Below are 139091 nucleotides of genomic sequence, written 5' to 3'. Positions count from 1 at the left end.
AACGGCCGTGCAAATCATCTCGCAATGCTACCAACGGCACGATGACGATGGTTGTCCCTCCGTCGTCGCTGGAACAATACGCCGGTAACATGAACGACATGCTCTTGCCTTCTCCCGTGCCTGCGATCTGCACAATCGGGCTCTCTCCCCGCATGATGGCCCGGATCACCGTCTCTTGCTGGCCACGGAATGCGGCGTCTGGTCCTATCATCTCCCTCAACCGGGCGGCAATGTCGACCTGCTGTAATCGCCTGAAACGCTGCAACTGGTGGTACTCCCGCTCCGTCTCGAATGGCTCCCGCTTTCGGCGTATCGCTACGGCTAAACTATCGCCCTCGCGGAACTCCAAAAAAACCGATGCCACTGACGACTGACGGACCGAAACTTATCGCGCATCGTGGCCGTGCTGAATAACCCTTGCTGCAACTCTCGTGCGTATACCATGCCGGCCACGTGCGTTCCATGGCCGGCTTGTAAATCGATCGGGTTATCGTCCACACCGTCGTCGTCTTCTTCGACCCCATCTATCGTTGACTCCTTGAATGCCTTGTCCAAATATCGACGGGATATGGCGATGGCAATCTGCCGCCACGAACTAATGTTCAATATGGTGCCCAATAATCGTTTGCTGTCTCGTTGGATGATGCGGCGGACGCGGTCTGGCGTCCAATTGCGCTCCTGTACCCAACTGTCGAACCTCGCACTGGAACCGGGCTCATCGGTACCATCCTCATCACCACGATCATCGCCGCCGCCGCCAATGCCATCCTGGCTGCCCTGGCTCTCCATTTCGGCCTGTTCTCCTCTCCCTCTGCTCCGTCTCGCTGACTTCGTCCCTGCGAACCACCTCGTCTGGCCATAAATATGGGCTGCGTATGCCGGCATCTTTGACGACGCCCTGTACCTGCTGCCACCACGGCAACACTAACCACAAATACCACACCAATAACTCGCCCACCTCGCGTGGCAAATATCGGTGGATGACCTTGGCCTGCCCCGTGGCCCGGAACGACTTGTGGTACGACGTGACGAAACACATTAACCCGTCGTGCGCGAATATGTTGCGTACGCCGCCGTTCATGGTGTTCTTATATCGAATGCCTAAAATCTCGGTGGATCGCGCCGGCTGGCCACCTACCATATGCATCAATAAAAACATCTTTTTCCATGAACTCGTCGAATGTCTTCCCATATGACTGCACCGCTCTGGCCTGGAACGGCTTCCCCGTCCTCCCTTCCGTGGTCGAACCAACTCTTACGCCGCCCTTGCGTCTTGATGATCTGTCGCGCATTCCAACTCTTGCCGGCTGCCAACCACGTGTGGTTACGGTCGTCATCCAAAAATGAATATCCCACCTTGTCTTCGCTATGGTCGTCTTCCATCGACGACCACGGGATCCGCGGCAACTGGCTGATGTCGTCCACCATCGTCAACGTCGCCAACAACTCTCGGGCTTCCCTCTTCAACGCATGCAACATCTCTGTCAACTCGCCCATGCGGAACTGCACCCGCCGGTGCTTGATGCGGTCCCCAACCCAATCGATGGTCCCGCCGGCCGGCGTGTTGAACCGGATGTGCATCCCGTACGTGCGTGCTTCGTAAATCCAATCCATCGGCGTTGCCTCGGCGTGGGGATCCTTGGGCGTGACCGTCATGAACCGCTGCACTTTCCCACGCACGATGCGGAATATGCTGGTGGCCTCCTCTTCTGCCTCCTCTTCCGCCTCATCTCTTCCGCCTCCTTTCGGGCATGCTGCTCTTCCCACGTCTGATTTCCCTCCTGCCGCCGCCGCACCATCCACTCGTCCATCTTATCCTGCTTCAAACGCATCACCTCGGCCTGCCTCTCCTGGTATGACTGGTACACGACCATGGCACGGGCGACCTTGATGACGGCGGAATATATGGGCGTATAATCCAACACATCCATCTAACCGCCGTCCTTTCGGATACCCATCACGGCTAAACCGCTGATGATGGCGCTGCGGTACTCCCCCCGCGGTCAAACGGTGGTCCAACAACGCTATGACGACCTGCAATGTCAACCCGTCCACTCGGTCCTCGTCCAATGGCTGTGCCTCCGGATCGTTAACGTGCGCCTCGACTAAATCCGCCAAATCATCCATGAAATCGCCTTGCTGCTTGGATAACCGAAACTTGGGCCTATCTGCATCTGGCATTTTCTCGGCACGGTATATGTAACACACCAACTTGGTCCACACGGCCGTGTAACGCGTCCACGTATCGTCCTCGACCCGGTTGTCGAACGGTCGCCGTGGCTTCTTGTCCACCTCTTTTCGCTGTACCTCGAACAATGCATGGCTTCCAACGTGGGTGGGCGTGGCTATGGTGCGTGCTCGGTCTATCACTCGCACCAAGCTGTCATGGATCAACTGCAACTCATGCTCCTGCTCGCCCACTGGGTCGACCAACCGCTGCATGGCTTCTGGATCGAACCCCTGCAAATGGGTGGCCCATCCGACGTGCTCTAACCACGCGTTGGCGTCTAACTTGGAATCGGCGGCCTTGATCCGTTCTTTGTCCTCCAAATGAAACCGGCGCTCCTGCTGGTCTAATGTTTGCATTAAATGGTCTGCAACGGCTGCCTCGTCCGGGTCCTGGCTGATCGGTGCACCGAACCCGACCTCGAACCAACGGCTGCCCGGCCCATTGCTGAAAAAACGTTGACACTGGACACCGCTACGCCACGGGACCTGCTGTGTCTCCATGGCTCGCTGCTGGACACTTCCGCCCCTGCCTCGGGGATTCGTCTATCCATGGTCACTGCGGTAATGGTTCTGCATGGCTCGTTCTGAACCGACCACGTATAAACAACCCTCCTCGCCGCAACCCAATTTGTCGCTCTGTGGTGGGTGGATAAATGGGATGGGGTCGGTTGTGGGTGGCGGCGTTGGCTATGTTGCCAACTCGGCCGGGGTCTGGATGACATCTGGGTCTGACTGGATCGCTTTTTGTGATCTCGTTCCTTTCTGCTACCCGGATGGACCTGTGATATTGCTTCATGTGCTGCTCAATATGCTTACCGATGTATGCATAATGGCATGTTTTTGCAGATAATTAATGGAAACTCGGGCAACTTGATAAATGGCTCCATCTCGGCCACTGCTATTCTGAACTGCGATGTGTGTTAACGGGCATCCTTGATGAGTAATATGATCTAAATCTGGCTGGAACGAATGGCTCTTTCCTCTCTTTGGATTTATATTATGCTATTATCTCTCATTGGTGGCTTACACTCACATATATCGTGCTGGCTTCGATGGTCTGACTGGCTGTGTGCTGATTGCTCTATCTGTTGTACGGGAATTGGTGGTGTGCAATGAATTGATGTTTATCTATTATGATATTTGTTGCTTTTCATTGTTTGTGGCTTGGTGCTTGAACTTGCTTCTGCGGTTGCGGGGGGCGCTCCCGTTGACGTTTTTTATATATGGATTATTAATTAACCATTGCACTTCATTAGATATCTCGATGAAAAACCCTTCTATATAATAAACCTGCTTTAACTAATCTCTCTTGATTAACTACTGCTCTTCTTGACTTATACCTGCTCTGATACTCTCTCACCGGATGGTTGGCGGCTTTATGGCTGGACTTCTTGGCGGGTGAATGCCACGGGTTATCTTATGGCAATAATATAAATCACTTATTTAACCTGGCATTATATGACCCTTAACCTAACTGCCTTATTCCTCATATACTCTCTTGCATGTAGTCCTTTCTACCTTGGCTATGCTGACTAATAATTCTGGGAATCTGGGTTTGATCAAAAATGGAATCTTGCTGCACTCGGGTCAATACTTGGGTTAACTTTAACCTCGCCGCAACGCCGCAATATTGGATCTCTGATGCTGATAATTGAAATGCGATATGCCCTTAACGTAATGGATTGATGCATGTACTTGAAATCCATTTTTATCTACTTTTAAAAATGTCGACCTGTTTCCGTTGGGGGCAATCGTATCAGGTCGACGATTTCACTAGCGCGGTTTTTTTTACTATGGGATTGCCATTGGAATCAGACCTGTATTCGCCATGCAGCTGGGTTAGCTGGGATATCGCTGTTGTCCTGGCTCTAAGAGCGCCTGGCTACCCTGTAGCTGTTGCTACCCTATAGTGGTTGATGGAACGCAGTTGGCCATCTGGCTCTCAGAGCGCCTTGCTACCCTGTAGTGGTTGATGGAACGCAGTTAGCCATCTGGCTCTCAGAGCGCCTTGCTACCCTGTAGTGGTTGATGGAACGCAGTTGGCTATCTGGATCTCAGAGTACCTTGCTACCCTGTAGCCGTTGCATTGCTGCGCTCCTAATAGCTGGGATATCGCTGTTGTCTTGGCTCTAAGAGCGCCTGGCTACCCTATAGCTGTTGCTACCCTGTAGTGGTTAATGGAATGTAGTTGGCCATCTAGATCTCAGAGCACCTTGCTACCCTGTAGCCGTTGCTACCCTATAGTAGCTGCTGCGACTGCGACCTTGAAACAGCATCTAAATAGATTGAATATCTGTTGCTTTTTTGGTTCTGAGAGCGCCTTATTACCCTGTAGCGGTTACTACCCTATAGTGGTTGCTGGAATGCAATTAGCTATCTAGCTCTAAGAGCGCCTTGCTACCCTGTAGTGGTTGCTGGAACGCAGTTGGCCATCTGGCTCTTAGAGCACCTTGCTACCCTGTAGTGGTTGCTACCCTGTAGTAGTTGATGGAACGCAGTTGGCCATCTGACTCTCAGAGCACCTTGCTACCCTGTAGCCATTGCTACCCCTATAGCAGCTGCTGCAACTGCGACCTTAAAACAGCATTTAAATAGATTGAATATCTATTGCTTTTTTGGCTCTTAGAGCGCCTTATTACCCTGTGTAGCGGTTACTACCCTATAGTGGTTGCTGGAATGCAATTAGCTATCTGGCTCTAAGAGCGCCTTGCTACCCTGTAGCTGTTACTACCCTATAGCAGCTGCTGTAACTGCGACCTTAAAATAGTATTTAAATAGATTAAATATTTATTGCTTTTTTAGCTCTTAGAGCGCCTTGCTACCCTATAGCGATTGCTACCCTGTAGCGATTGCTACCCTGTAGTGATTGCTACCCTATAGTAGCTACTGTAACTGCGACCTTAAAGCAGTATTTAAATAGATTAAATATTTATTACTTTTTTAATTATAAGATTACCTTGCTACCCTGTAGTAGTTGCTACCCTATAGTAGCTACTAGAACGTAGTTAGCTATCTGGCTCTTAGAGTGCGTTGCTACCCTGTAGTGGTTGCTACCCTGTAGTGGTTGCTCCCCTATAGCCGTTGCATTGCTGCGCTCTTAATAGCTGGGATATTACTATTACCTTAACTCTAAGAGCGCCTTACTACTCTATAGCGATTCCTACCCCTATAGTAGCTACTACTCTGCCGCAGCTGCCTACCCTGCAATAGCTGCTGCCCTGCCATAGCTGCCTACCCTGCAGTAGCTGCTGCCCTGCCGCCGCAGCGGCATACCCCTATACCAATTACACCTCTAACCTTTATCTATCACTTCCCAGAACACATACAGCAACCACAGCCGGTCTTGAAGAGCGGCCCGATAGCTCAACGGTTAAGCTTAGCAACCTTTTCCCGAGGGCCTAGGGTTCAATTCAGGCTAGAAGCAGCTTGCGCTGCTTTGCCTTAGGAAGAGTACGGTGCGCTCGCCGTTAACATATATGGGCTTCCTAAGTAAAAAACCGCGCAGTTATCTGGGAATAGGCCTTGTGGCATTGAACCTTATAATCATAAGACAGGTTCTAATAGGTGCTAGCCGCACTAATTAGTTTTGCTATTTTATTATTATTATATTATTATTTTTAATTTAATATTTTAATTATTATTATTATTATATTATTATTTTTAATTTAATATTTTAATTAATATTATTATTATATTATTATTTTTAATTTAATATTTTAATTATTATTATTATTATTATATTATTATTTTTTTAAATATAATTATTTATAATATTATATAAAGGTAATTATAAAAAATTAAATACCTTATAATAAATAAAGGACTAATTTACTTTATATTTTAATACTTAATATAGCTTAAAAAAGAAGCTAAGATATATTAAAATAATTAATAAATTAAGCTACCCTTATAGTAAATAAAATACTTATTTTATTATCTTAATATATAATTCCTTAGAGGTATGGGGTAGCTATAATATAACGCGTTAGGCAGCTATAACCCTAGTAGGTCTAGGTAATAAGTAGTCTTATTACCCTATAGTTACTAGCTAGCTATAATATAATAAGACTAAGCTACCTTATATTATATTAGCTAATATAGCTTAAAAAGAAGCTAAGGCATATAAGAATAACTAATAGATTAAGCTACCCTATAGCTTTAAAAGCTAGCCTTTTAAGCCTTAAGGCTGTGAGTTGATTTTTTTGTTTTTATATAGTAAATCTAGCCCGCAAAAAGGAAAAGTGGCCCGCGAGCCCGGTCTGGCGTGCGGCTAGCTAAAAGGTCCTCGGTGGGTATATAAGAGGGAGCCAAGGCGGCCTGAAAAGGCCCCAAGGCAGCTGGGGGCAATAAGGCTAAAAAAGGCTTATAAGCAAGCTAATAGCCTAACCTATAGGTCTGAGCTACCCTATAGCTAAAGTAAAGTAAAAAATAGCTTATAATTCACCTGGGCTATGTGACTAAACTAGCCCCACTGTACCTTATCTTATTAGATTACCTTTATGTATCCCTTATATATATGCTTGTAGGCTCTGTGCCTCGCGGCCGGGGGGATTATAGCTGTAATCGGCCCCTACGAACCTGGCTCCTCCGGGTGCACAGCTACTAGGGATGCCTAGCTATAGCTAGCTAAAGGACCTTCTTTTCTAGCTGCTAGATGGGCCTATTAACTCTATATGCTATTTATAGCTATAGGGGGGGCAACAGGGGAGTCACATAGCGACTGGGGCGCGCCGCAATGGTTCAAACCAGTTTCTATGCCCCTATATATAATAGATAACTTAAGGCTCAAGCTTCTATTATAGTGGGCTTAGAGGAAACTGCATTTAACTTTCAGGGGGCTATTTAGGCTACAGGGGGGCGGCTATAAGGGTAAGGGGCGGGTACTTAGGCTACAGGGGGCTATTTGCGCTACAGGGGGCGGCTATAAGGGTAAGGGGCGGGTACTTGGGCTATAGGGGGCTATTTGCGCTATAAGAGGCGGCTATAGGGTAAGAGGCAGGTATTATTTTTCTTATCCTATTTATTATAGGCTACTAAGGGAAATAACTAAGAGGGCTAAGAGGATAGGGCTATTTTATTAAGTGCAAAGGGTACTATTATTATAATACTACCTAAAATAAATACCTAGTAACTATCCTAGAGTATCTCTTTAGCTATGCTAAGGCATATTCAAGGCTTCTGCCAGCTCCTTATAGATACGGCAGATCCGGATAGCATCATAGCTAGCCCAAGAGATCCTCTCCCCTAGCCAGGACCATAAGACCCGATGGTGCTTAGGGAGCGCAGTTAGGGGGGTTAATTTCCCCCTCAAACCCAAGCTCTTTATAAAGCCGGCTAGCTAGTTGTGGCTGCTGTAATACAGCAGAGCTCCAGAGGGCAGCAATAAGCCCAGGAAACTGGCAACTACCCCCCTGGATTAGCTGCCAGCCGCCATGCTGCGGGTCTTCCTCCCAGCGGCTGCAAAGCTCCTGGGGCACAAGGCAATAGGCACAGGCTCCAAAGCTTCCTAGCCTATCCCGCTGCCTTAGGTAGCGGGTAATAGACTTAGTTAGCTCAAAGCCAAGGCGTATATCCTTGCGGCTGGAAGAAGTGGCCCGGGTGCAGCTTAATGGCAGATGGTCTCGCCTATCTAGCCCATCAAGCTTGCAGAAAAGGCAGCCCTGAAGAAGCTGCTGAAAGCAGCCTCTGAAAGGTCTCAAAGTCTGCCCTTTCCCTCTCGGCCCGGGTAGCTGCTGCAGTACGCATCTGCTGTACTTGCATAGCTCTAAGCCTAAGATCCCTCTCTTCAGGGCTCTCTAGGGCATAGCCTTCTTCTGCGGTTAAAGGCAGGTTCTCTAGGCAAAAGTCACACTTTTCCTCCCCTGCCTCGCATACTTGCCGGCTAGCTCGGCCATCTAGAGCCCTATCTAAGGCTATCCTACGGCATTGGCTAGTAGAGAGGAATTCTCTGCTGCCTATGCTTAGGAACCTAGAAGATTGGGCTTCTTGGGTCGAGCTTTGCAAAGGCCTGAGGGTAATAGCCTCGCTAGGAAGCCCATCTCGACCGGCACGGCCGCTCTGCTGCCCATAGTCTGCAAGCCTCTTTGGCATCTCAAGGTGTATGATAACCCTGATATTAGGGATATCAATACCGAGGCCAAGAGCATTAGTTGCAACTATAACCCCTGCCATTGCCATAGAGGGTCTCCCGAGACCCTTCCATCCAGGCCTGCAGGCGTTCTGCCTTGCCATCGCGAGTATCAACCTCGTTATAGTAGGCATCACACCCTAGAGCCTGGGCTAGGGGCTTCAGTTATAGCTATAGTCTTGCAATAGACTATAGCTTTGGCTGGGCGAGGGTATAGGGTAAGCTTGCTATCAAGCAGCTGCCTCAGGGCATTCTCAGCAGACTGCAGATAGCCCTCTTTGGGAAGCAGAGGGAAATCAACTACCCTGTAGCTGATATTAGGCCGGGTTGTGGGAGCCCGGAAGATAGTGGCATCTTTGGCCTTGGTGTAAACTAGGCCTAGGAATTCACGCTCTTCAGCTATAGGCAACGTTGCAGTTAGGTATACTATCTGCACGCCTCGCAAGGCCAATAGGCCTAGCTGCCTTAGCTTAGGCCTGAACCGGGGGCTGCCTTCTAGAATCGTGTGGCACTCATCTATAACTATGCGGTCAAGGCGGGCTGGGGCTTGGAGGCCATCTAGATAGGCCTGGAACCGCTTTGTCATAGCTGACTCGGGCGTCACAAAGATAATAGAAGCCCCCCTTGGTGCCCCTATCAGCCTGCCACTGAGCAGCAGGGATATCCATAGCTTGGCAGCGGTCTAGGAGGTTGCCTAGCAGCGAGACCAGCGGCACAACTACTATAGTTATGCTATCTGGGCAGCTAGCAGCCGGCAACTGAAATAGAAGGCTCTTGCCGCCGCTAGTGGGCATGATGGCTAGGATTGGATTCCTATTACTCATGATGGCCTCTAGAATCGGCTTCTGGCCTTGCCGGAAGGTGGCGTTAGAGCCGAGCAGCCTCTGCAGCTCAAGGTCAAGGTTAACCTTGCGTAGCTGCTTCCAGCGGGCTACTTGAAGCTCCTGGAAATGCTCAAGGTCAACGGCAGCTAGGCCTCTCTTTGAGCCCGAGGGGATAGTTGCCCTTGAGAAGCCAGGGGCAGAGGGGAAACCAAGCAAGAAGTGCCACTCTTCACTAAGAAGCCGGAAGCTTTGCCTGCGCTGATAGGTCTCAAAATGGGCTTCTGTAAGCTGCCGGCCGTAGACTAGGTTGGAAGTCATACTGCTATGGCCGGTCTGCCTATGGAGAATAGTATCTCTTTCTCCAGGGCCCTCTTCATCAGAGCTGCTTTCACTATCTCCGTGGTCGACTTCGCTATATAGCCCCTGGCTAGTAATAGCTGCATCCCGGATATAGCGGCGGCCTAGGGCAATAGCTATATGCCGCCAGCTACTAATAGTAAGAGACTCAATGCCAGCCAACTTGCCCCAGCGCTTAAGGACCCGGCTAAGCCTAGCTGAATTCCAAGAGCCTGCTGCAAGCCCTATATGCAGCCTAGGGCTATCAGCCTGGCTACCTCTCAGGGCCACAAAGGGAGAGCTTCTAAGGCTATAGAAGCCTAGCTCGGCCTGCAGCTGCTGTAGCTGGGGGGTTATCCCCTAGGGCCTCTACCTTCTTGCCATAAGCCTCATCGCCATCTAGGCTAGAGGTCTTCCAGAGAAAGGGGGGAAAAAAGAGCCCTGAGAGCTAGGGTCAAAATTAGCCTGCATAGCTTCCCAGAAGGGCAAGATAAGCCAGAGATAATAGACTAAAAGGGTTCCAACCTCCTGAGGAAGGAAGCGGTGGATAACTTTGAGTCTCTCTGACCTAGAAAAGCCCTTATGAATACCAGTAACTAGCATAACTAGCCCTTGGTCTAGGAAGATATTGCGGATGCCCCCTGCGGCGGTATTGCGGTGCCGAAGGGTTAGGAGCTCATTTGACCGAGCCGGAAGACCACTGCTCAAGTGAATCAAAAAGGCTAGCAGCTCAAGCAACTTCTCAATGCTTTGGCTATAAGAAGACATAGCCCTAGCCTCTGGGGCTATAGAAGAGCTACTAGAGCTTCCAAACCAGCGGGCCTTGAGAATAGGGTCTTCCCAGAGAAAGGAAAAAAGCCAGCTCTTAGTCCCTCCCCTAGCTACCTCATAGAGGCTATCTAAAAGGAATAACCCACTGAATCATCAGTAGGGTTATCCTGGATAGAATCCCAGGGGATAGAAGGCACTAGGGCCGGCTGGCTCTCCTCCAAGGTATAGCTCTCTTGCATAAGAAGCCCCTGGAAGAGAAGAAGCCGGGCTTCATCCAAGGCAGCCTGCAGTATATGCTGCAGGCTAGGAAGGCTAAGCCGGTTGCCTCTATAGAGGATAGTCTCTCCTTCCCAGCTGATATAGCCGGGCTGGGCTGTATTGGCCTTGGCAGCTATTCCATAGCTACGCAGCCGAAGGATAAACTGCATAGGGGTCGTATCAGCCCCAGCCGGGCTATTCAGCATACACCTAGTTACGAGCTGTTGCACAAGCTCAAAATAGCCAGGGCTAGCTTCTCGAGCTTCTAGAAGGCTCCTTCCAAGCTCGATATGCTGCTGGATAGCCTTATCTCTTTTTCTAGCTACTTCTCGCAAGATAAGGAGCCTAGAAATAGAGACTAAGGCAGAGAGAAAAGGGGTAAAAGTCTCAAAGCTAAGCCAAGAGCCATTAGGAGATATACTAAGCACAGTAAGAAAAGAGACCATAACGCTATTAAATTCACTATCCTTAGTCTGATGATCTAGGATCGAGATAAATAGCGCCAAGGTCTTTTCCTTTGCCCCCTTATAAAGCTCTATAACCTTATAGCTAGAGAAGTTGCCTTTAGCTAAGAGCCAGGCCTCTTCTAGGTCATCTAGGTTATCAGATAGAGCCTTATAGCTAGCTAGCGCTGCTGCTGGCTTGCTTTGAAAGGTGGCCTCTCTGTGGGCTCTAGGTTGAGGCAGCGGAAGGTATAGACTAGAAGCTGCTTTGCCACTATGGCATAGCGGTCTTGCGTAGCTTTCTTATACCTATAGCTAAAGGGCTTCTTTGCTGGCTGCGAGGCATCTTGCCGGTTAACCTCAAAGAGAGCATTCAGAGGAATCTCATTAGAAGCTATAAGGCTTATAGCTTCTTGAATAAGCTCCTCAAAGGCCCGCAAGAGAAAAAAAGCAGGCAAGCTCAGAGGTCTCTTCTAGTGACTCTTTAGTTAAGGTAAGGTTAAGAGAAAGTAGGTCTCTTAGGAAATCCTTTTCCCCACTAAAGTTAGCTAGGTGCCTTGCTGATCCTAGCCTTCGAAGCCAAGGATTAGGAGCAGTAAAGTCATTTAGCTGCTCTATAGCCTCGGCCTCCTTGCTTCTGATAGCTAGGGCTTGGGCCTCAAAGGCAGCCTTAGCTTCTGGAAGAGAGAGAGCTTCAGAGCTATTGCCTTCTAGCAAGACCTCAAAGTATTCACTGCGAGGCCCTTGCTTAAAGAGTTGCTGATAAGCTACGCCGGCTCGCCAATAGCTTTCAGTAGCTATAGAAGGCTGGCGAGGCTATTGCCTTGGAAGGCCGGCCCTTTTGACCTTTCTGCTGGACCTTATGAAAGACCCGTAGGTGCTCTCTAATTCGGCGTAGCTCAGAGCCAATATAGAAGCAGCTAGGCTCAAAGGTACAGCGGAAGCCCTGTTGCATAGGCTCTCCAAGTTGTGAGATAGGAGGGCCTAGGGGAATAGGCTTAGGTAGCCTTGCAAGGTCTTTCTGGCCTTGAAGAAGATCAAGCTTAGCAGCCTGCTCTAGGGCGGGCTTGATCTCTTCAAGGGAAAGCTGATGAGGCTGTTGGCGGAGGTGTTGTTGAATTTGGTTAAAAAGAACTGCGGTTTTACAAGTCTTGCAAATAAGAAGGGAAAAAATAGAGATATAAGTAAAATAATCCATAATTATAAGGCTTATAGGTAATTAAGATAGAGATAGAGATAGAGATTAGAAATATATAGCTAGGAAAAAATAGAGTCTTTATAGAAGAATTAAAAGAAAGAAGGAAAATAAAGGTTAAAGCTTATTGGCTAAGAAATTGCCTTAGTTGTGGCTGGCATAGTGGTTGGTGTGGCTAGGTAGCTAGGTTGCGGCGGTGGTTGGGGATTTTTAGCGTAACGCTAGTTGCACTGACCACCCCATTAAAATTCCTCTTTTTTATCTTTAAATAATTCTAGAAAAATAAGGGGATAAGATATAAGAAAAAAGACTTAATTTCTAAAATCCTTATAGCTTAGAGTTATATATATCTCTTTCTTAGAGCCTTAGCCCTATTAGAACCCTGTTTTTTAAAAAACGTCGGCTGGTCGAGAAAAAAAACGTCGGCTGCCCCATGGTCTGCTAGCGTAAAAAAATTCCCCCATATAAAAAAAACGTCGGTAGCTCAGCCGACGTTTTTCATAGATGATAGGCCCCTTTGCAGCTAACCAGCTAGATTCCTCTATAAGCCTTGCCCTTATGAGGACTAGGGCTACCTCAGCGGCTTCTATAGCCCGAGATCCCCCTAGTGGCTTAGCTAGGTCTCTTTGGAATTCCCCTAGAAGGTCTTCCTAAGGCTAATCTCTTTTCTTATTTATTTCTTATCCCTTATCTCTTATTTATCCCTTATCTCTTATTTATCCCTTATCTCTTATCTCTTACCTCTTATCTTTTATCTCTTATTTATCTCTTATCTCTTATCTCTCTTTTCTAGCTATATTTCTCTCTCTTAGCTATATCTCTCTCTTTTAGTTATATCTCTTTTTTTCTTAGTTATATCTTCTTACTCTTATATCTCTTATATTTCCTTATCTTAGAAAAATCTCCTCTCCTTACCTTATAAGCTATATCTTTAGCTAGAAGAAACCCCCCGGGCAGATTAGCTTAGATAGTAAATACTAACCCCAACCATAACCCTAATGCGAATATCTTCTGTGGGTCGGTTTTTCTCCCACGATGAAGTGCTTCGCCTCACTTGGAAGTCCGTTCCCGTCTGGTCTGTGCCTCCATGCCTGTTTCTTCGGGCGAAGTCCCTTGTAGCAGTAGATCTGAGGCCTTGACCATCTGCAAGACGTCGATGGGATCACTGTTCGTCCGTATGCGGTTGAAGATCTCTTGTGCCTCCTCAGTCGACCGTGAGTGTATCATGCCGTATCCCTTGAGTTGTGTTGAACCTCCCGCCAGGTCACGGCAGGGGGTTGCAGCCAATTAAAATGCGCCATGTCAAAGATACCTGTTGTTCCCCCGTAATTTAGCCTATAATAGAAGTACCAGCAATCTCTCGAGTTACATATTGCTACATCACACTGCTCACATCCCCGGTCTCCGGGTGCTATCACCCTCATGCTCTTGCCGGCTGTTATCTTCGTTGATGAAGCTACTATCATCATACGCGTTAAGCGCCTCCGCAGATATCTCTGTAGGTATTGATTGACAAGTCATTAATTAATTCGAAATGATTTGTAGGGTGATAAAGGCGGAATCAATTAATGACGCATCACTACGTTCCCCTCATGTACCTCCTGACAAATCGGGGGATGTGGGGCTCGGTACGGCCGGGAGGCTCAACACAACTCAAGGGATAGCTCGCGCAGCTGTTCCAACTCCGCGATCACCTCGCCATTGCGCCTTTCCAGGGCTGATACCTTCTTTTCCTCCTCATCGGTGCGGTAGATGCACTCTGTGGTGGTTTCAATGCAGCGATTGCACATAGGCCGGCCGCCATTGCACTGCACTGGCGTTAATTTGCATGATTTCCTGAATAGAATCAACAACCAAGTTGAGGAAGGTCTTACCCGCGTCTTCTCTCGACAGGATTCGCAGGCCGCACGAATTCCCGTTCGGGGGATCTGGACAAGGCCTGAAAGCGAAGATTGAGACTGAGAGCCGGAGGCATCTTCTGTTGAACTCGATGCTGGTGTAGTGTTAGGAAGCAGCGGCCGGTATTTACTCGACATCTCGGACTGGCTTGCCCAAACCTCCGTTTGCTCTGCTGACTGCGGCAGAGCGTGGGACGTAATTTCGAATACTGGTGAGCCGAGATACGGGTTGTCCGGTGATAACAGAGCAGCCGGCATAGAAGTGGAATAAGGGAACTCATAATGAAGTCGTGTCTCTGGCGACCATGCTGGCTGTAGCGGAAGGTCGCCGTCTTTCACCTGCCGCGTGGTTGTGGCGACGTCGGCGCCCTCGCGAAGTCTGCGGAGGATGCCCTGAGCCTCCCGCTCCGGCAGACACGTCAGGAGGTGGTAGAGTTGTTCGTAGGTATTGGCCTTTTTCTGTATCTCATCGTACTTTCGCTTTAGGACATGCTGGTCCCGGCCTGAATCCTGGTAATGACATTGGACACCTCTGTTGATACAACCCCTGCATTTCGGACGTTCGCCACAGCACTGCGTGGGAGAGATGGCGAGTTAGAGGGCCAAAATTGTCAGATTTCTAGAAGAAACATGGATATGTGAAACTCCACACCTACCTTGGCCTTTCGTTTCCGACACGATTCGCAGGCGATCTTTGTCAGGTTGGCTCGGGGACGGAGGGATGGTAGAGATGGTCCTTGGTCGGAACCAGAGGTGGAGCCCTCAGAATTCGATACTGGAGCTGGTAGAAGGCTACGACATCTGGAGACACTCGAAAGCAATCCGTTGTCGCCGAGAGATGGAGCTGGACGAGAAGATAGTGGAGACATCATTAAGAACGTAAGGGGACTGGGTAGGGGCAACATTCATGGAAGCGAACCAAGTCGGTCATAAAGGGGCAAAACGTGATAAAATAAGGGACTCACGAACCCTGATGACGTAGTGTGGGGCACAGCCGACCCTTCAAGTGGCGGGCCTATGGCGATTCCAAAGTGCCGAGGCAGGTCGTGACGTAAGCAAGCGGCACGAACCCCAACTCAGGTACCCCCCACTTTAGATGTTCCGGGCTACCCACATCTCTGCGATTACAACAGGTGCGACCGTTCTATTCCCGGCAACGGCTTTCCCCACGGAAACCTCCACCACGTGCGTCGTGTACTACACAGACCCAAGAGAGATTTTGTACTTGGTTTGGGGAACCGTCGACCTGGTTGCCCATAGTGAACTTGGGCGAAAGTTAGAAATAGACACAGCGTTCCTGCGTTGCAGAATGGGATGCACTTGAAACGTTGGTGATCCCGCTTGGATTGAGCAATCACCAAGACCTGTGCCGTCGTGGCCATCTCTTCTGGCATATTGGAAGGGCAGTAGTTTCTGTGAGAATTGGAGAGTTATGGAAGTAGATAAAATAAAAGTAAACAATTGATTCCATTCTTTACCCCAACACTCTACACGGTCCTTCACAATGAATCAATGAATCCTGAAGATGCCATGTCCCTTCATGCCATTGGCAGCTATAAGTCTATAGAACCAACGATTTACCTGCTCTCAGATAAGTGGAGTCTGTTGCTTGAGGCCATGACTGCAGGTGGTGGCAGGGCTGGGTCGGAGAGAAGCGCTCGATCGCCATCCAGGCTTGCTGAAGATTGGTTGTTATAGGCAGAGTCGCTGAGGCTTAGTTCGCGACTTGGATTCATCTCGAGCTCCGAGTTATCACCCTCTCGATTACGCCTCCGGTATTGGGCCTCTGGAGGTCGATAACCCAGGACCGAGCCCATGATGTAGAGGAGCCACTGTGGGAGCATCGAGGCTGTGTAGTATCCAGCAAGCGAGAGCCCCAGCAGTAATGCTGAGACCAAGATAAGAAGCAAACTTAGAATCGACAAATAATCAGCGGTTGGCTTCGATGTCCCCTCGGATGGTACCCGTCGGGAAGCGAAAAGTATGAATCCAATGGTGGCAGCTTGGGAAGTAAATGGTGCAACGTAGGCAAGTTGGAGGGGAGTCGGAGTCTCCGGGACCATGACAAAGATAGTAATGACCGTTACTTCAAGGCATTCGAGTATGAAGAGGCATTCGAGACACCATTCTTTCCCGCTACCGACTGCAAACGGATAGATGATTGCCATGATCTAGTCGTCACATCAGCAATGATACGCTTGTTGAAGAGTTTAACGGACCTGAACTATAGCGGCGCCCCAGAAGGACATGACATCCAAGACGGTCGGGGTAGATCCCGCAAGAAACCCGGGAAGCTTGCCGGGTTGGCTATGCTCCAGAGAAAATAGGATCAAGGCCGTTGTTTCTAACATGCTCCATCCTGCTATAACGCACACTTGGAAGCAGAGTAGGGGCGTCTTCCGCGACCATGAATAGATGCCCTTAAGTAAGGCGAAAAGGTAGATGGAGAAAAAAGAAAGGCCTGACATCAGATAGGCCTCAGTGACCTGATATTGGGTAAGATTATCCATTGTGGTCGAAAAGAATCGGACAGGAGCGAGTTCGCAATTGGCGTCGAGGCGTGACGACGAGGGGATTCCAGGTCTCATTTATGTTTGCAAACAAAGACCGCAGCAAGAAATGGCTCCACTACATTAGACAGCGCGTGATTAATGAAACAAAAGGGCCAACACAAAGATGGTTGTGTGCCTCCACCCCCCGTGGGTTGCCAATCTCAGGGGTTACGGAATCTTGATGGGCCGTAGACGAACACGGCAGTCACCCGGGACCAGAGTCGCCCACATGCTCAAACGGACCAGATTACGCCATCTACACCCGAGACCTTTGTTTAGACCTCCAACATCATCCTGCCAGGGTTATGCAGTGGGGGGTTACGGGGTAATAAATGTGACATTGTTTAACCTTCATGGCAGCAGAATAAATGCGGTAGGGACTGACAAGACTCCCCTCGAGCTCAGCTCTAACTACGGCGATTTCTGCTGCCACTCTTCAGCGAGTCTCTCTTGCCCTGCTTCTCCTTAAGGAGACCGTCCACCCATCGGCCGCAGTTCGCTACTGCAGCAGCCGGGCAAGACCTATGTGGCAGAAGGTACGATATGATCTCCGCCGGACTGAACTCGGACTCTAGTACCTTCGAAGCAAACTCATCCGCTTGACTCTCTACCGCCCTGTCATACTCCCTCTGCTTCTCTGGTTCCCCAAACATAAAGCGGAAAATATCTTTGACAATGCCTCTATCAGCAAGCTGAAACTCAACCTCCATGTCAATTCGGCCGGGACGCGTCAATGCCTAGTCCAACTTTTTGGGATGGTTGGTGGTCATGATAAGGACTCGGTCTTCCTGAGAGGCAACACCATCAAGGACGTTCAGCAAGCCTGAAAGAGTGACCCCCTTCCTTTTCGGCCTCGCGTCTATGCCATTATCCGAATCTTCCGAGTCGGAGTCCCTAGAACACGCAGCTCCTGCTGCATCAATATCCTCCAGCAAGACAACACATCTGCCTGGGAGGTCGGCGAACAAATTATTCAGCATTCGATCATCTACGCCGGGGATGCTGATGGCATAAATGTCCATATCCAATTCACCGGCGACTGATAAGCTGAAACTGGATTTTCCTGTTCCAGGCGGCCCATAAAGGAGGTATCCTCGCTTATAGGGGATTGAATGGTCGGAGTACCAGCATCTGGTTTCAGGGTTGAGGAAATCTTGAATGTCCTTGATCAAAGGTTCCTTTTGTTTCTTGTCGAGAATGACTGTTGACAGAGGCCGAGCAGCTACTGCTTTCTCCTTTCTCCAGTATTCATCGCGGTGCCCATAGATGATCGTTTTATTCTTTGATTCGTTGAGGTATACAGTTCGACATTCTTCCAGGAGATCCTTCAAGACCGAAGATCGCCCAGCACAAGTGATGGAGATTTGCTCCTCTTTGTGGAAACCTTGCTCCACCAGTGTAGTCCGGTATTGAAGCACGTTGCACTTGTACCGGAAGAGAAAGGAGCCTTCCCACGGGGCGTATTGAAGAGCCTTTTTCCCTTCAAGGTGTTTCTCGCGTGTTGAATCTTGCTTTGTTCGGATCTTGGCAAGCATGGAACGAGCAGCATCGTCTAACCGACGAGATGAGACCCAGGCTTGTACCATATCGTGCGTTTCGTCCGATCGTTGGATGTAGATTGTTGTTGCTTTAGGGGGTCAGCCTGGATTATGCGGGTTTGATTTCGGTGACTAACTGCAGCGTTGAATGAACCAATCTCTCAATTCGAAAATATATGGTTTCAAGAACGCAACCAACGCAAAGAGACACATAAACTGAGTATAGCCAGTCAGGTTGCCATTGAGGGCTTGACTGGCAGCAATGGTGATGTTTGTGAACCCAGGAAGGAAGAGGTCCAAGACAGACATATGTTGAGATAGGGCCTCTTGGATGAGAGGAGGGCTAAGATTGCTGAGAAGCATCATGACGAACAAGTTGGAGAGTAAAAGATTGTAAAGTGGTAAGTCTTTGGAAGTAGTGTGTTGAACAAGAGGGAAACAAACACCATCCCAGCGGGAACATCGGCATTCTTATCCCTTTCAGAGTTCCCTTAATTGATGGGCCGAGATGGAAACAGGCTGAGGGATCAACAGCGCTGATGTGAAGGCCGCATCAAGAGCGACCAAATCTGTATGAAGGTACCCATCGCGATGGTTAGCAAGAACTGCACAGGCCACTGACCGCGGTTCTCTCCCTACTTCTGTCTTAGTCTGGCCACGGACGCATGTCAGTCTCAGCTGAGAGTAGGCTACAATCGATGCCGCGTATAACGCAAGCATATCCTATTGGCTGCTCTCATTTGGTTGCAATGTGGTACCAAGGTTGCGCTGGGGTTTATGTTAACCTGCAAGTTGCGAGAAATGATGATGCCGTTGGCGCGACGGCATCTAATCCCCCAATGATCATCTAGCCCCCAACGGTGGATTTTTAAACGGCTGCCTCCTTGGCTGCATCAAGGGCGGTCATACCCTGTATACCATCAACCAAGCGTACCTATTGCGAGACCTACAAGACACAGCAAGATCCCATCAGTGTGAAATGAGATTTTCTTATTCCGCCCTTGTCTAATCAAAGTGGCTGCACGCCAGGACTTTATATCCATTGTGTTCACAGTCTACTGTTATAATTTCCCCATGGAGACCCATGACAACTATTTTCAGGAGCATATGCCGTCCTGCAAGCTATCAGCCGCATCTTTAGCCCTGGCAATAGATCTTTCGTGGCACACGGACCAATTATTTTGTGCTAGTTTGTGCATGAACTTATGCTCTGACAACAAACACGTTGAGTCTCCATGTAATCCACTGCAGCTAAAGAAGCCAACATCTGGGTTAATTGGTATACATCATTGGCCAATGCAAGAAACATTAATAGGCAATCGCTTTTCAGGGGTGGTTAAGCGAGTTAAGTGGGTATTCTTGATTGGAGCTCCCGCTTCGGCAAAAGAGCAGATACGCGGCTCATTTCCCGTTTTAGTTCGCGACCTCGATCTGCAATCTACTTCCCGTTTTGGTAGGTATCTCGCCACCGCAGCTCACTTCCTTTCCTGGCTTAAAATCATAACATGCAGCCCGATTCCCTTTTAGGTCAGAAAGCACGTTATGCAGCCCGTCAACCTTTTTGGTCAAGATTTTCATTTTAGCGGGTATGATCGCCCCTGAATGCAAGTTCAATCAAGTGTTTTCGGCTAACATCGGAGTCGGCACCAAATGACTCAAGGTCTACACAACCACATGATCAGACACCAAAATAAAAGGGAAAAGAAAAAAAGCACGGCTTAATATTCAATGAAAAGGGTGCGATGCAAAACTACAAGATACAGGCCAAATCAAAGCATATCCTAAGTTCATAGAATCCGTCGAATGTGGCCCATAATTAGGCGATACCCATGCTGAAAATTCTTAGTAAGGTGTTTACATAAGGCGATAGTCTGCTCTTACTGTTTGGTCATCTCAAGATTACTAGGGGCGGATAAGATGTTCTTATCTGGATGTGCTGCTACCACCACAGTTGGTGCAGGCAGATGAACCAACCTTGCCGGTATCATTGCATTCGATGCAAGTAGGCATGATGAGTCGTTTTGGCTTGCACGCGAAAGTTGACTGCGGGTGCGGGATAATGTGAATAGAAAGAGTCTTGTGTCGAAGCGACACAGTGCGGCATCTGGAGGCCTTTATATCACATCAGATTCATTCCAGCCAATCAAAGCCTAGTCCAGCCCCATAATCACCAACCCCGCCGCTCACATCATGCTCAATGTTGCCTCAATGTTGCCTCCTGCCAAAATCCACGTCAAGCCCTCTAGTTACACCAATGACTACCTTCGTTTTCGTTGATCCGAGTCCATCTGGCAACCGATCTCTGAAATGCCAGATATGTTCTAAGATATTTGACTCAAACAAGTCGCTACGCCACCACGTTACAGAGTATCAGGCCAGTGCATATAAGGAAGCCTTGCCAGGGTTTCTGCTAACGTTGTATAGTTCAGAGAACAACGACTGCTCATCAGGTTGCTGGAACTTCAGGCGCATTTGCCACGGAACCTCTCGTTACACAATGCGGAGGATACGGAGGATCAGACACGATCTAGTGGTCGAGCATGTCAAATATGTTTCAGAGCCTTTGACACTGACGATGCCTTGCATCGGCACATTACAAAATACAAGGCTAGTATTCTTTTGGTTAGATATCTTTGTCTTCTATGCTCATTCTCTACAGCTTGAACAAGAGGATCTCGTTAGAACGTTGTCTTGTGTCCAAATACATTCTACCCAGGACAAACCCTCTCGAGGTTTCCCAGAGCACGTATCTGTTATGAGGGATGTCACTTACCTCAACCGCCTAGACAACAATGGCGATGATGCCGGCTGTACCTACGATTACTATGGCAATGCCGATGGTATTGAACCTGAGGGGGAGGATATCAACGCCGCCTACGCTCCTGAGTTCGGCCGCACAAACGAAACAACTCGAAATGAGGCCTCGGTGTTGTGTCCATACCGTAAATGCCGCACGGAGCAGCGTGTTTTCCCAACACGTAAGCAGATACTCAAGCACCTCAAGTCACGTATGTCAAGTGTTCTATTGAAACCAAGCAAGAATCGGGGTGCTAACTAGAAGCCATAGATGCTGCTTGCCTTCAGATATGTGCATTTTGTGGAGAGATATGCACAAAGGTATCTGTGGCTCTAAGCCATGATTGTGATGAGAGGCAAGTGACCAACCGGAATGACAGGGCTTCGACAAACAACTGGAAGGAAGTTTATAGATCGGATCGTCGTGAGCATCTAACACATCCGGAAGCCTTCCTCAATAGGACCCATTTCGGTGTTTCAATACCGCAGAACAGAAAAAAGAAGTCGAATCCGATGCACCAAGGCCACAAGTTCAGTGCTACCAAGAGGCTGAGGACAACCGTGACGTCTGGCGTCGAAGCAAACAATACGTCAGCAATGGATGTACCGCACCGAAATAATATAAGCCACTCATCGGAAGCTCAACTAGTCCAGTTTCATTTAACTCAGACGCAGTGGGAAGATGGGGAGACCACTATCGAAGCACCATAGATGCAGGCCGAAACGGCAACAATTCTAGAAGATGGCGTTCGTTCGACTCACTGCCTAATTATTTCGCAGCCTACTCTGGGTCTCATGGAGGAACTTCCCGAGTATCCGCTAATATTCGAGGACGCTGCTATCCCTCCTCTCTACTCGATCACTTCGTTGCCAAGCATGGTTCTCACGGAGGAGCTCCCTGAGTATCCGCCAATTTTCGAGGACGCTACCATACCGCCTGTCCATTCATTCACTTCGAATACACATATGGTTTCCGCAATTACGCTCCCCGAGAATCCAATAATTTTTCAAGAGGCTGCTATACCGCCTCTCTATCCGGTTATTTCACAGCCAAACATGACTCTCACAGAAGAATTTCCCGAGTATCCACCGATCTTTGAAGACTCGACTATACCACCTCTCTACCCGTTTTCTTTACCCTCAGATACCTCATGCTTATAAATCAAATCTATTTTCTCTGCTCATCAGAGTATATGACATTGACCTCAAATACTGGCGTTTGCATCGCTTCTATTGTTGGTTTGAGTGATTCATTTAGCTCCATCGGTCCCCACTTCTGAAGCGCGCCCCTGTTCCCTATTGCGAAAGTGAGAGCGCTGCCTTGCAATACCTCCATGAAAACACGAGTATCACGGATACAACTAGCCCCAGTGTAAGAAGAAGTTGCCTGCGATCTGAATGCCTTACTTACTAGCCACCATTATCAAACGTTCGCTCAACGCGTTGTGAACCAGCGTCCAGAAGATCGGAAGGAAGAGCTTGCCATAATCCAATACTCCCCTTGGAGAAAGGTACTTGGATCCGGTGTGAGTCCTTCCAAATCACTATCTTCGTGTTTTTCGCCAATACGTGAATCACAACAGATTCGACGGGCAGACCCGGGCTGCTTTTCCTGAACGAATAAGCTCCGGGGACAGGTCCTAGTGTTCGGTAAAGTCCCAAGCCAACTGATTCGCACTGCAGATAAGATCTTGTTGTTTCCATTATGCTCTAAGAGAATTCAGCTCCTATGTTGCGGCTAAAAAGAATAGTTTTCACATACTGAATTATCCAAAACGTTTTGTTTGAAGAACATGAACCCGCCGACCGATCCCAATGGCATATTGTCCTGCCTCATTGTCGAAACGCGCAATCCCAGCACGGTGTCATCTGAACAGATGAATCCGTCCGTCGATATCGATTGCTGATCATTGTACGCTGTTGAAGTCGCCATGGAGATAGGGTATTTGTTGGGCATTTCATTGTCGCCTGACGACTGTTTGTGCTTGTGGTGAGACATGGGCGGACCCCGCCTGACGTTTCCCGCAAAATTTAATTTCCGAGCCGATGAGTTCACGTGACGGAGAAGGGAACATTAAGCAGTCTGATTGGGTAGGTGTTGAGTCTAGTACTATTCTAGTATTAGGTCACAACATGCAGTCGATTTCCCCATCTGATATAGCACCGATGTAGCCCTTGAGGGGCAATGCTCAAAGGGGAGGGCTCTATTGGCTAATAAAGATTCCTCAGCGATACGCCTGAACGCTTGAAAGGCCGCGTTCAAGGATGCCTCACCACGGTGCTTTGGCCTGGGTACCGTAGGCGCCTGGGCCTTAACGGACGGCCGCAACCCCTGCTAACCTACCCAAGCGCCCTCACCCACCATCATGGAAAGAGCTGCTGGCTGGCTGAGCATGTGCGTTTCATCCGAGGACTCGAAGTGAAGAGACCCGAGCCTAGAGGCCATATAAGGCCACGCAGCTGCTCCTTTCTCCCTGGGCTTATTTTTCACTGTCTTCAATCCCAGAGCAAAATCCTATCTTCTCTACCGCTCAGTCTCTGCCTTGTATCCCTTCAGAAGGTAGGTAGCACCACAGACGCCATTATAGTCAACTACGATGCTTATAACGAGGCAGCTATGGATCGCAACTGGGACCAAGACAATTTCAATGAGAGTGATCTTGGAAGAACAGTGAAACAGATACATATCTGTGCCTACGTCAACGAGAACAACGAAGGAGACGGAGAGGATCCGCCTACCAACCACTGGGCTACTTTCTTAGAGATATCACCAACTCACTCGGTTCGGATGGATATGGCCCCAGGCTATGGTTCTGATGGGTTACGAGGTAAGATCGAAATTTCGTCGAAGAGATACAGATTCACTAACAAGGCCATTCATGGGCTGTCCTTCAATACTATCGGCAAACCAAAGGTTGGGGATATCATCAATCTGATCAACAGCAATGGACTTCAGAAATACACGTTCACGCCTGAATGGGAAGGTTGTAGGTTTTGGGTCTATACTTTGATCTCGCGTCTTGAACGACAGGGTATTGTTGAACCTGAGAGTGCCAGTCAAGCTTGGAGCGCGGTATCTTACTACTACATTAATCCTTCGGGGTACGATGTTCGAGAAGTCAGGCAAGGAACCTTTCGCTCACTTGAATGATGGCGTATAAGGAAGGACACGATGCAAGTAAAAGGAAATGCCGCAATGGGAGGACCTGCTGAAGGATAGGTCGGAGGTTATTAATAAATTTACAACCTGGAATCTCGTGAGATATCATGTCGATGCTGTGTGTCATTTGATTACCTATTTGAAAGCTGTGCGATTGCCGTTGCGTGGAGAACGTTGAGTAAAAAAGGACAGTTGGATCAATGCTGAGGTATCCTTTCATTTTGTCGCCACATAAGTGGCGATCTGTGGCTGTGTAGCTATCGGAAAATTGTCGGTTATATATTGGCATCCCTTCAAGATCCCGATTATGACAATCTCGTTTTTCCATTCTCTTCTTTTAAATCACACTCAAAATGGACTCAAACTTCGACGACACGAGGCTCTTTACCTACACGGATGCAGAACTTGCCGGCCACGTCACTTCTCTTCCCAGTTTACCTAATTTTTCCAATGTTATACCACTATCTTCTAAGTATTTGGCCAAGGGCTATGCAGAGGATGAGCTTGAGGATGCTGCGGAATCTATGAAATTCGCAGGTCAGCTTGGTATCCATGTCCCACACATTCAACGAATTATCCAGGTCGATGATGCGTTTTATTGCATTATGGATCGGATTCCTGGAACAACACTTGATATGGCGTGGCCAGAGCTTGGTTGGATAGCAAGCCTTCGACTTGCCTTCCAACTTCGTCACGTCATCCACCGCTTGAGGTCGGTTGTTTCAACCTCATCTGGATCACTGGCAACTGGCAAATGCAGGTCATATTTTCTCGAAGATTCTTTCGGCTTGCCACCTAGAGCTACCTTTCAACAGGTCAATGCTTTCTTGAATTTCTGGGCCAATTTTGTCTCGCTCCGCCATGAGATTAAGAAGACACCGGCAGAGCATGTGACCTGCCCGAGACCGGTGTTTTCATACAGTTGCCCATTTGTCTTTACCCATCATGATCTGGCGCCTCGCAATATCATTCTCGACCGCGAAGGGCAACTATGGTTTATTGATTGGGATTGCGCCGGATTTTATCCCAAGTTCTTCGAGTACGCCGGCATGCATAACTTCATTCCCACGGCGTGGACCAAGTTCGCGTTGTGGCGATGGAACCTATTCGCCTGGGTTGCAGGCGGGTTTTACGATAGGGAATTCCAGTGGTTGGAAACGATAAGATCTCGCTTTACGCGCTTCCGTCCAGCACGTCGGTTCAATATGAAAGCAAACGGGTATGCTGCTGCTGCCGGCAGGACCGACAATGACTCTTAAGAAACAAAGCCAAGAGGCAAGAGCAGAGCGGTGGTCTTCGAGGTGATGTTGGGAGCATTATTGGTTGGAAACAAGGTGTGTGCTTGTATAACGCTCTCATAGCGATAAAGCTACAGATCTTGCGTCTGCAACTTGCCAGGTCCTGTTTGCCCTCGCAGCTATTAATGTGTGAATCTATTCAAGACATCATAGCCGTTAGTCGACCCACTCCCATCCCAGCCTGACCCCAGAGCCCATTCCCGAAAGACTTTCCGTTCCCTAATCATCCCACATTTGATGAGGTCGGAAATTGGGCTGGTTCGCAGGATGTGGTACGGTCTGTGCTATGATATCGAGTGTGTTGTGGTAACGAGTATACTGTGATATTGTTGAAACAAAAATGGGTTACCCCCAGAAGATTGTTGAGACTTATACTTCAACAGATATCAAGTGCACGTCCGAGATCGCCACTGCGCATGGCCCGTGCCGGAATCGGTGGCGCCGGAAGAACATGCGAGCAATTGAGCGACACAGTAGTATGAAATGAAACTTATGGACGTGTATTTGATAATCTGTTTCTGTTCTACGTTATGATAACGACCTCCGTATTTAGAACCTCAAACGTGACAGATGAATATTGGTGAGGCTAGTCGATGCGCTCCTTTCGGGCCGGCGATCCACGGATGGTTAAAACACCGATGCCTATCGTACTATCTTATCGATACAGATAACAGATAAGGGGGAAGTAGCTAGCCTCAATCCAGCTCCATGCGGACAGAGGAGAAAAGCCATGTGGATTAACAGATAGGCCCAGCGCCATCTAGCGGGCAACCATGCTCAGCGGCTCTATCAGTGTCTTCCCTAAGTAATGATGAGAGGTTCAGGTTCAGGTTCTATTCCTACTCGGTTTCAGCCGCCATTCCCGGGCAGCCATGCCCGGTAAGCGGGGTTTGGCCATTTGGCGTTTGGCTAGCAATGATGAGAGGTTTAGCGTCAAAATCCCTCCTATCCCTCGTGCCTATTTTAAGGTAGATCACGCTGCGGCTGAGGATTCGGGGGAGTGCTCTTGGGGAGCTTAATTTAGAAGTCTTGGATCTTATTCGCCGTCAGCAAAGCATTGTCGCCGCCCTGACTTTAGCGTGGCGGTTCCTAGTCTAATTTTAGAAGACATCACATCCATGAGGTGATGTGCATGTGGATACCAAGAGTCCAGGGGTGCATCGGTGTGTATACCCCTGGTATAATGTGTACCCATTAGCAAGAGACATAAAAGCGATATTCTGTAGTTCGTCGACGTGTTTGTAGAATCCTGTATTCTCAAAGCATTTTACCGAGTTGTTCCTCTCGATATCTAAATAGCCGTTCTGCTTGTTAGATTAGGGGCGTGCGATTATGATGTGGATCCGATGACCGCCCTGTTCCTGAGAGCAGAGGAATACTGCTTCCTGACTTCTTCATGTTCCTGGGAACAGAGGAATACTGCTTCCTGACTTCTTCATGTTCCTGGGAACAGAGGAATACTGCTTTCTGACTTCTTCATGTTCCTGGGAACAGAGGAATACTGCTTTCTGACTTCTTCATGTTCCTGGGAACAGAGGAATACTGTTTCCTGACTTCTCCTTGTTCCCAGGAACAGAGGAATACTGCTTTCTCACCTTGGCTCCGTTCCTGGGAACGGGGCAATCCTGCTTTCTTGTTCTTACTCTGTTCCCAGGAACAGACTAATACTGTTTCTTGACTTCTCCTTGTTCCCAGGAACAGAGGAATACTGTTTCCTGACCTCACTCCGTTCCTAAGAATAGAGCAAAACCGCTTTCTCATTCTAACTTCGTGTTCCCGAAAACGGGCAGGCGAAGACATCTTAGGTGAGAGGTCGTGCGCACAACTACGCTGGAGCACGATGGCCGAAGTGTACAACAGTGCAGGGATCTGCAGCAAGTGATGCTGCGAACGACGATCGGCCTCCACAGGGCCAAGCCTAGCGGGGTTGTATTTGCGGAGGGTCATGAGTGGGGTGTTGCCTGCACTAGATAATGCTTCAGATAGACCTGTCGACGTAGCCTGAGTCGTAAGTGAATCCGCTGAAGTAACGAGGCACCGCGTGCAAGCAAAAGCCAGCACACTCTAGGGCTTGCATACGCAGGCACAAAGTCAACGGTGCAACCTATTCGCATCAGCGGGAGGCCACGTCATCAAGGGAGTGGAGGGTCCCTGAATTGGGCTGAGCGGCTAAAGCGCTAAAGGACAGACAAGAACGCGTGGACATATTAGATATGCAGCAGTAATGAAACGGCCAAAATAGGTGCTGCCCTTACTGCAGCCCAACAATTGTTCTAAAATGACCTTGTCTTGGCTTCCTTTTTTCAATACATTCCAGGACACCATCTGTTATACATTAAGGTAACTGTAAACATGGCGCTTCCAGCTGGGGTTGGCCCAAGGGTTGATCACATGTGAGTGAGTTGAAAATCCCGACACCGGGCTTGGGCAAGCCCCACATTTCGGCCCTCGATGTGGCTGTGTGGACCGACCCGCTTATGATAATATAGTTCTCTGGATAGGACTTGTTCTGTTGTCCCGATGTTTTTCCCTTATCCAGCGTCTCAAAACAACAAACCAGTTCTCGACGCCGATCACCCGCTCCCTCTTGCGCAAATCCATCAGCCTCCATGGGAGAACTTGAGAGGCTGCGAGAGCAGCTACGGGAAGAGCAGCGCCTACGCGAAGTTGCTGAAGGCCGCGCCCTCGAAGAACAACACCAACGAGAAGAAGAGCAACGCCGACGTGAAGCCGCCGAAGGTCGCGCCCTCAAGGAACAACACCAACGAGAAGAAGAACAACGCCGACGCGAAGAAGAGTAACGCCGACGCGAAGAAGAGCAACGCCGACGCGAAGAAGCCGAGAAACTCGCAGATGCATCGCGACCATTGACACTCCAACCATATCTCGAGATATGCCATTCGCTCAGCCTTGCTATCGAAATAATAACCGACCGTTCCTTGACGACACAAGGGGACACGACAAACCCGACTGGGCGAATTTATCCTCAACGAATCATCCCGTGGGCCACATTCGCAAGGGAATAAGAACATATCTGGGATGAGCTTTCATTCAGTCCCTCCTTTTCTTCCCAAGCCGCCTTTCCATCTCGACATCAGTTGGACTATGTGAGGTCCCTGCTTCGCCCGGTCAGCAGCGAGATTGGACTCCGAAATAGCGAGCGAGACGTTGTGGAAAATGCCGTCCAGAAGCTGATGGACGCGACGTACAACGACTCGTCGCTGAGGAGTCATCTCGGCCTTGATGGAACGGTGACTTTCGAAAGCCACATGAACCTCGGTATTACCGACGACTCCCTCTCCGAATCGATGGAGCAAGTGTCGGTTAGTTCCAGACCGCCCAACCGGTTGACTCGACGTCGGCGAAAGGCGCGGGGGAAGGGCAACCGAGGAGATCAGTTCTGCATATACCGGACCTCTGACGATCAAAATATTCCTGCCGTTGCGATCGAGTACAAGGCGCCACATAAGTTGAGACGCGGCGAGATCGTTACTGGGCTGGTCTCGGAGATCCAGCCAGATCGTGATGTGATCAACCAGGAGGGCGAGGGATATGAATTCGCAGCCAGGCGACTTGCCACTGCAGTCGTGACCCAGCTCTTCTCTTACATGATAGGTAAAGGGATCCAGTATGGGTACATCGACACCGGGGAGGCATATGTTTTCCTCCGCATCCCGGACGACCCTTCCTGTGTCTACTACTCCGTCTGCGTGCCAAGCCTAGACGTCCAAGATGATGACGAGACTCGGCTCCATCGCACAGCTGTTGCGCAAGCCTTTGCCTTTGTGCTTCAGGCCATCCGATCGCCGCCACCCTGTCAAGCCTGGCATGACGCTGCTGAGCATCTCAATACATGGGCCGTGGAGTACGAGGACGTATTGCGAAGCATCCCGGAAACAGATCGGAAGCCGCGACGCGAGACTACTTACAAGGCGCAACGGTGGAAAGGGTTTGTACGCTCTCCAATCCGGACACGCTCCCGATGCTTGCCACCTCAGGACGGGGCGCAGCAACCCAGCGGTGACGACAGCGACGACGATGACGACGAGAGCCCAAGCCCAACGCCAAACCCAGGCGTTAGTCGCCGAGGTGCCTCGACCACTACATCAACAGGCGTCGGATCGAGCGAGATGCAGGGGCGAGATGGAAACGCAGCCTCGCAAGAGGGCACCAACGTGCGACCAAACATTCAAGATCGACTGTACTGCACGCACGAGTGTCTCCGTGGGCTCGCGTTTGGTGGCCCAATGGACCAGAAATGCCCCAACTTGGCGGATCATGGCAATGCGCACATCAACCGGCGCGAGTTTCTTCAACTGGCGCGAGATCAACTAGCAGTTGATCGCGGAAAGGATGCTGATTGCGTGCCGCTCTACTTGTCTGGTTCACGTGGGTCACTCTTCAAATTCTGCCTCTCGTCGCATGGCTACACACTTGTGGCGAAAGGGGTAGAGGCAATGGATGCTGAGCATCTACTCTACGAGAACAAGATATACAGTCATCTCCGGGACCTTCAGGGGAAGTTCGTTCCGGTCTGCCTCGGTGTTGTTGACCTCATCAAGCCCTATTACTTCAACAGCGGTGTGTACGAAGACTTCATATTCCTCAGTTATGGCGGGCGACCAGTGTCGAAGGGATTGAGAGAAGTCAATACGGATGTCGTCAACAAGATTCTCACTGCACTCGGTCGATTACATCAGCATGGAGTCCTCCACCGCGATGCTGAGCCACGCAACGTGCTCTACGATAAACGCACTGGCAGATACATGATCGTGGATTTGATGCTGGCGGAAGTCCGTACTCGACAACCTCTCGGACCCGTCAACGTCAACCGACGAAATCGGAAGAGGAAATGGGTGTCAGGAAAGCATGAGAAGGACGTGTTTGTTGCTGAGGCGCAGTCCTTGCGGGCGAGTCTGACACAATAAGGCTGGGACCGAGTTTTGGGATAGTAATGCTGTGAATGGATGTGCTGTGATATTGAATGTACTGTGAGGGAATATACCGGGATACTGAATGTACTGTGAGGGAATATACCGGGATACTGAATGTACTGTGGTACCAATTATACTGGGATACTGAATGTACTGTGATACTGAATGTGCCAGCACTAAACGTACCATGCCAGGCACTGTGATATACCACCATGCACTATCTTAATTTCTGTGCTGTGACATCATGTCCTATCCTAGAAACTGGCCCAGGACACAACGTGCTATCTCATAGCCTGGCCTGGCACATTGCGAGGTCCCAAAACTGGGACCTATTCTGTTGCAGCCGGATTCAAGGTCAGATCCGTGGCCCAAAAATTCTCGTGTTGGTTGCGATAGCGTACTCTTATCAAGATAAGAAAATACCCGAGACTTAGCCGCTCGAGCAGAAAAGCAGCCTCTGGGACAGGACCAATAACTTACTACCCCCGGTTCTCGAACCTTCCACGCTCAACGTGCCGCGAGGAAGAAGCCGGTCATGCTTAGACTGTCTTGACCATACCAACCTAAGCAGTCAGCCGGATTACATCGCTCCAGCAGTCCGGCTTATTCTGTCACTAGCCACTACCAGAAGATAGAGCTATTGCTTGTCTACTGTTTGATGAGGCTAGGCAAGGTAAGCCTACGATAGATACTCGAGAACAATCCTGGGAGGAAGAGAAGCGCCTCCACGAAACTACGCCTCCAAAGCGCAACGCATCGCAGCCCTGGAGCTCAAATGAAGGGCGCCAGGTGCGTCATGCACGTACCGTCAGGTGGGGTGCTTCACATGTGATGTCTTTACAGGGGAGCGGAAAGCTGCATGATCCCAGTCCACTCTGCTGGCCAAGTGCAGCTCAAGGGGGGACCAAAACAGGTCCCTGGATACACAAAACTATAAACTAACAACACCAACATAATATCTACTAAAATTAGCGACAACAAGAGGAACTAGTTATTTATACCCCGCCCCCAGGCCATGTTATAGTCCTTGCCTCGTCGATCTTTCACAATGGCAGTTGGTAAGCACACCCAGGGGGCTAAAAGAGACCGAAGCAATGAGAACTTCAAGAAGAAATGGAGCACTCTCAAGAGGAACGGCCTCAATATCCATCAGACTTACGATGCTGAGGTATATATATGCATACGTCGGAGAGGCGAGAAATATGAGTTCAAGTCTACTGAGAAGGCTTTGCCGCTGTCAGACGAGGAAAAGGTCAGAACGTGCCTAAGTGACAGGCGGATTGCTACTGACAGCGCACGACAGAACGAAAGCTTCCCGATGCCAGTGCTTGTGACCGCTGCAGATGTTGCGGATGAAAAGAGTGACCTAAAGGTTTCCACGACGGGAAAGGAACGGGGGCGGGAAATTGACAGAGAGTTGTGTGTAGGAAGCCTGTCAACTAGGCTCGAGCAGAGCAGTCCTATCGGTATAGAAGAGATATAAGAAAAACATTGTTTACTTTTGCTTTGACCCTGATTCTCCATGAGGATAGCTTGTGAGAATGGTAATGTCAGGAGAGAGAGGCAGGGCGGGCCGGAAGCTGACAACCATCGCCGCGATGTGGGATGCGCGGGGCGCAAGGAAGCAAATGGCCTGTTCACCTGTGGATTAACACGACCAACAACGCTGGCTGGCCACGGCCCATTCCCATCCAGGACAACCGTAATTTTACCATAAAGTTCATAGTAATGTACCGAATACCTCTGAATAAAATATCCATCCCCTAAGTCATCTTTCTCTCCCTCTTCCCGCAAGTTCTCTTCCCGCAGACCAGTCGTCCAAAAATCGCCCACAATCATCAAGACTCCCAGGCGCATGGTGGACCAGCCACTCACAGCTCCAGAAATCGCCCTCCCAATCATAGCTGCTGCTGCAGACCGCCCCCATGGCAGAAAAACGCGACCGCGAAGACACCCCTGACGCCCTTGACGACGAAGCATGGTTTCGCCTCCGCGACGCCGCAATCGCCGAACTCAGGGAGCAGAACCTGCGCGGCTTCCTCCGTGAAGTCAAGAGGCAAAGGAACCAAGCAAGGAAGAAGCAACGCCGATCGACGACCTCACCACGACGCAAGACCGGCCCGGACTGGATGCACCGCACCCGCTTCTCCCGCTCCCAGGACCTATATGAGTTTCGTCCGGCTCATATCGTGCTTGACCACTTTGTGGAGAGGACATTGGAGGGGTTCTCGGATAAGATGTGCAACGACCCAGCGACGTTTGTCATCAGGCAAGGGAATTTAGGCTTTGTCGCCTTCCGGAAACCGGACGGCACAATGGCGCGTACTGCGTTCTGCGACACTTGCTGCGTTCAAGGCGTGACTTCAGGCAGGCATTTATTAGAAGAATGAGGTATATGGTGATAGAAAGTATGTTTGTTGGACTTGCAATGTGGAAAAGACGCCATGATTGTTAATTATATAGAAACTATGGCCGACATCCTCTGTGACTGTCAACATTGTTGACCTGGCGTTGTGATTCACTGATCACGTGCCCATAGCATTAATCTGTCTCTGTGGGGGCCGCTTAAGCTATGATGTCTTATCGATAAGAAATTGGAGGGACTGGTTATGGGAGTCAGCGCATGTGGCGCAGATGGTCTTGACATCACGAAGCAAATAACATTGACAAGAAGGCAAAGAAAGTGCAAGCACATTTAAACCGCCAACATCACACTAACATTCTATATCAAGATAGGGTAACCAACTGTTCCCTCGCCACCTAATCGAACCCGACCGGCCGAACCCACCCTCGCTGAATCGCCCCTTGGACCACATCCCCGAGGTAGCACAAAGCAGTCATAAACTCAAAGCAATCTAGTACTATTAGAACTCGTGAAATTAAACATACTGACGTAGTATTAGAGCTTGATTCCCCTTTGTACCATTAAGGCCCCTCAATCCTCAATCTATCAACACCACGGTTATGCAGTCCCTCCCCGGTCCCCTTCCCAAAGAGCCACCGGGTAATCTACGGCTTTAGTGTCCACCGTAAGTTATCGAAGGCTGCATGTCCGCGAGATCTGCGGGGCGTTCAGCGTGGTAAAAAAGCACAGAATTTCGACCTCTGCTCACCCAAGTGTAGGTAGCACATCCCAAATGGAGAGCGCTAGTCCACGATCAAGCTGACGTTCTAGACCCCATGAGTGTCAGTACCTATAGCGACGACCCTCTGGAGCAAGCAGGCAACCTCGCAAGCTGGCTTGTTGGGCTAGGCGACAACGATTGGGCGTCGTATCAAGGCAGCACCGTAGAACAGTGCAAACACCCAGGACGAAGGGAGAGGATCGTTGGCTTGATAAAGGCTAGTAGAATCGAGGTGAGCTCTGAACTCGAGTCTCAGGTGTGTGATCGTTCATATTGCTGATGAGTCGCCCTGGTAGACGACTGGAAGGATAGCCTTTGTCTTCCGATGTCGCGGCCCATTCGTCGGAACCCTCAAGCCCACGCCACGCGAAACGTTCCCCGGTAACATCATACTCATCTCTCAACGAGAACCATCCGCCTTCTACTTGAACGGCACCTTGATCAGTCCGGGAGACAGACAGGAGATCGATGGGCCTGCCCGCATTGAAGTTGGCGCTGAAGAAGTGGTGTTTTTCTTGGCAACCTTCACAAAGAAGGTGTAGAGAAGTCTATAGAGTCCAGTTCAATGCCGTAATATTCGAAGAGATCGCTGTTACTGTCTAGAAGCATGTCTGCCGTGTCCGAGTCAGCTCGAATATTTCCTAACCCTTGTAAGCCTGTTGGGGGTGTAGAAGGGACACCAAAACGGGTCTTACCATCATTGGAACAAGAACCTGTAGGGTCTGTCCGCTTGCCAAAGGTCTGGCAATTGTCCGTTCCTCCGGCTCCACGCGAGTATGATGGCGAAGAGTCCCCAACGGCTGCCAGTTCGTTGGGATTCTCACGTCTAGCCGTAGCTGAAGCTTGGGCCGGCACACGCTGGCAGGCCATGTTAGTTGTGTGCTGCGTCGAGCGCTTTCTTGCTCGTCTCTTGCGCGGCTGCTCGTCCTCTATCGTGGTATCGGCTCGTTCTCCGTCTCGATTCCTGGGTTTGCGGGGGGCAGGTCCGATACGGCATCTCTTCGTTTGTGGGCGCTCCTTTGATGTGAAGACGCCCTGGACGATGCCGATGAAATCAGTGTGTAGCCTCATGCAGAACAAGTGAGCGACCAATTCCCTCCTGTGGTCTGGGGACAAGCTCTCTAGTGAGGCCATGACTTGGATATCGTCAGATATCGCAACAGCACATGCTGCCAGCGCGAATGTGCCTCCGTAGGCAAAGAACTTGTCCTTCACCTTCCCAAAATCTTCCAGGCTTGCAGGGCAGTTCATGAGGTGGAAAGCAGTGACAGCAGGTTGTTCCCCGACTTCTAACAGATGAAGCGCCACGGTGTCGGAGGATTGCTTGTCATCTGGAGAGACACGACTGATGGCACTGTGGACAGCATCGACAAGATGCTTCCCGCCATGGCGCCAGACCTGGGCCTCCCATAGCGTCTCTTGAAAGGTACCTCGATTGCATGAATAGACGACTGCGGCCAGGCGATCCGGTGTTTTCAATCGCGCGCCTTCGAGAGAGACGCGGAATTTCTCCTGAAGCTGAAGGAGAGCAAAGTCAGAAGGAGAGAGCGTGATCAGGCCCAGGGCCCTGATCAGTGCTGTGCGGAGAGCATCGGGCTGTTCTCTCGAGGCTGCTCTGATGTTAAGCTGAGTGTGTTCAACAGTGACTGTGAGAACAACAGAAAAGCTATTGGAGGATTGGGCTTGGGTAGCCATGATGAGTACGGAAAATGAAAGAGTGAACTTGAGTCCTACCGGGAGGCAAATCTTGCTCCTTGACAGGATTCAGGGGGGTTGAATCTCGTCATTTGACAGGATTCAAGGGGGTCAAATCCTGTCATTTGACAAGATTCAGGGGGGTCAAATCCTGTCACTTCACAGGATTCAAGGGGGTCAAATCCTGTTATTTCACAGGATTCTTGGTGGGGACGGAGCAGGGATCTGACACGGCTCACTTCCGCGAAGTGGAGTGGGTCCAGGTTTACATGGTGGGTAGTATGCATGCCGGCTGCTCGTTGTAAGCCGAGCACACTCAGAGACAACAGTAGGAGCCTCATTCGGCATATACGGGTATCAGATGACGCGGTCCACAAGCGAGCCGTAACGATGGGCAAGAGGTACTTGAAAAGGAGCTTAAAGGTTGCATCAGGCAGTCTGTTGCCTCATTATCTATCGTTCGCACAGTTCGCCCTGATCACTCTTTGACCCACGAGCACGTTCCACCACTCTTTCAACACTCCATAGCCTGCACGATGTCAGCAGCCGTCGAGGTTGAAGTTGACGACCATGAGAACGAATCGGGATACGGCGATGAGCTGTCAGTGGCGACCGCCTCCATGGACAGCTATATGCTGAGGTACGAGCAGAAACACGGGCGAACCTACCACAGCTACCACGAAGGGTCATACAACTACCCAAACGACGACCAGGAGCAAGATCGCCTCGACTTGGTTCACCATGCCTTCAGACTCGTGCTTCAGGATAAGCTTTTTCTCGCGCCCATAAACCTCGATAGCTCTGATCTTAGAGTCCTCGACATTGGTACTGGCACCGGCCTATGGGCCATTGAATTTGCAGACGAGAACCCTCAGGCAACTGTCGTCGGCGTTGATCTCAGTCCTATCCAACCAGGGTGGGTGCCACCGAATGTTCAATTCTACGTTGACGATGTTGAGGAAGACTGGGACGAGCCTAAGCGTTACGACTACATCCATTGTCGCTACATGGCCGGCGCCATCGCGGACTGGCCGGCGCTCGTACGCCGACTTTACCATCATCTAAATCCTGGTGGTTGGTTGGAGTTTCAAGAAACCATCAACACGCTCTACTCGGACGACGAAACTCTCGAGCCGAACAATGCCCTTGTGAGGCTGATGGACCACCTCAAGGACGCCCACGATGGGATTGGCCGCACGTTGGACCCCGCCCTTGGGTTCAGAGACTGGGCAGGGGAGGCCGGCTTCCACAACATTCAGGAGCAAAGGTTCAAGTTTCCTGTAGGCCCGTGGCCCAAGGACAGGAGATTCAAAGAGATCGGAGCCTGCTTGAGTATAAACTTCACCAGCGGTGTTGATGCCTTCACAGCGAAGCCTTTCAGAGATCATTTAGGTTGGTCACAGGAGGAGGTGGAGGTTCTGAAAGCGGAGGTGCGGAAAGCAGCTAAACGCAAGGAGGTTCATGCCATGTTCGATTTTGTTGTTGTGACAGCGCAGAAGCCAGCTTCGTAGTGAGTAAAGCTAGCATCTATGGCCACAGCCAGTCAAGGTAAATTAGCATCGTTGAATAGTTTGTCGGTAGGGTTGGGTCAGTGACGGACTGTAATTAGTGCGCCTAAGGCCGCAAATCGAGGTTGATTTCTTTATATTGACCCTCAACTTTGTGATGTACGAACCAGAGACAAGGACGTAGACCAGTAACTGAAGCAGGCTGCCTTGATGATAGGCTGGCTGGGGGTTATTGTGAGCAATCACCATTAACAACTCCTCCATCCTCTGACGGGGGTTTTCGACCAACGAGTAACCTCCCTTGTGGGTCTATACCATTACCACGTCAGTTGAGCGAGGCGGCGGCATGAATGTAGCTGCATTCATTGCATCTGCAGTCTTTGTATCACCTGCAACCCAAGAAAAAGACAACTAGCGGTGACTGAAGGCGCTGCGATGTTAGCTGGAAAGGCAGTGGCTTCGACAGGGTTTAAATTGTGACTTTTCGGGTGGCTGCATGGACCCTTGAATGTGACAGCCTGGTTGAATAGCACGCGGGCCTTGCCATCTGGCTTGGTATAACAGGGCTGGCACCTACCTCCATGAACGTGAGGACCAAGTATTCTATATTAGCGAAAAGCCAACCTTTCCAAACCTGTATTATACCACAATGGTGAGCTACCCTGCGGTCGTGATCTCATAAGCATAATTACTTATTAAGGTTAAGGAAGACGCTTTGTTCTCGACCTCAGACAGTTTGATCCGAGACGATGTGATCAACGGACAGTTCCAAGGCTTTTTAGCCCTTTCTAGGGAGGATCGTCTCAAGTTAAGCGAGAAGATGTTAATGGAAGAGAGGAGAAGACTACGAGAGACAGAGAAGAGAAAGCCTGCGTTTCCAGTAGAAACAAATAACCCGCGATGCAAACGATGCGCTGCCACAATAAACAATAGTGTGGCACAAAGTTTTGCTGAGGTTGCATATTGCGGCTCATGTCTTGTTGAGCTCGTCAACTTGGAAATGGAATGTCTGCCAGATTTACGCCAAGCTAGACTCTAACAATTAAACAATCCAATATAGTATACTTAGCGCCTATTATCCCCCCTTCTCTCTAGAATATTCAAAGCAATAACAATCACCACCATCTCTTTCATCGCAGAAACACCTACATACCTGCTTCACCAGCGTCGTCCTGTTTACTTTTATCAGCATGTGTGCTGCAAAGCTAGAAGTTAGATATTATATCAAACTTTGACTAGGAATAATTAAACCTTAGCCCGTTTCGTTGCCAAACCATGGATTGCCGCAAGTGTAACGATGGAGTGGAGAAGAATGAGGCTCAGCAAGACCCCGATGTAGAGAGCCAGTAATGGTTAGTGATTGATAAGTCTGTGGATTGGGCCGTGCTCCCCGGGTGCCAATGCACGCCTCCAGAGTAGAGTTCCGGTTTTTTATTCAGGGCGAGAGTACCGGGAGCATGTATATTCGTGTTAGCGTGGACCGGTATGGGGTGTCTTGAAGACCAATACTGATAACATACTATTCGTCATGGACCAGTACAAAGATGACTGAGTCCTAGTAGAACAAGCGACCTGTTCTGGGTGGACCGGTATGCTGGATGGCTTGGACCAGCCCATATTTGTTTGTTTTGTTTGTTTGTTTGTTTGTTTGTTTGTTTTATTCATAGACTGTCCCAGCCGCCCTAGTGGCAGCTATGCAGCGTACAGACTACAATTCAGGTGTTCCCACTTCTTGCTTCAGCCGGAAGCCACTTCTGTCAGGACTCTCCGTCTGGTCAACTAGTGTCCTTCCAGAACTGCTTCCCCTTCTGCCTGAGTCCGGATACCTCTACTGCTAGCCTACTTATCTGTTCTGCATCTATGCACTTGTCAGGCCTCTCGGCCCTCCTTTCCTTCTGTTTACCGAATTCGTTCGTCGACTTTATGTGTTGGTGACTGTGGCCGGGACTGCTTGGAACTGCCCAAGCAGCCCCGTCCTGAGTAGCATCTTTGCTGCTTGTACTGCCATTGACGATTTACAGAGAATCTTCTTGTTGTCCACGCATGGTTGCTTGCCTGCCCACATCTCCTGTCGTTCCTCTATCCAGTTCCTGCATTCGAGCAGGATGTGTCGTACTGTTTGTGGTCCGCGGCCGCACTGACATTGGTCGGTCTCGGCTTTGTTGATGACGCTTAGATAGGCCCGGAGGCCGATTTTGCCGGTGCGCATCTGGGTGATCACTGAGCTGATGGCTCGGTGCGTCCCCTGATGCTTGTCGAGTGTCGCTTTTCCTGGTCGTACCCCGAGCTTGTACAGCTCTCTGCCGTGCTTAGCTGTGTTCCACGCCATCGTCCACTCGTCTTGCATGGCTTGACGAACGGTCAGTTTTGTGGTTGCTATTAGGGTCCGTAGTGTGTCGGGTTCGATTTGTGGTCCGCAGCGTGCTCCTGTGGCCGCGTCATACCCGGCAGCTTCCTTTGCTGCTTGGTCTGCCGCTTCGTTGCCAGGCACATCCTAGTACGGCTTGGAGGGCTAATCAGCCTAGCCCTACCGGTACAAGGCATGTCCCAGTCTGGGCAGCAGTCCGTACCAGAACGTCCAACAATTGGTACAAATGGACGGGTACTAAGGATGACTAATAGCTTGGGCGAATAAACGAGGATGGAGCAACCATCTCCTGAGTGCGTGTAGACCTCCACTGTGGTTACCGCAGGGGTAGTAGGCCAATCGGAGGGCTTGACAACCGCAGTACCTTCCTCTAGCCTACGTTTTGGTTAAGAATAAAGTATACTCATTATAAGATCTTAGCGATAAGCTGCCCATGACCACCTAAAATCGACGCTAATTGTTAAAGGACTAACACTGGGGCGAGTTACTTTGCCGAGGTCTACACGCACTCAGGAGATAAGGGGAACCATTCCCCTAGCTTACATAACCACAGTCGGTCACTCAGCACAAAATCTCACCTCCCGTGCATTACTATCAGTGACATCATCCCAGACAGTATTCTACTCTTTAATCACCCGCAATTCTCCTTCTCCTAGATTTCCATGGCGCCCCATTTTATGGCATCTTTTACCCCCCTTTTGGCCACCATGAGCCATGCGAGCGCCGTCACTCAGGACGGTGCAATGGCTGCTTCTCAGCGACCTCCACTTCAAGCATCATGACTTGGATCGGGTGCGGCAGACGGCGCAGTGGATCGTTGCGGAGGCGGAGCGAAACCACGTCGGGCGGGCGGTGGTGTGCGGCGACCTGCTGACGAGCCGAACGATGCAGCCGACGCATGTGCTGTCTGCGTGTTACCGCTTCATCAGTCTCCTCAGCGACATCGTGCCGCGTGTTCATATCGTGCTCGGCAACCATGACCTCGCCTACCGTCGCGACTACCAGACCACGGCCCTTGACGCCCTCAATATCAAACGCCTGGCGCCGTACGTGTCGCTGCATAGCGTCGTCGCTCACCACGAATGGGACGGCCGACGCGTCTTGCTGCTGCCGTTTCGCGAGGAGCAGAACGAGCTGACGGGGGCCGTGGCTGCTCTAGGCCCCAGCGAGGCGAGCAAGACAGTTGCCTTTGCCCATCTCGCAATCAACAAGGCTATCACACAGCGGCATGTAGTCGGTGCCGGCGTCGACAATCCTCGCGCTGCGAACTCTATTACGCACCGTGGCTTGACGGGCCCGAATCGTTTTGCCTCTCTGGCCCGAACGTTCACGGGGCATTTCCACAGCCACCAGACCATCACCCAGGAACAATCCGGCAGCAAGGTCGATTTACAAGGGAGCGTCACATACCTGGGCTCGCCCTTGCAGCTAAACTGGGCCGACCTCTACGACGAGCAGCGGGGCGTCGTTTTGTTCGATCCAGAGACACTCGAGCACGAACTACTCATCAACCCGCATGCGGTCGGCTACATAACAGCTGACCTGCAGCAAGTTCTCAGCGGCCAGGTCGACGAGGGTGCCATGACAGACAAGCATGTCATGCTCATCGGCAAGCTTACCCATCTCAAGTATGTCACGGCTCGTGACAAGCTTCTCTCGCTGGGCGTGCGGAGCGTGCGGAGCTGGACTCCTATGGGCCTTGCTTTGCACGCCGACCGATCTTCATTCGGCGGTCTCGGCGCGTCGGTGCCGGCGAGTGATGCCGCTGTCCAGCCCTTGGAGGAGTCCACCAGGGATGAGACGGATCTAGCCATAACCACCGACGGTGTTTCGGGCTCTGACCCTGGCTCCGAACCTCGGGTTGAAAGACTCGACCTCGCCGCAGAGGCTCGCGAATATGTCGAGTCGCTGGATCTGGACGAGTCTCTTCTCTTGCGACGGGACGAGTTAGTGCGGGTTGGCCAACGCATGATCCAAGTCTCCCGCGAGATCGCTGACCAGGATGGCGAGGACAAGGTTAACTATCAAGACTTCCTCGATAGGTCATCTCAAGTTGTCGGCACAAGAACCGCCACTGAGCTGGCAGGGCCTTCTACCCACGTCTTCGTCGCCGAGCCGCGCACGCTTATAATCACTAACTTCCTCGGCGTACAGAACACCATCAACATCGACTTCCGATAAGACCTCCCGCGCGGATTGACCTTCCTGGTCGGCGACAATGGCTCCGGTAAGAGCACACTCGTCGAGGCCATGGCGTGGTGTCAGTTCGGGCGGTGCATTCGCGGCGGGCTAGCGGCCAACGACGTCGTCAACGACAATGTAGGCAACAACTGCTCCGTCAAGCTGGAGTTCGCCAACGGATACACCATTGAACGGTGTCGCAAGCACAAGGTCTACAAAAATCGCGTCATTATCTCGCTGCGTGGTGAGCCACAGCCCCAGTTCGAGCACCCAGACGTGCGCACAACGCAGGCGGCCATCAACGAGCTGCTTGGCACCGACTACGAGACATACGTCAGGACGGTCGTGCTGAGCCACGAGAGTGCAGCGAGCTTTTTGAACTCGACGCCAGCGCAGCGGCGCGACCTGATCGAGGCATCGCTCGGACTGTCAATGTTAGATCAGTGCGGACAGGTGTCGAGGCTGCTGCTCAAGGACATCGACGCAGACGTGAACAAGGTGGAGGGCGAGCTAGAAGGTTTGGTCCGGACGATAGAGTATAATGAACGACGGCTCGAAGATCTAAACCGGACACAGAAACGCCTCGAATATGAGGCGGAGGAGGCTGTCACATCTTTAGAGGCAGCTCTTCAAGACCATGCAAGCAAAGGAACCCAGGCCCCCGAGCTCAACATGGATTTTCGCATTCAGATTTTGGCGCTGCAGAATCAAATCCACACCGAGCAGGAGAATTTACAACGGCTGAAGAGCTCTTATGCCCAGATGCAAGAGCAGAAACATGCCGAGTCGACATCATGGCCAGGCTGGCTACAGCAGCAACTCAGTCAAAAACTCGAGGCCATGACCGCGGCTCACCCCATAGGCCTGCGCAGACTCTTCCACGTCATAGAGGCCTCTATTCTCCGCGTCCTTTTAGTGACCTTTAGGGGCCTCGTGCGCACATTCGGGATTCCAAAGGACCGCCCTCGGGGAACAACCAGCACCCAAAACCATGACCAGGAAGCGGCCATTAACGGTCTCCGTCGAGACATCAAGACAAGCACGTCGCGGTTACAGAGCCTAAGGCACGAGGAAAAGCTGAGTACTGACCACGCCATCATGATTAGCGAGCAGCTTGCGCAGGCCATCCGGGCTCAAAAGGCATGCGAAGCCTTGCACCAACAGGCCACGATCAAGCAACGCGACGTAGCCACATATAAGTGCCTGGCTGAAACCGAGCAGTCATCTCTGCACTCCCTACGCTCGGAACACGACGCGCTGGCCACTAAGCTGCAAGAGCTTGCCGCTAATCGCGAGCTCTTCGTCTTTTGGTCCTCCGCCCTGGCAAGGCGCGCCTGCCGCGCCTCTTCGTCTTCCTCGCCCAGCTCCACGACGAAGGCAACGGTCAATTTCCGCGAGCACATCCTTGTGAAGTCATTATCGGAGCTCAACGCACTCCTCGCGTAGGTCCTTACGGTGCTGTACGATGACACGCGCCACGCGCATATGGCAACGGGGATGCTGCGTTCACTGTTCGACTCCGAGTCCGCCGACGATATGACCGATACATCCCTCTCGGGGTCCGTTCTCGGTCCCACCCTTGCTGTCCACCCCTCGCTCGCCTATAGTAAGCGCTCAAGTGGCGAGCGTAAGCGCGTCGACCTAGCGCTCTTCTTCGCACTGTTGTAACTAGCGCGGGCTAGAAGTGCACACCGCGCGCACTACGTGCTCGTTGACGAGGTGTTTGATAACCTGGACAAGGCGGGCCAGGCGACTGTAGTCAGGTGGTGCGGCGTCATGTCGCAGACGGTGGTCGGCTGGATCGTGGTGATCACGCACAGTTAATCTTTGGTCGAACGAGATCCGGGGGAAGACGCGAGCAAGGCCTTGGTTGTGAGGGCAATGATGGGTCAAGGAGGCACGGAGCTATTTGTCAACGGACATAGGATTAGTGGAGATTGAAAAGCCTTGCAAACCGTCCTGGTACTGGGGATAGCAAGTCTTTTGCTTCCCATGCGATCACAACGGTCCTGGACGGCGACGGTGTTTCGCGTGGGCGCGCTCCGAGAGTCTACCAGCAGTGCGATGGTTGGGTACTGGTGATCTGCCGCCGCGCTAAGGTCCGGGGCCTAAAATTAGCAGTAAACTTTCGCCAGCCTCCTTATTGTTTACTAGGAAGCGGGTGGCAGCTTACCAGAAATGATTCCAGGAAAGGGTTTACCGGTAATGCGATAACCCTGGGCTAGTAAGATGCGAGGCGGATAGACTGCGATTACTGGTCAGCACAACTGAAAGAAACGCATGGTTCTAAATTTCCCAGTAAGCGCCAGGGATGGTTGGCGGCGATTACTGGTAAGCGCCAGCGGACAGGATCAGGTAACAGCAAGCAGGAATCGGAAGGCTATCGAATTTACCAATAAGCGCTAAGGGCGGGGCAAACTGAAAACAGAAACCGTCCTTGTACCTGCCTCTTTACGACCCTGTGAAACATGCACACCCCTCCTTGGTAGCACTCAGGTTCGCGTTTCTGTCCCCAAGCCAAAAGAGGAGCCTAAGAAACGGGCTACAAGAAACATCAACCCGTTCTAGCACAATCCCATTCTCGAGGAATTATTGTGCAGTCGGCAGAAGTACATATTGCTCGCGTCTGCGCGTCCTCGCAGCGCACTGCTCACAATGTAGAGGTCGCAGCTGCCCTATCAACATGTCACGTTTTCTTGAAAGGGGCGCCTCAACAACCGAGATGAACGACATGTTCGAGCTCATGGATATCGATAGCGAGCAAATCGTTGCGTGCCCTGCGTCTGAGACGATACGCGAAGTTAACATTACTTCCGACTTGACACACAGAGATAGCAACGCTTACAAAGCGGGGTTACCTGAGAAGCCAAGTTTTGGGTCTGGGACTTGGGAGAAGCCTCTCACTAGCATCTGGAACTCGGTGCGCTTAGAGACACGCCGAAATCCTCCCTGTAGGGTATCACGTGGGAGGTACGATAAACAGAAAAGGAAAGTCTCATTCACAGGCTGGCAATATTGTATCCTGAAACGAAACAGTCAGATCCGTCGCCGACCGCCCAAGAAGGCAAGCCGCAATCTTCGCGAGTTGGTTCGTGTGACGACGCTAAGCCAAAGATTAGTCGGGCACGATCCAATGGACCTCTTCGCCCAAAATTGCGTAAAGGCAATTACAGACTGGATCTCATTACTTGGCAAAACCATAATACCAGGCGATCTCGTAAGCTCAGACCCCCGTATTATTGCTGCTTTCAAAGCTGTGGACAGGATCATTCGTGGACAAGAAGGAACGCACTTGCTGCGACGGCTGGCTTACGTGCAGTTGATGCGGATATTTACCACGCTTGAATCCATTATAAGATCAGAGAGGGTACATGGACGTGCCCCACGTGAGCCTTGTTATCGCGACGCGACCATTGCCATCGACATTTACATGAAGGCTCAGGAAGACCGTTCACACCCAGACGCTCTGAGACGTGAGCTGAAAGAACGCAAACGAGCTAGTAGAAGCTGGAGCGACCTAGCGGGACCATCTCCACTCTTCACCATGATATATTCGGATGCTGCTGAGTCGATCGTGTATGGTGTTGCCCGTCCTCGAAAGATTTGTTACTGACTCTCGGCAAGCGGGGCGTTGGAAGACAAGACAGTACAAGCCTAAAGTTGGTGGCGGCAAGCGTCTTGGAGCGTTCAGACAAGGCTGCTCATATTTGTACTCTGCTCACCGAGAGTGCAGAATGGGCTATCAGGTCTAGCTGTTTAGTTGACATGCGCTAGATTGCGGCTATACAAATAAGGGAAGTTCTCAAGTAGTTCTTGTTTGGGCGCAGGTGTCACTATCCCTCCAAGCTTTGGCGTCGGGAGTGCGCTGGGCTCTGGCTGTTGTAGGGGCCTGGTTCAGTAAGCGTGTTTTTGGACATGATATTGATGGAGCGCTGAGGGCTGGTTGTGATGGGGCGCATTCATGGCCGATTGCTGGGATGCGCCCCCGGAGCGGGTTGCCGTAACGCGCGCCCAGGGCCAGGCGCTAGGAGGAGACTTGGGGCTGGGAGCTACGGATGTGCCAGGCGCGGTGGTGAGGAGGTGAGGAGCGCTTATTGCTAGTTGCTGTGAGGCGCACTCTGAGCGGGTTGCTGGAATGCGCTCCCAGGGCCGGGCGCTGGGAGGGGCGCTGGCTACAGGGTGGGGCTTGGTGTCGGACCCAGGTGACAAGCAAGGCCCATGGGCCCATTGACCTCTCGACAACTGCCACAAGAGATTTTTCTGCCAAAAGACCTAGAGGGAGACGTGCTACTCGTGTTACTAATCTGGCCTCGTTCAATACATTTTGTCTCTAAATGAACCCTTTCCATATATTAACATCTTTTGCCTGGCAGCGTGAAGGGCTTCGTTGCGTTGTAGTCGAGCGGACGGATGGCAAAATATCCACATGTGCATCGGAGAGAAAAGCGGGAAATCTGGGGACAGCTGGCCAGCGTTGGCGAAGTGGGGCACCGCGGATAAATACTGATCCGAGGGGCTTCGGCTGTTCGCCGGACCGCGCTATCCGAGCATGATCGTTGAGATGATTACAACCGCGTAGGATAAAATCAATCAATCAACCAATCAATCAGGGCTTTGGCATCCTCTAAATGCTGATGGCGGATCCGCTAAGTGTTACTTCTGGGCTTTTAGCCATCATTACTGCCACGGCCCAGTCAAGCAAGGCGCTTTACCAGACTGTCCAGAGCTTCAGGGACCACCCTCGCTCTGTTCGGCAGCTGAGAGACGAGCTTGAGGCTCTCAATGGTGTTCTCCATTCCTTGGAGGCTTCTGTCGGAGGCGAACCTTCTATTCTAGTCCCGCTGAAGTTTCCGCTCGAGAAATGTACTAAAGCCTGTGCGGATTTTCAGAAACTGATAGTCAGATACACTAGACATTCCGGACCGGGAAACACTAGCTTCAGAGACTGGGCAAGGCTCAGATACATGGACAATGACATCAATAGCTTCACGGCTATGTTGGCTGGGTATAAATCCACCATTGCCATCGCTCTAGCAGATGCAAACTTGTCAGATAACCTACTTCTCGCGCTAGATACTTGGCTGACCCAACGACTAGACGTTCAAGCACGGTTACCCTTCAAGTCCTGAACGAAGATGAAGATAAGATTCGAGTTACGAAGCCAGACCTCGAGAACCACCTCGAGGAGATCGCGCCGATGTCACCTTACGATGCCACACCGGTTCGTGAACGGCATGGTGGTTCAGATGTCGATGAAGATACATATGTCGAGGCAGAGGCGGACGAGTCTGGCGAGGAAAAGATACCATCGGCCGTGTTCCTGCCGCATCAAGAGATGCCCAATGCCCGTGGCAGCAAAGGCGAGGGCATCGGCGCGGGCTATGCGCCGCGTCCAAGATTACTGTCCCAGAGTCAGACATCCCCGTGGCTCGTCAAAGATGATGAGCCTGTCTTTGAACTGCACCGCTTGCAGTCCCGTGAGGGCCATTCAACGCCGACGCCTTCGGTCGATGATGAAGGGTTTGAAGACAACACTTATTCCGAGGCTAAAGATAACAACTCTGGCTCCTTGACAAATAACTCGTTCGATGGACAACAGAACGACGGATCAGAAAGGGGCACGTCCGCATGGGACCACGTGTCCAACGCTGATGTGCCTCGTGGCAGAGCGATGAATCTAGCGAAGGAGACCATAGAGCCGTTTGAGGGCTACGACTCTGATATCAGCGACCTAGAGAGCATCATGTCTGATGCACCATCCCTCGCATCCTCCCTCAGCTCCGTGGAACCGATCCACTGCACTGCAGTAACAGATTTGAAGGGCCTGCTTCTTCGTCATGAGGAACTGGAGCCGCTATACTCAATAGCGATTTCCCGAGTCGGGCCTGAAAGATTCCAGAAAAACCTCAGGTATCTCCTGCTGCGGTACGGCAAAGCATTACGCAAAGAAGCAGTCAATACAGCCCAGGACCAAGCCGCAAGATTGGTTCGGTCTGCCTCTCTTAGGATTGCATTTGAGATCAAGGAGGCCATCTCACATGACGCAGACCCGAAGGAATTTCCAAAGACACGCCGGGAAGAACTGAATGACTTCCTCAGGAAACTAGAACGCCGTGTCGAGGATCTCTCTAGCAGTGGTGACGAGTCCCTGGATGGCCGGGATACAGACAACTTGCAGACGCTGGAGAGTGTGAAGAACTTCATGATCTCTGCTGACGCCTTTGTGAAACTTTGCGGCGAGTTCAAGCGCTGGCTCAATATTAATGACGGACTGAAGGAAAACACTGAACACCGCAATGCATGTCAAGCAGAGGCAGAGGGAACATCTGAGTCCCAGAAACGCCTAGTTGCAGTTTGTTCACCTCTTTCCGCTCTGGAGACTGTCCAAGAGTGTTTCGTCGCACAACAAGAGTCAACGTTCTCTCCTCGCAATTCCCAACGAGAGTCTTTGGACATGAAGCAGTGTACCACGAAGCCCCCTTGTCCACGTCCGCATAGCTGGGTCGAGAGTGCTCTCAGAAACCTGAAGCACGTACGAAATGTGCTTTCGGATTTTGCACAGACGAGGGTTGCCAAGGGAGTTGCCCGTATATCATGGACATGCGTGAGTTCATCCAACAGCTGCACCCAAACTTACTGGTCTTGCAAATTGACCTTAACAGAGATGTGGAAAGCGTCTACGCATCGAGGTACCCAGGAGCCAGCAAGCTGCTGGACTGTCTTTCGCCTGTCAAGCAGCCGGGCCATCAGGCGCATCCAGTGTCTCTGTCGAGATTTCCGATGATGCCTCCTCATCGACTTCTTCCACCACGCAGGCCTCGACAGGGGTGAGCTCGTCCCTGAGCAACAACGGTCCACCACCGAGTTCGCCCTCAGCAGCACCATCCACCAACAGCAACGAGCTACCCGACCCGTTCATACCGGCCGGAACCAAGAAGTATATGCTCCTCTGCGTCAACACCGGGATGCGACTGATCAAGCTGGCGAATGTCGACGTCACCGATGTGGCGGATGCCGAAGAGATGTTCAGACGACTAAGAATGGCCTACTGCCAGCTTCGAGGCCCGAGAGGACGTAACCCGCTGGTCAAGCCCAAGTCGATGCATTACGTAAGGGTATGTTGCCAATCCCTGGTTTATTTTCCGAATACACCTCATCCAGCGTAAACCAACTTGATCTGACACCACATGCCTCCAGTTCCAGCTTCTCAGCCTCCTCAAATCTAAAGAATGCATTGGAAACTACCAGATCAACTCCATCCCCTCCCGCAAGGAAATCTTCCGCCAGGAATACGCCTTCCGCCCCTGCCCGCCTCTGCTAGGCGACCTGCCCATGCCTCCCGCCATCTTCATGCACTCCTTCCTCGATCCGGGCGACCACCTGGGCCCCATGGCTGTTGAGATGCTGCCGAAAAAGCTGCAGCGGGCGCTCGAATGGGACCGCGATGCCGCCAACGGCAGTGCGTTCAACATCCCCTGCGGGTGGGGTTTCTATATCGTGGAGGAGTTTGACTGGATCCGTATCGCGTGGTGTGTGTTTGTCGCTGCGGTGGTGTTTTCGCTCTTTGCGGTCTTGTGGTGTGTCCTTGTGCAGGATGTGCAGGGGGGAATGGGGATTGGGCAGTACTGTATCGGGCTGTTAGCGGTGGGGATTTCCGTTGTGTTGCTTGTTGGTCATGGTTCCGGCTCTGGTACTGAGTAAACTAGGTTGGTTGTAGACTAGTTGGGGCTGTATAACGGCTACTATGTACACTTTGGATACTTGGGAAGACTGGGAAACCAACTCGATTGTACAGAGGGTGTTCCAACATCTTCGTACGGACGAGCTCCCAGGTGGGCAATTGTCGATCTCAACGGGCTGATGGGTTCAGCAAAGTGGAATTCGGCAGTCACGCATACGAAATCATCGAAACGGTACGGGATCAATGCGAGGTAAGCCAACCTGGTGCGCAAAGACGTACGTCGATGCACATGCGGTCATGCGAAATGTCAAATTCGCCTATACACAGCCGCTAATAACTGACGCTTACGGTCTGCCGAGCAAGTGTGGACTCGCAAGATGTGGACTCGCGGCAAGAACATGGGTTAGGGCAGATGGTGGGGAAAGAAATGACCCAAGGCAAAATCCCGGACAGGTGGTTCAGACGGCTAGGTCCGCCGGTGGTCTTTCAGGAGCTTCAGCGCTACGTTCCTTACTCGAATCCGCGCACGCAGATTCCAAAGTCCCATCATACAGTAATACATAGTAGAGACTCAGATTTAACAAAGTGGATAGATGGTGTGTTAAACTGCAAAGCCACCAAACGCGGGGTCTGAGCAGTAAGCTAGCGCCTCTACGCGTCAAAGCAAATGCCTTGCTTCTCAGGCTCGTTGTTATATAATCTAGCCATAAGGGTACCCCACGTGACGAGTCTGGCTCTCTAATAGTCAGATCCAGCAGCCATTAGATAGAATTAGCAACTTAGACTTTAGATTACCTTTATGTGCCTCTTTTGCATTGTGACTTATGTTTCTTTTAACGAGATAGCTGCCAGAGTTAGCTATCTACCCTCCGCTTTCAGCAGTACTTTGACCCCTTGCCAGAGCCAAGGGATCTATAACACTCGTTCCGAAAGGTATTAGCGGACCCCGTAGGGGACCGGTCTCCTGTTACAGTAATGCAAATCCAAGCTACTAGTAGCCCGTAGTCAGATCATCAAATCATTGACCTCAATCCTGCTAGTAGCCTGTAATGGGATCACTCAGTAGCCTGGCCTACTAGTAGCCTAGAGACGGGCATTACTATAAGGGGTTGATGACCTAATAATAATCAGGCTACTAGCAGCCGCTATAGGAATGGGTTGATGACCTAGTAATCAGGCTACTAGTAGCTGCTATAGTAATGAGTTGATGACCTAGTACTGTAATCGGGCTTCTAGTAGTCTGAGTTGCAAGTCACGTAAGGTAAGTCATGTAAGTTAGTGAGCAGGAAGATAGGCTACTAGTAGCCGAGAGGTAACCATAATTACAGTCATGCGAATTTAACCCGTAGCCCGCGGTCAGTATGTCGCTTTACTGCATGGGGGGCTGCCTGTAGGCGTAAGCCGGCTTATTCCGCGAAGTTCGATATTCCGTTAAAGGTCGAACAGTCCTTTGCTATAGTGCCGACCACCTCCAGAGGCCGCCCAGCTTTCTACGTAAAGTCTTTGAGCACGGACCTCGGCGTGGCTGCTGTGCGCCATGCGTTATCAGAACTGTTGGTAATCTACGGTGCACGAGGACTCCGTAGGTAGGGATGCGGACGTGAGCTCCGCTACCAGGCCGGTGCTCCCAATCCTCTCTGAGCTGGACAAGCGCCCTGACAGGGGTGTTTTACCATGGGTGCCCGAAACAGACCCCTTGGTTCCGAATGCCGCTAGCTGCGGGGGTTCCCACTTTAATACCGTTATATTCATCGCCTTACCTGCCGCTGCCTCTTGGGCTGCAGGCCCGCAATGTCTTGTTTCGGCCCCTGGCAGCTGACAAAGAAAACAAACCCCACAACAGGCAACCTCTAAGTATACTTCGTTCAAGCTAATTTCCAACCCACATTGATAACTAGAGCACAGAATCGCGTTGTTGATAGCCTCTGTCGTCCTTCTCATTAAGCAAAAGACTCTATGGTTTTCACAATGGGACCTGGGCTTTGCGGCCTCTCTCAATTTAGTGCGCCACCAGTGCTGCGAACGGCAACACTCTTCTTAATATAGCATGCCCGTGTTTGTGGAGTTAGGGCTGGAGTTGGTTGTCAGCGACCCAGCACCAAGTGCCATGGTACTGTTTCAGGCACCAGAGCTAAAACGGTTCTCGCGGAACTAGGTTCCTCTGAACAGAGGTCGATTTTGACCCCCTGGTATGCCAATAGCGTAAGAAGGATTCTGGGGTGCCGAATTCATGCCTATGACGTGTCTACCCCACCGCAACACTCAGAAGAAGCTTTTATAGCCGTGCGCATCCCCGTCGTATCTTCCACAGTACATTGGCTCTTCTATTGTGAAATTGACGATTTTATACTCTTATTTGATGTCATGGCGGCTCTGCTTCGTCTCCCTCCCGAGATCACCAAGTTGATATTCGACGAACTCTCGTTGGAAGACTTTTTACACCTCCGGCAGACATGCAAAGAGGCTAATGCAAAGACATTTCATATTGTCAACCAGAATTTCTTCCAGACGCGAAATGTGATGTTAGAACGACAGAGTCTTGAGTGCCTTCTCAACATATCGAAACATCACCACCTGGCAGGATCCATCACGACACTGAACATTTGCGTTGACCACCTTTTGCCCTTGGAAGAACTCCAGAGGATGGTACTGCCCCACGGTCAGCACAACTCTGAGGAACGGTGCACTGATCATCTGCATCACCTCAACGTTAAGGAATACCGGAAACGATTCAGCGATCAAGAGCGATTGATGCAAACCGGTCGAGACATTGAGTATCTGACGGAGACCATGACCGGCCTTATCCACTGCAAACAGATCAACATTGGTGACGGCGATCGGCCTTGGGGATTGAACCAATTAAGAAAATGTATCGGTATCTTTCCCCAAAAAGGTCTGACTTTCCAGTCACGCAAGAGCATCGAACTTGTCAGCCACGTGCTGCAGACCGTTTTGGTTGCAGTAGCAAACAGCCAGCTACGCATCGAGGACCTTGACATTAGTATTGGAGATCCGATGAACTGCATCAGTTCTGAAGCAATGATGAACTACATCAGCCCACAAGGTTGTATCGTACCCAGTATGCTTGTTGGGCCATCTTCTACCGTTCTCGGGCAACCTGGGATTAGAGGTCTTCGTCGGCTCTCCATCCTCCTCGACCCAGGGGTTTCTGGAGAGAAATCCTCAAGCTGGGAATCAGACCTTATTTATTTCTTCGGACTCCTACCGCAACTTTCAGACCTACAACTTAGGTTTGAGGATCGCGATGGCCATGGAAGATTTTCAGCGCTCTGCTCAGCTCTATACTTCCCCAGACTGGAGGTGCTGACTCTTGATTCGGTCCGCTGCACTGGCATAGATTTGGCATTTTTCTTGCTTCGACATCACGAAACGCTCCGAGACATATCACTTAGCTCTGTCGATCTGAGTGACGGCATCAAGGCATGGTGCCGGCTAGTTGAGATGACCCGAGACTTCCTGGATGTCTCATCTTTTTCTATGCTGGATAGTTTAGGCGCGGGAATGGATCTCCAGTGCGTGAGTAGCGAGATCCATATACCCGACAGCCTTGAAGCCACCAGTGCAGGGAGTCTTGACCGCATTGCTTGTTTGCTGCATAGAGCAGCATGGCCTTTTCAACCGTTTATTAACTCACGCTTCATGGCTTCCAAACAACAGACTTTCATATGCCACACGAACATGCTTTGAGCCAAGGGAGGAAGGAGTGATCAAAATTGAGCATAGAACTGAAGCCAAAAGTTGCTGTTATGATCAGAATAATTGAATGCACATTTTAGCCAATAGTAGTTAAGCTATCATGCCAGCAGATTACTATGCCAGCAGGTTACTATGCCAGCAGGTTACTATGCTAGCAGGTTGTAATGCTAGCAGGTTATTATTTCTAGAAATTTCCAGCGAGTTACTATGCCAATAGGCTACAATGCTAGCAGACTACTATACCAACAGGTTATAATGACAGTATATTTTAATGACAGCAGGTTATTATTTCTAGAAAGTTCCAGCGAGTTACCATGCCAGCAGTTTACAATGATAGCAGATTACAATGATAGCAGATTACAATGCCAGTAGGTTACAATAACAGCAGGTTACAATGCTAGTAGGATATATTTTCCTTGCTGACAGTGTTTCATTAGCTCTGGGCAAAGTGTAGTTGAGGTATTAAAGAGCGTGTGCACATATATCTATAACTCGCATGCCGGCCAAGCATGGGTTGGAATGCTTTCATCGCCCCTAGCAACACATACCACCTCCTCTAAATTTGCTATATCGTCTTGACAAAGCGCCCTTCCGTTTTCAGGATGTAGAATTAAAAGATTGCCAAATTGCTCTTCCAATTTTTTGATTTCTCCCAGAACAAGATGTCGACCATAATAGCCTATATCTTGCCATTTGGATTGGTCCCACCTCCGGATTAGAATTTGCGCTTGGCGAGCCATAGGCCGAACAAGGTCCCAACCAGGCCCATTTTGAATCGAAATGATACTTCTTTCGTCTGTGGTTGGTCCTTGCTGGTCAGTAAATGGTTTTATGACTATACCCTGCAGCTGCGATTGTTCCAGTTGCTCTCCTCGTAGTTGCATATGCTGCTGCCTTGCAAGTTCCTGCAAGGCCCCGGAGGTCGATACCCGGTCAGCCATCATCTGGTCGACCGGTTCCTGCCACCATTCCTCTTGCCCTTGCATTGCGGAATGTTCTATCGAGTAGTGCCGTGCTAGTTCCTGTTGAATCACGCTATCATGGCCTGGTACTGGCTGACCCGGATCGTGCGGTCCCAGCTCGTCTCGAAGGGGTGTGTCCGATGGAGACGCACCTGACATCGAGTCATCTTCGACATCCTCAAGTCGCCAAAAGGCATGAAAAACGGATTTCCTAACAAAAAGAGACGTGATGTCCGCAGATTCGGAAGCTGGCCGAGAAAACTCTGACAGCTTAAACATCCATCTGTCGCGTGCGTAGGCCTTGGAGTATTGGCGACCGCACCGTCGCTCAATCGGCTCGCCTGCGGCCATTGTGGTGAAGGACGCCTCATGCGTCGTAGGAAAGCGTTCTACTACCTGTTCGAGCGCCTGAGATACGCAGCTCACAAAAGCGGCCACCTGCGAGTCGTCATATTCGTATTCGGAAGGTGGACGCGCATCGTGCAGTGCTTTCAGCGCAATCTGATGATCCGGGTTTTCCGATATAAGACGATCAATTTCGGCTGACTCGAAGCCAAGCTCTTTGGCTCGCCTTGCCAATCGGTGCCAGCTTCTCTGGTGACGATGACAGTCTTCGTGAACTTCTTCGCCCTTTTCGAGAAGAGGACTTTGACCAGTAAGTTCGACCATGTCCCGCATGATGTATAGGTAGAGACGTTTCATCTTCCCCAGGAAGAGAGGATCGGGACCCGAATGTGATCGGAATAGGAACGCATCATACGCGAGTTTCTGCACAGTTGGTCTCTTCTCTTTCCGAGTTCGTCTCGTCCCAGTTCGTCTCGTCCCAGTTCGTCTCGTCCCATTTCGCCTCTTCCCAGCTTGTTCCTGCACGGCGGAAAGGTTCTTTTCTTTGCCAAGGATAAGCCGCTGGAGGGTGTCTGTGCAAGGCTGAAGGTATTTGAAGTCCTTTTGCAAAGTGTAGATTGAGGGAATGAGAAACTTGATTGCCTTTATCCGATCGAGAAGCTTTTCTCTTTCCAAAGGGCCTTTGATCCGTTTAAATGCTTCGCTTGACTTGATCACAGCTGCCACGTACGAGTAATCTCTTTTCGAGACTCCCGGAGCCCGTGATTGAAGCTCACGTACAGCTTCGGGGTCCACGTACTGCAATGCTTCTGTCGATTCCATCAACTCTACCCATATCTCGAAGATGAGCTCCAAATACCGGATGATTTCCTAGCAAGGGGTTAGTTCTTCGTCGTGGAGACCGACAGATGCTAAGGATACCTCGTCACATTTAGCTGCCATTATCTTACCCCATACGCTAAGTTTCATGCCCTCACGCATACCGGGCATGTGAATGATTACTCTCAGAAGCGGTACCGCCAGGCGACTGTGCTCGAGGAGCCTCTCCAGAATTTCGGCATTATTTTGGCTAAGTCTGGCCCACCATCTTGATTCCGCGGCCGGGTCTTTTGAGCGATGATGAAGTATTCTGAAGCAAATATGCCCGTCGGAAAATTCCCCTTCATTTACGTAACTTTCGGTGATGATGTCAAATGTTTCCGGATCCAGTTCTTCGTCCTATATTAGTATTTCTTGTGGAAAGGCAACGCAAAGTGCTCACCAGTGTAGAGCTCGATGGGCCACCAGCATCCTAGTTCCGGAATTTCCAGGATGGCCTTAGCACGGCTTCGCCCTTGAGCGCAACGAATGTAAGTTCCCCGAGGAAGATAAAGCATGGGCGGCTCCTCCTTGTCTCGTAGGCTTTCTGGGGTTAAATTTGACCGTTCTATTGCTGCCTGGAGGATATCTTCTGGAATTTCTCCCAGTATGAAGTTCTGAGGGTTCGTTCTGTCACAGCCCTCAGTCTCAAAGACGCGCTTGAGTCGAGCGACTTTATGTTCGTTGACGTTGCAATCGCAGGGTGAATCATCGGGGGCGAATGCTAAATCCTCAATTCTCACTCTGACAATACCCTGGAATTTTTGCTTTTTCTCAATAATAATATCCTTTGAAAGAGCGTCGAGACGCTTGCTTTGAGATTGTAAGGTGAACATCGCAATCGTAGGGCGTCGTGTGTGCGATAACTCTTCCAAGGGTGAAGTTGAGTGACCTGTTTTCTCTGGTATCTGACAAGATGCAAGATGAAGTGGGCAGCTTGGTAAATGTCAGGAGCCAACCTGCACTGATCGCAGTTCGTACGCTATTTTTGGTGGACGGTACAGAAACGGCACCTTGGTGGGTACGTTTTGGTTACATGGGTCTGAAAACCGCGTCCCTACTTTTTGGGAGGGGGCCAAAATCGGCCATCCCCTTGCCTTGTAGGTCAGGTAGGGAGGGAGGGGTGGATTTTCTAAGACGTTTGTTTCTCTCCGTGCCTCCCCCCAACCAAAATAAATTACCATGCGCCGCGCATCATAAGCTCAGAGATAAATGAATTCGATTCATAATCTGTTTTCTTCACTGACTGCATTCAATTGCATCGAGAATGTCGAAGCTTGATCGATTCACTTTGTTCATTGATGACGATCAAGCGAACTTAATTCAACTTCGTAATGGCAGCCGAAAAAAATTGCCTGAGAAGGTGCCCGAGAATCGTGGAAAACGATCGCGAGCTGGCCAGACAGAACAGCCACCAGCCAAGCGTTTCCCAGTGAAGCGGTCAGATTCAAACACTTTGATTCCGGTGGTGTTTGGGTCGCCGTGGAAACATTATACGAAACGATATGCGGTCAGACATTGGTGCCTGTTCGTGGTAGGAACTGGCAACAATCGCGACAAGCAACCCTTTATGATCCGTGGTTTGTCTGGCTCTATGAACGGGGAGCAAATTCAAAGAATTCGTAACCTTTGCGACGATAACATTGTCCAGAGCGTTGAAATTTACTCGGACCCTGATGACGGCTATTTCCTCGTCTCGCAGATGATGGAGACCTCGCTTCTCCATGTCCGCCGAGCACCAGTGTACCCCTCAGAGCCACAACTCAGCTCGATTCTCTTCCAGGCGGGTCGCAACTGCTTAATTTGAATTCTAACCGCTAATTGGTAAACAGGTGCTCTCCGGATGCCAATATCTCAAGGACAATGGCCTTGTTCACGAACAAATTTCGTGCGCTGGCGTTCTCATCAACTTAGCCGGGGAAGTCAAAATCAGCGACATTGAGCTTTGTCAGCAAGAAGGAGATATGGGAAGGTTTTTTGAATCTTTCTGTAGGTTCGTTATGATGTTGATGGATAAAGACAAGAGTGCAGACGCCAGTATAGGTCTATCGCGCCTAGATCAGTGGTCTGATGAAGCCGTTGATATGTTCACCTTGACGAGCTCCCAACCGAGCCTTAAGCACTTGGCCGCCCATTCCTTTTGGCAAAAAAGAAGGAGAGTAGAGTTGAAGTGGTTGGTTCATTTGACTCTAATCACTGCGTGGCATGGCAGGAAATAAACAGAGCATATCCGCCCTCTTCTGCTTCTGGATCGTATCATCCTACTGAGAGCCTGTATGGCACACTGCGATTCTTTGAGGGAAGACATGGCAAATCAAAATGCACAAACGCAGTAAAAATAAAACATTTCTGGTATTCATCAAGAATGATTGGCGCGATACGACCAAGGTCTAAAATCGTAAAGTCATCATTAGACAGTGAAAAATGGGTGGAGGATTGCCAGTCCATATTCTTGGCAGTAGGCCTATTTTAACGCCCGCCTGAGCTGCCAGAGCTTGGAGACCTAAACTGGGCGTTAACCAGCACCCAATCTAGCGGCTAGCCGAAATCGTCGAATAATCACCGTCTCGGATATTTCGCCAGCAAAGTCTGCTCGAGAGAGACGACAAATCCCAATCTAGGAAGACTCGATGGCGGGGATTATCCGAGAAATTCGAGCAAACGTCCCTAGCGAATTGTCGCTGGCAGAGTCTGCTCGAGGTTTTCGGATAGCCCTGTCTAGCGAATTATCGCTGATAGGGTCTGCTCTAAGTTTTCGAGCAAACGCCTCTGACGAATGTTCGCTGGCATAGCTTGCTCTAGGTTTTCGGATAATCCTGTCTGGCGAATTATCGCCGACAGGGTCTATTCTAAACTTTCGTAAAACCTTCCTAGAAGAAATGTCGCTAGAAAAGTTTGTACGAGAATATCGACCAAACCCGGCGGAAGAAATTTTGCTGCCAGAGGCTACCCTTTCTTTTCGGAAAACTCCTTCTCTTCGGCCCTTGAGCACCACCCGACCAGACAACATATTCAGTACTCGGACCGTACCCACTCAAGCCGATGGTCTTATACCGCGCATAACGCCTTACCGGTAGCAGCCACCCTCGTCCACAAGGCGGTTCATCTGTGACCTCTGTAACCTCGATCTCGACCCTCGCCCGCGCAGCCTCCTAGCCAGTTTAGCTCAGCCAAAGTCGCAGTTCTTGCGGACCCGCTTCTCGACGACCGCTTCCGAGGTGTCGTTGCCATGCGCAGAGTCTGCCTGGGGAGCATCTGGATGCCATTTCTTCGTTGCCTGATGCCATTACGGCAACTGGGCTACTGACATCTCTGTGGACGGTGATTGGCATGTGACGTGCCTCATCGACCTTGAATGGGCATGTTTCCAGCCAGTGGAGATGCTGTGCCCTCCATAGTGGTTGACCAATCGAACTATCGATCAATGCCGTTCGCCGGGGAAGATGGAGGTGTCGAAGGCGATGTAGAATGTCAGAATAAGAATAGGCGACAGCGTCTCGGGGATGGACGAGAGATGTTTGACGACGCGGGCGCAGAGGATTGTCTTCCCGAATCCCGCAGGCCTCTTCTGGAGGGAGTCGTGGTAGCGCTCGCTTGAGTAGCAGCGATGGGCCAGGAGTGGAGTTCCCATCGCATCTCGGCTCCGCGGCGTGAGCTCGGGGCTAGGAAGGCTGGGTGAAGTACCTTACCTCTAATCTCCCGCTCGACCCGAACCAGGATTCGCCGTATCTCGACAGGCCACGCGTGACCTGGAGGATTTTAATGAAAAGGTGTATTTTCTTGTCCTCGAGCCAATCGTGCGACCCAGCGACCACGATGGTGCCGACATGTGAGTCGGAGTAGATGTTGAGGTATGTGGCGATCTGGTTGTCGAGGTTGGCACTGTTGGCGGACCGAGTGCCTGCGCGGTGGACGACCAGCGGCACCTCGATGAGCCCTGGGACAAGAGGAACCGTATGTGAGAAAACGGGGCGGCCCCCAATGACCACTCGTGAGGACTTGGATGCAGACACGGGCTTTGGCTAGAATCTAGACCGTTTCCGGAGCCATGCCCACATGCCCACAGCGTTTAGCTAAGACTACAGACCTGAGGTCCATTCACTTAAGGGAAATGTTTGTCTCAACATGACAACCTGGGCAGGAGCAGCTTCCAGATATGACACATGGCATGCTGAAGTGGCCACTCTGTCCTATATAAAATCTCGGCCTACTATTGATGTTCGTTGTCATTTGCCATGTCTTCCCTCAAAGAATCGCGGTGTGCCATACAGGCCCTCGTAGTAGGATGATCCGATCCAAGGGCTTTCACGTAACCGCTACAGGCCCTCTCATAAAGCTCACCAGCGTCGGAGAAGCAGGCTTGTCTGTGGAGGAGGTAAGCGAGATTGTAGATGCTCGTGAGCGTGTGTGGATGCTCTCTACCGAGCACCTTCTCACACCCCTCGAGAGCTCGTCGGTTCATCTGCTCTGCCTCCTCGTACTTTCCCTGGGATTATAGCACCGACCCAAGATTGCTGACGCTCGTGAGCGTGTGTGGATGCTCTCTACCGAGCACCTTCTCATGCCCCTCGAGAGCTCGTCGGTTCATCTGCTCTGCCTCTTCGTACTTTCCCTGGGATCGCAACACCCACCCAAGATTGTGGATGCTCGTGAGCGTGTCTGGATGCTCTCTACCCAGCACCTTCTCCCTCGCCTCAAGAGCTCGTCGGTGCATCTGCTCTGCCTCTTTGTACTTTCCCTGGTCTTGCAGCACCGATGCAAGATTGCTGACGCTCGTGAGCGTGTGTGGATGCTCTCTACCGAGCACCTTCTCACACCCCTCGAGAGCTCGTCGGTTCATCTGCTCTGCCTCTTCGTACTTTCCCTGGGATCGCAACACCCACCCAAGATTGTGGATGCTCGTGAGCGTGTCTGGATGCTCTCTACCCAGCACCTTCTCCCTCCCCTCGAGAGCTCGTCGGTTCATCTGCTCTGCCTCTTCGTATCTCCCCCTCATTTGCCGATACCGTCCTATATTCGTAAGCAGCATAGCCCACCATAAAACGTCTCTGCTATCATCTGGCTTTTCTTGAATAATCCCTTCGATATGAGGATCCAAACTCTGACACTTCACCCAGTTCTCATAATTCCCCGTCGGATACTGGTCCGCCACCGCCCGCAAAAACGCCCTCTTCCACCGCTGTATCTTATCAGACGACAGCCACAGCCGTGTGCAAAATTGCACCAAGGCATGCATCTCGAACGATTCATTATCGGCTGTCACCGCCACCAATGAGTACCCGCGAAGGGTCTCAAGGTCCTCCTCAAAATCATCTTCGCCGCCTTCCAGCTGGTCTTGTATGTAAGCTCGGAGCACAGACTCGGGAATTCCTTGCGAATTGAAGAAGCTCATGAAGGAGAGTAGGTTGGCAGCTGATGGTCTCTCGTGACGGATCTGGTCGAAAGTGATCTGCCACGTGGTCACGATCGAATTGGAGGCGGACTCGTCCCGACGGAGGTCACCTGCATCTCTGTTGAGGAGGTTTGCTCTCTTCTTATCGCTCCTCCGGAACTCGTCTAGGTATTTGGATATTGACATTCGCGGTGCCCGGCGGTTGATGAAGGCGGCCGCCTGGGTTATTGCAAGCGGCATGTAGTTTAGAACATCAACTAGATCTGACATTGCCACATTGTCCTCGGCCCCATCCTCCCCGAGCCTGATCTGGAGAAGCTGCAGGGCTTGGCTTTTCTCCATCGTCGGCACGTTGTAGGTGGCATCCAGACCGGCCAGCCTCTCTGCCGCATCCGTGTTGCGGGATGTGATGATGATCGATCCGCAGCCGGTCTTTGGTAGGAATGACGCCAGCGGCTGGTCGCGTGAGCCATGAGCGCCCCAGCTCGGAAAGAACACCTCAACGGAATCGGCGTTGTCGAGCACCATCATCCATGGTCCGTTTTCTTCGTCGCACAGCCAGGCATGCACCAGCTGGAGCACGTTGCGCTGTGGATCATCTCGTCCGGGAAGCTGCAGTTTATCGGCGATGTTTCGGTATGCCTCTTCGAAACGGGCTCTGGAGCTCGCATGCACCCAGAAAACCCAGGTATCTGGTGACGCCCGTCGGACTTCGTGCGCGTAATGGATCGCGACCTGTGATTTCCTTTGTCTGTTAGAAAGGTCTTGGGTCATAGGGCAAGCAGCCTACCCGATGCCGCCGAGCCCGACGAGCGCTGCCCGGCTGCCCGGCAGCGCCGTTTGATCTCGCAGCCAGAGTAAGATGTCCGTCCGCTCAACAAACTTGGGATCCGGTGGAAAGGGGACGGTCGAGAAGGGTCGGATAGATCGCGGCGGGGCATCAGCGCCAAAATTGAAGTGGATCGCCCCCCCAGTGGACGCGTGCGCGCCGGCGATCACGTATTCGCCGCGAAGTGGCCCTTGAAAGGTAGTATGACTCATGGAAGCAACGCGTCGCGTGCCTCTTTATCTCTTGCAAGCGCGCTGCGAGGATTTCCCGAGATATAGTTTCAGTGAGGCTGCGTGCCAGTCATGCCTGCGGCTGAGGAAGAAGCATGGGACCACATGGGACGAATCATGGCTCAGCAGCACGAGCAAATCAGAATGACAGTAGGTCGAGAACGCAGCCTCATCCAAAACACCAGCAGCATTGGTGGGATATGCATGGCAATCTCCAATATCACTTTGGTACATGCTATCCATGCACAACCTCGCACGGAGTTGGTACCTAGAGGAACATGCCAGATATGCAATGTGGCGCGACAATGCGGCAATGAATTCGAATGGAAACCACTGGGGACAGCAAGCTTCCCCTCGTCCCATGTTGGCATAAGCAGATATAGCATATGACATAAGATTTCAGATCATCGCCTCTCATGGACGAACCACCAAGAGCTAGCGACACCTGACCCGCTATCTTAGCTTCTTAGCTCACCTGGAAGTCCCCTTACCCTGCGTTAGCTCTGCGGCCCGAAACTGAGGTTGGCGGTCCCTCCCGTCGTCGTGTAGATTCCCGGGATGACGTATTTGCCTGAGATGGGGCCATAGAAGACTGGCCCTTGCGCGGCTTTGGCTGCTTCGTCCTGTTGAGATGTGCTGGCCGCGGAAGCATTGCCGCTCCTGCCGTCTTCTTTGCTATTAGCTCTCTTCGTCAATGTCGGAGGCAACCTGCACTCACCCTCGCCGGCGGATGCTAGGTGAGCTTTATCAGTCAGGATATAGCGCTCTAGAATTGCCTTGGACGCCGATGCCGCAGTCGCCGCCGCAAAGTTCTGCCACCCTTTGTGCTTGTGGCTGTCCGCATAGTCGCACACTCCCTTGACCACGATGCACGGCACTTCATCCCAGACCCCAGCGCTCTCCATCTCGAACGCAATCACGCCTGCTTCCCTGGAGAGCCTGTCCCGGTCCGCAGCCGACTTCATCACCCAATCTCCCGACGCGACAACTCCCACATGCACCGCAGGCTGCGGAGACGTATCGCCACCCTCGTGTTCTGACTGTGGTTGTGCCTGAAGCCGTTTCCTCGCGATAAGGTGTTTGTCGTCGCATCCGAGACTCGCGCATGACGAGCTGAGCGCCTCGTCGCATACGGGGTCGAAGTCGCCGAAGCAATCACGGCAGATACAGGACGGCGACATGTGGTGCTTGTGGCGGTAGGACGGCGCGAATAGCTTGTCTTCCGCCGTTCCGGGGTAGTCGTACTTGCCCCGACGCCTTGTCTGGGCAACGTTAGCCTGGAGTTGCCGGAGAAAATGGGTAGTCCGTTGTTCGAGCCGGTCGAGGCCCCGATCGGTCTCGAATGTGGCGACCAAGTTGCGGGCGTCTTTATTCGGCCGGCCAAGATTGTCCTCGACAGTGTTCTTGCGTACAAACTTGTCTGGATACTTCCGGCCGAAATCGTACTGGATAACGGTCTTGCTGATGACAACATCGCCCAGCAAGATTTCGCCGTCTCGGCCGCGAGGCATACCACCACACACTCCGACAAGGAGGGCTAGTTGTAAGCCGCCATAGCTCGATCGCATACTGGCGGCCGCGCTGGCCGCGTTGGTCTTGCCCATGTGCGGCAAGAGGGCCAGAACGACGTTGTATTTGCCTACACGGCCCGTGGTATAGCTGTTGGGGTCTCCTGCGGCTCGTCCGTATTGATCGCCATCTTGGTCCCAGAACTCGTCGAAGATGTAGCAAACGGCGTCGTACTCGAGCGGTAGCGCGCAGATGATTACAACCTCGAAGTCGTCGCGGCGAGAAGGTCGTAGAGAGGGCATGATCAAATGCAAAAACGACAAGCAAACTATTAGGTCCCGCTCTTGATGCGGCTCAAAGTATCTCGGCGAGCGGGCCTTACGGACAGATGCGTGTTGTTTCGATGCTGTGGGGAGGCTGTTCAGCTGCGGGGCCTCCAAAGTAGGGCTGTGCAAACAGCACTTCGAGCGGGCAAGGCTGCGCTTTGCATCTGACTCTTGTCACCCATTCCATAACCACACTTACGACCGAGTTGTCGCCCTCCCAAGAGAGCGATACATCCCAGCGGCGGCGGTGACGATGGACGCCTCCACTCAGTTTCATGACGCAGTCAGTGGCCAATACACCATCGCGGGCCCGCAAGCGTCCCATGGTGGATCGAACAACTTCCACTTCTATGGACCCCGTGCACCATCCGACCCAGCTGAGCGAAATCCCCCTAAACCCCGCAAGCCGTTCTCAACAGTGCCCTTCCCACCTGATGCCAACTTTGTCGACCGTCCCGATATCCTGAAATGGATGCATGAGAAATGCGCCAGACCTGCTGCCCGCATCGCGCTCGTCGGCCTTGGCGGCATAGGGTAAGTCCAAGTACGGCACAACTGTCACCCTCCGCTCACGATCAAAGAAAATCGCAGCTTGCCGTTCAATATGCGCATCAAGTCAGGCAGCGCTCGCCCAACACATGGGTCTTCTGGGTGCATGCTAGCACCCGAGGGCGATTTGAGGAGTCCTATCAGTCTATCGCAGACAGGCTCGAGCTACCCAGACGGAGCGATCCCGATATTAATGTCCTTCGGCTGGTAAGCGAGTGGCTCCGCGTCGAGGAGAACGGGCCATGGGAGATGATCGTCGATAACGCTGATGATGCCGATGTCTTCTTCTCGATTGCACAGGGACGACTTGCCTCGTTCTTGACGCAGAGTTGTCACGGATCCATCGTCGTTACATCGCGAAGCATAGATGTGGCAGAAAGATTGGTGGGTGGTCGGAGCAACCTCTTTGTGATACCGGCAATGGAAAGAGATGAGGCATGCCAGCTACTGCAAAGAAAACTCGGACTTAACCATGACAATGGAACCGCAGCTGACTTAGTACGTGTTCTCGACTACATGCCTCTTGCGATTACGCAGGCGGCCGCCTTTATCAACCGCCGGGCACCGCGAATGTCAACATCCAAATACCTGGACGAGTTCCAGAGAAGCGATAAGAAGAGGGCAAGCCTCCTCAACCGAGAGGCAGGTGACCTCCGTCGGGACGAGTCCGCCTCCAATTCAATCGTGGCCACGTGGCAGATCACTTTCGACCAGATCCGTCGCGAGAGACCATCTGCCGCCGACCTGCTCTCCTTCATGAGCTTCTTCAATCCGCAAGGAATCCCCGAATGGACGCTTCAAGCCTATGCATGCGACCATGGGCCAGACGGCGAGGGTGATCTTGACGAGGACCTTGACGAGGACCTTGAGACCCTTCGCGGGTACTCATTGGTGGCGGTGACGGCCGATAGTGAATCATTCGAGATGCATGCCTTGGTGCAATTTTGCACGCGGGTGTGGCTATCGTCATTCTGCGATACACAGAGGTGGGAGCGGAAGTTTCTGAAAGTGATGTCAGAGCTATATCCATCAGGGGAGTATGAAAACTGGGCGACATGTCAGTGTCTAGATCCGCACGTTGAAGTTGTTGTGAAAGAAGAACCAGGTGATAGTAAAGATGTTTTAAGGTGGGCTAGGCTGCTTACGAATATAGGATGGTATCGGCAGATGAGAGGGAGATACAATGAGGCAGAGCAGATAAGCCGACGAGCTCTGGATGCGAGGAAAAGGGTACTTGGCAGAGAGCATCCACACACGCTCACGAGCGTCAGCCTTCTTGGGTCAGTGCTGCGATACCAGGGAAAGTACGAAGAGGCAGAGCAGATGAACCGACGAGCTCTCGAGGGGCATGAGAAGGTGCTGGGTAGAGAGCATCCACACACGCTCGGGAGCATCAGCAATCTTGGGTTGGTGCTGCAATACCAAGGAAAGTACGAGGAGGCGGAGCAGATGCACCGACGAGCTCTCGAGGCGAGGGAGAGAGTGCTCGGGAGAGAGCATCCAGACACGCTCGCGAGCGTCGGCAATCTTGGGTTGGTGCTGCAATACCAGGGAGAGTACGAGGAGGCAGAGCAGATGAACCGACGAGCTCTCGAGGGGCATAAGAAGGTGCTGGGTAGAGAGCATCCAGACACGCTCATGAGCGTCGGCAATCTTGGGTTGGTGCTGCAATACCAAGGAAAGTACGAGGAGGCGGAGCCGATGCACCGACGAGCTCTCGAGAGGTATGAGAAGGTGCTAGGTAAAGAGCATCCACACACGCTCGGGAGCGTCAGCAATCTTGGATTGGTGCTGTAATACCAGGGAAAGTATGAAGAGGCGGAGCCGATGAATCGACGAGCTCTCAAGGCGAGGGAGAAGGTGCTCGGGAGAGAGCATCCACACACGCTCACGAGCGTCAGCAATCTTGGGTTAGTGCTGCAATACCAGGGAAAGTACGAAGAGGCGGAGCCGATGAATCGACGAGCTCTCGAGGGGTATGAGAAGGTGCTCGGGAGAGAGCATCCACACACGCTCACGAGCGTCAGCAATCTTGGGTTAGTGCTGCAATACCAGGGAAAGTACGAAGAGGCGGAGCAGATGAGCCGACGAGCTGTCGAGGGCTATGAGAAGGTGCTCGGGAGAGAGCATCCAGACACGCTCACAAGCGTCAGCAATCTTGGGTCGGTGCTGCAATACCAAGGAAAGTATGAAGAGGCAGAGCCGATACACCGACGAGCTCTCGAAGCGAGTGAAAAGGTGCTTGGCAGAGACCATCCGGACACGCTTGCGAGTATTTACCATCTCGCTTACCTCCTCCATAGACAAGCCCGCTTCTCCGACGCTGGTGAGCTTTATGAGAGGGCCTGTAACGGTTACGTGAAAGCCCTTGGATCGGATCATCCTACTACGAGAGCCTGCATGGCAAACCGCGATTCTTTGAGGAAAGACATGGCGAATCAAAATGCGCAAACGCAGTAAAACTAGAATATTGCTGGTATTTATCAAGAATGTTTGGCGCTTGTATTTAATACTTCTAGACCGATAATAGAAGCTGTGGTGAAATGCCAGGTGATATCCCAGCAAAGCCCCAGGTGTACATAGATCAACTATTGATGACAAAATAGTTCCGGAGATAATGCGAGGCGCGATTATTGTAAGCAAGGAGAATGCTAAAACTAGGTTCAGCGTAAGCGGGCTTTATTCACGTCTCTTTCTCAAGTTGCTAGTAGCCTGGGGACGGACATTTGGACGGTGAAAATGGGTGGAGGATTGCCAGTCCATATTCTTGGCAGTAGGCCTATTTTAAGGCCCACCCGAGCTGCCCGAGCTGCCCGAGCTGCCCGAGCTTGGGGACCTAAACTGGGCGTTAACCAGCACCCAATCTAGCGGCTAGCCGAAATCGTCGAATAATCACCGTCTCAGATATTTCGCCAACAACGTCCACTCGAGAAAGACGACGAATCCCAATCTAGGAAGACTCGATGGTAGGGATTGTCCGAGAGATTCGAGCAAACGTCCCTGGCGAATTTTCGCTGATAGGGTCTGTTCGAGGTTTTCGGATAACCCTATCTAGCGAATTATCGCCAACAGAGTCTGTTCTAAACTTTCATAAAACCCTCTTAAAGGAAATGTCGCCAAAGAAGTTTGTACGAGAATATCGACGAAACCCGGCGTAAGAAATTTCGCTACCAGAGACTACCCTTTCTTTTTGGAAAAACTCCTTGTCTTCGGACCGTACCCACTCAAGCCGATGGTCCCATCCCGTGCAGCCTCCTAGCCAGTTTAGCTCAGTCAAAGGAGCAGTTCTTGCGGACCCGCTTCCAGACGACGGCTTCTGAGGTGTCGTTGCCGTGCGCAGAGTCTGTCTGGGGAGCATCTGGATGCCATTCCTTCGTTGCCTGGTGCCATTACGGCAACTGGGCTTAGAAATGCCAATGCTCCACCACAGGACGATAAGATAACGAACGATAAGATGTAAGCGGGTCTATTTATGGCTAGTGTCCGAGATCATCATTCAGCAGTGAAAATGGAAGATGCCAGTCAGTCACTGATGCGGCAAGCAACAGGTGGTTTAATTGAGGGGGGTAGGCGGGGTTGGGGATCTGGTTCTGCATTTGCGCAAGTTTGTTGCAGTGTCTATTTCCATCGTCATTACCCGTGTCAATTAATAGTGTAGTTTTACAGCAGCTGGTAGCCATAGAGCAGTCAACGTCGATTCGAAGCATGGCCCGACATTGAATGACACCCAGTGAGTGTTCTCATATTGTTTATTAACGACCGGTCTATGTCTACTCTCTATTGTACTAGCTTGCACTGTTTCCTGACCATTTGGCGGCGCCTTTCCTTTCGCTGCCGCCTCTGTTGCACTTGCTCCGACGACCGCAGCGTGACACCATGGACTTCCTGAACGTGGTGCCGGAAGTGGTTGACGTGTTTAAATTTGAGATCTCGACACTTGGGATGCTCGCACCGTATCTTCTCACCATTACGCTCAGCTTGCTCGCGTCTGACTAGATGCTGGTCATCGAAGTGGTCGTTCATGACAGTCGGGCGGCAGTATGTAAAGGCGCGCTCTTCACGAGAGAGTCGCTCATCACCGATACAATCGGGACATTGTGCAGCATGCAGGAGCAGAGGGAATCGATCGGGGCTGGGCAACGTTTTGTGTTCTATTTCGAGAGGCTCGGTCTTTATGGACAGGCAGGCTTTGGCCCTTGGCTGAATGCGATCACGCTTGGCCGTCTCTCTCTTGTCGCAGAGAGCCACCATGAGGTTGACGGCCTCGATTTTGCGCTCGAAGATCTGATCTTCAGTCAAGTCGTCGGGCTGGCGGCAGAAAATCTTTGCCAATGCAGCGCGTTCGGGGATGGTGACATTGATGTCGGGCTCTGCGTACTCCTCCTCCTCTTCTCCCCGGGCCTGTCTTTCAATGTCCCAGGTGGGCCGGTTATAGAAGTAATACTCGCGGTATTGCTTGACCACCTGTCTGTCACGCTGCGCACGCTTCTTGCGAATTTCTTGGGTAAGCTGGCGGATCTTCTCTTCGTCTGTGTGGCCGTCGATTCGGTAGTTGCCCTGCTTGAGTTCTGCGCGCTGCTCTTCAAGCTCGACAATCTCTGGATCCGGCGGGAGACTTGCCCACACGTCTTCAGGGACCATGTCGGCGGCGGCTCGAGGATCGCGTGTGAGACTGACGTGGGCGAACAGTCGGAACAGCTGGCTCTGCTTCTCCTCCTCCAGGAACGCATTCTGGAGATCGAAGTTGGCGATCTCGTTGAGATAGGCGTGGTGAAATGTCGCGAATTGAGGGTCATGACGCATCATCTGGTCACGCACCGAATCAGGTGCATCTCCTAGAGGGGGAAAAAAGCCGGGTCAGCATCGTTCTGAAAGTGTCATTAGCGATAAACATAGAGGAACGTACCATTGGCAGCATTGCTGGCACCTCTGCGGGCAAACCTAGGCGTCCATCGTTTCTCGTGTCCCGAGTTGAGACTCTGGTCACCGATGTCGTCTCGGAGCTTGGAATACAGCATGGCCTCATCCTCGGAGAGGGCCGCTCCATGATACCGACGGAATACTGGTATCTTTAACTTGGACGACTTCCAGCGGAGAGGAGTGGAGACCATATAGGATGGCGGCTTCGATCCAAATATTGCAGAGGCAGTTGTCAAGCTCGGCGCATCGAAGGCGTCGTCATGCAGGGCAAGGGCGAGGATCGTGGAAACAGCACAGAAGAGAAGCTTCCTGGTGGGAGTGAAGAAGAAGATGGTCCTACAAAAGACTGTCAGCACGCGCCATCAAATGCATCATATTATAAGGGACCACCTACGGCCTAGGCTTATTATCGGCCCCCTTGTGATGGATAAACTTGATGGCCATGGCCGGGATGCACCGTCCGGTGACGGGGTGCTGCACAATCATCATCGAAATGTCTTCGTAGCAGAGGGCCTTGGGACGCCCGCGTCCGACCGTCTCCTGCGTCAGAAGGCCCTCAACCAATTTGTATTTTTCGTCGGAGGCCGGCACAGGATCCTTGTCGTCTTTCGAGGAGGACGACTGGACAACCTTGTGGCCAAAGAGTTCTTCCACAGAGCCGTCTTTCGGCTTCTTCCGCTCACCATCCACCAGCTCAGCAGGTCGTGCTCCGGTATAGCATAAGAGCTGGTAGCAGCCAGCCAGACTGATGCGATGCCGTTCGCTGGGGAAGATGGAGTTGTCAAAGGAGATGTTGAATGTCAGAATGACACGCAGGTTGTCAACATTGAGCACCGGTTTGCCGTCGATGTTCGGCGCCCGATGGCCGAAGCGCGGGATGCAGACACGACGATAATACTGGCTGCGTGTTAATACGGCGAGCAAATCAGATTGAGCCGCAGATCCAGCCGCAGGCAGGACATCCCCACGCCTCCGTCCCCCTCCCGAACAGGCAAGCTGCAACGTACCTTGTACACCTCCCTGGCGTCATTCCGGTTCATGTAGTGTCCGTTCACTGTCGTGTAGAGTTGCTGGAATTGACGGATATACTCATGAATGCTACCCCGTGATCTGATATTGTATTGTTCGCACATGTACAGGACGAAATCCTGCGTCGTTTCGCGTGTGAGATTCTGAATCGTTGCCTTCCAGTGGCCAACTTTCAAATCGGTGCAGTACCTAAATCGAGGATGTTAGAAAACACGGTGGATGTGAGATAGCGTTCAAAATATAGCGTTACGTACTGCCTCCATTTGTTGAAGATGCCGGTGACGTTGATTTCGGTTTCGTCAGAGTATTTGGGCTTGATGAAGCGGACATCGGTCATCTGCGCCCGGTGCGCAGCATGCTCTTCGATTGAGAGCGTCGGCTTTTGCTTCGCGGCTCGGTTTTGAGCCTCTTGGGCAGCAAAGCGCTGAAGAAAAGCGGCGTGGTTTTCGTGCAGACCAACTGCGGCCGCAGACCGGGGTGCGATCATCGTGTTGGTGGGCATCTGGTTGAGAGAGTAGACAGACGACAATCAACAACGACTCGTCTCGAGCGGATGTGGATGGGGGAGCAGAGAGGGTGTCGAAGGCAGGCGCGATGCTGCCTCTTATAGACTGAAGAATCCATGGCAGCTCAGGGAAGACTATTTTGGGCGGCAAGGGATGGATCCATGTGGATGACAGGAAACAGAAAATGGAGGCGCCAGGTGCTGGAGTCAGACTTCCTTTGATGATGGAGGAGAGAGGGAACACAGGGCGAGGGGACAGAAACTGGCCCCCCAAGTGAAGGGGGGCACGCCCTGACCCCCCCTGCCATGACAGCCCCAGGCGCGTGCAAGTGGTCTGTGCGTGGGCGAGCTGGCCGAGTATATAGTACCTGCCCCGCGACCTCTTGTCGCTGGACTCCCCGCACTGCTCGTGCCTGCTAAAACGGCGACACTTTCCGCCCGATTTGGCGGCTCCAGCAGCGCTTTCTCGGTTTATGGAGTAATATTAATAATAATGTTTTTTTTTATTTATTTATTAAGTAATATACTAATATTTATTTTTTAAGATAAATAATTATTTATTACTTAAGGTATTTTTCTTATATAAATTATAAAAGTTATTTTTTTACTTTAATCTTTTTAATATTAAGGTTAGGTTATTAATTAATAATATTAATCTTATATTCTTTATTTCTTACTATAAATAATAATATAATTAAATTCTAAGAGGTATTTAATATATTATAATTATTATTTATTAAGTTTTTAAATTTTTATAAAATAAGTAATATTCTTATAATTTATATATACCTTAATCTAATATTTATTCCTAAGGAAATAATATTAAAATTCCTTAAAGGTATTAATTATTATAAAGAATTTTTTATTATAAATAAGATAATTAAATTTTATTTTATATAATTTATAAAAATAAAATATAATAAGATATAAAAATCTTTTATTATTTTATTATTTTATTTATATATATAATATAAAGTCTAAGATATTTATTTCTATTTTAATTTATTAAAATAATTTAAATATCTTAAATATAGATTTACTTAGGATAAGTTTTTTAATTTTATTAAAAACTTTCTTAGCCCTAATCCTAAATATAAATAACGTATTTTTTTTATAAGGTTAATTAATAATATAATAATCTTCTTAAATTATTTAAAAAACTTATAATAATAATTAATATATTTAATAAGTAAGTATAATAGATAAGTAAGTATAATAAAAATCCCTTACCTTATATCTTCTCTATTTAATTAATTAATTTATAATTACCTAATATATTAAGCCTTAGTAATAAGGCTAGAATACTTCTAGTATTTTAAGCTATTTAAAATAACTTAAAATTAAGTCTCTAATAAGCTACTATTATCTATAAGGTCTATTATTAAACCTTATATTACTAATAGCAAGGTATTTAATCTCGATATAATACTATCTAGAAATTATATTAGCTATCTAATCTAGAGAAATAAATTCTTATTTATTTTATTTTTAACCTAGATTTATAAGAATTTCCCCCTTAGCTTTATAATATAAAAGAAATAGCTAATTAATTACTTATTAACCGCGATATATTACTTATTAGTATATATTAAGCTTTAAATTTTATTAAATAATATTAAGAGCTTAAGATATATTTTTTTTAAAAATATAATTATTAAAGAGCTAAATATAAAGATTTAATTATTATTTATAATTAGTTTTAGCTTATAGTAAATATAATTATAAAGTATAATATCTAATTAGATAATATCTATAATATACTTAATAAGCAAGTATTATAATTAAGTAAGTATTATACTTCTTTTAACCTCTCTTTTAGAAATTATAATAAAAATACTATAAACTATTTAATTAATTAAAATTACATATTATACTTTTCCCTAGATATCTTAATTATTACCTAATAGGTTCTTATATTATAGCCGGGCTAGCTATAGATACTATAATACTAAATACCTAGTCGCATTAACCTCCCTTAATTACTACTCCGCGATGATTTAGCTATTACCTACGCATTAGTATCTATTTAATTAATTACTTACCTTTTTTTTTTTATTATTATTACCCCTCTTTTTTATAGTTAGGTCTTTTTTGCCCTCTAGCGCCGGCTTAGTATCTTATTTACTTCTCGAAGGTCTTTAACCTTAGCCCTTAATAATATAATCTTATATATATTTCCCTTTATTACCTTCATAAGAGACTTTATAGCCTTTATAATTAACTCTGGGGAGCTACTATAATACCTTCTAATTTATCTTTCGAGGTATTTAGACTAAGATCTAGCCTTAAGTATAATCTTTGGGGTCCTTAAGACCTAAGGGGTAGAGGGTTTAATCCCTTCCTCGGTAGGCATTAGAGTCCATAGCTATATATTAAGCTTTAAGACTATAGCTTCTAGGTCAAGGGGAATAAGGCTAGCTCCTTTAAAAGCCCCCTTAATATTTATTTCTATTATAATAGCCTCGTATATAATATAGAAGGCTAGAAAGAACTTAGTCTTTAAAATATAGGTTATAGAGTATCTAATTAGATATTTTATTTCTTAATTATAAGCTTGCTTTAATATATTAAAATACCTAATATTAAGGGGCTAAAATAAATAAGAGGAATAAGGTAATATATAAAGCTAAATAATCTTCTTTTTCTTATAATATTTCTTAAATTTAATAAATTAGTAGCTTTTATAGTTATTAAGGATTAAGAGATAATAGGAATTAATTAATTAATTAGTTATATATTAATTAAAGTACTTAAGCTACTTAAGACTAATCTTATTATTAATCTAGCTATTTTAGGTTATTATAATAGCCTAATCGCCTAGGAGGTTATTTTCTTAGTATTAATTAGCGAGGTAATATTAGCCTATATTAATAATAAATAGCTAGATCACCTAGCCTTCCGTATTAATTGCTTAAATAACTATAATTTATTCCTAGTTTCTAGGCTATATTAATTTTAGCTTTAAATGCCTTTCTAAGCCCGTGATAATTATTCCGCTTATAATTATGCCTATAAGGAAGCTAATCTTATTAAAGTTATAGATATCCCTTATATTAATATTATACTTCGCGATTATATTTGCTATAAGCTAAAATTAATCGCGGATAATAATTAGATCTTTATACTTAGCTCTCTAATAGTTATATTTCCGAAAAAAAACGCATCTTAAGCTCTTAATATTACTTAATAAAGTTTAAAGCCTAATATATATTAATAGGTAGCGCATCGCGGTCGGTAAGTAATTAATTAGCTATTTCTTTTATACCACGAAGCCGAGGGGGAAATCCTCGCGAATCTAGGTCGAGAATAAAGTAAATAAGGATCTATTCCTCTAGATTAGATAGCTGATATGATTTCTGGATAGTATCGCGTCGAGACTAGATGCCTTACTAGCGGCGGCATAGGTGATGCTTAGAGACCTTATAGGTTGCTATAGCGCATTAGATACTTAGCTTTAGGTTATTTTAAAGGGCCTAAAGGGTAAGAAGGGTTCTAGCTTTAATAAAAGGAGCTAATATCGTGGCTTATTGAGAATTAATTAATTAAATAAAAAGTTAGGTATAAGAGGGAAAAGTGTGATGCTTACTTAATTATAATGCTTGCTTATTAAGTATATTAACTTTAATAAGATTAGCTTTCTTATAGGTATAATTATAAATAAAATAATTATTATAGGCTTAGAAAGGTATTTAAAGCTAAAATTAATATAGCCTAGAAACTAAAAATAAATTATAATTATTTAAGTAATTAATATAAAAAGCTAGGCAATTTAATTATTTATTATTAATATAAGCTAATATTACCTCGCTAATTAATATTAAGAAAATAACTTCTTAGGCGATTAAGCTATTATAATAACCTAAAATAGCTAGATTAATAATAAGATTAGTCTTAAATAGCTTAAATACTTTAATTAATATATAATTAATTAATTAATTAATTCTTATTATCTCTTAATTCTTAATAATTATAAAAATTATTAATTTATTAAATTTAAGAGATATTATAAGAAAAAAAAATTATCTAGCTTTATATATTATTTTATTTATCTTATTTACTTTAGCCTCTTAATATTAAGTATTTTAATATATTAAAATAAGCTTATAATTAAGAAATAAAATAATTAATTAAATACTTTATAACTTATATTTTAAAAATTAAATTCTTTTTAGCCTTTTATATAATATATAAGGCTATTATAACTAAAAGAAATATTAAGGGGGCTTTTAAAAGAGCTAGCTTTATTCCTCTTAACCTAGAAACTATAATCTTAAAGCTTAATATATAATTATAGACTCTAATACCTACTAAGGAGGGGGCTAAATCCTTAACCCCTTAGATCTTAAGGATACTAAAGATTATGCTTAAGGCTAAATCTTAGTTTAAATACCTTAAAAAATAAATTAGAAGGTATTAAAATAGCTCTCTAGAATTAATCCTTAAAGGTCTATAATCCCTTATAAAAAGAATAAAAGCTATTATATATAAGGTTACCTTATTAATTACTAAGGTTAAAGATCTTTAAAAAGTAAATAAGATATTAAGTTAGCGCTAGAGGGCAAAAAGGACTAAATTATAGAAAAGAGGGGTAATAATAATAAAGGAAGGAAAATAAATAATTAATTAAATAGATATAGATATATAAGTAATAGCTAAATTATCGAGGAGTAGTAATTAAGAAAGGTTAATTAGACTAGGTATTTAGCGCTATAATATATATAATAAGCCTAGCTATTATATAAGGACTTATTAAGTAATAATTAAGATATCTAGGGAAGAATATAATAAGTAGTTTTAATTAATTAAATAATTTATAGTATTTTTCTTATAATTTTTAATAAAAAGGTTAGGATTTTTATTATATTTACTTATTTATTATATTTACTTATTAAATATATTAATAAAATTAAAAAAGACTTATATTTCTTTAATATTTATTAATTCTTTTTATTTCTTAATTACTAAGATTTTCTTAGGGTTTATTTATATCTTATTAAGAGATATAATATATTTAAAAAAATTTATTTTTAAGATATAAAACTTACTTTTCTTAAGTTTTATTAATAACTTATTATCTTATAATATTTATAATATCTTATAGATATGTTTTATATATATTTTTTTTATTTTTAAGAAAATAAAAATATTCTCTAAGTAATATATAATAAATATATCTAGATATTCTTATAATATATTATTAATTATTTATTAAAATATAATAAGTATATTAATAAGTCTAAAAGGCATAATAAAGTACTTAAATAGTCTATATTTAATATAAAAAGTAATTTTTTATTTATATTTCTTTTTAATATATATAAAGTTATAGGCTCCTTTAAGGTTAAATATAATAAAATATTTTATTTTAAATAATTAATCCTTTAATTTATTAATAAGTAATAATAATATATAGTCCTTAATTATAATAATATTAAGTATTTTAAAATTAATATAAAATTAAAGCTTATTATTTTTTTTTAAAATAAATATAATAAGGTATTTAATAAATAATTTATTTTCCTTAATATATCTTTTTTATAATATATCTTTAATATATTTCTTTAATATTAATAATTGTATTTTATTAAGTAAATAAAATTTATTAAAGCTAAGTTATTTCTTATTTATAAATTTAATTTCTAATTTATAATATATATATTTAAGTAATCTTATCTTAAGTTTTTTTATAAAGAGGTTTTTATAGATATAATATTATAATAAAATATTCCTAAGTTATTTTTTTTTAATATTTTTTTAATTTATTTTAGGTTTTTTTTTAATTTATAAAATTATTTTATAATATATAATTATTTATTAATTTTATTAACTTTATTTATTATAATATTTATATTATATTTCTCTAGGTAAAAAAGAATTTTATATTTATTTTTTTTTAATTTTTTTAATATTTTTAATTAAAATTTAAGATTTTATATTATATCCTAAGTTATTATTTATTATAAAAGGTATTTTATTATTAAAAAAAATACTTAATTAATTCTCTAGTTAAAATATAAATTATAATATTATAATTATAAGTACCTAAGTATAAAATTATAATATTTATTTAATATTATATTAAATAAAATCCCTTAATTTTTTCTTTTAATAAAAACCTTAAGATAATTAATCTTATATTAAATAATTTTATTATTATAATTAAAAAAGGTTTTTTTTAAATTAATAATTATATAAAGCGCCTATTTATACCTCTATAATAGCTTAAGCTTATTTATTATTATTAAGTTAAAGTAATTTTACTTAGCTTTATTATTTATTAAAGTATTTAATTATTTTCCCTTAATTTATATTCTTAGTTCTAGGTATTATTACTTATATACTTTATTTATAGAGTAAAGGGCCTTCTAAGGTAATTTCTTTTTTAATTTATTTATTTATTACCTTATATTAAATAAGTTTTTTAATTTTTTAATTTTTTAGTAATATAACTAAGGTAATTAAACTTATACTTATTATTTATATATATTTTATAATTATAATTATTTCTTAGATTATCTTATTATTATTAATAGCTTTTTTTTTTCTTTATTTTCTTTATATTAAGTATTATTTAGTTTTTTTTATTTCTCTTAATTAATTTTTTTTATTAATTTTTAATCTTATAGATTATTTATTTATATTTCTAAATAGCTTAATATAAGTCTTTATAATATTATATATATATAATATTAATAAAATTATATTAGTAAAATATTTAATATCTCTTTATTTTATATTATATATAGGGTTTATTATTTAGCTAAGCTAATAAGACAATTAGGAAATAATCTTATTTTTATTTCTCTTTTTTATATTTTTTATATTAATAATATTAATAAGATATTAATAAGATACTAAGATATTTCTTATATATATAATAAGTTTATATATTACCCTAGAAGTTAAATAATATTTCTTTATATTATAAGTTTTTAGCTAATTCCTTATAATAAGCTTAGAGATAGATTTCTTATATATATATTATATCTATATATTTTTATACTATCTAGATATATTATTTATATTTATTATTTTAATAATAATAATTATTTTTATTATAGAGTTATAAATAGGGCTTTTCTTTTTATATTTTCTTATTAATTTTTTTTTCTTATTATTATTCTTTTTAGGTTTATTAAAGTTCTTTTTATAATCTTATTATATTATACTTAAAGTTAATTTAAGTTAGGTCTTTAATATTTCTTCTAATGACTTAGTTTATATATTAAGGTTTATAATATTTTTTTTATAATTATTTATATATTTTATTATATTCTTATAATACTTTAGGCTAATATTATAAGCATAGGCTATAATAATATTATATAGGGTTATTTTATTAATAGTTCCTTTTATATATTATAAAAAATATATAAAGAGGTATTATATTATATCTTATAATTTAATTTTTATAGTTAAAATCTATTATAATAATTTCTTTAAAATCTATTTATCTTATTAATATTAAAGGTAGTTATTACTTTTATCTTATTAATACTTTTATTTCTTTTTATTTAAGCTTTTTAATTATTATAATAATAATTATTTATTAGTTTATATTACTTAGTTTAAGGTTTATTTATATTATTAGCTTAAAGAGTAGTTAATATTATATATCTTTATTTTCTTTTTATATTCTTATTATATATCTTACTTAGCTATAAATTATTTTATTATTTAGTTTAGGTTTATAAAGGGTTTTTTTATTATTATAGTATTATATTTATTTTATAATATACTAAGTACCTTAGTAATATAAATAATTATTTATAATTTATAATTTTAATTAGTAATATTTTATACTTTTTTCTTTTCTAAAAGGGGCTATTATAGCTTTAGCTAATAATATTTTTTCTTAATATCTTATTATTTCTTTTTATATTTATTTACCTTATAGCCTTATTTATAATAATAATAATACTTAATAAGTTTTTATCTTTATAAGATAGCTCTTAGTTTTATTAAGTCTATTTATATATTATATAAAGTATTATATTATTATTTCTTACTTTAATTTAAATTAAAATAAGAGTTATTAATTTTATAATTATTAGGCTTAGGGTTTTAAAACTTTTTTTAAAAAAATTATTAATTATTAATTTTAACTATCTCATTAATATAATTAATAAGGTTATATAGTTATTTTTCTTTATAGAGTTTAGCTTATATGTTTTTTTTAAATTTATTAAAGAAAAATAATATTAAAGGTTATTAATCTTAATTAAGTTTTAATATTAATTAAAGGTATTTTATTTTATACTCTAAAGTAAATTAAGTTTATTAAAATACTTTAATTTCCCTTTTAGCTTATATCTTTTTATTAATAATCCTAAAGGCTTATTAAAATATTACTTTAAAGGCTTTATAGCCTAAATAAAGGTTATTAGTTTATAGCAAGAGTTTAATAAATAAAATAATAAAGTATTCTTTTATACTTAGCTTAAATTATATAATAATATACTTCTTAAGTCTCTTTATAATATATTAAATCTTATTAAATACTAAGGTAAATTAAATTAAGTAATAAATTATAAAAACTTATAGTTATAAAAGAAAAATTAATAGCTTATAAATAATTTTATTAAATATCTCTAATAAGTTTAGCTTTAAGACTTCTCTTATATCTTTCTCTCTTATAATACTAATAGCTATATTATTAATATCTTAGATATTATTTAGGTATTATATATTCTAAGCGCGCTAAGACTTACTTATTTTTTTTAATAAGTTTATAAAATCTATTTATCTTAATACTTATAATAATAATCTAGGCATAGAGCTACTTAACCTTTTTATTATTAAAGCTATCTATATTATTTATTTCTTTATCTAGATTAATAAGGATAAGTATAATAAATATAAGTAAATAATTAATAAATAAAACCTATTAATAGTTATTAATAGGAATAGCCTAAGTAGCTATTATATGTAATATTATTTAAGGTAATATAAGTAATTTACTAAATAAGAGCTATTAATATATAATAATTATATCTTTCTTAAGAAATAAACTAATTATATTAGGTTTATATTAATAAGGTGTTATTAATATTATCTTAAATAAAAAATATAAATTATATCTAATAATATATTTAAGGCTATTAAGTATAACTAAGTTATATTAATAGCTAAGGTAATTATTATATAAAAAAGTATTAATAAATATATCTTATATACTAAGGTAATTAAGGTAGCTTATAATAGTTTATAGAGTATTAGTTATAATCTAGCTATAAGCCTACTAGGGATTATAATAGGATTATATTTTCTTAGTATAATCCTAGTTAATCTTATAGTAATTAGTTAGTATAGTAGGTCCTTTTCCTAATTACATATCTATAGGATATATTAGCTATAATAATATAAAAATAAGAATATAATAGTAAAGCTAGTAAAAGAGCTAAGGCTTTAAGAAATAAAGGGCTAAGTTATCTCTTTAAATATCTTTATTAAAATATATATTAATAGTAAATTAATTAATAATATATTTTTTTCTAAGTTTTAAAAGGATTTATATAAATACTTTTTAAAGTAAAGATTAAAATAAAAGTAAGTAAGAGAGGAATAATAAAATATAAATTAGGTATAATTAAGATCTTACTATTAGTCTTAATTAAGGTTAGCTAAGGTCTATTAGTAGTTAATTTATATAAGTAAGGCTAGCTTAATCTATTACTACTAATATTACTTTATATAAGTAGGCTAGGCCTAATCAGGGTTAGCTAGTATCTAGTCTATATCAGGATTATATATAAGGATTAGGCCATAAGTCCGGAGCAGAGGTGCAACCCGTAGCTCGGGCTAACGGCTATGCTAACCGAAATACCTAACAACTAAGACCTTATTGGCCACCTGGTACAATAGAAGGCATACTATTATAAGAAAGTGGATCCGAAACGGGATGACGCCGACAAATCGGCTTATCCTCGGGCCGAGGGCACGTGACCCCACTCCAATAGGGAAGTCCGCCGGGGAGCTCTCGCAGAGGACTCCGCAAGTTGAAGTCTTACGCATAATACAGACCTACCTTCTATCTATGATTTTCACCCTAATCCAGCCATTGAGGCCCACTATCTCACAACTATTAATAAGGTGAGGCTGAACAGCTATGTGCACTTGGTGGGCGGATGGGTCTGGGGTTGAACAGCCCGTGTGCGGGTTTGCGGGGGCTAGTGCCGTAACAGTTGGGCGACACCAGGCAGATTCCTTCGGCTGCCGGGCCGTCGAATCATGTGGCTCTTACATCTCCCTCTATTTAAGTGAGCTAACCGTAAGAGGGGGCCCCTACAGACCACACCATGGGGAAATACCCGGGGTAGCTGTCGTAATAGGCTGGGCTGTTTAGGCTATAAGGGCTAGGTGACTGGGGTAATTGGAGGTCCCCGGTTAATAGGTTAATATACCTTTCACACTTGATATTTAAATCATGCTTAACGCTCCTTGGTGCTCCCGTCAATATTTCGTATTGTATCGCGGCTTCCAGAATCCAATTGTGCAACCTGTATCTCCGAATTCGATTTCGGAGAACAGCCATCTCTCCCAAGGGCTATCAGCAGAAGACTGGCCACTACCTTGCCCCTGTATAGTCTCTTGTCCTACCCCCATCCTGTGCCCCCCACACAGTCAATCGTCTGAGATCGACCACCTCGTTCACGATGCCTTTCGCCGTCGGTACTTCGACTACCAAACAGGACCTCGCCGTAGCTCAGGCCGAGGCCCCTCAGCTCGCCAAGGTCAAATGGTGGACTGATCCTGGAATGCGCGTGCTGTACTTCTACGCCGCTATTCTCTGTGTCTGCTCTGCTACCACTGGTTACGATGGGTAAGCGATCTCTAGGCTGGGAGACTAAAGGTTGAGGCTAATAAGAAACCTCAAGCTCCATGTTGAACACTTCTCAGACCATGGACGATTGGCAGGATTACTTTGGTCACCCCACAGGCTCGAAGCTTGGCATTCTCAACTCTATCTACCAGATTGGTAGCATCTCCAGTTTCCCATTCGCGTACGTTGTTCTTATTTGCGGGGTTGCAATCTGCAGACCCACCAAAACTAACTTTGCTTCGGATAGTCCCTTCATGGCCGATCACTTTGGTCGTAAGATCCCCATCACCGTGGGATGTCTTGTCATGATCCTTGGTGCTTTCCTTTCCGCCTTCACTAATGGCTTTGGCAGTACGTCACCAACTCTGAATACAACGTAATCTACTCTATCGAGCAAGAGCTGCTAAACCCTTGACAGTGTACCTTGGCGGTCGATTCCTCGTGGGTTTCGGAAACTCTTTGGCCCAGTTATCTTGCCCTGTTCTGCTCACAGAGATCTGCCACCCTCAGCACCGTGCGATCGTCACTGCCATCTATAACTGCCTCTGGAATCTTGGTGCCACACGTGAGTAAACAGATAAGAGTTTAGATCTGACACCTGCTGATATAGATCCTATAGTCTGCGCTTTCATCGGTCTTGGTACGATCAACATTAGCAGCGACTGGTCGTGGCGATCCATCACCTTGATCCAAGCCGCACCATCTTTGATTCAGATCTGCTTCATTTGGTGGATTCCTGAATCCCCTCGTTGGCTCATGGCTCACGAACGTCATGAGCAAGCCCTTGGCATCCTCGCAAAGTATCATGCCAACGGCGATGTCAATAATGCAACTGTGCAGTTCGAGTACAACGAAATTAAGGAAACCATCGCCCTTGAGTACCAGGCCCAGAAGAACGGCAGCTACCTTGATTTCCTTCGAACTAGGGGCAACCGTTACCGTCTCATGCTCCTGGTCTCCCTAGGTATCATCTCGCAGTACTCTGGTAACGCTTTGATCAGCAACTATTCCAACATTATCTACGAGGGCGCTGGAATCAAGGACCAAGCCCAAAAGACCGGATTGAACGGCGGAGAGAACATGCTGAAGCTTTTCGTTGCTATTGGCTGCTCGATGGGAATTGATCGCTTCGGTCGTCGCCCACTCTTCCTTACTGCTACTGTCGGTAAGTAGAAATCTCTTTTGCCTAACCCTTGCCTAGGAGAAACGTAGCTAACTTTGGTACGCTTAGGTATGATGTTGTTCTTCTTGGCCTGGACAATTGTTGCCGCTCGCTTCGAAGCCACCGGTGAGACGGAGATTAAGCGCCTTGGATACCCCCAGATTGCCCTCATCTGGCTCTTCGACGTCTGCTACTCCATTGCCTGGTCCGGTCTCATTGTCGCCTACGCTCTTGAAATCTGCCCATTCAGACTCCGTGCTCGTGGCCTCATGATCATGAACTTCTTCATCCAAGTTGCTCTCACCATCGGCAACCAGACCAATCCCATCGCTCTCGAGAACCTTCCCAACAACTGGAACTTTTGGTGCTTCTACACTGTAAGTCCCGCTTCCTTTGTCCGAAGCCGGTCTTCGAAAGGTTAATGAAGAAATAGGTTTGGATCGCGGTCGAGCTCGTCTTCGTTTACTTCTTCTATATCGAAACCAAGGGCCCGACTCTTGAAGAGATCGCGAGAATCTTCGATGGCGATGACGCTAATGTCGCACAAGTCGACTACAAAGACACTGAGAAGCAGTCTGTCATTGAGACCTCGGAACATGTGCGCAATACCGAGCGCAATGATCTTTAATTGCGTTTGCGACAGACCAGGGATTTGGTCGCCACTTGCGTCGTTGAGAGTTGGAACCACCTGATAGTCCATTCCTTTCTTTAGACAAGTTTGCAGTATGACGGGACGCTCTTATAAATACAACACTTTCTAGCAAGCCTTCCACTTGTGACTAAGCTGCGTCAACTGAACGACAATATTTAATACTCCCTGTGATTAACCACAGGGCACGTATAACCATAACGATTCAGATACACACGATTGATAACATGAAGTATTGTAATGATTGACTTGGACCGTCTTGAAGTTCCTACAGCTTGATGAGATGAGCTTGCCCCTGAGTTAACCGCGAAATCCTGATTAGGCTAGTGCGCGACCGCGAAAATCAAATGAAGTTAGAGTGTGACCGCTAAATTCTGGTTGGCTAGAGGTTTTGAGCACTAAGTCCAAAATAGGCTAGCGTATTGACCGCGAAACTCAAAAGGACAATTTCGACTGACCCGATGGCTTCATGCATAAGGCACATGACGGGGTGTAGAATTGCCAGGAGGTGGATGATGATGATGATTAATGGTGGTGGTGGTGGTGGAGGTTCTGCAAAGCAGTGTTAACACCATCCCCTTTTAAACGCGTGCTGCCAGCGCCCCATCTCGTGCATACATGCATGCATGCCTGATCGATTAAATTTAAATTTAAATGGATATGATGTCCCCTTTTTCTCTTTAACAACCCAGACGCGACGTCAAACCCCTTGAACCTTAAGTTAGCCCCGAGCTAAAAACCCCTAACCCATGCCGCACAAGTTCAGCCAGTCATCCAATCATCAGGGGCCCCTACTACATATAATAAGAATATAAGATACATATAAATTTACTATGAAAAAGACCGATAGCAATTTTACCCTCTTCATATTCCATCCAAACATATAAATTGCTCTACTCTTCCACAATCCAATAGCGCGCATATTTACCCTTTGCAAACGTTTAAATAGTAATATCCTTCTATCCTCTTTCACCAGCCTATTAAGCTTCATACTTAAGTTAACTATAGTAGCTAAGGATATTTTTACGGTTTATAGTTAAATACTCGCAACTCTCGTAGCTATACCCTCTCAATCTTGGTAGCTCAGGGATGGGCTTGCTTTAGTGATTTGGCAGCGGCACCGTAGTCGGATCTTAGAAAGATCTGCCACTGCAGAAAGAGATTACTCGCTGAAGCTCGTCGGATCTTAGAAAGATCTGCTACTGCAGAAAGAGATTACTAGCTAAAGCTCGTCGCCTTTAAATCAGTGCATTTTGCAGAAGTGCTAGACAATGCTCTTGCCCGGCCCGATTACAAACTTGCAGAGGAGATAAATAAGAATCTAGTGCTCATCAAGGACGCAGAGAACGCAGTCTATCCATGCGGGATTTTCTCTTTCAAGAAGTCATGGAGCAGCATAAGAGGATTCGTCATCCGGCGGAAATAAGACTTCGCCACCCTCGTCTTCTAGTTCCAGTGCCGGCATAGATCCTAAACTCCGCTCTACTAGTAATCCGATAATTTCCTATCCTCTTAGTCGCTTAGATAGATAAATTTGGTCTATGGCAGACACAGAGTCTAGCGAAGTATCGGTGATTGTTCGCTTATGGCATATAGTGAGCGATTCAAAGGTGGTAGGCGACTATTAAGATAATAAAGATAGCTTCTTACTTACTTAATAAAGGAATTCGTGCCAACGGGTCGAGGTCCACTCATAAGCACGCAGTAGCGGTGGTTAAAGCCAGAAAGGGTATGCCCTATTAAGTCCATATATGATCCCACGCTACAGTGGGCGATATCTACTTTGCTAAGTAAATACGACGTTGATATTAGCATCGCGGCTATAGTCATCGTATCTATTAAATGGGGTATATACTTCACGGACGTACTTCTCGGTGACTACTATTACTAGTTAGCGATATAGACGAATATTAACCGCCTGCTGCTAAACTTCCAAAGTGGCCTTAGTAAGAATATCTATAAGGCGAGAAGTGGGCTATGCTTTTCCGTTACTGTGAAAGAGTAGTCACATTTGTATGCGTTCCTAGTAGCTTTCGATATACCTAACCTACTCCCATCGCAGCAAATTAGCCAGCTTTTAGATATAAATAAGATATAAGTATAAAACACGGCCCAGCCTAACCGGCAGAAAGCAGACCACATAGAACTCGCGATTCATTAGTCGCTTCGCTTTATGATAGCGGATAATATATACTATATAATATACCCAGACGTATACCCCATAAGTCATGCTTAGACCGTTTTCATATTCAAGACTAAAGAGTTTACGCACTCGCGGAGTCTAACCACACGCGGTATAAAGACCACCGGCGACCTACTCCTCCATCTCGGCCACTTATTTCAAGTATAATACGACGGCATACTACTTCTAGGTGCCGCCCCTAATAAGTCTATTTTTACTTAAAGTATAAGCTTAGACAAGTAGATCTAGGTATACTAATTTAAGGCCATTCCCCGGGTGCTCTACGAAGTAATAGCCGCTTTCTAAACTAGCTATGTCGTCTTTAATCTTTAAGAAGTCGATGTCAGGTTTAATACCAAATATAAGACTATTATATAGTGCTTCCGCCCGTGAGATAAAGTATTCTAGGAGTTTACGAAATTCCCTTATTATTAGCTTCAGAGTTCCATTAGAGACTATTTCGCCGTCACTACTCTAGTAAAAGAGGATCAATAGTAGCTCGGTGCAGGCAACACAGTGGCCAAAGTCTCAAAGGCTCACTAGCTCTGCGACGAGGGATTACAAGCCTAAAACTATATACTTTTCTCGAATTTTATTTAAGGTCTCGAGCTACTCCGTCCGCGGCCGCTACGGAATGCCGATAATGGGATATAGACGTAGCGGTAATACACGCTCTAGAAGTAATATGCGCTAGATATAGATAATTCCTAACAGTTGGGGGCAGTACTGCCGGGTAAGTAGGAATTTGCGATAGTCTCCAGAGAACCTAAGAACCCCACTAAAGTATACCAACAACATAGAGCCCGGCTATCCATCGATGAATGTCTCGGTGCATAGCGTGAGACATAGTTGGAACAGAAGCTCAAGGAACTCGTCGAATGCTAGCTTGGAAGACTTGCCCTCCACTCTGATAAGCGGTTCTGAGTGGGGCTCTTTGTTGGTTCCGATAAGGTCGCTATCATAGCTAGGATCATCATCGTAGTCATCCTCGTCGTCTTCGAGCTCCTAGTCCTCCACGTCGTCATTATTATCACCGTTATCCTCCTCTTCATCTTGTCTATCACCGTGTATCCCTTCTCCATCCTGCAACATATCGCATGTGCCCCTGTTGGATTGATCATCACTAATAGGAGCACCATCAAGTGTTTCAAGTATTTCTCCAATGCCACCATAACTCTGACTTTCCATCCCAGGCCAGAGCCCCTTTGACGTATCAAATAGGTCCCAGACTCTATAATTCTAAATCTGCTCTAGTCGAGTAGAGAGTATCAAAGTCAGCTTAATGTTTGCTATTTCTTATCGAGCATTGCTTAGCATTCGGTACGTCCGAAAAGTGAAGGCTAAGAATTGTTTCTTAATCCGCTTATATCTAAGCTCGCTATTCCTCTCTGCCGCGAGACTAAAGGGTATTTCCTGACGACTTTGAAGCCGTGAGCTGAGTAGCTAGTAGAGAAGGGTATAGCTAGTATAGCGAACCATATCTTCGCAACGATCTATGACCGAGTCCAATGCTCTAATAATACACGATATCTTCTATTCGTCCTCATGTGGGCTTATAAAGTCTGCGTCGCCCTTAAGGGTTCCCTAACCCAAAATATAGTCTATCGTCAGGGATTGCCGGTTTAGTAGTCTAGCTAACGCCCATAATATATCTCGCCGAGCATTTTAGTATATAGAGGGCCATTAAGTTCTCTCTAACTAGAGACTTATAGCTACGAAAGTTTCATTGCCTGAATCCTTACTGGTTATATATGGCTAATTCATGGCGTCCTAGTATCCCTCTTCTCGTTCTAATATCTATCTTAGGTAGACGGACGCTTCTAGGGGAAGACTTTAAATCGTCGCCTACGGCTTTAAGGAAGCTAGCTTCGCTTATGACTTCTTCTTCTTCTTTCTCTGCCGACTAGTATTTTAACTAACTTTAAACCATCTATTGCCTGCCCTGGAAGGGAAAAAGCATTAGCATGTGATATTTTTAATCCACGGCAGTTTAGTAGGAGGTATTAGGCATCCCTTTAATAGTCGTCCTCTGTACCTTAGATTGACCCATTAATAGGATTTGGCATAATAAGCTTGAATTTTCTAAACCTGACGTATGATATGGCCGTATGCTCGACACTTTAGTCCATCCGGCTTCAGTGCGCCAAGACAAGCAATAGGCTCGATTATCAGTGGTGGATACTGCAACTGATCCAGTTGAGACTGATTTCGTAATACATGGGGCAATTTTTATATGGTTTCTACTATCTTATGCCGACCTTCCGGGTCTATGTCGTGATATCGTATTCGCAAGTGCGTGGCAACTTCATCTATAATATACCCAAATTAGCACAACTAGCACACAAGGAGTTTATATTCATGAAGTAGAATAAACAGGTAGATAGCACTAGACGAGCCTCGTTCTATAATAGAACTCATCGTCGTGGCGCAGTGGTGATCAAAAAGATAAAATACCATAGTTAAAGATTCTAACTTCTTTCTAACTGCGGTTGCTTAAAATACTAATAAATTATAACGAGCCTTACGCGACGCGCACCAGCGTTCCTCGCGTATGACGCGCCTCGATTAGATGGCAAGGTTTATGGCTAATCATAAATTCAACTCTACCCCCTTGCTTAAATGAACTCTACCCCTGGTAAATATCAACTGTACCCCCCCTGTCGACCTGTCGAGTGATTTTCTGAAAATCAACTCTACCCCCTGTGAAGTGGGGCAAAATAAATCAACTCTACTAAAGTTGATTTTGGTATGTAGCACTAGGGCTGAGCCATGACTGATACTGATCTTGATTGTTATAAGAATCGAATTTAACTTCATAGGTAGTGATCCGTCTTCCTTCCAGCAGTGGTCGAGTATTCCAATCTTGCGCCGCTAGTTCGGCGTAGCGACAGGTCGGACCGTTCCCCGCCCCCATTCGGTCCGATGAAGGTCCTCCTCTCGGGGAGCATTCCACAGATCTCGGAGACGATGATAATGGTAGTACCTCCGCTATATCGCCGGCCTCAAAGCCTCAAAAGCTTCTGCGACACGTTCGTAGGTGATGCCGCCTAGCCGGCTGATCGGTCGGAGAACCTGAATAAGTTGCCGTGTTAGCAATCATTCCGACGAGAACAGCAACAAATGACTATGCATACGTACCGCCGGGTCAACAAGACTCTTTTCGGGATTTAGGGCGTCCTGTCGTATCCAAAATCGTGTCCCCTCTAGCACCACCATTGTCCCTGTCTTTTTCCCTGAAGTATTCCGGCTGCTGTATTCCTTGAACATATCCAACTTGGCCTCAATGCTCACGACTGCTTCCCCGACCCGTGCTGGACGGACCGTTTCACAGTCATGGACCAGCGTCAGCCCACTCAGATCCCATTCCGAAACGCCATATGGGGCACTGGCACTTGTTGCATTGGCGGCTTCGGCAAACCCCTCGGAAATAATATTGATGACACATTCACCGGACTCCACAATGTTTCGTAGTGTGTCTTTGGCATGCTCGATGCTGCCCACGAATCCCACGATGAACAACGGCGGATCGTGGTTGATCATGTTAAAATAGCTGAACGGTGCAAGATTAGTCGACGTACCATCGGCGCTGCATGTGCTGATGAATGCGATAGGCCGAGGCACTATAGACGAGATGAGTATCTTGTAATTGAAAGCAGCTGGCCGGTCAGCTTCGTAAGGGTCGATAGCCACATGAGGCACCATATTCATGTTAGGGTCCAAGCCGTTAGAGCCGTCTCCTGCTTTCCAGTTCGGGTCTGCCGTCTTGGTGTATCGGAAACTTTTAGATGGGTCCCAATCCGGCCCAGAAGCCTCGACTTGTTGGAAATCCGGGTGGGGGTTGCGTTTGATCGGTTCTACCATGATGATTGTAAGGTAAAAACCAACGAATTTAGTTTGATGTAGTAGTAAGAGTCTGAAACGCAATAATGCAATGCAGTAAAAGACCTGGTAATACCAAAAGCATTATCTGCTTCCTACCTTATCCATCTACCCAGATATAAGAAGTTTTTATTCACAACTGGTGACCCGGGGGGTTTCCGGAAGTGGGCCCCCCACTCGGAAGTCCGGTCTAGTCAGTTGAAGCCATGGAGAAGCCGTGTTATCAAGTCAAAACCTACATCTGCACTCGAAAGGCTTGGGGACATTCACTTCCTGATTCCATATCGTTTGCACATCCAAATCCATCATGTCTACCAATTTGAAAACAGTTGTTGTCCTAGGTGGCTCTTACGTAGGATTAGTAGGTCATCCTTGTGCTTTGTTGTTTTGCACTCACAAGTAGGCTTACTACGACAGGCTACCACGAAAGCTCTTGCTAGCGTTTTGCCAGCTACACATCGGGTAAGCAACCATAAGAAGATGTTGTGAAGCGTTGTTTCATATTGACTTCGTGGTATTAGATCCTCCTCGTGGAGCCACATAGCCATTTCCATCATTTATTTGCATTTGTGAGTGGCGATGTTATCATTGTCAGACGATTGTCACTGATTCTCATAAATTAATAGCCACGTTTTGCTGTTTTACCATCACATGAGCACAAGGCTTTCATTCCTTATTCCAACATCTTTGCAGGCTCCAAAAACCCCGAATCCCATGCTGTTGTCAAGGCACGAGCTACGGCCGTCTTGGCAAATCAATTGTTTCTTGATCGGGAGTGGCAGAATTCCAGAGAGATCCCATTCGACTACCTAGTGATTGCTACTGGAACCAAACGACCAGCTCCTTTCGATATGCCGAGCGACGACAAGCCAAATGCAATTAACTACCTGCAGGCCTATCAGAAGCGTGTTGCAGAAGCTCAATCAATCCTCATTGTGGGAGGAGGCGCTAATGGCGTGCAAATAGCCGCAGATATCAAGGAATTATATCCGGAAAAGGATGTTATCTTGGCGCATTCTCGACAACAACTGATGCCAGGTTTCCACCAAGATTTAGACGCACTTATTAAAAAAAGATTCAAGGAGCTCGGAGTCAGGTGAGAGAGCATCTTTCTACTATAAGCTAAGGTATTGACATATGGACAGCCTCATACTCGGCTGTCGAGTTGCCACAACTTCGACTAACACAGGAACCAGCGGAAATTCCCCTATGTTAAGGACTGAGCACGGCAAAACTTTGGTTCCAGACCTTATAATCCCCGCCGTTGGGCAAGTGCCGAATACAGAATTTCTCGACGGACTGACCGTGGAACCTGGGACTCTTATTAATCCCGCCAACGGTTTCCTCCGAGTAAAGCCCACGCTTCAACTTGACGCTGCTCAATATGCGAATATCTACGCTGTGGGAGACGTAGCAGATACTGGTGCTCGAAAGGCAGCCCGACCAGGCGTGGCTCAAGCCGAATGTGTCGCCAAAAACATTGTTTCAGCCATCAATGGTAACGAGCCTAATGACAAGATAACGGTCACACCTCCTGGTATTCATCTGACATTGGGTTTGGTATGTTGCCAAGTGTTACACAACACGGAAAGTCCTGACGTCCCTTTTAGAAACAAAGTGTCATCTTTCGTAACCCAAACCCTTCAGAGGGTCGCCTAGAACCGGTTATCACCATGAAAGATGAGTATGTGGCTTCTCCAGATATAGTTCAATGATATATTCAGCTAATATTGGATAGTGGCCTTGATGATATGGGTATTGATAGAGTCTGGATCAGGCGAGGAATTGAGGTCAAAGACCCCGAAGAATATTTCCTATAGAAGACAGCTTTCACTGAGCTACTCATAAATAGAGTCGGTTTACAATTGCGTTGGACATATTTGAACCTTGCGATGACTGACGGACTTTGGAGATTACCGAAGTCCAAACAACCAAAATTGATCAGACGAACTATTTACCAATATCCTAGCTCTTACAGCCCAATGAATGAACTACTGACTGTGCTCTCTTTATATAAGGTATCCAAGTGTCCAGAAACGATGATGAGAGAACTATTCAATTAAGCATTTCATCTACGCGTTAAGAACAACAACTAAACGACCTCCCCCATATTCTCACAAGAATTATGTCAGCTATGGACAGCAAAACCTTCAAATTCCACACCTTCTTTCTCAAATGGATCGATCTAGTCACTGCCGTTGGAGGAGCATATCTCAACTTCTATTACGCAACTTTGTTCGGACCCGCGTATCAACGGACTCACGTGCCTCAGGCCTTTCGGCGGGGTATCATAAAGGAATCCTTTGTCTTTCGCCACGGCTGCCATCATTCTGATTCTAGCAAGCTTCAGTACAATACAACCATTTTGCCTACCTAGCTTTCCGTGACCTAAGAGATCACAACCGTAACAACTTCACTAATCCAACTGGCGCCCTCAATGGCCCCTAACTCAAAGTACGATCCAGAACAAGCCTTTCTCTTCCACCGTAGCGGCGGCCTTGCTTCAGTAGTTGCTTTCCTTTCCGCCGCTATTACACGATATTTCAAAGATATCACAGTATGGGGGATTCTACAGTTTTCACTATTGCTGTCCGATCTGGCCGGTATCAGCGGAGTGGGCTCTGCCATGGCGCGCCAAGGTAGGCTTGGAGGAACCTGGACTTCGGATCACTGGGTCTGTGGTGGATCGTACATCTTCTTGGCTTTGGTTCGACGACATGAATGTCTATGAGTGGCTAATTAGCGGGTATTTGAAACATTATATGATGATGGGATTTGTAATAGACAATATCACTTAGGCACAAGAAGGGATTAGTAGCAATACTAGTATTCTCGCAATAGTGTTGAGAAACAAGACCATGAAAAGATTTAATACAATGCCCAAAGATATTTGACTCCTTGAAATACAATCCAGCCCAATGCAACAACAGACGGCAACACAAATGCGACGAGTCCAGTCAAAATACCCTGATCAAAAAATCCTGACCCACTGCCGGAATGTTGTTGGATGGCGCGCAAGGGTTGCATACTAAGCTGCTGAAGTGATTCTCGTTGCTGGCCCAACTTCAATCCTTTGGGACCAAAGTCACTAGCCTTTATTGGAAGAAGATTCGCATCCTTGGACGTTGAAACAGAGACTGGGATTGGCTTTGACATGAAGTCAAGGTTATAGCAGAGATCAATATGGGTGGGACTTGATGCTGTCTCTGGCCTAACAGGTCCGACTAAAATCTCTGTGTTAGCAGGCTAGTGAGACAATGAATGGGGTGGTGAAGATTCCATCTTACCAAGAACGCTTAGAGGTATGTTGTTGACGCATGCCATCTTGGCGTTAAGTGATTGATGCAAAAACTTGCATGTCTTGGTATCACCAAAATAATAACCGGCAAGGAGTGTACCACTGACGACGATGTGAGATATGGCAGGGGGTATTTCGGGTCTGGGCAAACTGACTACTGTGAAGCTGTTGTGGCACTTGCGATTAGACCCGTGCTTGCGAAGACATGAAGCGAGCCTCCGGGTGATTTTGCGACCTTGTTTCTGCCAAACAATCAGTACAATTGACAAGAGCAACAAGAAAGTCTCGGGGCATTCTAACCCTGATGTATCGTAGACAAATTTTGAGTCGCTGTTCCTGAGGATAATTATGTCTCCATTTGCGGAAGATTGGCTTCCAGCTTTTAATAGCGATTCTACGTTCTCCAGGTTGCCTGGATCGTCACCTAGTTCTCGTATGCAAGCTTGTAGAAAAGCCTCCATGATCCATTCATTGACAATAACCAAGTCCGGAGAATATGGTGATTTGCCCTTGAATGAGAAGCTTGCCGTACATAGTGCTTGGGCTGCTTTGGTAACATCAGCAGTTCTGTCTACCACGGCAATTGTGTACGGCAGCTGCTCAGGGTGCAGAACCCCACTTTTATGACCATCTAGGTCGGCTTGGTCAACGATGAAGCATTGCGAGAGCAGGGCTGGTTCGGGTGCAGCTGTCAGAATGGCAAACACGTCGGGGTCTAGAACCTTGAAATGCTCCGTCAAAAATGATATTAGAGCATTTGGCTTATTTGCTGTCTTCAAGAGCTTAGGAATTAGTATTTCACTTAGAATGGTAGCAATATCTTACCTGAACAGCGACGCAATTCCCCGCGGCCAATGCAGCAGCAGTAGCAGAAAGGATTGAGTAGAATATGGTATATGATCCTGGGCGAATAAGAACAATGCCATGGGGGGCTCGGCAGTTGATATAGCTCTCATTACGGCTAACTGTGTATTCGCGCCTCAGAGCATCATCGAAATCGAGCTGCTCATACAATTCGTTGATCGTGATGAGCGTCAATGACAACTCAAGCCAGCTTTCTTCATGTGTATGGCCCGAATCTTGGATGATCAAATCGCAGATCTCGGTCGAATGTTGACGCAGAAATTGGTGGAGGAGATGTAACTGCCTTTGGCGATAACGTACATTGTGAAGCCTTTGATCAACTGAACAAGCGACCAATCTCTCTAGTACGGCTTCACCGATGGAGTCTTGGGCTGGAGCTACCATCTTTTGGGGCTCGAATAATAACGTTATCGGCAACAAAGAGTAAATCCGAATTATGAATTAGACCTGGCCGTTGTTCATTGAAGACACTCATACTTTGATCTCATCTTTCCATGCTTTAATAAACCCGGTTCCGCATAAAGGGCTCGGAGTTCGGAGATCCCCCGACGTTGCCTCCGGTGACTTCACGGGACTGCGAAGGTCGGAAGAAGTGGGGGTGGGGGGAAACCGGTATGATGCCCAGTGTTGGTCTAGCGTCCAGTTAAGACCTCATGCGACGAATCGAGTCCGGATTCACGATTCACGTTCTTTCCTTGATGCTTTTTCTCCTCATCTAGTTCCTTCAACTTGACCTATCTCTCTCATTACCATTGCTTGAATTTCTTTTGGCCTTCACTGAACCCAGCCCGTATCCGTACACAGACTTGCAAATCATGTCTATCACAACCACGGTTCAATGGAATGGAGAAGGGACCGAATCTTTGGAAACCACCCTCCACGATTACCGTATGCATTTGACCGGAGGGCGAGACGAACAAGAATGCGTGTCAACCAGACAGGAGAACGAAACTGTGTCGCAGCCAATTGATTCTCCTGCCAATTGGCCGACTCAGTACCGGCGGATTCCACCCTACAGACCCATCAACCGAAACCTCGACCTTACCGAACGCCCGAATGGCTCGAGTCGCGCCGAATTAGTATTCGTGACAGTGATGCTGAATGGGGTCCGTCTACAATCGGTAAGAACAGAACACCTGTCCCTTGCTCTTGGTGCAAGACTAACACGTCTGTTACTGCAGGGCTTGGTCCGGGCTTGGGAGTACACTGGTGGTCATTGGTATCCGCAACTGACCCGCTACAAGATTGGGGGAGAATGGTAGATGATGGAATAAACTGTGCAGTTGCAGAGTTGTTATCGCTTTTATATTTGACATATCTTATACACTACTCTATAATGATCGGCCACAATCATTTGTCGCCAAGTTCTTCTTCACAGGTCAAAGGTTTACCACATGGTGCTGATGTCAATTTGAGTACTATGTTGGAAGTGTTTTCGAAACTGGTACAACGGAGCATATCACACGTAATCCAATAACCACATTAATACAGAAAGTTGGCAGTTGACCATTGGAATCGAGAAAAGATGAGGCCGCAAGATCTTACTCCTAGAGCCTCAACTATGTTATTTACGATTACTAAATTATATCACTGAGAGGTGGTGCGTTCAAATAGTTAACAGGAACATGACTCTAGCTATTATCAAGTCGCTGTTACTTATACCTTAGAAAGTATTGGCGTGCAAGCTACGAAAGTCGCCATATATCGGAGAGAACAGAGCTAGTAGAGCGATTAGAAGCGGTACTTAGCGATCAAAGATGAGCGCTGGAATCTCAACGTGCATGGGAGAGGTCCCGCTGGAACTGAAAGTTGCATCACTGCGCCAGACTCTGTAGCTAGATGGCTCTGGCCTAGCTTCACGTTGAATCAGCCGTCCAAGGCCTTCCAGACTCCGCGCACGGTCCGATGAAAACATCAAAAATGTGTCAGGCTCTCCGTCGGTCTTTGCATGTAGTGCCACCCCCGCTCGGAAAGCCGAAACAGGCTTCCTCAAATAGTACCGGCATTCCGATAGGATGAACTAGAGTGTGGGTCGCTGGCTATATGAGCAAGCAAGACATCCTTTACTTCCAGGCCAATTACCAAAGAAAAGCACTATTCACTTCAAAGAAAACAACTAAATCCACAGTCAGCATGCCTAATGATATTCGAGATCTTCGGGAGGTCACAGTCGACGACGAGAATGGACTTATCTTCGAGAAGAATGTCAGCATACCTCTGAAAATCTCAGAGCTTCCCATTCGTTGCAACGTATATCGTCCAATCGACTCGGACAAGGGCCAGAAGTACCCTGTCCTTGTAACTTATGGTCCTTACGGAAAGGATATCTGGTACGGAGAGTAAGTAATTCTCCATCAGGTTGGCTATCCAAAGGCAACCACTAACCTCACGATCAATCTCCCAGTTTCCATGCCAAGTCCTATAGTGATGTTCCTGATGAACATCGGTCAAAATATGCTGCATGGGAGACTCCTGAGCCTACTTTCTGGACCAAGAATGGCTACGCAGTCGTTCGTGCCGATGAGCGAGGACTCGGGCAATCGCCTGGTCTACTTGACACCATGTCTAGAGGAACGAGCGAGTGCTTCTTTGATGTGGTTGAGTGGGCAGCATCTCAACCTTGGTCATCAGGAAAGGTTGGCTTGTTGGGAATTAGTTATTATGCCGGTGAGTAATTTTGAACGGCGGGTCAATCGGACTCCGGATATGTACTGACTCTTTGGCAGGAAGCCAATGGCGGGTTGCGGCCCGTCGACCCAAGGGCTTAGCCGCTATTGTTCCATGGGAAGGCATGTCTGATTACTATCGTGACCGCTGTCGACATGGTGGTATCTTCTCCAACGAGTTCATTCGGTTTTGGTGGAACCGTCAGGTTATCACAAACCAATACGGCCGCCCTGGTCGAGCTAGCGATAAATGGGGTGAGGATACCATTGACGGAGATCTTTCACAAGATGAACTGTGAGCTTGACTTCCCGTGATGTCAACATGAAAACGCCTGACCGCTTAAGCAGCATTGCCAACTGCCAAGATCAGAACATCGATAATGAACGCAACCGCTTCCGCAATGATGATTACTACGCTTCGAAGGAGTACAACTTGGAAGATATCGAAGTTCCCGTTCTATCAGTCGCGAACTGGGGAGGTATTCTCCTGCACTTGAGAGGAAACGTGCAAGGCTACCTTTGGGCTGGCTCCAAGCACAAGTTTTTACGCTTCATCGTTGGTCGCCATGATCTCCCGTTTTATTATCCCGAGGAGGTAGCCGTTCAAAGAAGTTTCCTTGACGCTTTCTTGAAGGGTCAGGATGATCAAGGCTGGACTACCGGACAGGTTCCGCCAGTGAGTCTACGTTTGCGTAAAGGCGACGTTGGCTTCAACGACCCCAAAGGAGAGAAGACATTTCCTATTCGTGATGAGAACGAGTGGCCCATCAAACGAACTCAGTACACCAAATACTATCTGGATAGCGATCTTGGTTTGGCGCCATCCTTCTCCGACACAAATAAAGATGCAGTGGTTTCGTACAAAGCTCTCGGCTCATTGAAAGACCCGCAGCTAGTACAATTCACCACAACGGCGTTCGAAACTGAAACCGAAATCACCGGCCATATAGTTGCCCACCTGAATATTTCGGTCGAGACGGCTGAAGCAGTTCAGGATCCCGATATTGATGTTTTTGTTACAGTCCGACATTTATCTCCTGAGGGCAAAGAGGTTTTCTACACAGGCTCATCTGGAGATAATGTTCCTGTTTGCAAGGGATGGCTTCGTGTAAGCCTGCGCAAAGTTAACGAAGATCACCCCAAGAACCGACCATGGCTACCTTGGCGGGAGTATCTTTCAAGCGATGTGCAACCTGTTACCAACAAGGAGATTTATCCGGTGGACATCGAGCTCTGGCCAACCAATGTCGTGGTTGAAAAGGGAGGCAAGTTGATCTTCGAGATCAGCTCTGGTGACACGCAGGGCTGCGGACTTTTCCAACATACAAATGTGGTGGACCGGTAAGTATTCGGCACCATCTTCAGTAATTTTTGGAATATGAGAGATAACTGACAGCAACACCAGGTCGGCATCTGTTTTTGCAGGCACCAACTTTATACACTTTGGGGATCATTATGAAAACTACATTACTCTCCCAGTCATTCCTCCACGGCATTAGTATGATCTGTGGTTAGAAAATTGTCTAGGATACGCACCGTTGAATTGAACATTGTACCTTCAGACATTGTCTGTGAAGAGCGTCATGATTAATTAATTTCGAGGAGCCTACTCAGCTCAGAAGACTTTATGTGAACTCTTATGCCATTACCACTAAATTGCTTTATTTGATACATGAGGCAGTAAAAAGAGAAAGTACCACGTGTTGATACAAGTAAATACGAGTCTGTTTGACACTCTCCGGCCCATACTCCGTTGTGAAAAGCAGGAACGTCCCAAGATGATGTGTCAAAAACACATGCAATAGTACATACAGCACGTTGCTCTGCCTCAGAGTCTTCTTATGCTTCTGGTTTTTGTAGTGCTTTTACCTTTCTAAGATCATTATACAGCTGCTGCTTGATTAAGATGCTAATCAAACATTTACGGGCCGCCTTTCCCTCCAACAGAATGCTGTTTTATAATCAGTAGTGCCTTTGGAAAGAGTTTCTCCAAGAAGGGAAATGATGACGATTGCTATATGTAACTATAATCATCTATCTAAACAAATGGCAAAATAATTCGACTAGGGTAAGCGCCTCCAATATGAACTTTATGAGTTCCTTTGTTTCGCTCTTCGATCGGTGCTGCCTTTGCCTCCTTGTATTCTGCTATGAGAGGATACTGTCCAGAGATCTGAACAGAAAGACTTTCGCCTTCTTCAAAGTCAATTCCCATGGCCCAAAGTCCGATCTCAAGTTCGACAACCTGGCCAGGAGGAATCTTCTGGACATTGGAATGCGTGTGGAATGGATACTGAGGGTGAATAGATCGAGTTGAATCCACTTCACGATGACTGGCTCTCAGTACACCTAGAGGGCCAAAGTACAGAAGCAGGTTGCTCAGCTCTTTGACTGGGATGTCGTCCATCTTATCGTATGGCGCGGCTTTCCAAGGAATGTTCAGGTTTAGTAGCTCCTTTCCTTGGCGATCCAGCTTGCGAATCAAAACGTAGACAATCATATCGTCGAGATCATCACAGGACATATAAACTACTGCTTTGGGCAGGCCCATCAGACGAGTCTTGCAGCTGAAGGTATGTCGAAAGCGAACGCAGTCTATCGGGTCGCCAATCTCGCTGTCGTATGTAACAAAGCTTTCTGTTCCGGGCGCTTCCGATTGAAGAATATTATCCTTGGAAAAAAAGAACTCCTTGTACTGGGTTCTGGGGATAGGAAAATCTTCTTCTTCAATCGGGTAGATGGGTTCCTGGTTACCGAAGCGAAGGCTGCTCATGCGAACCTTAGGGGTCTTATCCCACCCATTATCTTTCTGATCTTTGAGATAGTATCCGAAAAACCTGGCCAGTTCTTCCTTAGACTCGTCCACACACCAGAGATCATACCATTCCTGATATGGATCCCAACGGAGCCACTTCTCACTAGTCTGGACATCGAGCCAACCTCGCACTGACCCCATGGTATGGACGAAGGTCGAGTAAGAGGCCACAACATATGTAGGAATGTTGATGTTCTTGATGTTGGCTCGCTTATCCTCCCAATATGGATTCATGGTTTGGCATCGTCGATACATTTCGCGGAAGTCTTCAAGACCATGGCGGCCCCGTATGACTTGGCGCGTAATGAGGTCGAACAAGCCATTATCCCAGGCCCCGCCGCGGACAAATTGTTCGCGATAGAGGTCCCCGCAAGCTTCCCATGGGGCAATAGCTTTCAGTGAAGGTGGACGAGTGGCAGCAATGAACCATTGGACAATGCCAAGATGAGAATTGCCAGCCAGACCAATATTGCCGTTACACCAGTCTTGAACTGCAAGGCCCTCTATCACATCGTGTCCATCCTCGCCCTCTTGAGTACCCATGATGACGATGCTTCCATCCGAGTCGCCTGCTCCACGTGCATCGACATTGACAATGGCAAACCCGCGAGGACAATATTCGGCGGGATCAGGTCCCTCGAATCTTTCAAGACCGCTCAAGTCACCGGGAGCGATACCACAATTCCATGGAAGTCTTTTCATCATGCCGATACCGTTGTGTTTCTTTCCAAAAGGGCTCCAGCAGACGATTGCCGGAACCTTCTCTGATGAATTGGCTGGCCGGAAGATATCGCAGTACAAGGTACAACCATCTCGAACTTTGATGCCAAAATCGTGATGGACAATTATATCTTCCGAAAGAACTCTGGAATTGAAGCCGTTCCATCCTTTAGGTAACACCTCTGTTCGGGGTTTAAAGCCCATGTATCCATTGTGGCCTATCGTGGGCTCAGAGACTTGCAAATTTGCAACTTGCAATGGTTGAACGGTTGGCATATTGATAAGGGATGGGTAAAAGAAATAGCTGAGGAATAAACTGTAGACTGATTACACAGCACTTAACCCGAGCCAGGATTTTCTAAGTCTCTTATGAACCTCCAACTCATGTCATGGGATATCGCACACGACGAAGCTAACAACGCGATAATTGGGTCACTTCCGTCGGAATTAGCCAGCCCACTTCACTCTGTTCCGAGAGGGGGTGGATCCTTGAGCGGACCAGCTTATGGAGTCACGATGGTTTTCCCCAACCCCACGTAAATGGCTCTGGATTCCCCGTGGGGAACGGGGAAACGGGGAGAGCACATGGACGGAGCAGCAATACATCGGTTTGATCGACTTTGGTGTCAGTTGAGGCTCACAATGAATCTCGATGCCTGCAATCTTGTATGTCACTTGATACGCTTCGTCCATTCTGCCTACCTATACTTAAGCGCGGTAAGGTATGGACTTTCGATTCAATTTTGATCATTCAAAATACCATACACAATCTGGCCTCTCAATCAACCAGTAATCTTTTTGATCATCCTTTCGCAAGAATTGACTGAATCGTCTTAACAATGACCACTACCATTTCTCATCCTCCTCTTCATGTCACGGCCAATTTGGATGACTATTATGACCAGACCTTTGGCGACTGGCGAGATGACTTTTTCCGAGATGGTTATGTTGTCTTAAAGGGCGCTATTCCCAAGGATCGTGCCCTTGGATATCGACAAAAGATGCTTGAGTGGATCACAGGCTTCAATAAAGGCTTGGATCTGGAAGACCCCTTCACCTGGACAGAGGGTCACCTGCCTCAAAGCTTCAAGGCAGGCATGTACCTCAACTACTGTGCTGCTCACGAAAAGTATGTCTGGGATGCCCGCCAAGAGCCCGGCGTTCTCGAAGCCTTTGAGAAAATTTGGGGAACCAACGAACTCACCGTCTCCTTCGATACCATCAACGTCACATTTCCCAACCGCAAAGATGTGAGCTGGTCTCCATGGCCTCATGTTGATCAGGCTCCGGAGCGCAAGGGCTTGTCCTGTGTACAGGGTATCATCAACCTGTCACGTGCTGGGCCTGATGATGGTGGCCTTGTTCTCATGAAGGGCTCCTCTCGACTGTTTGATGAGTTCTTTTCACTCAACCCTCCTGATCGGACCCAGGGTATTGGAGCCAAACATTATGACTTCTACCCCTTCAAGGATAATCAGCTGCCTTGGTTCAAAGAGAAGGGCTGTGAGCTCATCAAGGTCTGCGCCGAGCCAGGTGATCTGATTCTTTGGGACAGCCGCAGCATGCATTTCGCAAGATTTCCTGAAAGCAACGAGATCCGCACCATCATATATGCGTGCTACACGCCCGCTGCCTTTATGTCTGAGGAGGACCGCAAGAAGAAGAGTGAGATCTTCAAGAAGTGGGAAACTACGACACACTGGCCTCACTGTAACTTGCACTCGCACGGCAAGGCTATGGTTGACGGAAAGATTGACCCCGACGAGAGAGATGAGCCGCTGGAGAAGCCTAAGCTGACTTCTCAGCTACTTCGTCTCGCTGGCGTGGAGAAATATTGATTGTGGTTGAAGACCAAGTGGAAGATGGAGACACGTTCATTAATGATGTTATAGGCTGATAACAAGGCCCCTTCACCACATTACATTCTTTAAGATAGTTTATTTCTCAATACGAGGAACAAAAAGAAGTACCGATCCTTGACCCAGAACTCCTCAGCTACTCGCGAAGAGATTCTTTCCAGTGATTGTCTTGGCCAAATGCGATATGTAGGTAATTATTTTACTGTGACAAGTCCTTTATTTTGGTATAAGGACAACATCTATGGGTATTTTTATATACCTAAGTGCGCTTTAGGCCATACAATAGCTCTTGGGTCAAGATTGCCTTAGTTTGAACACATAAATATGTTCTTACCACTTGTTCAACTATTGAAGGATTTTTTTTAAAAAAAAATAAATAAATAAAATAAAAAATCATTATACTTTACTGCATTCCCATTATATACTAATCCAAGCATAATCTTCTAATTATTCCTAAACTTCCGTAGTGAGCCCCAGTGCAGACACAGTTAACGTGAACTTTTATTTGATAGGTACATCATATCCTGCATCGTTTCGTCGAACTGAAATGGATTGTCGAAATCTTCCAACTCCTCCAGCTCCGAGTTATCGGTTCGTGATGTGGTTGGGTGAGGAGTACTGGCGCTCATCAAATAATCCCAAGCATACTGCATGTCAGAGTCGGCTCCCTTTTGTGATTCCGTACCAAGTTCTGTTCCTTCAGCAGTGACTTTAGACAAGGGGGCACTTGTACTCAATCCCAATTGGCCGTATTGAGGCGAGACAGTTGGGTTCCATGAAGGCGTAGTCTCCATTGGACCGTAAAAGTTTGGCTGTGGATGTAGAAACTTTCTAGGGCGTTCCCACTGGGTAATTGCCTCTGGTGCCAATGCCTGAGCTTGGTGGACTTGAGCAATGACATGCCTCAAGGACTCGTGGTCCGGAACAGCCGTGTTAGACCAAGACAGGTGTATTTTCAAAAGAGCATCCAAAACCGCCGAACCCCGTGACGATACCACATTCGTTGAACCCATCTCTTGTAACGCATCGATGCATATCTGTACTGACTTTCTTCGACGTCGTATCTGTGTAATATCTTCGCCAGTGCTAAAGAAAAGAAGATCGAGACAGAGGAATACGCCAGCAGCTACAGTAGCTGCACAAACTATCCTATGAAAGATCAGAAAAGATTAGAGGACGCTCATCAGAAGGCTAGCAAGATATTAACTAACCAATTCCTGCGGTAGATAGTTGGTACAGATTGTCTCTTCTGTGCCACAATAATCTCTGCAGCCTTACAAGCCTTCATATGTAGACCTTCAGGATCCGGCTGTCGTTTCATCCACCGAGTGAAGAAGAATCTTGCTATTGTCAACCGCATGAATTGGATGGCGTGGAGAGCAAAATATTGCTGAAGAGGTATCCAAGGGAATGTAGCCTCAATATTGTCACTGGATTCCCCAGACGACAATGGCCATTCAGGAAATTGGCTTTGCAGTTTCTCAACCTCATGCATGGCTGTAATCAAGTTTTGGGGTGCGTAACTGCGACCAGATTTGACGTATATACGGATTACTCCAGCTAGGTTGGCCATCAATTGGTGATAAGAAAGGCTCGAAGGCAGATCGGAGAAGGCCTCGTTCGAAATGCTGGTAACTTCGCAGGTCATAATATCGTCAGCACCGCTTTCGACATCGAGAACTGTGTCGAAGCTATTTTGTGGTATAGTCGGGCGATTGCTCATGACACCCATCCTAGAAGAATGCTGTTAACCGAACCGTACCCTGGTTATACTGCTCTTGGGACAGACGCTCACTCACCAGTCGCAAATGACCAACGTCCACCATAGTCTACGACCGAGGTTCCGCTGCGCAAGACTGCGCCACTGGGGGAGTGCAGATATCCGCTTGGCCAGTGTCTGTTCATTGGCTAGTCGATGCATGTTCAAGATACGGGCAATGTTGACAGCAATCCCGATTAACATCCACTCCCGATCATTCTGTCCAAAGCTCGAGTTTACCAATGTTAAGATGGCAATAGTTTGAACTGTTGAAAGTCTGGGCTTGCCGAGGAAATCACTGTCTTCGAGGGACTGAAGCACAGCCCAATACCAATGGCGCGATAGGATGGCTAGATCTTCATCCGTCTTGGGTACAGGAAGGGTTGATCCTTCAGTATTGTAAAAGGCAAAATTCTGCACAGCTTCATGGGATATATCCATGTAGTAGAAACCTACCTTGAGCGAGTCATATCTGTCAGCAACTGCCCACAAGCTCTTGTCCCTAAAAGGATGGCGGACATACTCACCGAGAGGATGGCCAGGTATACACAGCTGAATGAAGCCCCTGGCTCTTGTTGATAAGGAGACTGAGACTCGAGCAAATCCCAGAATTTCTCGTGCTCAGCTTCGAATTCAGACGCATTCAAGGCGCAGTGAAGCCAACCCAACTGGTCTAAAACGAAGCGAACAACTCTAGTACTAGTGATCCTAGAAGGCAATGAGAATCGGAGTAGATGACAATCCAAATATGAAAATAGGGTAGTTTCATCCTCTGGGTCGTTATCATTACTTGCTAAGCCCAAGTTCAGGTGTTCCATAGAGTAATCAAGCTCCTCAATGTCGAACGTGACACCAACCACTGGTGGATATGTGGGCTCGACTGGCGTGGTTGAGGGACGCTTCTGTAGGCGAGCTAACTGCTCCTCTAGATGAGCAATTCTCTCATAGAGTAGTGCAACATCTGGATCAGCGGGCTGATCAGTCCCGCGAGGGAGCACACGAAGCGGCTGGCGTGCTTCACCATGCACATCTAAAGTATCACTCAGAAGAAATGTTAGAAGTCCCTCGCCAAGGAAGTTGAGAGCTGGGTAATACGGGAACTCACCCAGTGCCAGTGAATGAGGGCACGTCGCAGTAGCGACCTATACCTCGCTGCAAGCAGGGGTTACACGGACGCCCAGAACCGCACCGGATTTTACGCCGGGCGCACTCATCGCATGCGCGGTTTCTACGCTTGGCAATGCCGTGTTGCGGGGCGTCCATGGTGTCGAAGCCTGCAAATAGGAAGATGTGCTGAGACCCAGTTCCTTATCAAGTATTTGTCCGCGATTTTGCGGGAAACGGAATTGGAGTGGCGACCTAGGGCGAGGGTCAGAATGAGGGGTCTATGTAGGTTTCTGGTCGTTAATCCAAGAGAGGTTAGAGGTTCCCTCGGCTAATTTTTCCTCCGGAAGAGTCCCACAATCCGGGGCCCCGTGGGGTTGGGGTTGGGGTTCGTGGCGAGGACGAGCCAACAGCAGCATTGCCAATTGTCAAGGGCCATCCCAGAATAGCTACCTCCTCTCGGATCGAAATCACGATGCCTTGATTATGCGGGCCGATGGTTTCGTTACGGGACTGTGCGTATAAAGGCTTATTCTTTCCCATCTCCCTGGTTTTCTATCAGCGCGCTTTCATCACGAACGTCTTCGTGAAACCATTCTCAATCTCTGTTTCGAAACAACATTGTTTTCGGTATCAATTGGTTCCAATATGGCCTCCGGCATGGATCCCGATAAGCCCATCTCGACTTGTCATGTCGAGGATACAGCCCCAGCTGCTGAGTCGACAGATCACCGCCCTGCTCCCGGAACCATCAAGTTATTCGAGGACGATGGAGAAGTCATTCTCATCCCGACACCTACTACGGACCCTCGCGATCCTCTCAATCTTCCGTCGTGGCGCAAGATTGTACTCGTTGTCAACGTCTCTGTCTTTGCAGCTACTGCCACCCTCATGGCATCTTCCTTCGGCGCAATCTTGCCCCAAGTTCAAGCCAGCTACGGTGGTGATCCTCGGACCCACGACCTGGTCACTTACCCTGCCCTTTTTATTGGCATCGGTAACTTCATTTTTGTTCCAGTAGCGCACGCTGTTGGTCGCCGGCCTATCTACCTGTTTTCCCTTGTGCTGCTCGTTGCTTGCTGTATCTGGTGTGCCTTCAGCAAAAGCTTAACGTCGCACATTGCCGGTCGTAACATCATGAGTCTGGCAGCTGGACAAGCCGAAGCTCTTTGCCCCATCATGGTACAAGTGAGTACTTGCGAAAGCTGTCGTCGATGAAGATAGGCTGACGACGGCGCTTCCTCAATATTAGGAGGTATATTACCTACATGAAAGAGGCTCCAAGATTGCTTGGTTTTGCGCGGCTCAGGTCCTGGGTACAGCGTGCCTTACTGTTGCCAGTTCTTATCTTGCCGCCAATCTTGGTTGGCGCTGGTGGTACGGCATTTTTGGCATCATCAACGGTTTGTGCCTTGTGTCAGCTGCCATTATCGTTCCCGAGACTCGCTTCGCTCGATCAAAGGCTTCAATCAGTAAGTTGAGCTCAACTCAGACAAATAGTATCAATCCACCATGAATTCTAATCCCTCTAACTTGTCTATAGTCAGTCCTACTGATGGCAGCTCCAAGCCTGGGGAGAATGCTGCCGAGCATGCGACTGTTACGGCCAGTCGGCGTCCCCCAATCGACTACGAGAACTACCCTGCTCGGACTTTCGCTTACGATGTGGCCCTGTTCCACAACAAACCTCGCTGGCAAGACGCGATCGACTGCTGGAAGCAAATGATACAAGTGATTCTATTCCCCAACATCCTATGGCTTGTTCTCTGCAGCGGCGCGTTCTTGGGTATTTTCGTCATCTTTGGCGCCGTGTTTGCTGGCGTACTTCTTCAACCGCCGTACGAGTTCAAAGTCGAGTATTTAGGGTTTGTCTTTGCAGGACAGGTAGTCGTATCGATGGTTGTCGTCCCTGCCCAGGGGTATCTAAGCGACTATGTCGTGAAAACCTTGAGCAAGAGAAACAAGGGGGTCACAGAGGTGAGTCTTCTTCTACAGACCAGACTGACCTTGGTCTAATTATGTACGATATTCAGCCTGAGTACCGACTGATACCTCTTATCCTGCCATTTGTGGTTGGTATAATCAGCACCGTCATCTTTGGACAAGCTTGCAAGCACCCTTACGACTGGCACTGGTCGGCCATCGTTGTCACATTCAACTCCGAATTCTTCGGATTTGTGGGCATAGTAGTGGCTTCCTTCACATTCGCTATTGACAGCTATCCCGCTCGCAGCGATGCTATTCTCGTAGTTCTCTGTTTCGCTCGCGGTGTCATCTCTTTTGGTCTTTCCTACGGGTCACTTGAGTTCATTGAAAGGGTCGGGTACGATGGCGCTTTCAATATTTGCGCCATCATTCTTGGCGTCCTTGGGATACTTGGTATTCCGGTGTACATCTTTGGCAAGAAAGTTCGACAAATGACTCAGCCGTGGGCTACGGGTAAGAGTCAGTAGATGGCGATTCCTTGGATCAAGAACTGATAATGGTCGCCGCACGGTCACGGGAGCCAAGCCAAAAGGTGGCATTCGCCCTTGATACGCTGGGGAAGCTTCTACTGTACTATTGTGGGTTTTTGAAAGAGGGATTTGAGTGGTTTGGATGGTATTATTGGCACACTATGCGGGCATTGAGTGGTACCATGTGTTGCTTGGATTGGAAGAGGACTGGCAATTATTTATCCACGCTTAATATAAAGCATTTCGCTTCATATTACTACGCTACTATAATATACTATGACAGAAACAGTTTTCAATATCTCATAGCCATAAAATGAGGGGGAATTCTCCAAGGCTTTGGGGTTATGATATCTACAAGAGGCAGTTTTAGGTCCTAAGGTTGAATGTACAAGCAAACAATCAACTGAGTATATCAAAGAATTCGGTTAAAATAGCGATAAGATACAAAAAGATCTTCCAAAAGCCACTTGATTCCTCGCTTGAACGATAAGACTAGAAAGAGACTTTTTACTTGGACTGCTCATGGTGGACTTATCCATCATCGGTGCCAAGTACTACAGAAGGCTGTCTTTGCAAGACCCATTAAAGATTTGAAGCAAGAGTTTATCAGTTTGCTTCGTGCCAGTTGAACACCTTCCGGGCCAATCTCGGTGCTTCACTGTCTAATATCTAAGTCCATGGAACTTCCGGCTCTGGGTACAGAAAGGTTTGGGCTCCACGCTGTCAATTAGTACTAGGTTCGGAATAGCCCAGAAACAGTGTCGGGTTCGCAGAAAATCTCCTTATGTCTATTGTTGGAGCACATAATTGTTTTTCATGAACTCCGACCGGACCGCGATATTGAACGAGTTCGAGGTTGAGAACCTGAGATTGGCCGACTCTTCCTCTAACCCCACCACTTCCGACAGGTACGCACACAATTTCCGGAACGTCGCTTGCCTCTCGGAATCAGAGGGGCCGAAGCTCTTTCTAACCAACCAACTCGAAAATGTACATCCGATGACAAGTCCTATTTCGGAAATTAGGATAGATGCCATTGAACTATACTGTAGACCGTCTGTCTCTAATGTAGAGTGCTCGTACAACCATTAATATGATGCGACAGCTATTGCCCGGTTCATGTGCATACCTTTAGGCATTCCTATAGTTGAAATTCGCCTAAACAGCTTTATACTCGCATCTCGTCATCTCTTTGACCAATGTCTGCTCATCAGGCCGCTACAACCAATGGAACAGCGGCCAAGCCGCTCAAGGTCTTGATCGCCGGTGCTGGAATCGGAGGCCTTTCCGCTGCCATAGCTCTGCGCGCGGCAGGGCATGACGTAGAGGTAATCAAAGTTTAGCCAATTCCCATTGCTCACACTAACTATCATAGATTTTCGAGTCCAGTCGCTTTGCGGCTGAGCTTGGGGCTGCAATCCACCTACCACCCAATGTCAATGGTGTGTTGCGACGCTTTGGCTTAAAGCCCGAAACCTGGGGAGCCAACGACACGGAATGGGTAAGTATTACTGGCCGGAGCTCCCGCCCATTCTGTGCGACATTCTACAAAAAAAAGCTAAGATATAAGTAGGTCACTGTTTTGGACTCCCAAGGCAATGTGATCAGTCGGAAGAATGTGTCAGGTATCAAAGAGCAATATCGCTGGGTAACTAACCTCATCTTCTACCTTTGATCGATAAGATCGCCTCGCTTACTTGTTCTTATAGCCATGGCAGCTTAGCCACCGCGTTGATCTGCATGAGGCTCTCAAAGTAACTGCAATGTCACCCGACCTTTCGGGGAATCCCGCAAAGCTCCACTTGCGAAGCAGAGTTGTTTCCTGCGATCCTTCCAAGGGAACAATCACGCTCGAAGGTGGACATATCCATAAGGGTGATCTCATTATAGCAGCTGATGGCGTCCATGTGAGTCTGACCTTCTGTGATTTTGTTCCTAAACCCTGTTGGCTAACCTTGGGAAATACAGTCGACACTTCGTCCAATCATTAGTCGTGAAAACATTCCTACCTTTCCGTCGGGTGGATGCGCTTTTCGGTTTCTGGTGCCAATTGCGAAAGCCAAAGCCAACCCAGTCACTGCTCCTCTGGTGGACAGAACCGGCGATTTCCAAATTTGGGAAGGAAAGAATCGTAGACTGGTTATATACCCTTGCCGGTGAGTACTCCAAAAGGAGCTTCCAGAACGAGATTGTGGAACCCGCTAATCGCGGCTTGGTAGAGATAATACTGAACTCAACTTCGTCTGTCTCCACCCAGACGGCGAAAGCCAAGACAGTACTGAAGGTGAGTGATGGGTGATTAAAATGATCTCGGAATTTCAGCTGATTGCTTACAGGCTGGAACAACGCCTCTACAACCGAACATGTGCTTGACGTATTCGATGAGTATTGTCAGCCGATGAAGACACTTTTGAGCATGGCAGACCCCTCAACTATAAAACTCTGGAGACTGTGGGACCGAAGAGCTCTGAATACTTGGGTCTGTGACTCTGCAGCTCTGCTTGGCGATGCCGCACATCCATTCCTGCCTCACCAAGGTCAAGGTGGTGCTCAAGCTATTGAGGATGGAGCAGCCTTGGGTGCTCTGTTTCCTCTTGGTACCACGCCTTCAGAGGTCCCTGGGTGCTTGAAACTCTACATGAAAGCAAGATACGAGAGAGCTACTATGGTTCAAAACTTTTCTCGACAGATGGCATTCCAGACGAGTGATGAAGACGAGGTTGGTGGGTTCAGTATGAATCCGATGGAGTTTTCAGCCAAGAACTTTGATCATGATGCTTTTAAGCATGCACAGCAGCTTCTCGATTAGCAGCGGCCTGAGAAACTTATTCTTGCGGCTTTAGTTATGAATATTGTCGGCTGGCCTGGCCTTGATTATCGTTCTAGATAAAGACTGATAGCTGATAAGATAAGCATTTGGCCAGTCACGATTCTAGCTCTATTTAGGCATGGGCCATCAAAGTGATTTGCCGTAGTTCACCCGGAGAAGGATCTGGCATGTGACAGAGTGGGGTCATTTACCTTTTCAGCCAATGATATATTTTCTGCGTGGTCCAAAAATACCGGTAGTCCAATCGGTCTTTCTTCAGTGCCTGCATCCAATAATGGCACGGGCTGCAGTTGCGTCGTTGAGCTAACCAGCTTCCCACCATATCGCACAGTTCACCCATGGCATCTCAGTCTTTTGCGGAAACCACCTGGGCAACAATTGGTAAATTGCTGCATAGTACTCTCCAGCTTGAACGAGTGACTCTTTTTTTCTATTTTCCGATCGTGTTGAGCAGGAAAGGCTATGCTTGCTGCAACAGCGTCACTGGTAGAAACATAATTCACTTACTCTAGGGTATGTGCAGAGCAAGAAAAGAGGGAGAAGCAAAACATATGACGCAATATTCAAGGGTGATAAGACGCGATGGCATAAATTAATCCCAACTACCTAATTAGGCCACTTTATTCATCGAGCCCCAAGTCCCTAGAGTATACTGGGAATTACACATATTGGTTAATTCCCAATCCTCAGCGCCCAATTCCACTGGCGTGCCAATATCCTCAACAGACCCAACCAGCCCTGCAACAAACATAGCTGGCATGATGTGATCATCTGTAGCATGAGCGTCCCGATACATGGGCAGTTTCATTAACATAGTCATAGCCTTTCGAAGTAATGGGCCCGTATTTCTCGTGATGGCATCTTCAAACTCTTGTCTGAAGTCCAGCGCCCAGTTCCCAGGGGGTGTTTCCATTGCAAAATTATCTGCATGCTTAAGTAAAGGAGTCCAAACATTCCTGTAAAGATTATGGACTGCACCGCCAGAACCTATAAATAAGACGTTGCGCTCACGTCTGAGGTGGCGGAGGGCGGTACCCACGCGCATGTGGTAGTGAGGATCGAAGCGAGCGTTCATACTGATGACAGTCGTGGGAGGGCATCCATTAGGAAAAGTACGGATAAGAATCAGGTAGACATCATGAATCCAGGTGAAGTTGGGGTTTGGCTTGCAGTTAAAGCCTTGACTTTTTAAGATATCGATGACCCGCTCAGCCATGGGGAGGTCGGGGTTCAGTTTGTAGTCGACGTATTTTCGAGGATGGACACCACCAATGGGAGCTTTGGAAGGGTTCGGGTTGGTAGCAATGTGTATCTCGTCGTTGATGGCGGCCCAGTGTGCGCCCTAGTTCAATTGATTGTCAGCATTCAAGGGCTATAACTCTGCTATGAAGAACGGAATAGCTTACCATGATCACAACGTGCTCAATGCCGTTGGCTAGAGCAGCGTCGCCGCATGTTTTCCAATAGTCTGCGGATCGTGATTCCTCACCAAGCATGGCTGTGGAGCCATGGGAAAAGAAGTGTACAGGACTCAGGCCAGAAGGTGTTTGAGTGGCCTTCATGATGCTCATCAGTGCGATTCTATGGCAAATTAGTGGAAAAATTGAAAGCTGAAGCGATGTAGAGTCGGCTCTGACTACCGCCCATTCATAAGTTACCCAGCGCTTCAGCACTTACTAGATGTGGTAATTCATCAAGCCAGTGGCATCAATTACGGGGAAACAAGCCACGCCACCCCCGCCTCTCGGTCCGAATACGCAGCCACCCCCATCGGTCAAAACTCATGTTTATCCTCTCCAGCACGCCGCCCACCGGAGCTCTCTTCTTTGACAGAATCCAATTTTCCGTTCATCTTTACTTTGTTTCGACTGGTGAGTAAGCTCGTTAATATGGAGGCAAGCCCATCAGCCTCGGCGAATCAGGCGATTCCGTCCCCAATTAGCAGTCTCGGAACGGATCAAGCCCACAGCGACGCCGTTCACTCTTCGTCCTACGAGTGTTCGGTGTGTTCCAGCCGATACGAACGCTTGGACCATCTCAGGAGGCATGAGCTCTCCCGTAAGTGCTGTTTCGTTATCGGTCTCGAGGCTTGGCTGAACATGATGACACAGACCAGAATCCCCGCAATCATGCTTGTCCGCACTGCTCGATGCGTTTCAATCGCAGGTGATTCAGTTGCTTTCTATCACTCGATGCCAGTTAATGTTTGCTGACACATCAATAGAGATCTTTTGGGTCGGCATATGGCCACCCATGAGGGTCTAGACAAGAATGGGTCCAGAGCGCGTGGTTCAGAACGCGCTCTGCAAGCTTGTGGCAACTGTATAGCTTCAAAAACCAAATGCAGCAACCAACGGCCTTGCCAACGCTGCCACTCCAAAGGTATGATCTGTGCAGACAACGGCCCAAGACGGAGAGGAAGAGCCAAAACCATCCGTTCTCCTGGCTATGAGTCCAGCTTCCAGGTAGAGCAGGGTTCCCCCCAGGCCGTCGACGAACCTATCGTAGTCGACATCGCTAGCTTGGGGGAAAATGCAAGGACCGTCGAATTTGAAAGGGGTGAATACGGTTCTCCTACAGGTTTACCTGCATTCACTGGTCCCAACGAAGGCGACTTCGCCATGGACGACACTGGAAATCTTGCCACCAATCCTTTCGTCAACTTCAACCCAGTTGAAGGGGCTGATACAGGCCACATGAACGAACATGACTTGATGGCACCCTTCGATTTTACAAATTTAGCCATTCCTCTCGACCTGTTTTCGGTCCTGAGAGAGACAGAATTTGATTTCGACGATACCTTTCAGAACCTGCATTCTGAGCCTCATCTGGCATCTGGCTCCGAGCATGCCTTTCGGACTCATCTAGTGACCGAAATGAACGACGGATCTCAAGGGCAATCACCGACGGTGCCGATCCACACCGACAGATCTAGCGCTAGGGCGGAAGGTTATGAAGCTTTCAAGAGATCCCCTTGGTTGTGGACCCCTGCTAATCAGGATCACGCCTACGCCGAGGGTAAGCAACTGGCATTGGATGAAGCACAAGTCCTACAGTCTTCCACTGTCCCTTATACAAGACAGCCATCATTTCAGGCTCCGTCCATTAGCCAGGCTGCAGCTCGGGACGAAATGTTATCTATGGTGCTGCAATTCTCAACTTCGAACTTCAAAATTCGATGTTTTCCTTCCCTGAGTCTCCTCAACAGCCTGATGCAAGCCTTTTTTGTACGACAAAATGATAGTCCCGACTCATTTATCCATGTCGGTACCTTCAGCCCAGATACGGACAGGAGTGAGCACTTGGCTGGTGTCGTGGCTGCTGGGTCGGCATTATTTGCAGTTGCAAACGTCTGGAAAATGGGCCTGGCCTTGCAAGAAATTGTGAGGCTTTCTGTTTGCAATTCAGTTGATAGCGATAACCGCTTGATTCGCAATCTTCAAACAAACCAAACTTTCTTGCTCTGGATAGAACTGGGTCTTTGGAGCGGGTTTCGTCGCAAGATGGAAATTGGTGAAGGGTTTGCGCACACTCTACCAACGGTATTGAACATAGCCCCCCCCCTAAGTGGTAAACGTTGCTTACTGATCGGAAACTATAGATGTTACGCAGGGCTGGATCCTTTAGACAGAGCTTTTACTCGCCAAAGGTCATCCCCAGTGGTGACGATGATGCAGACACGTTAAGAGAAAAATGGTTGAAATGGGCCGAACAGGAATCTTTTAAAAGGTTAGTATCCTTCATACATCTCCAAGACAACGCATGTTTGTGAATACATCTGATCAATTTTAGACTAGTACTACGGCTACTCATCAACGAGATGCGAAGCTCGATTGCTTTCGTCCGAGCCCCGGTTCTCTCTAGTCACGAGATTACATTCTACCTGCCTGCCGCGCGGGACTTATGGGACGCCAAAGACCCCGATGAATGGAGAACACGGTACCTGAGTAAGAGAAAACAATCCGTCTCCTTGACCTTCCTTGACGCCGTTCACGACCCATCAAAGCTTAAGGAAGAGAAAGACATGATAGACATGTCTCTCTGCCCTCTAGCAATTTTGTATGCGCTCTGGGCGCGAGTATGGTCTTATCTGGACTCCAAGTGTTTCGCTGGACTTAGTAACTCGACCAGTTCAGGGGGCTCAGGAGCTCTATGGGTTGAGGCACATCGTCAAGAGCTACTAAAGCACATACAGACAACTGTCGTCAAGCTGAAGTGGCTACAGGCCCTCGCACCTGAAGGGAGGCTTATTAGCGAGACCCTATTGCTATCATTGCATTCATCTACGGATGAGATTCAAAGATTTGCAGGCCGATATGGGGACGACGAAGTATCACAAGCTTTGCCTCGACTCAAAAATTGGATGTCCAGTGAAGACAAAAACCTCGCTCTTTGGCATGCTGGACAGATAATTAAAGCGGCTCGATCATTTCCACCAACTCAGCTGGGAGGTTTTCATGCTATCGCTGTATACCATGCCTGTCTTTGCTTATGGGTGTTTACGATCTTCAAGCAAAACTCACCAGCCTTGAACCGCCACATTTCTACCTCTCATTCTCAAATGAACGACTCGATCCCGACTGGCGATAACTCCACGTCAGCTGTTATGCCGGAGACACACAGATACCCAGCTGAGGACCCGAACTCCCAAGCTGACAGCATGCCACAAGTCTACCTGGATGGTGAGGATGGAGAAGATGTGCAATTATTCCTTCGAACAGGCTATGGGCGGCCTTTTGTACATGTCGAAGGTCGTGCGGAAGAACTTGATAACCCTGCGATGATAGCCTCTCTTCTTTCTAACGTTTTCCGGAGTAACTTCCCATCCAAATCTCATCCCCTACCTCCTCTGTTAGAACAATTATCGGGTCTAGTACGGGACTTGGGAAATCTGGCTTATGTGTAAAAGTATGATGTACCAGTTTTTTTTCTATCGATCTAAGTATATAGTTCGACTTTCGATGGTCCTCGACACGGATCTTCCGCGATTCAAACGTTGAATGGGACATACTTGTCTAGGGTCTGGCCCTGGACTACCGGTTTCTGTGAAGCAACCAGAACACACAACAACCTCACCCATTCATTAGACTCATTGTCCCAACTGTGCATAGTCGCCTGCTGAATTACAGATTCGCCGGCATTGACCTTGGTCCTAGATCCATCATCCAGAACCAACATGACCGATCCTTTCAGTACAAAGATATAATCAAGAGTGATTGAACGATGAACCAGTCCGACAGACTTTGGAGGGAAGTCAACAATGCGCACAATTGTGCCGTTATTCGACATTCCCGTATCGACGAGGCCGAGATCATCCACAGAGTTGACATCTGGTGGTAATGAGTCACTCGACCAAAGCAATTGTATCCATGGTCCATGAGGGGTCTGTTTTCCGTGTATTAAATGATCTCGACCAACGATGGCTTTCGAGTCTTGATTGTGTTGCGTAACTATGCGACGTGTAGAAGGAAGTGGCTGGTCAGGATGCGACATCGTGCGTTGTAGGAGAAGTATGCTCTGAGGGAATGCGTAAGTCGGGACAACAGCTCACGAGGTAGAATATGATAGATGAAACTAATCGCGAAAATACAAGGAGAAGTTGGTGGACCTGATCTTTATATTACGCTAGTGGGTGCTTGACGGTCTTGTAGCAGGCAGGTTCTACGGATGTCTGCTCTTCCCTATCGGTGCTCAGGAGCTTGAACCGCTCGGCTGTCAACGTCTCTCGGAAGCTACCCGGTATCGGAATTCTGTTGACGGAATGCTGTCTCGGGCCGAATTGACGCCGTTGTCAATATTTCGCTGGTGAATCGGCCAGTTTATACCGCCATCTTGTGTTTGTCTCAAGTCATTCTTCCTTCGGCACAGAAATATCTTGAATCATGTCTACGACGAGGAAATCCCTAGCAATGAGTTTATTTCTAAAAACTTTGCATTCTACGATCCTCAGTTGCCAATGCAGTAATGTTTAGCTTAACCCGTACTTTTAGAATCTACGTCGATGTCATCGACACAGGTAACCTCGTCAACCTTGCAGCCATACAATCTTCCAATAGTGAGAGCAATATCCTGCGCAAACTTGGCCTCGTCTGGAGTTCCAGAATGTCTCATAATGCCACGCGTATGCCACATAGCTTGTACGGGGCAGTTGGAGCATATCAATGCACCTGCATTGCACATCTGTGTCTCAACAGGACCAAGGATCGTATCCTCACTAAAATACCATTGGTAGATCATTTCGAGATTAAGAAGATCTCGTCCAGTGTTAGTAGTTTAGCGACATAAAGACTGGAAGCACTCACAGAGATCCGGTTGATATTTGTAATTGCGCTCACGATGAAAACAGGCTGCATCTTTTCCCCAGATGGTGTTGAAATACTGAGTGGCTTTTTCTTCCCGGGCCCTTTGAGCGTCTGTAGATGTCGCGGAATCGTAACTAGTGGTACTATATGAGCAATTGCGAAATCACGACGCTTTCATAAAACGAACCGCGGCCCATAATGATCAATTTCATTATCTGGAATGCTAGCAAAAAGAGGTAGTAAAGCCTGAAGCGAACGAGGTACGCCATATAGGCAGCTCGTCTTGAGAATTGCTTCTTTTAGGCGCCGCTGAACTAGCTTCTTTTCTTCAATCGGCAAACCCTCGATGGCCAGTTCGTACAGCTTAGGAACGTCCGGTCCTGCGCTGGCCGCAGCCATTGCCGCAGCCTGCAAAGTGAGTAGTTAGTAGAAAGCTAACAAAATTATGGAAAGACACTCATGATGGCAAGTAGTCAGCACTTGGAATTTCTTACAGCGACAATGTACCATCTGGCGTGTTTTGCATCCACACCAGCTTCAGCACCACGAAAGTTCTTGAGTATTGTGATAAGATCCATCATTGTTCAAATGAATCTTCCGGCTCGGGCGATAGTAAGAGTCACTGCCGCCAAGCTAAACGCTGTTGATACTGACAGATAGAAGACTGAAATGCCCCAGTTTCGACCAACAAACACAAGATACATACCTTGCTTGATCACTATCAAGTCCAGAGACGGAATTTCGGAAGTGATTCCAAAAGCAGATCAATCTTCCGCACTACATCCTCCGACGGCCACAAACCTTGTCCCCCACTCGGAGGGTCGGTTTCGCCATGCCTTCCGACACTTTGAGCTAAACTAGCTACTCTTGAATCCCCGCATATCGGATCGGATCTTCCGGCGCTGCTCTCCACCAAGCCGTCTGTAACCTGCTGTATCCATGGAGGATGAGGTGGGCTCTCTGATTAGTATATAGCCTTGGGGAATCTTGTAATGACACAAAGTGCTGCCCAATTACACAATTTAGCAAAATCTCATCATCTGCCACTGTTACCATGGCCCCCAAAGTCGGTGATATTGAAGTAGCCTACACGAGCTCCAACCCCAACTTCCATCATTGGTGGATTGACCTGGAGCCTTCTAGGCGCGTCTTACCTAAGGGATGGAAACGTGATCCAGATCGACTCGCATTGAAAGAAAACCTGATCTGGGAAAAAGATGTCGAGATTCCAATGCGCGATGGGGTTAAACTGCGAGCCGACGTATTCCGACCAGTTCGGCTTGATGGCCAAAGGCTTCCAGCCCTGCTACCTTGGTCTCCTTACGGAAAAACCGGATCTGGTATGCTTGCTCTTCTGAACGAGCAGCCCATGCTGCGATTGCTGACGCTTTATGCAGGCCACCATCAGACAACAGAGTTTACATGGTTAGGAGTTCCGAAAAGCTCCTTGAGTGGTTTGGAAAAGTTTGAAGCTCCCGACCCGGCAGAATGGTGCCCTAGGGGTTATGTGATCGTTCAACCAGACGCCCGTGGTTGTTATCACTCAGAAGGTGACATTGCTATCTTTGGAACACAGGTCCGTTGTGTATTCAAGTCTATTCTCTACGGCGATTATCTAACAAAGTCCTACAGGAAGGTCGAGACGGATATGATACCGTCGAGTGGATTGCTAAACAGGATTGGTGTAACGAATCAGTTGCGCTTGTCGGTAACTCTTGGCTAGCAATGACCCAGTGGTAATATCCTCATTCCTAACTGGCCTTTATACAACATTCTTTCTAAGTACCTCTATTTAGGCTTATTGCTGCGGAACGCCCTCCTCATCTGAAAGCAATTGCTCCATGGGAGGGAATCGGAGACTTCTATCGTGAAAGCATCTGTCGAGGTGGTATTCCCAATTACAAGTTCTGGGACCTGCTTATGCAGGAGTTCAACGGCAAGACTCGGCGAGAAGATGTCGTTGCAATGATTGAGAAGTACCCTCTGATGAACAAATATTGGGAGGATAAAAAGCCAAACCTTCAAAACATCGACATCCCAATGTATGTTCTGGCTAGCTACTCTACTGGCTTGCATACAGAGGGCTCGATCAGAGGCTGGAAATACTCTAATTCAAAGGACAAATGGTAGGTTGTTTATTGTGATTATAGATACAAGTTTAGCTAACATTTTAAGGCTGAGGATCCATCCAACCCAGGAGTGGTTCGACATTTACACGCCGGAAGCGAACGATGACCTACAGAGATTCCTTGATCATTATCTTCTCGGTACCGAAAATGGATGGGAAAATACGCCAAAGGTCAGACTATCACTTCTCAGATACAATGCTCCTCCGATGTCGTTCCGGGCAGAGGACAACTACCCTCCAAGCCGTACCCAGTACCAAAAGTTCTACCTGAATGCCTCAAACGGAAGGCTAGAGGAGAAAGAGGTTGCGATTGACGGGTCAATCCCATATCAGTCAGATTCCTGGCAGGACGATGGTGCTCATTTTACAGTCACCTTTGACCGGTACACCGAGCTTTGTGGATTCTCGAAAGCAAAGTTATTCATGTCATGCTTAGATGCAGATGACATGGATGTGTATGTGATTATCAGGAAACTTGACCGAGACGGAAAAGCCCTGCTTAACCACAACATTCCTTTTATTAACCAAAAGCCTGGGACTAAACTCGGTGACATCCCCGATGAAAACATTTATAAGTACGTGGGACCTAGCGGAAGACTTCGAGCATCAAAACGCGAGACTGGAGAAGACCCTGGCCTTACGGAGGAGATGCGAGCAAGAAAGGACCCGACAGAACTTTGGTACCCTCATTACAAATCCGACAAAATACCTCTAGGGGAGGTTGCTGAGCTCGATATCGCCATTTGGCCAGGTGGGATTGTTTTCGAGGCTGGTGAATCGTTGCGGTTTGAGATCAAAGGTCACGATCCTATTCTGCCTGAGTATCCTCCTCTGTTCCAAAGTCTCACAAATCTGAATGTTGGAAAGCATATTGTATATACAGGACCGAAGTACAAGAGCAGCTTGATGTTGCCGCTCATCAAGTAGACGGCAATTATATAGGGCTTAGGGACTAAGAAGACCAATTTTACAATATCATCAGCGTGGACGAGTTCTTTGAAATTAGTGACATTTCGGCATAGTGCGTTTTCTCTCAATGATTTATTTAATGTTGAGTTACAACGAAGCTGCTGATTTGATTAATTATCATACTGCAAATTCTTCACATAGAATACGCGTTCTACCACCATAAAGCAGCAGTTAAAAGCAGACACTAATATATAGGAAAGAAAGTTGCTGAAATTCAGCAGAGACCCTGTTAATAATTCCTTTTTCTTTCAGGAGATATTACGTTCTAGAAATTTCCTTTACAGGGTATAACTAAAGGAGTTGTCGAGAATAAGATAGGCTCTAGATTGCACCTATAGACTCAACGGTTACATATTGCCCCCGTTAATAAGGAGGCCATGAGGTCCGTTGCTCAAGATCCAACTAGATCCATTTGGACTGGTCTTGTATGTACCCCAGGGTGTTTGAGTGACGGAGCAGACATTTTCGTTAGCTATGTAGAGGTAAGAGGCGCTGCCTTCTCGAGGCATATAAGTCATAAGGCAGCGGGGTTGCTCCATACACTTGGAGCAGCACCCATAGGAGCTTGTAATATCGCCGACGTACACGAATTGGTAGTTTTGGGGTCCACTGAGCCTTGCCAGGAAGTTACCGCCATTAGCAGTGGTCAATGTATTATCGGCCTAGAGAAATTAAGTTAAAGCATTTCCAGATGCGTCGAATTACACGCCTAAGTTCTCCACTTTGAAAAGGCCATTGCAGCGACCTGAGGCCTATACGCCGCCTCAAGCTATCCTTTGGCGGGCCCGAAGTCTCCCGTCCAAGTCAGAAAGAAGATTATGGCTAGTCTTAATGCTTTCACCAAGATCCCGTGATGCCTCTAATCGCGCGCCTTGGGGTTGTTTAGTGGTTTCTGCACCTTTTCTGTAGTGGCCCGCAATATTGCCACCTCTTCTTAAACTCCTTAACATCGGCCTTGGCGTTTTCGACTTCCTTCACGTCCTGTGACCAGCCTTGTAAAACTTTTATATAGATATCAACGACAGCGAGAATATTGGCAGCGACTCCGAGACCCTCTATTACCGATGGACAAAAAACGGATTAAGGGCCGGCGGTGGCTAAGATAGGGCGAGGAGGGTAAGTGAGGCTGAGTTGCGGAGGAGGAATCAGGATCTGCGGAAGTGCAGGATATGTCACATGCATGCCTCAATTCTGCCCAACGCCTGCTTGCTACAACCTAATAGGCGCGCCGGCGTCGGCATGACCCACCTTGCGCAGGAAGATGGACTATAATCTTATCGGAGAGAGCCTGTAGCAACAAACGGACTCTCGGTACAGTCTCATGACGCTCTTCGATCACGAGTGCATCCGATGTTATAAGGAAAACAGAAGGAAGGCATATGCTTCGCGAAAGGACTATGTAACGCACCACTGGTGCACAAGCGAACCCTTTTCATCCTCGACGGCTGGGATGAAGTGGCAGCACATGGGCTAACTGTCAAATCACAACCCCTGTCAGTGCTGGTTGGCGCAGCATCATCATCGTTCGAGCTTCCCCTCTCGGACCTCGTTCCTTCCAGGCAACCACATCTGGAATCTATTTCAGCTTTCTCGTCAGCTCAACCATAAGAACACGGTTGCAACAATTTCACAAACAAATATTGCGCATACCTACTGAAGACCTGCAGTAGCGAGAGGGGCAGCCGCCGAACATCAACGCTTCCAGACTGCTCAACCCGCCAACGTCTTTCCCAGACCCCAACGATGACCCCCGCAACTCCCAAATTTCATGGGACTATCAACCATAGGCATCCTTCTCTGTGCCACAGACACCCTGGACCAACCATCTCGAAGCCTATTCCTTCCCAAGCACTACCCTTTAGATCTATTCAACCCAACGAATATGGCGACGGCGCAACCAGCTCCTACTTCAAGCACTCCAATGGCAAGCGAATCAATACCGATTTAGTCTTCACCTCGGCTCTCAAGAAGCAGTACCCTGAGCTTGACCTTGTTGTGGTCCCAGAGTACAGCGACGAGGGCAGCCAGTGCAATCTGATGGCTTTTGCTGGCGCCGGATACGCCACTTTCACTCCTATCCAAGACAAGGGAGACCTGCCGTCGTCGGTTGAATGGACGCTTTACTTGCCGCCCGCTCGTCGCATGGATGGTAACAAGGGATACCTAGGCGAGACGGTCATCTTCGGCAAATTCCTCTACCAGTGGGAGGGAGAGGAATTCATCATCTACCTAGTCGACGGCCGGGATGGGTCGGAGCCCTACCCGGAGGTGAAGAACTACTACATTCTTACGGCCAATGCCTACAAAGCTGATCAACTTGTACTTGCCGTCGGGTCATGGGGAAGCGACCTGCACAACCAAGTGTGGGTTTTTGACCAGGGCCTTTTTGAGAAAGATCGCGAGCTGTGGGAGAGTGCGCAGAAATCAACATGGGACGCTGTCATCCTAGACGAGGACATGAAGAAGTCGCTCATCAACGACCACATCTCCTTCTTCGAGTCGAGGCAGACGTACGCAGGTCTTGGTGTGCCATGGAAGCGAGGAATCATCTACCATGGCCCCCCTGGGAACGGAAAGACTATCAGTATCAAGGCTATAATGCATATGCTGGCTGATAGAACCCCTACCATTCCCACCGTCTACGTTCGCAGCCTAGAGTCGTGGATGGGCCCCGAGTATTCTCTTCACATCATCTTTGAGAAAGCTAGGGAGTTTGCGCCCTGCTACTTGGTGTTTGAAGACATTGATTCACTCGTAACACCGACCGTGAGGAGCTACTTCTTGAACGAGGTTGACGGCCTCAAGGAGAACGATGGAATTTTCATCATCGCCAGCACCAACCATTTGGAACTCTTAGACCCCGGAATCTCGGTAAGTATTCGTCTGTGTGCGGAAATAACCCACCGCTGACAGTGTAGAAACGCCCATCTCGGTTCGACCGAAAGTATTACTTCCCCGACCCAAACATTGACCAGCGAGAGGCATATTGCCGCTTCTGGCAGGAGAAGCTCAAACCCAACAAGGACATCGAGTTCCCGGACAAGCTGTGCAGGGCCATCGCTGAGATCACGGACAAGTTCAGCTTTGCCTACATCCAAGAGGCGTTTGTGGCCACGCTGCTAGCCATCGCCCGGCGGTCAAAGGCCAGGCCAACAGTCGGAACCTCCGCAGAGGCTTGGGTGTTGGTGGGCGATGATTTTGGCTCTACCACAGTCTTGGATAAAGGCGACCTGGAACAACTGGAGCTCTGGGTCGAAATCAAGAAGCAGGTTAAGTTCCTCCGCGAGGGCATAGAGGACGAAAATGACGCATAACCGGGGCTTGGCTTGTGATGTTTCTTGCTAGTATTGTTTCGGTGGAAGGAACTCTTTAATGACATTCAAGTGTTGAGCAACGCTGGAGGGACAGTTATAACGTAATTATTTGCCTAGGGAATGTAATCATTCAACCCACCAATCCCATAACGAGTAACATCAGAAAACCTCCTAGATCAGAGCTCGAGCTGATGTAGACGCGATGATCGGCCTAATTGCTAGCCTCATTGTTTCCATGTCGTATCAATCATGCCTGACAACCCAATATGGAGGATTTTGCTAGCTAATACCGAGGTTGGCCAATATACGCTAGGTCTAATTGAAGCCCCGAAGCGGACTCGGGCATCCAAAACTCAGTTCCGTGTCCGTACAAAAATGTTGACATCAGTGGCGACGAGATTCATGGTCCCCGCATTTCCTCGGTGGACACCTATCTTCCCCATAAAGTAGATGTGGCTGTAGATCGAGGAGCGGACTTCTGCCGTTCAGTCGATAGCAGATGTTGACCAATCATGTTGACAGCCACAGTCGTCATGTGGGATCTCAGTTGAAACATTGGCGTGCTTCTTCCATTCAGCTGAGCTCAAGAAAAGACTTTAATCGGGGTTGCGTTCATGGCCACCGACGGACAAGAAGGTTACTCCATCGTTCCACTGCCGGTCTACCAATCAACCATCCAAGACATCGAGAACACGTATACGTCATTATATTACAATAGTATTTGGCATTGGCAATTGCGTACGGATTTTCCGGTTAATTCAAGGTCAGGTTGCTTGCATCATTGGCCGAAGTTTATCGGGAATTCCAAATGTTTAGAGCGGGGTTACAGAGCTCAGCACATGCGTGTGCAGCCTCGATAATTTTTACTTCGTGCGTCAGCGATGCTTGCCGGACACGTCAGAAGGTTGGCGGAGCATAACTCCACTTTTCCTTTGTGGATATAAGAAAGCGAAACCGCCGTGTGCCATCTGGCATTCTCGGATGTTTGCCGCCATAAATTATTATCGGTCAGCATTTCATCGACCCATACGCAACCACGGAAGTAACATCCCTCAACATGGCACCTTATCTGGATCCCCAAAACCAAAGCTTTGCCGACGAAGTGGCCAAAGGCCCACCTCTCTATACCAAATCTTACCAGGAAGCTCGTGATGTCTTGGAAGGCATACAGAGCTACAAAACTGCTTCCGATATCCAGATCGAGGAAGTCAAGGTTTCAGTAAATGGAGAAGATGTTGTTACTGTCATCTTCCGTCCCGCAAATGCTCAAGGAAACCTCCCCTTCATCTTTTACACTCATGGCGGCGGATGGATTCTTGGAAGGTCAGCCACAGCGACGCTGTAACACTTCGTCCATTTCTTGCGTGCGCTAACACTCTACAGTCCAACCGTGCATGGAGCTTTGATGGAGGACTTTGTGCGCCAGACTGGTGCTGCGGTTGTCTTTCCTTACTACACCCCAGCTCCAGAGGCGCAGTACCCTACTCAGTTTGAGCAAACGTATGGTGTGCTGGAGCATTTTGTTCACAATGGGGCCAAGTACAACCTCAAAGTTGGTCGATTCGGTCTCGCCGGTGATAGTGTTGGTGGTGAGTTCGATTGCTCATGTTGTTCGTCACCAGTCTAACCTTTGCGCACAGGCCACATGGCTATCGCTATGGCTCAACTTGCTCAAAGTCGAAATCTGCCATCCAAGATTGGCCAACTCGTACTTCTCTATCCCGTCACGGACACCCAAGGTAAGTCAGAAACCTACAAGACATTCAAGAACGGGCCGTACTTGTCTGAGAAGACGATGGAATGGATGATTGCAGCATTCCTGCCGAGAGAAGAAGACAGGAAGCTTCCTCTGACTTCGCCTCTGGAGTTTGCGCCTGATGAGGTTCTTGCCAAGTTCCCACCCACAACCATCTTCGTGTCAGGAGCGGACCCATTGATTGGAGAAGGTGTAGCCTTTGGCCATCGTCTCCAACAGCTGGGCGTTGATGCAGCAATCCTTAGGGCGGAGGGGTTGATCCATGACTTCGCACTTCTGGGACCCATCCGCAAATCCCCAACGGCTCGAGCTATAATTGAGCTTGCGTCTGCAAAACTCCTGAAATCTGTTTCGAATAATCAATAGCTTCTGCAGACTGAGAGGCAAAGAGACAGGGTTCGGTGCGCTCCTATGGTCAAGCAGTTTCTTGTCACAATTCGAAGTCTACGATCCAGCGAGATTTCGGCGCCTACTCCAATGATTGCTGCTAATATTATGGTTGACTCTGTACTGCTTGAATTCAGGGCTAGGTTTTAGTTAGTAGCTATATTTAATTAAGCTAAGGTTTAGCCTCTAGGTATAAAATTTATATAGTATTAATTATTACCTTTTATTCTTATAATAAATAAAATATTTCACCCTAATAGGTAAAATATCTAGTATCTCCTTTATAACCTTTATAGCTCTTATTAATATATACTTTTACCTCTATGGGTAAAATAAAATATAAAATAGAATTTTGCCCTTAGGAGTAAAATCTAAAAGTATTAAATATTAATTATAAATAAACTATAAGTGCTATATTGAGTTAGGGCTCGGGCTAGCTGGGGAAATTACGTGCTTGGTTACGTGATTAATTAATTAAAAGATATATCTTCCGCCGCGGTTCTTAGCTAGTTATCTTTTTATCCTAACCTTTAAATTAGACCTCCTTTTTCTTTTACTTATTAAGTAGCCTAAGTAGCTAAATTAGCTATATAGTTATGTATTTATTTTCCCTAACTAAATATAATATATCTATCTTATTATAACTAGGCTTTAAGGACTTATGAAAAGTAATTAAATAAGACAAAACTAAGCTAACTTATTTTTTTTACTTATAATAAGAGGACTAATACTTATATATTATAGCTATAATATAGGTAAGGTAGGGAAACCTAGTAAAATAACCTAACTAAGTAAGAAACTAAAAGGACTAAACTTTATTTCTATTAGTCCTTAGACTAAGTAATAAAAATATTAATCCTATCTTAGACTAAGCCTTAGAACTATTAGTCTTAGGCTATTATTATAAGTATATATAATAACCTTATTATACTCTCTTATAGAAAAGCTACCTTAGCTATTAATATAACTTAGTTATATTTAATACTCTTAAGTATATTATTAAATATAACTTATAACTCTTATTTAAAATAATATTAATAATCCCTTATTAATATAAACCTAATCTAATTAATTTATTATTTAAGAATCTTATAATTATTATATATTAATAGCTTTTATTTAAAAAATTACTTATATTACCTTAAATAATATTAAATATAATTACTATTTAAATAACTTTTATAAATGTCTCTTAATAGGTTTTACTTATTAATTATTTACTTATACCTATCTTAGTTAATTAAGATAAAGATATAAATAATATAAATGGTTTTAATAATAAAAATATTAAATAACTTTATATATAACTTATTATTATAAGTACTAAGATAAATAATATATATAAACTTATTAAATAAATAAATAAAATATATTATATTTAAAATATAAATATATTTTTATAATATTTAAAATATTAGTAATATAATAGCTATTATTATAAATAAAAGAAATATAAGAAAAATCCTTAAATTAAACCTTTTAAACCCTTTTAATAAAACTACTTATAAGCTACTTATATTTCTTACTTAGCTAAAAGTATTTATAATATATTACTTAATATAATTTATCTTAGCCTTTAGTAAGGTTTAATATATTATAAATAAGCTTAAGAATTATATTATTATATAGTTTAAACCTATTATAAGGAAATACCTTATAGTATTAGCTAGCTAGTATATATTTTATATTTATTACTTATATATAAATTATAAAGTATTTAAGGCCGCGCTTTAATTAGCTTTTAATATAATAAAAAAAAATAAGCTAAAAAAGAAATTAAAAACCTATTTAATTAAGGAAAATAAATATATAGTTATATATAGCTAATTTAGCTACTTAGGCTACTTAATAAGTAAAATAAAAAAAAGTCTAATTTAAAGGTTAAGATAAAAAGATAATTAGCTAAGAACTGCGGTAAAAGATATTTTTTTTTAATTAATTAATTATATAACTAAGTATATAGTTTCCCTAGCTAGCCTAAGCCCTAACTTATACCTCGCCTCATAGCTATTAATTACCCTTAATTATAGAGGCTATAGCTAAAAAGCAGGGCTTAAGGCCCTCTTAGCTTTCTAATTAGCCTAATTAGCTAGCCTCTAACTACCTTAAAACTAACCTCCCCACGGGGGTTAAAAAAAAATCATAGCTTAGCTATAAATAGCCTTAAAGCCTAAGCTTATAGTTAGCTAGTCTTAAGGGCCTTAAAAGATAAGTTATAATATAGCTTAAAGGCTTAGTTATATATATAAAACCCTAGGTTAATTAATTAATTAATTTATTAAGTAACCTAATTAAAAAGAGCTTTTAATAGTCTTTCTTAAGGCTTTAAAAATATATTTAAAAATATAGCTTTGCCTCCCCTATTACTAGCCTTATAGCTATTTAGCTTATAGGTTTATAGCTTAGCTTAGAAGCTTAGCTATATATATAAATTACTAGCCTAATTAATTAATTAATTTATTAAGTAACTTAGCTAGCTAGGCTCTTAATACTTTTTTTAAAGCTTTAAAAATATAGCTTTGCCTCTCCTATTACTAGCCTTTAAAGCCTACTTAGCTCGCAAGGTTATAGCTTAGCTTAGAAGCTTATTTATATATATATTTTCCTTAGCTAGCTAATTAATTTATCTAATTATTAACCTAGCTAGCTAGGGCTCTTAAAGCTTTAAAAAATATAACTTTGCCTCTCTTATTACTAGTCTTTAAAGCCTACTTAGCTTATAAGATTAAAGCTTAGCTTAGAAGCTTAGCTATATATATAGTTTCCCTAGCTAGCTAATTAATTTATTTATTAATTAACCTCTTTAAAAGTTATTTTACCTCTCTTATTATTAGCCTTATAGCTAAATCCGGTATTTATAGGGTTATAGCTAGGCTTAGAAGCTTATAGCTAGGCTCTCTTATATATATATACTAATTATAGCTCTTAAAGCTGCCTAAAAGAAGTAATTTAACTAGAAAAGGAAGTTACTTATAGCCTTAGATAGCTGCTAAAGGTAGCTAAATTAAAGGAATTAAAGGAATTAAATAAGAAAAAAAAAGGCAAGAAGGAAAGCAGGCTGCCAGCTAGCTGCGAAGATTAGCTATAGTAGCAATTTGCTAGCTAGCTAATAAATTAAGCTAGCGATAGCCTATAGGCCTTTAGCTATAGCTTTTATAGAAGCCTTATAGCTATTATAGCTGCTATAGCTTTTTGCTATAATAAAGGAAGAAGGTCTTACTATAGCTCTAAGGGTTAATTATAGCCGCTATTTCCTAGCTAATTTATTAATTAAGCTATTAAGTAATTTTAATAATTAAGCTTCTTTATAAGCCTAATTAACTAAGGTACCTTTAGCTTTTATATTAATTAGTATTACTTATTATAGCTTATATTTAAGCTACCTAGCTAGCCTTAGCTTTAAAGATAAATTATAATAATAATTCCTTAGTAATTTTATCTCTTAAGCTATTAATTAATAATAAGGTAAGAATTATTATAATTACTTTTAATAAAAGGTTTAAAAACTTAGCTATTAAAATTAATTAAAATTAGCTATTAAGCTTGGTAGCTATTAAATTAAGCTAAAATTAATTATTAAATTTAGCTATAGCTAGCTTACTTATTAAAAAAAGGAAAAGGCTAATAAGCTAGAGTTATAGCTTAGCTATAGGGGTTAATTTAGCTATAATTCCCTTAGTAAATTAATTAATTAGACTAGAAAGTAACCTAGCAGCTTTTATAGAGGCTAGCTATAAGGAAAGAAAAAGGTTATTATAGCACCTATAGTTATAAAAGAAAGGAAAGTTAGCTATAGCTATTAAAGCTATTAAAAAGAAAGCTATTAATTAGTTAATAAAAGCTTTAGCTAGGGGTTAGAAATAGCTTTTACTTATAGCTATTATTAAGAAATTAATTTTATAATTAAATATAAATATTTATAATAAGAATTTATATAAAGTAATTTATAATTTAAATAATATTTTTAATAGATTTTATATTTAATACTTTAATTAAGACTTAGAAAATAATTATTAAAAATATTTAAATTTTTTAAAATAAGTAACTTATTATACCTATAATAATTTTAATTAATAATAATATTATTAAGTTAAATATTACTAAAATATAAGAAATTAATAATATTAATAATATATTTCTTTTAAGCTTAATTAATTTATATATTTACTATAAAAATAAAAATTATTTATAATAAATAGCTAATTAAGGTATAATTATTACCTTAGGGATAAGAAAATAATAGCTAAAAAAGCTATAAGTATTATATAAATATAAAGGCCTTATTAATATTTAAAATATATATCTTTATAATAATACCTAAAAGTCTTTATAATAAGTTACTCTTAGTTTCTTTAAAAACTCTTATTTCTAATTAAAGAAATACTTTAAGCTTTATAAAAAACTAGCTTACTAAGGGAATAAATTATATTAAGATTATTATAAATTATTATAGCTTAAGAAACCTCTAGGCTATATAATAAGAAGGACTTATTATATCTTACTAATTATAAATAAATTAAGGTAAATTATACTCTATAAGCTATAATTCTCTTTAATTTATTAAATAAAATTATAATAACTTAGGCCCTATAAGATATAATTTATTATAATTTATTTTATTATATAAAATATATAATATATATAATAAGCAAGTATTATAAATAAGTAAGTATTATAAAAATCCTAACCCTCCTTAGGAATATTATAATAAAAATATTATAAATTATCTAATTAATTAAAACTATTTATTATACTCTTCCCTAGATATCTTAATTACTACCTAATAAGTCCTTATATTATACCTAGGCTTACCGCAAATATTATAGCGCTAAATACCTAGTCTAATTAACCTCCCTCGACTACTACTCCTTAATAATTTAGCCACTACCTATATATCTATATCTATTTAATTAATTACTTACCTTCCTTCCTCTATTATTATTACCTCTCTTTTTTGTAATCTAGTCCTTTTTGCCTTTTAGCGCTAGCTTAGTATCTTATTTACTTATTAAAGGTCTTAGACCTCTGCCCTTATAAGAGCTATCTTATATATAATTACCTTTATTCCCTTTATAAGAGGCTTTAATACTTTAAGAATTAACTCTAGAGAGCTACTTTAGTGCCTTTTAATCCGTTTTTTAAGGTATTTAGACTAAGATTAGGCCTTAAGTATAATCTTTAGGGTCTTTAAAGCCCAAGGGGTTAATAGTTTAGCTACCTCCTTAACTAGTATTAATATCTATAGCTAAATATTAAGCTTTAAGACTATAGTTTCTAGGTTAAGAGGAATAAGGCTAGCTCCTTTAAAAGCCCCCCTAATATTTCTTTCTATTATAGTAGCCTTATATATAGTATAAAAAGCTAAAAAGAACTTAGTCTTTAAAATATAAGTTATAGAGTATCTAATTAATTACTTTATTTCTTAACTATAAGCTTATTTTAATATATTAAAGTATCTAATATTAAGGGGCTAGAGTAAATAAGATAAATAAGATAATATATAAAGCTAAATAATCTTTTTCTCTTTATAATATCTCTTAAATTTAATAAAGTAATAACTTTTATAGCTATTAAGGATTAAGAGATAATAAGAACTAATTAATTAATTAGCTATATATTAATTAAAGTACTTAAGCTATTTAAGACTAATCTTATTATTAATCTAACTATTTTAGGTTATTATAATAGCCTAATTGCCTAGGAGGTTATTTTCTTAGTACTAATTAGCGAAATAATATTAGCCTATATTAATAATAAATAGCTAGATTACCTAGCCTTTCGTATTAATTACTTAAATAATTATAATCTATTCCTAGTTTCTAGGCTATATTAATTTTAGCTTTAAATACCTTTCTATACCTATAATAACTATTTTATTTATAATTATACCTATAAAAAAGCTAATCTTATTAAAGTTATAGATATTATTTAATTAGATATTATACTTCGCGATTATATTTACTATAAGCTAAAATTAATTATAGATAATAGCTATATCTTTATATTTAGCTCTCTAGTAATTATATTTATAAAAGAAATATATCTTAAGGTCTAGGTACCGCTTAATAAAATTATAAGCCTAATATATATTAACTAATAGCGCATCGCGGTTAATAAGTAATTAATTAGCTATTTCTTTTATACTATATAGCTATAGGGGGAATCCTCGCGAATCTAGGTTAAGAATAAAGTAAATAAGGATATCTTCTTCTAGATTAAATAGCTTATATAAATTAGGGATAATATCGCGTCGAGACTAGATACCTTGCTGCCGGCGATATAAGGTATAATAATAAACTATATATATTATTGCGGCATATTAGATACTTAGTTTTAGGTTATTTTAGAGGGTTTAAAAAGCTAGAAGGATTCTAGCCTTAGTATTAGGCCCTAATATACTTAGTGGTTAAGAATTAATTAATTAAATAAAGAAAATATAAGGTAAGGGATTTTTATAATACTCGCTTATTTATAATACTCGCTTATTATATATATTAAGATATATATATTATATTTTTTTATATAATAATTATTTTTATTATTAATATAACTTAGTTATATTTAATACTTTTAAATATATTATTAAATATAAATTATATTACTCTTTAAGGTTATATATTATTTTCTTTTATTAATATAAACTTAATATAATTAGTATATTTCTTAAAAAATATATAATTATTATATAAACCTTTTAGAATTAGATTAGCTAATATTAAATATCTTAGTTTTTATAACTTATAAATAAAAAAAGCTTATAATTATTTATATAATATTATATATTTCTTTTATTATAATACTTATAATATAATTAAATATTATTATATATATCTTATAAGATAAGATACTTAATACTAAGTTTATATTATATATAATAATTAATAAGTTTATATTTATTTTTATTTTAATTATAATATAAATTATTTATAAACCTCTAGGCTAATATATTATAATTTAATTATTATTTTAATTTTTATTTTTATAAATTATTATTAAGAATAAGAATTAATTTATTAGGGCTAAATTATATAAATATTATATTAAGTTAATTATATATTTATATTATATTAATATACTATACTTAATAAGTAAGTTAGCTAGTTAAGTAAGTTAGTTAAAAATCCCTTATCTAATATCTTCTTAATTTAATTAATTAATTCTTAACTACCTAGTATATTATAATTTAATTATAAAGCTAAAATACTTCTTACTCTTTAGGCTTATTAAAATTAATTAATACTTAGCTTCTAATATATTATAATAATTTATAAAATTAATTATAATATTCTTATTAATCACTATAAGTATATTTAATCTCGATGCGATATAATTTAGAAATTATATTACCTATTTAATCTAGAGGAATAGATTCTTATTTATTTTATTCTTAACTTAGATTCGCAAGGATTTCCCCCCTAGCTTTATAATATTAAAGAAATAACTAATTAATTACTTATTAACTGCGATATATTACTAATTAGTATATATTAGGCTTTAAACTTTATTAAATAATACTTAGAGCTTAAGATATATTTTTTTTATAAATATAATTACTAAAGAGCTAAGTATAAAGATCTAGCTATTATTTATAATTAATTTAAACTTATAATAAATATAATTATAAAATATAATATCTAATTAAATAATATTTATAACTTTAATAAAATAGGCTTTTTTATAAATATAATTATAAATAAAATAGTTATTATAGGCTTAGAAAGGTATTTAAAGCTAAAATTAATATAGCTTAAAAACTAAAAATAAATTATAATTATTTAAGTAATTAATATAAAAGGCTAAGTAATTTAGTTATTTATTATTAATATAAGCTAATATTACCTTATTAATTAATATTAAAAAAATAACCTTCTAAGTAATTAAGTAATTATAATAACTTAAAATAATTAGATTAATAATAAGATTAGCCTTAAGTAATTAAAATACTTTAATTAATATATAATTAATTAATTAATTAATTTTTATTATTTTTTAATTCTTAATAACTATAAAAGTTATTAATTAATTAAATTTAAGAGATATTATAAGAAAAAAAAAATTATTTAGTTTTATATATTATTTTATTTCTTTTATTTATTTTAGCCCCTTAATATTAGATATTTTAATATATTATAAAAAGCTTATAATTAAGAAATAAAGTAATTAATTAAATATTTTATAACCTATATTTTAAAGACTAAGTTCTTTCTAGCCTTTTATATAATATATAAGGCTATTATAATAAAAAGAAATATTAAGGGGGTTTTTAAAAGAGCTAGCCTTATTTCCCTTAACTTAGAAAATATAATCTTAAAGCTTAATATATAGCTATAAATACTAATACTAATTAAAGAGATATTTAATTAATTAACCTCTTAGGTATTAAAGACCTTAAAGATTATACTTAAGGCTTAATCTTAGTCTAAATACCTTAAAAGATAGATTAAAAGATATTAAAGTAACTCTCTAGAGTTAATTCTTAAAGTATTAAAGTCTCTTATAAAGGGAATAAAGGTAATTATATATAAGATAGCTCTTATAAGGGTAAAGGTCTAAGACCTTTAATAGATAAATAAGATACTAAGCTAATACTAGAGGGTAAAATAGATTAGATTATAAAAAAGAGAAGTAATAATAATAAAGGAAGGAAAATAAGTAATTAATTAAATAGATATTAATATAATATATATATTAAGTAAGTATTATAGTTATATAAGTATTATAAAAATCCCTTAACTTATATATTCTTTATTTAATTAATTATTTCTTAATTACCTAGTATATTATAGGCTTTTATTAAGTCTAGAATACTTCTTACCCTTTAGGCTATATAAAATAACCCTAAGTTAAGTATCTAATGAGCTATAACTATTTATAAAGTTTATTATTATACCTTATATTATAGATAATATAGTATTTAATCTTAATGTGATATTATCTAGAAATCATATTAGCTATCTAATCTAGAGGAATAGATCCTTATTTACTTTATTCTTAACCTAGATTCGCGAGGATTTCCCCGCCGGCTTTATAGTATAAAAAAAATAGCTAATTAATTACTTATTAACCGCGATGCGCTACCTATTAGTATATATTAGGCTTTAAATTTTATTAAATAATACTAAGAGCTTAAGATATATTTTTTTTAGAAATATAACTACTAGAGAGCTAAATATAAAGATCTAATTATTATCTATAATTAATTTTAGCTTATAGTAAATATAATCACGAAGTATAATATCTAATTAGATAATATCTATAACTTTAATAAGATTAGCTTTCTTATAGGTATAATTATAAGTAAAATAATTATTATAGGCTTAGAAAGGTATTTAAAGCTAAAATTAGTATAGAGTAGTAACTAGGAATAGATTATAATTATCTAAGCAATTAATATAAAAAGCTAAGTAATCTAGCTATTTATTATTAACACGGGCTAATATTACCTCGCTAATTAGTACTAAGATAATAACCTCCTAGGCGATTAGGCTATTATAATAACCCAAAATAGCTAGACTAATAATAAGACTAATCTTAAGTAGCTTAAGTATTTTAACCGGTATATAGCTAAGTAATTAAATAATTACTATTATCTTTTAATCCTTAATAGCTATAAAAACTATTATTTTATTAAATTTAAGAGATATTATAAAGAGAAAAAAATTATCTAGCTTTATATATTACCTTATTTATTTTATTTACTTTAGCCTCTTAATATTAAGTACTTTAGGCTACTTAAGAAAGCTTATAGTTAAGAAATAAAATATTTAATTAGATACTCTATTACCTATATTTTAAAAACTAAGTTCTTTCTAGCCTTCTATATAATATATAAGACTATAATAATAGAAAGAAATATTAAGGGGGCTTTTAAAAGAGCTAACCTTATTCCCCTTAACCTAAAAAGTATAATCTCAAAGCTTAATATATAGCTATAGACGCTAATACTAATTAAGGAGGCTTTTAATTAATTAACCTCTTAGGTATTAAAGACCTTAAAGATTATACTTAAGGCCTAATCTTAGTCTAAATACCTAGAAAGACGAATTAAGAAGTATTAAAATAACTCCCTAGAGTTAATCCTTAAAGCCCTAAGGTCTCTTAAGAAGGGGATAAAGGTAATTATATATTAGGTTATCTTATTAGCTATTAAGAATAAAGACCTTCGGGAGGTAAATAAGATATTTAATTAGCGCTAGAGGGCAAAAAGGACTAGACTATAAAAAAGAGGGGTTATAATAATAGAGGAGGGAAGGTAAGTAATTAATTAAATAGATGCTAATACGTAGGTAATAGCTAAATCGTCGCGGAGTAGTAATTAAGGGAGGTTAGCGCGACTAGGTATTTAGCATTATAATATCTATAATAAGCCTAGTTATAATATAAGGACCTATTAAGTAGTAATTAAAATATCTAAAAAAGAATATAATAAGTAGTTTTAATTAATTAAATAGTTTATAGTATTTTTATTATAATTTCTAGCTTAGAGGTTAGGATTTTTATAATACTTATATAACTATAATACTTGCTTATTATATATGTTATAGGTAATAGCTAAATTATTATGGAGTAGTAATTAAGGGAGGTTAGCGCAACTAAGTATTTAATATTATAGTATTTATAATAAGCCTAGGTATAATATAAGAACCTATTAGGTAATAATTAAGATATCTAAAGAAGAATATAGTAAATAGTTTTAATTACTTAAATAGTTTATTATATTTTTATTATAATCTCTAGCTTATATATATAAGAAAAGTAGCTAATTTACTTAACTAGCTAACTTACTTATTAAGTATATTACTTATCTTAATAAGAATAAATTTAAATAAAATTTTTTTTATTTTTTTAAATTTATTATAAAAAGGCTTTATATTATAAATTAGAGCTTTTTATTAAGATTAAGATATTAATATTTAGTATTTTATAAGTAATAATATTTTTACTTATAAAGTATTTTAGGCTAAGTAATTATAAAATTATTAAGTCTAGAAAATAAATAAACTTAGTACTTTTTTATAATAACCTAATTAATAATATCTAAGTAATATATTTAATTTAATAAGTTTAATATAATAAGATTAAATATATTAAGACCTTATTATATTATTTCTTTTATTAATTTTAAAAGTTATATTATTATTTAATAATTAATATAATAATAAGTATTTTTTATTTATATTTAATATTTTTAATATTATTTAATTTATATTAAAAGTATTTTATATTATTATATTAAATTACTTTAAAGGAAAATAGCTATATATTTATTTTATTAAGATAAATTATTAAATTTATAAATTAAAATAAAATTAAAAATAAAACTTCTTAAAAAGTTATTAATATATTATTAACTTTATAACTTAGAATTAATTATATTAATATTATTTAAAAAAAATATAAAATAAATAAATAAGTTTAAATAAGTCTTATTACTAAAGATATAATATAATATAATATAACTAATTATAAGTAAGATATATTACTTATATTAATAATAAAAATATAAAATATATAATAAAAAAAATATAAAAAATAAAAATTATATATAAATATAAGTAAATATATATAGCTCTTAAATACTTAATATTTAATATTATTTTATTTATTTTATTATTTAACTTATAGAGTTATAATTTATATAAGACCTTAATATTATTTTATAAAAAAATTAATAAAATAATATTATAAAAATAAAAAAATAATATATTATTAAAAGGTCTAAGTTATATATATCTAAGAAAAATATAATACCTTATAAAATATTTTATTATATTAAATATATTAAAAAAACTAAAAGTTATATAATAATTATATATTTTCTTAAGAAATAAATTAATTATATTAGATTTATATTAATAAATAAAATATTATATAACTTAAAAAATAATATAAATTATATTTAATAATATACTTAAAGATATTAAATATAATTAAGTTATATTAATAAATAAATAATTATTATATAAAAAAAATAATATATATATCTTATATATTTTATATAATAAGATAAATTATAATAAATTATAGCTTATAAAGCATAAGCTATTATAATCCTACTTAATAGATTAGAGGGGATTATAACCTATAGGGCATAATCTATCTTAATCCGTTTGTGATTAGTAGGATAAGGTGGGTCCTTCTTGTCACGTGGCCTAGAGGTCTCTTGGGCCGTGACAATGAGTTATAGCTTCCTGCTTCGGATTGATCCACATGGCATGGTGGGGTTGTGTCAGAGGCCACGGTATGCAACTCATGTCAAGGAACGGTAAATTGATGATAAGGTACAAAGGTCCCCCTGCCCGAGCCTTCATGAGGTGAGTGTGTACTAGCTAGAGGGTCTACGGAGCCCGATTTCATATACTAATCCCTGATAATTGTATTAAGCGGGCGGAAGGCTTACTCCCCCGTGCCGATAGCTCCGGAATCCTCCGTCTTCCTCATTGTACCCCAAGTTCCGTGATTTGGGCCCTTGACAGGTTGTTTGCTAATAATGAAATAAAATAATAAAAGGTGCCACTCACCCCCTCGCATTTCCCGCGCAACTCACTCACAGCCCCATCTTCACCAACACAACATAACACGACCGACCGATTTGTTCACCGCCACAATGGACCCAAACCTCGAGCTTTATAGGAGCATATTGCACCTTCCCCCATGGGAGCGCCGCGAACGCATGGGACATCTCCCCGAATCAGAACGCCACAGGGTCACGGCAATCATCCAAAGGGAGAAGGACGCCCAGAGACTGGAAGAATCCATTGCAGGCCGGGACCTCGTTGAAGTGGCCTTGACTGATCCTTCCGAGATTACAAAAGATACACAGTTGCAGTATACCCTGCTTGGCCGAACCATCTACTCCGGTGACGAGGCCAGGGTGGTAAAACGCATTACCAACAACGTCGCAGATAGTAGTTCAAGCCTGGTTCGTCAGATTCAACACTTTGATCAAACTGCCAAACCCTTCTGTTTGGATGCCTGGAAGCTAGTCTACTGCGACATTTACTATGTCGATGGAGGTAGTGCTACGTTACAGGAGATTTACGAAGCACGTCTTCAAGAAGAGGAGCTCCAAACCCCTGCCGCCAGAGCTAGAGAGCTTGTGCGTTGCGATGACCTTCGTCGGGCTCGGAGAAATGCCAAATGGATGATTCCTGCTATCGAGCGTCTTTCAGCAGACGAACTAGCCCAACCGGCTCCGGAAGACGAGGATTTCTATCAAGGACACTTGCAACAGTCTGAAGACAATGAGCGCACGGAGAGTATCTTCAATTACCATTTCCGCAAGGAAACCCTAGCAAGAACCTGGAGACAGGTATCCCCTGCGCCGCCAGCTTGGATGCAGAAGATCCTTGATACTCAGGAACAATGGGGTTTTGTCTACTACTTATCTAGGGAAGTCGATGAGAAGTATGTCCGTAACTGGAAATCAACTTGGAATCGGCTCATGAATACCAGTTCGCCGCTGAGGGCAACCTGGCACAGTATCCATTGTCAAGGTGGACACAACCAGATGGTCTTAGCACGGCTTGAAACTGAGAATTGGCCTATATTTCATCCTAATGAGAACATGGCTGAAGACGACGACCTCCGAAAGTAAGTTGACAGATCACTATACCGGGAATTATAAATATACTAATTAGTTCATAGACACTTCAAAGAATATAGTGAGGGCAATCGATCTCAGACCCAAGAGGATGAAAAGAGAAAGAAGAAGAAGAAGAAGAACAGGGCTAAGATTGACGATGTCTTGTCTCCTGGACTTCTACGCAATACCTTTATCGTCATTCCCATGGAATTGATTTCCGGCAATCGCAGCCGTGAGGAAAGTGACTTTCTTGATCCTTGCTGGGTTTGGGCATATGATGCAGACTGGGACAGTTCAGAAGAAGAAACGGTCTTCAACGGGGAGAAGTACCAAGGCCGCGTTAAGGTGCCCAAGTGGTCGGTCAACTCATGGTTCTATGCTGCTCGCTGGGAGGGAGTGAGTCTTCGGGATATGTGGCTGAAGGCACAGCAGCACCCGGAAAAGTTATGGATTTGTTACACAAAGAGATTAGAAGAGTGGGATCATGAGCCGTATATTTGATCTCAGACTTATGGACATGGAGTCTTTGTGTTAGACTACACATTGACGAATTTACTTTAACTTGCCTTCTAAGCCTTAATTTTTAAAAAGATATTTATTATTATTAGCTGCAATGATATTAAAAGCTATTAGCTAGAATAATAAAAAAAATACAGCTATTAATATATAATAGTATTAAAACCTAAGACTATAAGAAATTATAAAAAAAAGATATTTATAGCTAAGTAATTAATATAAAAGTATAATATAATATAAAGTAAAACCTCGTTTACTAAGTAATATAAATATCCTCCCACTCGTTGCTATTAATTACTTCGCTATATATAATGCTAGATATATAACTATCTCTAACTAGTTAATAGGAACTATTAGCCCGAGTCCTAAGAACTAATAGTATAGGATATAAAGACACTACCTATATACTATTCCCTTTGGTTACTATAAGAAGACCCTAACTAAGAGGCTAGTAGTAGTTTAGGCTAAACTATTATTTAGGGTTAGGGGGCATAGACTAATAGCTATATAGGGATATACGCGAGGGTAGGTCCTAGATATAAATAAAGGGGCTAAATTATTAGTTTTAAATTATTATTTTATATTATAGCTAATTAAGATAAGAGAAAAGTAATTTTAGGGTTAAAGAAAAAGTATATAAAAAAAAGAAATATAATAAAATATATCTCTAAGGCTAGTCTTTTTATAACTAATTAGGTAAATAAATAATTTTTTTTATATAAATATATATTTATAAAATAAATATATTTAATAATAATTAAGTAATTTCTTAATAAGTAATAATTATTTTAGAGAGAGATTATTAAGAAAAAGAAATAAAGATAATATATATAATATCTTAGAAAAAGAAATTAAAAAAAAAATAAAAAAAAGCTTAATATAATTTAAATTATAGCTAATAGCCTAAGGGTATCTTATAGACTTACTTAGTAATAATAAATTAAAGTAGTAAAAAGATATAAAAAAGTTTATTAATTATAT

At 44.9% G+C, this 139091-nt stretch overlaps 31 protein-coding genes and 4 pseudogenes across 35 annotated transcripts in view, besides 4 other annotated features; 21 read left to right on the top strand and 14 right to left on the bottom strand.

Moving 5' to 3' along the window:
* Positions 1–789, bottom strand: part of NCS57_00336400 (Atp-dependent dna helicase) — a gene marked incomplete at both ends in the record, with an annotated part of 1710 nt that extends 921 nt beyond the window's left edge. Inside the window, 2 exons of the mRNA XM_053053363.1 lie at positions 36–326; positions 380–789. Of these exons, the coding sequence (XP_052918609.1) occupies positions 36–326; positions 380–789 (701 nt within the window). The remainder of the gene's footprint in view (positions 1–35; positions 327–379) is intronic.
* An 8097-nt stretch (positions 790–8886) lies between these two features.
* NCS57_00336300 (uncharacterized protein) lies at positions 8887–9498 on the bottom strand (the record flags this gene model as incomplete). Its single annotated transcript, XM_053053362.1, has 1 exon — positions 8887–9498. The coding sequence occupies one exon, from the start codon at positions 9496–9498 to the stop codon at positions 8887–8889; it is 612 nt and encodes a 203-aa protein (XP_052918608.1).
* A 4328-nt stretch (positions 9499–13826) lies between these two features.
* NCS57_00336200 (Zn(2)-C6 fungal-type domain-containing protein) lies at positions 13827–14950 on the bottom strand (the record flags this gene model as incomplete). Its single annotated transcript, XM_053053361.1, has 3 exons — positions 13827–13991; positions 14058–14654; positions 14738–14950. The coding sequence occupies 3 exons, from the start codon at positions 14948–14950 to the stop codon at positions 13827–13829; spliced, it is 975 nt and encodes a 324-aa protein (XP_052918607.1).
* A 708-nt stretch (positions 14951–15658) lies between these two features.
* NCS57_00336100 (uncharacterized protein) lies at positions 15659–16591 on the bottom strand (the record flags this gene model as incomplete). The annotated part of the gene is made up of 2 exons (XM_053053360.1): positions 15659–16252; positions 16301–16591. The coding sequence occupies 2 exons, from the start codon at positions 16589–16591 to the stop codon at positions 15659–15661; spliced, it is 885 nt and encodes a 294-aa protein (XP_052918606.1).
* Positions 16592–17370: 779 nt separating this feature from the next.
* Positions 17371–18537, bottom strand: NCS57_00336000 (uncharacterized protein; the record flags this gene model as incomplete). Its single annotated transcript, XM_053053359.1, has 2 exons — positions 17371–18260; positions 18309–18537. 2 exons carry the CDS (start codon positions 18535–18537, stop codon positions 17371–17373), a joined length of 1119 nt encoding a protein of 372 aa, XP_052918605.1.
* Positions 18538–20926: 2389 nt separating this feature from the next.
* NCS57_00335900 (uncharacterized protein) lies at positions 20927–21678 on the top strand (the record flags this gene model as incomplete). The annotated part of the gene is made up of 2 exons (XM_053053358.1): positions 20927–21179; positions 21239–21678. 2 exons carry the CDS (start codon positions 20927–20929, stop codon positions 21676–21678), a joined length of 693 nt encoding a protein of 230 aa, XP_052918604.1.
* A 2802-nt stretch (positions 21679–24480) lies between these two features.
* Positions 24481–25386, top strand: NCS57_00335800 (APH domain-containing protein; the record flags this gene model as incomplete). Its single annotated transcript, XM_053053357.1, has 1 exon — positions 24481–25386. One exon carries the CDS (start codon positions 24481–24483, stop codon positions 25384–25386), a length of 906 nt encoding a protein of 301 aa, XP_052918603.1.
* Positions 25387–27945: 2559 nt separating this feature from the next.
* Positions 27946–28296, top strand: NCS57_00335700 (uncharacterized protein; the record flags this gene model as incomplete). The annotated part of the gene is made up of 1 exon (XM_053053356.1): positions 27946–28296. One exon carries the CDS (start codon positions 27946–27948, stop codon positions 28294–28296), a length of 351 nt encoding a protein of 116 aa, XP_052918602.1.
* A 323-nt stretch (positions 28297–28619) lies between these two features.
* Positions 28620–30353, top strand: NCS57_00335600 (Protein kinase domain-containing protein; the record flags this gene model as incomplete). Its single annotated transcript, XM_053053355.1, has 1 exon — positions 28620–30353. The coding sequence occupies one exon, from the start codon at positions 28620–28622 to the stop codon at positions 30351–30353; it is 1734 nt and encodes a 577-aa protein (XP_052918601.1).
* A 1931-nt stretch (positions 30354–32284) lies between these two features.
* Positions 32285–32749, top strand: NCS57_00335500 (uncharacterized protein; the record flags this gene model as incomplete). Its single annotated transcript, XM_053053354.1, has 1 exon — positions 32285–32749. One exon carries the CDS (start codon positions 32285–32287, stop codon positions 32747–32749), a length of 465 nt encoding a protein of 154 aa, XP_052918600.1.
* Positions 32750–33539: 790 nt separating this feature from the next.
* NCS57_00335400 (uncharacterized protein) lies at positions 33540–34026 on the top strand (the record flags this gene model as incomplete). Its single annotated transcript, XM_053053353.1, has 2 exons — positions 33540–33716; positions 33781–34026. 2 exons carry the CDS (start codon positions 33540–33542, stop codon positions 34024–34026), a joined length of 423 nt encoding a protein of 140 aa, XP_052918599.1.
* On the bottom strand, positions 34010–35179 carry NCS57_00335300 (uncharacterized protein; the record flags this gene model as incomplete). The annotated part of the gene is made up of 2 exons (XM_053053352.1): positions 34010–34125; positions 34180–35179. 2 exons carry the CDS (start codon positions 35177–35179, stop codon positions 34010–34012), a joined length of 1116 nt encoding a protein of 371 aa, XP_052918598.1.
* A 536-nt stretch (positions 35180–35715) lies between these two features.
* Positions 35716–36690, top strand: NCS57_00335200 (uncharacterized protein; the record flags this gene model as incomplete). Its single annotated transcript, XM_053053351.1, has 1 exon — positions 35716–36690. One exon carries the CDS (start codon positions 35716–35718, stop codon positions 36688–36690), a length of 975 nt encoding a protein of 324 aa, XP_052918597.1.
* A 3079-nt stretch (positions 36691–39769) lies between these two features.
* NCS57_00335100 (AAA-23 domain-containing protein) lies at positions 39770–41236 on the top strand (the record flags this gene model as incomplete). The annotated part of the gene is made up of 1 exon (XM_053053350.1): positions 39770–41236. The coding sequence occupies one exon, from the start codon at positions 39770–39772 to the stop codon at positions 41234–41236; it is 1467 nt and encodes a 488-aa protein (XP_052918596.1).
* Positions 41237–41305: 69 nt separating this feature from the next.
* Positions 41306–42682, top strand: NCS57_00335000 (AAA-23 domain-containing protein; the record flags this gene model as incomplete). Its single annotated transcript, XM_053053349.1, has 1 exon — positions 41306–42682. The coding sequence occupies one exon, from the start codon at positions 41306–41308 to the stop codon at positions 42680–42682; it is 1377 nt and encodes a 458-aa protein (XP_052918595.1).
* A 3182-nt stretch (positions 42683–45864) lies between these two features.
* NCS57_00334900 (uncharacterized protein) lies at positions 45865–48937 on the top strand (the record flags this gene model as incomplete). Its single annotated transcript, XM_053053348.1, has 4 exons — positions 45865–46283; positions 46334–47840; positions 47899–48351; positions 48434–48937. The coding sequence occupies 4 exons, from the start codon at positions 45865–45867 to the stop codon at positions 48935–48937; spliced, it is 2883 nt and encodes a 960-aa protein (XP_052918594.1).
* A 9283-nt stretch (positions 48938–58220) lies between these two features.
* NCS57_00334800 (NACHT domain-containing protein) lies at positions 58221–61232 on the bottom strand (the record flags this gene model as incomplete). Its single annotated transcript, XM_053053347.1, has 5 exons — positions 58221–58461; positions 58514–58736; positions 59141–59285; positions 59355–60936; positions 60982–61232. 5 exons carry the CDS (start codon positions 61230–61232, stop codon positions 58221–58223), a joined length of 2442 nt encoding a protein of 813 aa, XP_052918593.1.
* Positions 61233–61747: 515 nt separating this feature from the next.
* NCS57_00334700 (Phosphorylase superfamily protein) lies at positions 61748–63061 on the bottom strand (the record flags this gene model as incomplete). Its single annotated transcript, XM_053053346.1, has 1 exon — positions 61748–63061. One exon carries the CDS (start codon positions 63059–63061, stop codon positions 61748–61750), a length of 1314 nt encoding a protein of 437 aa, XP_052918592.1.
* Positions 63062–63254: 193 nt separating this feature from the next.
* Positions 63255–66094, top strand: NCS57_00334600 (NACHT domain-containing protein; the record flags this gene model as incomplete). The annotated part of the gene is made up of 4 exons (XM_053053345.1): positions 63255–63619; positions 63667–64647; positions 64906–65358; positions 65536–66094. Exons 1-4 carry the CDS (start codon positions 63339–63341, stop codon positions 66092–66094), a joined length of 2274 nt encoding a protein of 757 aa, XP_052918591.1. The 5' UTR covers positions 63255–63338.
* Positions 66095–67411: 1317 nt separating this feature from the next.
* NCS57_00334500 (uncharacterized protein) lies at positions 67412–70085 on the bottom strand (the record flags this gene model as incomplete). Its single annotated transcript, XM_053053344.1, has 5 exons — positions 67412–68469; positions 68541–68890; positions 68949–69451; positions 69562–69772; positions 69838–70085. 5 exons carry the CDS (start codon positions 70083–70085, stop codon positions 67412–67414), a joined length of 2370 nt encoding a protein of 789 aa, XP_052918590.1.
* Positions 70086–80743: 10658 nt separating this feature from the next.
* NCS57_00334400 (uncharacterized protein) lies at positions 80744–82700 on the top strand (the record flags this gene model as incomplete). Its single annotated transcript, XM_053053343.1, has 7 exons — positions 80744–80910; positions 80966–81091; positions 81158–81261; positions 81329–81475; positions 81530–82075; positions 82142–82449; positions 82506–82700. 7 exons carry the CDS (start codon positions 80744–80746, stop codon positions 82698–82700), a joined length of 1593 nt encoding a protein of 530 aa, XP_052918589.1.
* A 5191-nt stretch (positions 82701–87891) lies between these two features.
* NCS57_00334300 (Flavin-Reduct domain-containing protein) lies at positions 87892–88764 on the bottom strand (the record flags this gene model as incomplete). Its single annotated transcript, XM_053053342.1, has 2 exons — positions 87892–87975; positions 88042–88764. 2 exons carry the CDS (start codon positions 88762–88764, stop codon positions 87892–87894), a joined length of 807 nt encoding a protein of 268 aa, XP_052918588.1.
* Positions 88765–89089: 325 nt separating this feature from the next.
* On the top strand, positions 89090–90602 carry NCS57_00334200 (Oxidoreductase; the record flags this gene model as incomplete). Its single annotated transcript, XM_053053341.1, has 7 exons — positions 89090–89143; positions 89200–89244; positions 89304–89351; positions 89409–89878; positions 89928–90342; positions 90393–90466; positions 90521–90602. 7 exons carry the CDS (start codon positions 89090–89092, stop codon positions 90600–90602), a joined length of 1188 nt encoding a protein of 395 aa, XP_052918587.1.
* Positions 90603–95017: 4415 nt separating this feature from the next.
* NCS57_00334100 lies at positions 95018–97109 on the top strand (annotated as a pseudogene). Its single transcript has 5 exons — positions 95018–95283; positions 95349–95611; positions 95671–95905; positions 95959–96951; positions 97016–97109.
* Positions 95018–97109: a sequence feature.
* Positions 97110–97648: 539 nt separating this feature from the next.
* Positions 97649–99421, bottom strand: NCS57_00334000 (PepX-C domain-containing protein; the record flags this gene model as incomplete). The annotated part of the gene is made up of 1 exon (XM_053053340.1): positions 97649–99421. The coding sequence occupies one exon, from the start codon at positions 99419–99421 to the stop codon at positions 97649–97651; it is 1773 nt and encodes a 590-aa protein (XP_052918586.1).
* Positions 99422–99984: 563 nt separating this feature from the next.
* On the top strand, positions 99985–100983 carry NCS57_00333900 (uncharacterized protein; the record flags this gene model as incomplete). The annotated part of the gene is made up of 1 exon (XM_053053339.1): positions 99985–100983. One exon carries the CDS (start codon positions 99985–99987, stop codon positions 100981–100983), a length of 999 nt encoding a protein of 332 aa, XP_052918585.1.
* A 509-nt stretch (positions 100984–101492) lies between these two features.
* On the bottom strand, positions 101493–104026 carry NCS57_00333800 (Zn(2)-C6 fungal-type domain-containing protein; the record flags this gene model as incomplete). The annotated part of the gene is made up of 6 exons (XM_053053338.1): positions 101493–102153; positions 102216–102737; positions 102804–103215; positions 103287–103804; positions 103869–103905; positions 103963–104026. The coding sequence occupies 6 exons, from the start codon at positions 104024–104026 to the stop codon at positions 101493–101495; spliced, it is 2214 nt and encodes a 737-aa protein (XP_052918584.1).
* Positions 104027–104515: 489 nt separating this feature from the next.
* Positions 104516–106320, top strand: NCS57_00333700 (MFS domain-containing protein; the record flags this gene model as incomplete). The annotated part of the gene is made up of 4 exons (XM_053053337.1): positions 104516–105055; positions 105120–105339; positions 105411–105844; positions 105901–106320. 4 exons carry the CDS (start codon positions 104516–104518, stop codon positions 106318–106320), a joined length of 1614 nt encoding a protein of 537 aa, XP_052918583.1.
* Positions 106321–107522: 1202 nt separating this feature from the next.
* Positions 107523–109132, top strand: NCS57_00333600 (FAD-binding-3 domain-containing protein; the record flags this gene model as incomplete). Its single annotated transcript, XM_053053336.1, has 7 exons — positions 107523–107651; positions 107699–107824; positions 107897–107971; positions 108033–108230; positions 108292–108479; positions 108543–108607; positions 108660–109132. The coding sequence occupies 7 exons, from the start codon at positions 107523–107525 to the stop codon at positions 109130–109132; spliced, it is 1254 nt and encodes a 417-aa protein (XP_052918582.1).
* A 631-nt stretch (positions 109133–109763) lies between these two features.
* On the bottom strand, positions 109764–110733 carry NCS57_00333500 (annotated as a pseudogene). The gene is made up of 2 exons: positions 110560–110733; positions 109764–110495 (listed from the first exon to the last, which is right to left on the bottom strand).
* Positions 109764–110733: a sequence feature.
* A 4896-nt stretch (positions 110734–115629) lies between these two features.
* NCS57_00333400 (uncharacterized protein) lies at positions 115630–116036 on the bottom strand (the record flags this gene model as incomplete). Its single annotated transcript, XM_053053335.1, has 2 exons — positions 115630–115863; positions 115950–116036. 2 exons carry the CDS (start codon positions 116034–116036, stop codon positions 115630–115632), a joined length of 321 nt encoding a protein of 106 aa, XP_052918581.1.
* Positions 116037–116482: 446 nt separating this feature from the next.
* On the top strand, positions 116483–118510 carry NCS57_00333300 (annotated as a pseudogene). Its single transcript has 5 exons — positions 116483–116795; positions 116853–117031; positions 117088–117191; positions 117252–117581; positions 117631–118510.
* Positions 116483–118510: a sequence feature.
* A 1710-nt stretch (positions 118511–120220) lies between these two features.
* Positions 120221–121866, top strand: NCS57_00333200 (annotated as a pseudogene). The gene is made up of 2 exons: positions 120221–121423; positions 121471–121866.
* Positions 120221–121866: a sequence feature.
* A 1057-nt stretch (positions 121867–122923) lies between these two features.
* Positions 122924–123988, top strand: NCS57_00333100 (uncharacterized protein; the record flags this gene model as incomplete). Its single annotated transcript, XM_053053334.1, has 3 exons — positions 122924–123189; positions 123250–123455; positions 123507–123988. 3 exons carry the CDS (start codon positions 122924–122926, stop codon positions 123986–123988), a joined length of 954 nt encoding a protein of 317 aa, XP_052918580.1.
* A 12628-nt stretch (positions 123989–136616) lies between these two features.
* NCS57_00333000 (uncharacterized protein) lies at positions 136617–138095 on the top strand (the record flags this gene model as incomplete). The annotated part of the gene is made up of 3 exons (XM_053053333.1): positions 136617–137416; positions 137465–137602; positions 137657–138095. 3 exons carry the CDS (start codon positions 136617–136619, stop codon positions 138093–138095), a joined length of 1377 nt encoding a protein of 458 aa, XP_052918579.1.
* Between the last annotated feature and the right edge of the window lie 996 nt (positions 138096–139091).

This window comes from Fusarium keratoplasticum, chromosome 2 (genome assembly GCF_025433545.1).
Source record: "Fusarium keratoplasticum isolate Fu6.1 chromosome 2, whole genome shotgun sequence".
NCBI lineage: Eukaryota > Fungi > Ascomycota > Sordariomycetes > Hypocreales > Nectriaceae > Fusarium > Fusarium keratoplasticum.
Note: the sequence above shows the minus strand (reverse complement) of the source record. Positions and strands in the feature narration are given on the sequence as shown.